This window comes from Hoplias malabaricus, chromosome 5 (assembly GCF_029633855.1).
Source record: "Hoplias malabaricus isolate fHopMal1 chromosome 5, fHopMal1.hap1, whole genome shotgun sequence".
Taxonomy (NCBI): domain Eukaryota; kingdom Metazoa; phylum Chordata; class Actinopteri; order Characiformes; family Erythrinidae; genus Hoplias; species Hoplias malabaricus.
In genome coordinates, this window is record NC_089804.1 from 34,588,716 (window position 1) to 34,732,125 (window position 143,410).

Sequence of the window (143,410 nt, forward strand, 5' to 3'; positions counted from 1 at the left end):
AGCCATGAACTCATGCAACAATTTGTGTTAGCAGCTGAACCATTTCGGGGACTTGAATCCGAATATAAGCAAATGAAATACTTTACTCAAACAGGGTATTTTGTACAGCCAGAGGAAGTACCTCTCCCTGGCTTTTCTTACACTCAACAGACAGACAAAGAATCAGGGACTGTTAAACAAGTGGCAGGTCGAGATACTTTTCAGTATGTACCTCTGAAACTTCTTTTAGAAAGTCCAGGGACTATTGACAAAATTGTGGAGTGGCACAAGCAAGAAAGCAATGCACTTGAAGATTTTAAAGATGGTACTGTCTTCAAAACAAACAGCCTATTTTCTCAGGAGATTTCCATTCCTCTTGTACTTTACAGTGATGACTGTGAGACAGTAAATCCCCTTGGCTCAAAAACCACAATTCACAAGCTAGGTTTCATTTCACACTTAAATGTTTGCCACCAGAATATCTTTCCAGCCTAAATTCACTATTCTTGTTAGCAGTGTACAAGTCAGATGATGCAAAAACATATGGAATAGATACTTTTTTAGAACCCCTTGTGAAGGAGATAAAGGACTTGGAGCTAAATGGTATTCAAATTATTACAAAAAAATTCAAGGGCACTGTTAAGGCTGGAGTTGCACAGGTCTGTGGTGATAAGCTGGGACTTAATTCTATACTTGATTATACTGAAAGCTTTGCAGCCAAGAGCGTGTGCCGGTGGTGTCGTGTACAGAGAGAGGTTTTGCAGTTATAGACAGTTGAGGATTGTTCAATGTTGCGCAATAAATTACACTATCATTCAGACCTGCTTCAAAATAATCCAACTGAAACTGGCCTCGAGAGCAAGTACATTAAACAAGCTTACATTCTATCACGTAACTGACAACGTAACACCGGACATTATGCATGATATTTTGGAAGGGGTTGGCTGGTATGAAGCCAAACTTGTCCTCAACACTTGGATTCAGGAAAAGCTTATAACACTTGAACAACTAAACAACAGATTGACAAGCTTTGATTATGGTTTTTGTGATAACCATAACAAGCCATCAGAAATCAAGCCTCACCCTCTGAAAAACCTGGATGGGGCAATCAGACAGTCAGCTGCACAAATGTGGTGCCTGTTGAGACTGCTGCCACTTATGTTAGGAGATTTGATTCCTGAAGGTAACAGGCACTGGGAATTACTACTTTTATTGCTGAGCTGTATGGAGTTATTATTTTCACCATCCCTGACGCAAGAAGCTGTCATATTTTTAGGTTATCTTATTCAGGAACACCATTGTCTTCTCTTGGACCTTTACCCAGACAGGCTCTTAAAGCCAAAACATCATTTTATGCTGCATTACCCTGGTGCTGTCAAGAAACTTGGACCTGTAGTTCACTTTTGGTCCATGCGCTTCGAGGTTTTTTCAAACGGCTCTGTCACGTCACGTGTAATTTTCGTAATATTTGTAAAACACTGGCCTACAGACACCAGATGATGATGTGCTACAATCTGCTTTCTGGCAACATATTCTCACATGACTTTGAAGTTGGTCTAGGATGCACTGCACTTCTTGGTTCCATAGATTGTTTTGAGAAAATGAAAAGTGAGTTTAAGGGAATTCCAGTGTTCTCTGAAGTCTATTGGGCAACATGGATTAAGCATAAGGGCACTACCTATAGACCAGGAATGACACTCTTTGTGTCTCACTCTGCTGATGATGAGCCACAGTTTGGAACCATCCAGAGTATTATAGTGATTGATTCCACAGTCAGATTAATTGTGAAAAAGTGGACAACAACCGGATTTGATAGGCACTTTTTTGCTTTCTCTGTTTGTCCTACTTCTTTACTCACATCTGTTGACATTAATTGCATAACTGATCACCACCCACTTCATGTTGTGACATCCTTTAGAGCAAATGATGATATCTGTTATGTTTCTTTGAGATACAGGCTGTTTAAAGTATAACATTTAAAGGAGACATGTTGTACCTATTTTTCCATAAGTTAACAAAGGGCTACTCATTCCTGGTCCTGTAGATCTACCACCCTAGAAAAAGCCCCTGAAGGCCTTCTTTACATATATGAGTTAGATTAGAGTTAGGGATTAGAGATGTAAACTTTGCAGGACCAAGATGAGGCAGCCCTGGATTAAAACTTCCATTTTCGTGTGAGTATTTTTGTTTTCTTATTTTGGGTACATTTAATTAACTTATTACTTTGTGCTAGCTGGACAGTTCTAAAATGTCTGTACTTTACATAAGATGCAAAACAAATGCAGAAAGACTAATTTTATCCCATGGTACCTGATTTGGACCACAAAACACTGACTGGATTGTTTTGTTCTGGTCTTTTGGTTGGTGGGCTCCAAATGAATACTTACAGAGAACGAGAGATTTTTAATAATATGTCCCTCTTAAAACTTATGAGAACAATCCAGTATAGGTTGATCTATGTTGTTTGTTTATTAGTAGTTAAATTAGTTGTTCACAACCGAGGTCCTGGAGTACCTCTACTTGGGACAGATAATCAGTCAATCAATTCATTAATTAATTTTTAAACAATGCACACTGGATCTAAACAGTTCATTGTCAGTTGTTGCAAGACAAATGTAGAAATGCAGGGGTTCTCCAGGACCAGCATGAGGGCCACTGATCAGTTTAAAGAATAATGACATTTAACTTATGTTTGTCTAGACCTATTACCTAATACTATTGCAGTCAATTGAGAGACAAAAGTCTAAGATTAAATTGAGATATACAATTTAAAGTCTTCAAACCTTCAATTTTGGAACTTGAATATCTGGTAAGTGTTTATGTAGGCCAAAAAAGACAAAAAAGTGCATAATTAAATGTATCAAGTTTTTTCTGCATTTCCAGATTTCTAAAATTATATGTTTGTACCTTTAACACTTATGTTTTGTATTCTACTGCATCTACATGTTAATTATGGGGGCGGTCCTAACTTCAAACTGAAGCAAAATTGGTCACCTTGGCAAACCACAAAACAGTTCAGTGTCTCTTGTATCTGGACAGTATAACCAACAGAATGCATATATCACAGGGGAGAAGTGCAGAGATGTACAGCAGCACAGTAAAAAAAATCTATCCACCCTGTATTAACAATATACAAATAGTGAGATATTATTAATATAGAGTCTATGATGTAACTTTTATTATTTGTTCTGTTTTTTTTGTTTGTTTGTTTGTTTGTTTGTTTTTTAAAATCTACTTCCCCAAGGAATCAAACCTTAGGTTTGACTGTGAAGCTGTCAGCAGTCCCAGACCAGAACTGCCAGTAGAACACCAGTATGATAATGAACACAGGACCTTTCAGGGCCAAGGAGCTACATTTGTAAGTATTGTTGGTAGTAAACAGTTATATAGATTGAAGTCAAATAATGTAGCCAAGTTTTTTAAATATCCCTTCCTGTGCAGTTCGGCACCGAAAACTAAGGGCAGCTTACGTTAATGCATGCTCAGTGCCACCAGTTCTATGTGAATATGTGATATTTACATCTTATCCTATGTATAATTATTATGGCTCAATGTGAACTTTACAGGGAAAACTTGAAATAAATAGTTGAATAGGTTTGATATTAGCTTCTGGGGTTTCCTCCGGGTGCTCCGGTTTCCTACCACGGTCCAAAAACACACCTTGGTAGGTGGAGACCATAGGGAGAGGGTACCAGAGGGAGTATCCATAGGTGTGAATGTGGATGGGTGTATTCCTGCCTTGTGCCCAGGGATTCTGGGTGGGCTCCGGACCCACCACGACCCTTAACTGGATAAGCGGTTACAGATAATGAATGGATGTATATTAGCTTTTGTATTGGAATTTTATATTCAAGTGTGGTTTTTTTTCTCCCCCACTTTACTAATATTGTAGAATATAAAAGATATTCTTCAGAAAATCCCTGAAGGCAAATATATTGTGGCCAGTATTGAAGAAAAGCACTCAATTTCCATTAACGACAGAAGAGCCATGGTTCGGATTCTGGTCTCACACCTCATTGAGCACTTTGGAGAAAAGTGAGTATAAATTCGAACCAATTTCTAAAACTAAAATATGAAATAATTAACACCTTAAATTGTTTATGGTAGGGCTGTCATTTTTTTTGTTACTGCATTACATTAATTAAGGTATAATCTAAAACAATTAGACAAAAAACAATTTTACACTAACAATTCTCTTAGGAACGTTGTTTTTTTCCTTAGGTGGAGAGACAATGTTCATTACAGCTGATGGTCCTCTCTGTCTAATATTGTTTTATTAAGAGACATCTAGTTCTCCACACTGGAAAGTTAATCCTATTCCTTTCAGAATTGGCCAAGATGCATCATGTCATGGAATTCTTTGAACCTGCATTGCATATTTTAGGGTTTTAAAAATATGCTGCTTAGTTGAATCTGCTGTATTGGAAATAGGCTTGTAAGTTTAGACAAAGAATTTGCAGTACTGTGTTGGTAACGCAAACATGAAATGCAAAACTACATTTTGGGTCTTTTTATGATACGTGCACCGCTCGGCAGTCTAGCATTTTTTATGCAGTAATAGCACAGAATTCACTTTTGAAAGAACTTTTGTTAATTTAATAGCAATCTAGGCCAGTAACATCCCATGGTTTCTATACCAGGAGGATTCAAAAAGCACAAGGACAAATCACCTTCTGTTTAATTCCTGTATTTCCAAAAATGCAAAGATTTGTTAGGCTGCCTTTTTAGTGTTTTATCAATATGAGTGTCATTTTCTATATCCTGTGCCATGAGGGCACAAGTATCCACTACACACTTTCATTATTCTGTCGTCTTTATTATTTCGGGCAGATGCCCCTGGCAGAAGAGAGACAGCCTCTGCTTACATTCTGTGGGTTTTGTCTGAGGACATCAGCTGGATTTGAATAGTTCTATTTTTTCAAAGCCTCTTTGCTAGCATTCCTTTAGGTCAGGGGTGCCCAAACTTTTTGATTGATCTCTCTTTAATACGAATTTATTTTTGTGTAGTTAAAACAATATAAATTTAAGTCATAATAATCTACCTGCGTTGGTGGATGGCTGTATGGACTATTTCAAATTGCAGACGGATGGGAGGGACTGCAAAATTATATTATTTCTGTTTAATACATTTAATACATAATAAACTTAATACATATTAGTGTCATTAAAAAAAAGCCACAGGCAATTGTACACTCTAATTTCAGCCAGAGACCGTATTAAATATCAAGATTTTCAATAAAATTGTTTATTGGCCCAAGGCTAATTGGAAGCAAGGAACAAAAAATATGCAGAGCCTGGGGGGCCCCTATGGTGGGAGTTGGGAAGCACTGGCCTATATTCATTTGTCATTTGTATGTGTATTGGCTTGTATTGTATGTATTGCTTTTTCCTTGTCGTTTTTTTTACAGCTCTCCCACAAAATGAAACTGATGTCACTGCAAAACCTTTAACGGGAACTGTAAGGTTTGAAAACCACAACAATGGCAGCTGTAACGTTAGGCGCTGTTTACACATCATGTATTCGTGTGTTTTTTTTTTTTTGGTTTGAGAGTTTCTCGTTGGCCACTGACAAAGGAGCCTTTGAAAAACACCATGAGGAATTGTTACATGCTTAGTACCAGGAGTGAGCAGGGACTAAAAAAGTACCTGGTTCCAGGTACCAAATTTTTCTCATGAAAAAGCAAAAGAGCCTAGTTAAGTTGAGTATGTTCCATGCAGTGGAGAAGCGCCATTTTTAGAGCAGATGCTGCTGTCACTTAGCTTCAGTTTTTTTAACAGATTCTTTCTCAACTCAAGAATAAGTTCAGCTAGGTTTTTGTGTCATATTGTGCTTCTTTTTCTGGTTTTATATATCTAAACTTCAGGAAACATGGTTCAGTCCAGATAGATCCCACCGACCAGCTACCGGCTTCTTAGAAGAGCGTCTGTGCAATGTTCGCAAAAGGCTCCGCAGGCGTATTCGTCCTCTTGGAAATTCTTCAGATATAAGAGAGAGCAATAAGCTTGTTTTACCAGGTAGAAACAAGATGTTCATTGTTATTTTAAATTATAGATTATACCACAGTTAATCTAATCTAATCAGATCCAGCAATGTGATTTACCCTGACTAAATTAAGTCCCAGCACCCCTAAAATTAAGTGTAAAAAAAGTTTGTTTGTTTTTTTTTTGTTTAAAAAGCTTGTCTTTGATAAGCTGAAAATGTTAAAAACCATGATATGGTTAAATATTATATTTTAACAACTAACATACAGCTCTCATTCCCTTGCTTCGCAAATAGTATGGCATCCCCTCTAGGGTGTATTCCTGCCTTGAACCCAATGATTCTGGACCAACCGCGACCCTGAACTGGTTAAGGGTTACAGACAATGAATGAATGAATGAAATGAATGATTTGAACCTAAATTACTCCGTTTTTTCTGACGTGACGCACTCATCCCAGCTCTCTTGTCCTGAATTTCACCCGTTCTCATCTGGAAACAGCAGCTCAGTACTCACTTATTTTTTTATTATTATATTTTTTATAGAACAAAAGCTTTTTTGTTAAACTATGTAAAATAATAATAATAATAATAATAATAATAATAATTAAAAAAAATAAAAAGAAGGATGGTGGTTTATTTGGGTACTCATCACCCCTAAAACTCAGATCCTAGAATTGCCCCTATTTGAAATATTGGTTTGGGTATTAAAAAGGTTTTAAAAAGTCTTGAATTAAATTTCCACATACCTGCAGATACCTTGTCACTGCATACATTTTGAGTTCCATCAAGGAAAAAGCTCTGCAAATGCAAGTGCATCGATAAGTTCTGTTTTTGGGGATATTGTATCCAAATCCCCATCTTTAAATCGTCAAAAAAGAACTAATCGATGCATGGAACTCAAAATGAATGCAGCGACCAATAAATTCTTTACTCTCCTTTTCAAAATACTTCATATTAATTTTTAAAAATATTTTATTAAAAAAACAATTGTCGTTTTTAATACTACACAACCTTACCTTAAAAATCAATGGGAGAATGGATGAATTTTAAATTACAACTATTTGGTACACAACACTTTAAAACTTTTGTACGCCGTATTGAGGTATGTATAAAGCATGTATTTGTCCCCAGAGCACTGGGAGGTCCCCAGAGAGGTTTTGTTTAAAATTTTTGTATTTTCTTAATCACATTTCTTTTTTAAAAATGTATTTAAAAAATGTATTTTATTACCTCTACTCAGCGTCTGCTGTGACTATGGACAGGGCTATGCAGATGTCAGAGTGGCTTAAGAACAACATTTATCCACCAAGCCAGGTTAAACAATACATGAAGGAGACTGCAATCCATAGAGCCCAATGGATAAGGGAGAATGGGACCAAAACAGTTGTAGAAATACTACAAGAATATCCACGTCTGTTGGACACCGCAGGCATGGTAGGCTTAAACTGGGTAAATTCTTGAATTCTTGAAAAACAATTATGTTCAAAGACAAAATTCTTCAGTGTGCGAGCAGAGAGAAATAGGCAGATAATCTGCTTTCAAATATGGAATCTCTCTCAGCAGGTATCTGGATTTTGCACATTGTCAATTGGGTTCTTTTTAAGCAGCTTAAATGTGTGTATAATTATTATTTTTTAATGCTATAAGTAAAATGCTGATTGATTACTATAGTGGTGCCTAAATGTGTGAACATTTTTTTAAATATTTAGGTTTTTGCCTAAAACATGTCTGTTTTTTTATTTTTAAGACGAGCAAAACACCTAAATCAGATGCTAAACATTTTTGTATGTTAAGTAAAATATGCATTTGCTTTAATTCTGCAGACAAACAAGGTGACATTGCTTTGCAAGTGCTTCCTATACTGCTTCCAGCTTCAGTGTACAAAGACGGGAAAAAATTGGTTCGACCAAGCTTTGAAGAAAGAAGAAAGGCCTTTATTGACATACAGCCTGTGAGTTCAGACCCTTGACAGATATATGCAGTCAAATTATTGATTTAAGTATGTAAATTATGTACATAAAAAATCTTTTAAAGTTGCATACTTTAAAAGCCAGTTTGGAATACAAATATTAAAATGTTCAAGATCTGATAGATGTATGTTTATTAGTCATTAGAAATGTGTGCAGAAATGTGCTAATTATACACTTTAATTAAAGGAGCTACCTTTAATGCCGACAGCAAGTGGTTAAAATGAGTAGTGCACTCCACATTCAGAACAGTACCCACGTCCTCATTTTAGGAGGCAGATGTTTGCTTTTTATTCACAATTATAATATAAAAAATATAGAGGTATATTTGAAGCTGTTCCCTAGGAACAGAAATTTATTTTTATGCTTTTGCAGCTGTTTTTTTTTTATGTAACGCATAATGAATGCATTGACCAATACATTCTTCTTGCTGGCCATAATCAAATTAAAGTCTGTCATGTTATCTAGTAACATAGACTCCTTAACATGTATTATATTAAATAGTATACATAAGAAATGAAACAGTGCCACTTAATGGCTTTAGGCTTAGTGTAATTTTGTCGGTTTCTGTTTTTATTCTTATGGGCTTTAGACAATTACATTTAAAGCAATTTTTTTTAATGTGCTTACATTGGAAAAATATCAGTAAAATATAACAAAGTTGGGATAAACATAACAAAAATGGCAACTGACAAAAAAAATGTATATATATATATATAACATCTCATTACTCTAAAAGCTTACAAGTGTCCAGGCTGTAGACCACAAATGTGCAGCTGCTTTTTATTTCTGTTATATAGTACAAATGCTTAAACTGTTGTGGGATGTACCCTGGAATTCCATGTGGGTTAGTTTGTTCATTCATGCATTAATTCAATTTCCTCTTTCCCACCTTTGCTCAACTTGTTTTACTAGGTTGGAAGTAATATGGTTGAGTATTTAAGACATGCCAAAGACACCAGGGAGCTTCCATATGTTCTGATGCTTGGGGACTGCAGTTGTTGTTCTCAAGCTTTTGTAATTATCAGTGGAGAAGCTCTGGAGCAGAGCACACTACTGGGAGCAGTGGATGTTTGCTTCAAAGCGTTTTATGTATTTGATCTTCAATATCCGAAACAGTGTGCTCCAGTGTGGCAATTTTTGCAGACTGTGGTTTATGAACTGCCAGGGCAAGAATCCCCTGCAATTAGATTACTTAGTTTCTCCAATAAAAACAACTACAGTGCACAAATATTCGCTCTAATGGCACAACTTAAAACAAGGGATGAGCAGATAGAGCAGGTTACAAAGATGGCACTGAACCGAGTGGACAGACTGAGCACTGAAAACCTAAAGCCAGATAAGGGGTACGTCAGATTAAGGAAGGAAGTCCAGAAGCTTATAAAGGACCACGATGAGCTCGAAAAGGAGATGCTAAAAAAGGAGGGACTGATAAAGAAGCTAAAAAAGACTTATAAAGAGGCAGAGTACAGGGCAAAACAGGTAGAGAGTATGTCAAATGAGCTCCGTTCCAAGAACCTAGAAGTTATGGATAGGTATAAGCGCATGATGATGCAGAAGATGGGTCTGCAGCATGATGAACTCCTGGTGCGTTTAGTGGAAAGTGCAATGGAAAGGGAAGAAAAGGTCTTGGATACAGTCCCCATTGTGGTGATGAGAAAAAAGAGGCTTCTGCAAGAGCTGAAGCAGCAATGAGCAAAAGAAAGCATCTCCAGCATGTGCCAGAAAGAAATAACAGAGGAAGGAGGTAACAAGAAGAGGAAAATTTTCTGGAAGAGGTTAACTGCCAGGTTCAGAAGGAGGTCCTAAAGACGGCCCTAAAAACCTTGAAGGAACACTAGACATTACAGCTTTAAAATAAAATGTTCTCTAGTGTTCCTTTAAGTGGTCTGACCAGAGGAGGATGGGTCCCCATTGTGAGCTTTGGTTCCTCCCAAGGTTTCTTCCTCCAGCTTTGAGAGAGTTTTTCCTTGCCACTGCCGCCTTTGGCTTGCTTACATGGGGCTATTTTCTTTATCAATTCTGCATCTGCCTTGTGATTCCACCATGTACTAGGAAGTGCCAAACAAATAAACCTGCCATTGATTTGACATTCATGACTGGTTTGTGTGTATTCTGTGTTCTGTCTAGTACCTTTAAAATGTGTTTAGGTATTTTTTAAGTTGCTGCTAATAATAATAATAGGTTACATTTATTTAGCGCCTTTCTAATACCCAAGTTCACTTTACACACACAAAATATATATATATATATATATATATATATATATATATATATATATATATATATATATATATATATATATATATATATATAAATACTAAATAAAAAATAATGAAAAAATAATAATAAAAAAGAGAAAGAAGGAAGAAGAAAATGAGCTGAGGTGAAGAATTTGCGTTAATAAATTTCACAACTTGGGTGCAAGAACACTGAATGACCTACACACACATACACACACAAAAAAACTTTGTATGCTGTAAGTGTACATATACACTTACCATTTACTATTTTAGTGAAAGGACTGGACTGAGTCTAACTTTGCAGTGGAAGGGTACTACAGTGAGTTTTAAACATAGATTTGGTTCAGCATCCATTTTTTCACGGTACACTGTCACTATGGTAGTGCCCCAAGGGTACGTATTCTGGACTTTTAATCAGGGAACGTAATTGTACCCTATTCTATAATAATTTATTTTGAACGTCCATTGACGTTTAAAAAATGGCTTAGACGGATTGACTATTTTTAGACCTCTTTTGAACGCCCAGGGACGTTCCTTGTTTACTGGGATGGCTCTTCTATTTAACAGATTATATAAAGGATTACCCAGCTCAAACTATTGGATAGAAAATGTAATCGGAATGACCCCAATCAGACTACTCTATTCCGACTTGGGTGTATACGTATATGTATTCTATTCCGATTGAGCCAGTCAAATTATTAATAGATTATCAGGCTACATGTAAACGTGGCTACTGGCGAACTCATGCCCTCATGGTTGAGAAAACATTGCTAAAGTGCTCTCTAGAGTGGCAAAAACAAGGCACAGTGCCTTATTGGCTGCCCTTCAGATGGCAAATAAATAACTGAATGCCCTCTTTTTTGTTTCTTGTAATAAATTACGAAGATGTGCCCTCTAGAGCAAGACAACTCCAAAATGTGTCTTAAGAACTGCCCTTATATATTATTATATCATAGCTTTTGGTATGATAGTGGGGCCCCATGTCCTGCACTAGGTGCCCATTTTATTTTTTCCACCCCTGCCCTTCAAACAGTCTGAGTCTGCCATTGTTTTTAAGCACCTCAGTGCTCATGGGAAGTTTGTATATTACAGGTGGTTAAATAAGGCTACACGCCGTTCGGGTATTATATTTGTCAAATATTTGACATTTATCTACAGAAACATACATAATAATATGATTCATATACGTGTCTTTCATTTGAGTCGTTACTGTTTCTAGGTGAAGAGGCAACACCTTGCGATATACGTTACATAAACTGTAAACTCATGTATTGTCTAGTTTACGAGGAGTAAATACAATTTTGTCCACTGTTCAGACGCAATCTACATGTTGGAAAATTGGTATTCACTCGAACACTGCATCAAACTAGTCCACCTGCCAAAAACATACAGCTGAAAGTGTCCTGTGTCCATTTTATATCTACAAGGTGGACCAACAAGGTACTAGTTTCTAACATAGTGGACAGTGAGTGGACACCGTGTTTAAAAACTCCAGCAGCACTGCTGTGATTGATCCACTCCTACCAGTACAACACACACTAGAACACCACACCAGTGTCACTGCAGCACTGAGAACGATCCACCACTCAAATCAGACCTGCTCTGTGGGGGTCCTGACCATTGAAGAACATGGTGAAAGGCAGCTAACAATATGCAGAGCAACAGAATGATTACAGTCATTAATTGTAGAACTGCAGTGTAACCTGTGTGGTCAGTGGAGCTGAGAGAATGGACAGTGAATGTAAACCAAGAAACTGCCCATAATATTATGGCTAATCAGTGTATATGGTGTTAAACGTAATTCATGTTTTCTCTTATCCACCTTCTCAGCAATAGGTGAACCAGCCTTTTTGGTGCTAGCTGTAACAGGCCTGTCCAGCAGTGATGAAGCAATATTCAGCTATGTGACCTTGCTAGTGAACAATGGGGAGAGCTTAAACAAGGTTTTGCTAAATTCTTCATCTTCCGGGCGGTTTGGTGGGGAACTGGTTGGCCATATAGACTCAGTCCCCAGAACGCCTTTCAGCTTGCGTCTTTCTGGTGAAGACGGGAAGGGGAACAGGTTTGAGAGGGTTTTAGCGGAGATGGTCCAGCCCACTCACGTGCAGATTCTATGATTCACGTATGATTTTAAGCCGTAACATATGACAAAGTGGCATGGCATTGTCAACTTGTGTTAAAATTTCTGAGCTGTGGGAGGAAACCCACACCACACTCCTCATAGACAGTGACCTGAAGGATTTGTTAATATTTATTTTCTTGTAAAGACTGTAATAATGATAAATCCTCTCTCCTCCAGGTGCTCTCGGCTCCTCAGCTCCTCTCAGGTCATCCCTCCCTTGTTCTGTTTGAGTTGTTTAACCATGGCCCAGAGCGCCAGTTCACACTCACCGCTGAAGATGACTGCGGCTACCTCTCTGACACCAGCCGCTACAGGTGCAGTTGAACAGTGCTAATGGTTAACTGAACACAGTGGACAAGGTTAAGGCCAGTATTTGAGTATTTGTTTTTCAAATAGTCGACTGCTCAAGGACAAACTTTTTCTGACCTCTGATTGAGAACTGTAGTGACTCTTTCTGTTATAAGGACATTTTAGTGAGCAGTGGACTGGTATAGATAAATATGTTTGTTCTCAGTGTCCAGGCACAGGACTCGCTGGACTCAAACTATGCTGTGGTCCATCTGACAGTTCTGCCAGAGGTGAGGAAGTAAACATAAAAACATAAACCTCTTGGCTGTGTCAATATTAATATTTTAAACTCACTTGAACTGACAGCAGCGCCCTCTAATGAATAGCAGTCGGTGAGAAATGCTGTACATGTTTTTGGAAAACATGGGTTTAAAAATGAAATCATTGTTATGAAAACATTTCATACTGCAATATGATTTTAAACCCATGTTTAATATTTCAATATACATTATTTACAGCATCTGTCACTGACTCTGTTACAGGCTGCTGCCATCAGTTCAATAAATAATTAAAAATTATTTATATTTATGTAAACCCAAGAGGTGATGCCATGTTTCTTCTTTTTCTTTATGTTTGTTCTTGGCGGTTTTGCCCTGGCTTTTATACTGTTCATATCAATATTGGATTTATATCGTATCAGCAGAAATGTAGCAAATATTGTGATATAAATTTCAGCCACATCATCCAGCCATAAAACCATCCAAAGTCTTTTAAGAATATAAGTCTACATAATTTTTCCTCTCTGAAACTCTCCCCAGGAGCCAGACGTTTCTCCTCTGTCATGTTCCTTGATGCGTGTGGAGTCCGACCGTCCACTTGAATGCTGGAGTGTCTCTCTGACTGTAAAAGACCACAGGCACTCTGGCTTGGCCCCTGTGAAGCTCACTGAGGGACAAGGAACCCTTAAAGTGTTCCATGAGCAGACCACATGGAGGACGGAGAGCCTCCTCACAGAGCTCAGTGAGAATCCTGTAACAGGACATATAAGCCCTGTCATGTAGCTCCATGAGGAGCCCAGAGAGCGTCAGCACCTCAGACACAGAACAAGGATCAAGGATAGAGGCTCGAGGGTGGAAAAGGGCAGATTAGTGCATGGAGACCCCCATTGGACATCAGTGAGTGGGCTAGGGGGAAGCCTATTACACTGCATTACATGTCCAGCTGCTGTATCCCAAAGGCAGAAGTTCTGGTTTGGGACAAATCAGGCAATATGAGACGCTGCCATCTGATCGCCAGCCAGCAGAGGGCTCTGAGAGAGAAAGAGAACAGTGCGGCGAGCAGCATTACGCACACACTTCTAACAATGCTGACTCTCTTGGGGTTATACATTGTTTACATTTTTATCTGGTTTTAAAAACGTAAAGTGCCACTATCTCTGGGTGAGTAGGACGGTCCTCCTTCTCCCTCCTTCATGCAGTATTGTGATAGCCAACATGTGCGTCTAATAGCTGAAAACAGAACTGAAATTTAGTGTTCTCCTCCAAGTGTGTTGATCTGTGGAATGATTAATAACCAGCAGAGCTTTTTGTTCATTTGCTTTATCCTTATACCTTTTTAAAATTGTGGCACTTTCTCTGAGTGAGTGGGAAGGTCCTCTCTCCCCACAGTCAGGATAATGCTAGCCAGCATCTTAGCTAATGGTGGAATTGAATGGAATCAGATTTGTGCCAAAAAGAATCGCACAAAAAAAACCTCAAACATAAAACTTATAACTTGCAAACAAAATATACAGTTCTGACGTTTGTGCTCCATGACTTCTGCGCATGCTCTCTCAGTTTTGTGCGCGAGCTGCACGTATGGAATGCCGTTGGTCTCTAAACGTGTTGGATTCTCTGTGTTAACACGTAGCGTATAATTTCTATCATGATGCTTTACTGCCATCTACTGGTGTATGGCGTTATTGCTGAAACAACATAAAGCCTTAACTTATCAAATAACGGAAAAATTCCAGTGTTTAATGTTCTGAACAATGTTTTTTATGAGATTTTGTATGAACATTATACATTTATAAATACGTTTAAAAGTGCACACACACGTATATATATATATATATATGTATATGCACAGTGGAACTTCTACTTACGAACTTGATCCGAGTCCATTTTCCCCATTTAAAATAATGGAAAAGCAATTAATGCGTTCCAGCCCACCCAGAAAGTCACACTTTTTGCACTGATATGTGTTTACAAAACCCTCAAATTAGTAAAAAAAAAACATATAGCATTACTAAAAATAAAAAAGAAATACAGTGGTAACAGTAATAAAAAAGAAATAAACTTTTAAGTGGTTACATATCAAAGACGTGACGACTGGCTGGAGGAGTAACACAGGCACTGGCTGTATGACGGGAGGTGAGGGTGGGTGGAATAACGGAGAGTAGGCGGGTGATTTGTCTTTAATTGTGAAAAATAAACTTCCAGTTGCTATGGGGATCAGCTTACTAGTATTGCTGTCTTCACACCGCTCACGTAGGGCTCAACGTAGCCATAGGTCACTGCTTTGCTCGCTATGTTATGAATAATTCAGATGAAACGTAGGGACTGCGTTCACAAAGGATTTATGTTTTGTGTCAGTTACAGTGTGTGATGTAAATCATATCATTAATATGTAAGTACGCCCGGATTTGAGGCCTCCCATTGGCAAAAACCTTAAGAAGCGTGTAAACGTGTCATTTTTGGTCACGTTATCACGACAAAGTTTTACGTGTTAACACGCACATTTTTAATAACGTGTTAACGTGCATGTGTTCACACGTTTAGAGCCCAATGGCGTTCTATATATAAGAGCCCAACTATAGAACGCCATTGGGCTCTAAACGTGTGAACACATGCGCGTTAACACGTTATTAAAAATGTGCGTGTTAACACGTAAAACTTTGTCGTGATAACGTGACCAAAAATGACACGTTTACACGCTTCTTACGGTTTTTGCCAATGGGAGACCTCAAATCCGGGCGTACTTACATATAAGTATACGTACATATACATATACGTTTAAAGAATTATATTTTATATTATCAGCACATCTATATCAATTAATTAACAAGTGTGTTAAAGACTGAGCAGATTGCCCACTAAATGAGTAGATTTGGGGAACGTTAACAGGTAATTAGGCTACAGGACTCTGAGTGAAGTATAAACAACAATGAACAGCCTGGAAATACCTCCTCATAATTTAATTTTATGATTTATTCTGCTGGGAAATTAGAGAAAAATTATTCTAGCCTGATGTTTGTCTTGGGGTGTGTTTGTTAAATGTAGATAACTGGGCGAGTGATTGTAGAGTTGTGAGTGGAGAAGGTGAAATGAGGATTTATTTTTGCACTAGAATCTAAGCTAAAGTTACAGGAACAGAATAGTTTTTGTGATTATGTAGTGTAGAATGTAATGCACAGTTCAGATTTAAAAATTTTGATAGTTTTTTTAAAGAGATTTATTAACTGTGGTAATAAGTGCATGGTAAAATATATTTTTTGTTTGCAAACATGATTTAATGGGGCGGCACGGTGGCGCAGCAGGTAGTGTCGCAGTCACACAGCTCCAGGGGCCTGGAGGTTGTGGGTTCGATTCCCGCTCCGGGTGACTGTCTGTGAGGAGTTGGTGTGTTCTCCCTGTGTCCGCGTGGGTTTCCTCCGGGTGCTCCGGTTTCCTCCCACAGTCCAAAAACACATGTTGGTAGGTGGATTGGTGACTCAAAAGTGTCCGAATGTGTGTGTGTGTCTGTGTTGCCCTGTGAAGGACTGGCGCCCCCTCCAGGGTGTATTCCTGCCTTGCGCCCAATGATTCCAGGTAGGCTCTGGACCCACCGCAACCATGAACTGGATAAGCGGTTACAGATAATGAATGAACATGATTTAATGTCCTGGCTGGATGTGATATATTAATATAGTATTTTTTAAATAGGAAATTTCTACACAAAGGCTCCACTTTGACAATCTGATGTCATGGGTTTTACATTAGTCTTAAAGTATATTTTAAGTATTTCATACTGACTACCGTACAAGTTTAAAAAGCAGTAGTTATAAAAAATTCTTTTAACGCAGTCAACAACAGGAATATGTCTGTAACTGAGATATCAGTCTAAACTATACCTACAAGGCAAGTAACGCCAGATTTTCACACTAATTCAGTTCAGGGTTACGGTGGGTCCGGAGCCTATCCAGAATCATTTAGCGCAAGGCAGGAAGACACCTTGGAGGGGGTGCCATTCACACACACACACATTCACTCGCACCTATGGACACTTTGAGTCGCCAATCCACCTACCAACGTGTGTTTTTGGACTGTGGGAGGAAACCGGAGCACCCGGAGGAAACCCACGCAGACACAGGGAGAGCACACCACACTCCTCACAGACAGTCACCCGGAGGAAACCCACGCAGACACAGGGAGAACACACCACACTCCTCACAGACAGTCACACGGAGGAAATCCACACAGACACAGGGAGAACACACCACACTCCTCCCAGACAGTGCCCGTTTATCTCATTCCCAGACTGGGAGTGCAATAATAATTTTCTGGGAAACCTTCGAAGCATACATTACATTGGTACAAAAGGAGCTAAATATCACAGAATATTCGGTGTAACACCGGCTCCCCAAAAAGAGCCGAAATTCCCATCACTATTACTTACCGCTGCTGGCGGGCTTCTTTATGGTTTCTCTAAACCCCGCCTCAAGGGAAGAGCCTGCGCTTAGATTGGACCTTGAGGGTTTGGCAGAGCCGCTTTTGATTGGTCCACAGTGTTTCAGTCACAGCTTAGTCCTATGATTTATTTTATATCAAGGATTACATTTTTCACTAGTAAAAGGAATCAATTCTTGATATGAAAAATTGAGCTTTTACTAGTGAAAATTTGATTTCTTATATCAAGAATTCAATTTTTACTATTTTAGTAAAAATCTTTCCCCCATTAAAATGAATGGGGAAACTTTTGAAATATCACTAGTATGAAGTAAATTTTTAGTAGTAAAATTTTAATATTGATATCAAAAGTACATTTTCACTAGTAAAAGTTCTCAATTGTTGATATCAGAAATTTAATCTGTACTAGTGAAAATTGAATTTCCGATATCAACAATTAAATTCTTACTAGTAAATATTAATCAGAAATCCATTTTTCAGTAGTGACAATTTAAATTTTACATGTATGATTTAAATTCTTACAAAAAAATGGCTTTTTTTACGGTTTTCTAATCTGTCTAATTTACGCCCTCTTACCCCTGTTCCCCCTAGTTCCTCGTTTGCCCTCCTTAATGTCCGCTCACTCACTAACAAATCTTATCTGTTGCAAGAATTAATATTGGACAATTCACTTGATCTCCTTTTCCTAACAGAAACATGGCAACAACCAGGTGATTACTATTCTCTCAACCAAGCAACCCCACCCAACTTTAATTATGTGCAAAAACCACGTTCCTCAGGTCGTGGGGGCGGTCTGGCAGTGATCTTTAAAAACAATCTCAGAATTACTGAACTTGTTTTCTCATCACCATCATCTTTTGAGTATCTTGCAGTCAAAACACCTGGCTCTATTACCGTACTCCTCATCTATCGCCCCCCCAAATCTAATTCATCCTTTTTCTCTGAACTATCTGAGCTACTCACTCTCGCTAACTCTTCTTCTTCTCGACTGTTGCTACTTGGTGACTTCAATATACATGTTAACACTCCTGACAACAAGTTAGTGGCTGATTTTTTAGCTCTCCTTGACTGCTTTTCCTTCACTCAACATGTAGATTTTCCTACTCATGACAAAGGTCACACACTTGACCTAGTCTGTTCTTCTTCTGTCCTGGTTCACAACCTTCATCCTCTCCTGTTTCCACTCTCTGACCATAAGCTCCTTCTATTCTCTGTCCCTATGAATGTAGCTCACCAATCTGTTAAAAGACTTATCTCTTTCCGTAATATTAAATCTGTTGATCCCTGTTCCTTCGCTCAGTCCATCAATATGAGCTTTCCTGTTCTCACTGCTCCATCCTCTCCTGAGGTACATGCCATAATGCTTAACTCTGCTCTTTCCGCGTCCCTCAACGCTTCTGCTCCTGCGAAAACCAAATTGGTCTCTTTCACCACTTCTGCTCCCTGGTTCACCACTGAGCTGCGCGCTATGAAACAAGCCGGACGTCAGCTTGAAAGGCTGTACAAAAAAACCAAATTAACGGTGCATGCTGATGCTTATCTGCAACACATGCGCAAATACAGAGATTCCTTACACACCACCAAGTCTAGGTATCTCTCAGGTCTTATTAATAGGCCTAATGCTAACCCCCGTAATCTCTTTACAACAATCTCTAAACTTTTCAAAGCCCCTGGCAGCAACATGACACCCTCCTCTGAACTCTGCAACTCCTTCTTACACTTCTTTGAAGATAAAATTTCCAATATTAATAACTCTCTTACGATTATCTCATCTAAATCCACCTTTCCTTCCTCACTGTCTCCACAGCCCTCAGTCTGTTCTATATCCACGCCCTGTTTTTCTGATTTCAGCCCGGTTACTCCTTCTCTTATCAGTGATATCATTACCCATTCTAAAAGTACCACCTGCTCTCTTGATCCCCTCCCTACCTCACTAACGAAAGCCTGCATGACTGCTTTGGTCCCTCATCTAACCTCTATTATTAACCATTCTCTGTTTTCTGGCTATGTCCCCTCAGTTTACAAATTAGCTGCAGTTACACCTATCCTTAAAAAACCTGGTCTTGACCCAGCAAATCTAAATAATTTCCGTCCGATTTCAAATCTTCCATTTTTTTCTAAAATCCTTGAGCGTGTCGTAGCCACCCAGCTGACAACATATCTAGAATCCAATAACCTCCTCGACTCATTTCAGTCTGGTTTTCGTCCTCACCATAGTACCGAAACTGCCTTGGTCAAAGTTATCAATGATCTGCTGGTGGCTGCAGATACGGGAGCTCTAAGTATTCTGGTCCTCCTTGACTTAAGTTCTGCCTTTGACACAGTAAATCATGCCATCCTCCTCTCAAGACTGCGTGAGCTGGGTGTCACTGGTTCTGCCCTTGACTGGTTTAGATCTTACCTAACAGATCGAAAACAATTTGTCACACTTTCTGGACATAGTTCAACCATCTCATCCATCTCACAAGGGGTCCCACAAGGCTCTGTCCTTGGCCCATTACTGTTTATTGTCTATGTACTTCCCCTCGGCCATATTATCCGTCATTTCAATCTTGATTTTCACTGTTATGCTGATGACACACAGATTTACCTCCGGACCAATTCTTTCAACAACCCACCACTCTCCAAATTGGAACTTTGTCTCTCAAAAATCAGGCACTGGATGACACAAAATTCACTAATGCTTAATAGTAATAAAACTGACCTAATCCTCATTGGCTCCAAATCTACTCTCAATAAAACTGGCTCCCTCACACTCTCAATTGATGATGTCACCCTGTCCCCCTCCACTGTGGTCCGAAATCTTGGTGTCACCCTCGACTCTACGCTCACGTTTCATTCCCATGTTAGTTCCGTCATAAAAACCTCATTCTTCCACCTTCGCAACATTGCTAAAATCCGTCCTTCTCTTTCCCAGTCTGCCTCTGAACGCCTCATCCATGCATTCATCTCCAGCCGTCTTGACTATTGTAACTCTCTTCTTTCTGGCATTAGCTCCTCACTACTACATAAACTCCAAATGGTCCAGAACTCTGCTGCCCGTCTCCTCACCCACACCCGGTCCCACCACCACATCACCCCAGTTCTCCACAACCTCCACTGGCTTCCTGTTAAATATCGTATTCAGTTCAAAATCCTCCTTCTCACCTACAAAGCTCTCAATAACCAAGCTCCCTCTTACTTATCGGACCTTCTTCAACCATACACACCTAATCGCATTCTCAGATCTTCCTCAGCCAGTTTACTCACCATTCCCCCTTCTAAGCTGCGTAGTCTTGGAGATCGAGCCTTCTCCAGACATGCCCCCCGCCTCTGGAACTCCCTTCCTCCAGAAATTCAACAGTCAACATCTCTATCACTATTTAAATCCAAACTTAAAACACACCTGTTTGCGGCTGCATTTAATCCCTCTGTTTCTGATTAGCCCTTGTTTTTTTTTTTTTTTTTTGTTTTTTTTTTTGTTTTTTTTTTTTTTTTTTGTTCCTGTTTTGTATCATTGTATGTTATGTAGTGTTATGGATGTGATTGTCTTTATGTGTTCATCATCTGATTGTAACAGCGTCTTTGGGTTACTGAAAAGCGCTTTAAAAATTCCATTTATTATTATTATTATTACTAGTAACAATTGAATTTTCACATGTGTAAATTTAAATCTTGATATCAAGAAAAAAACTTTCAAAGCTAAAACAACCATAGTTTTCACTAGTCATTACTTTCATTCAAGATATCTAGAGTATAATATCAGATATCTACAATTTAGATTCAGATTTTTTAAAATATATTTAAGGGATCTTTAATAAGGAGAGAATTTAAGATATATTTAATTTGAATTATGACAATGAATCAGAACAAAAGGCAAGATATCTAATTTTCTTTTTGACTAATCGTAATTTAATTGTAGATATCTGAAATGAAAGTTTAAGATATTCAGTAATTCATTTCAGATATCTTGAATTGGCACTTTTATTGAACTCAAATGTGAATATGACATCATTTACACTAGTCAAAATGTAATTGAAGATATCTCAAATTGTTATTTTTAATGTTAAAAAGTTTAAAACAATTTAATGTTAAAATGTCTTGCCATATGTTCCTATATTTTGCACACTCACACACCTTGTTTGCTCACTTTGAAATCTGTAACTCTCTTTACCTTGTCACTGATACTGATACATTTGCTGTGACTGGCTGAAAAGTTGTCTATGTGTTCATCTGCGTGCCTAGGGTTGCCAACCCCTGCATAGTATATTTTAGCATAGTTTAAATCAAAGAAAAGTGAAGTGAGATGGAATCGTGTTTCAGCAAATGTGGGGGTGGGGGCGGGAAGGCGTATGTGAAACTCCACACGTGTGAGTGTGTGAGTGACTCTGTGAGTGCTTGGTCTGGGGTGTTTCCTCTCTTGTGGACCCACCTTGACCCTGAACAGGATGAAGTACTTACAGAAGATGAATAAACGAATAAAAGAGGCACATACAAAGCCAAAGTGGTTAGACATAATTTTTTATTGTTTGTCTACCCATCCAATCTCAAACACAGAGACCCAGGAAGAGGATGGCACATTTATGTCTTCAGAGCAAACCATCAATCAGCTGCCTCTGTTTTAGTTTGTGTCACTCTGCAGCTGTACCATTAAGAGTAACATCATCAATGTCTTCAATAATAAAAATGATCTTCATCTCAGGAGGCTACAGCTTTGGCATGAATGAACTGGAACGGCACGAGCCAACAACCCAACTCAGGAGCTGAAGAGCGGCGGTAATCAGTGGCTTTGCTCCTATAAAACACGCAGGAACACACTTCAGCTCAGGAACATGTTCTGTAATATCTGCTATATCTTTATTTGCTGAATTTACCAAGTTGCCTTCTTTTCTTTATCCTTAATCTTGATCACTGATCCTTGCAGTTCTTCATATTTAAGACGAGCTGCTCCTTAAATTAAATCAGGGTCATTGTCACATCACATACACAAGTGTAAGGTAAGAAAAAACTTAGTCCCTTACAGTAGCAAATGCAAAAAAAATGCATAAATTAACGTATACAAATAGAATTAGAGTATGTACACAGCTTAACTTACATTTTACACATGTTAATGTACACTGTACATACACTATGCAGACAATATTGCACTGTCAAAATATACAAGGTGATAAATAACTAGCCAAGAAGTAGATGTAAATAGATTTGATGGTGAGTGTGAGAGGGTGTGATGGTGAGTGTTAGAGGGTGTTATGGTGAGTCTGAGAGGGTGTGATGGTGAGTCTGAGAGGGTGTGATGGTGAATGTGAGAGGGTGTGATGGTGAATGTGAGAGGGTGTGATGGTGAGTGTTAGAGGGTGTTATGGTGAGTCTGAGAGGGTGTGATGGTGAGTGTGAGAGGGTTTGATGGTGAGTGTTAGAGGATATAATGGTGAGTGTTGGAGGGTGTGATGGTGAGTGTGAGAGGGTTTGATGGTGTGCGTGAGAGGATTGATGGTCTCTATGAAAGGACAGATAGTGTGTGTGAGAGGTAAGATTTGAAATTTTATAAATTACACGTCATTAGAAGAAGTAGATTAGTATGAGTTACAAAGGAGTGATATCTGCAGACGAAGCAGTTACATGAGCTTAAATGCCAAGTGTGGGCTGAAGGGGTATAAAGACCACCAGCACTGGACTGTGGAGCAGTGGAACTTTGTTCTCTGGAGTGATGGACCTCTTTCTAGTAACTTAAGATGAGTTGGACGGTGTTCTGGATTTTTTCTTAATTTCAGAACTAATCTCCTAACAAACGTATCTGACCTCACTGATGCTCCTGTGGCTGCCGTCTGTTCTATTTATACACAATATTTTGAATGAGCAGGTGTCCACAAACATATAGCTGTTGTGTGTATGTGTGTGTGGTGTATTCCCCCTCTTTCCTCCTACCAAGGATGCCTTGTGTGTCAGGGTTGTTTGGTTGCTGCTTAACGTCAGGCCACAGAAACACCTCTCCATCTTTCTTATGTTGGAGGATAACAACACGAATGCTTCCCATGGCGATGTCCACTTCATTGGCTCGGATAATTAGAGACACACTGCAGAGATTTAATAACAGTAACAACATTTAGGGAGAAATCCACCACTCAGCATGTGAAAAGCTTTATCCTATTTCCATTTTCAACATGGTTACATACCTGTCTTTCTCATAATTGGCTGACCCCCAAAGGAATGAGGACTTACTCAGGCCGTCAGAGTATTCTATGGCATCAGAGGTGATCCTGAGATAGTGATTGGTTTTGTAGTGGAAGTCAATAAGTTTGAATCCTTTTGTTGAAAGGCTGCCATTCATAATGAAATCTGTGGAGAGGAAAACATCACTCTGATTATAACACTAGTGTTAACCTCTAAAGGACACAACAATAAAGATGCTTTAGCCAGGTGAGACCATCCGGGATCACTCACCTGAAGAGGGGTCCTTCAAGAGTTCCAATGATGAAGATGGAGGCAGATCATAACACAGTGGCTTCTGCTGAGCATGATGAGATATGAGGACCCTCACCCCCTCCACTGAGAGAGAGAGAGAGAGAGAGAGAGGATACAAAAAACAGGAGGTTCTGAAATGCATTTCCTTCAGAAGTTAAAATCAACAGATCAACAGCAACCAATGCTTCACTCTACCTGGAGGGGGAACTTTTATAGTTGGTTTCACTTCTTTTTATTTACCAGGAACCACAAAAAACAAACAAAACACCAATTAAAAATGAGAACAGGTTTTCCATGAATATTACAGAGCTGCAACACCAAGTTGGAACTGAATACAAAGGAAAGGAGAGAGAGCGATAGTGAAAGAGAGAGCAATAGAAAGTTTTGAGTGAAAGAATACAACAAGACAACACTTTTAAATTTTGGACCCTGCCTCCTTGATTTGAAAAATCTGTAAAATTAATTATACTTTGCAACTGTAGGGGGAGCCCAGGAGCCAAAATACCAAATCTTACCTAGTGTTCCCTTAAATGATTAATAATTCGAATAATAGCCATAATAATAATAAAACTGTCAATAGTAAAAGAAATAAAGAAGAAAAGCACTGAGGGCCATGCTTGTACATATTCCATTTCAAGGGGGTAATTTTGCCTCGCTTTTCTTGGCACACACCACTCCTGGACTGATGGAAGCATCTCTGGCGATAAACACACTGACAACAGGGCTGTATCTGAAAACACTCTGGTTTCAGGAGCTGCTTTTATTGAAGTGTGAGGCTGAGACAGTGAAATGTCTTTAAATGCTTCTTTAAAGGCTGTATTTGACGGATATGTTTTGGATGGAACTAGGGCAAAGTCGCCCTAATGGTGTTTAAAACATTGTGCCATCATATTAATACATTACTAACATGTTTTTAGATTATTGTGACGTAACGCTGCTCTCCTGCATGTGTCTGTGGCGTTTTCACCAGTTGTGAAAAAGTATAAACAGTGTTCAGGTAGATTAAAGGAACAGTAAGTAGTATTTTTACCTTAAAATTCCAGCTTCAAAATCAATATGTGTTCCACTGACCTGTAATAAGGAGACTAGAACCTCTGTCTTGTTGCTCTGGGCTCAGCACTGCAGACTATACACTATGTAACTTCTAGAGGAAGGAAGTTTTTGTATTTATTTTAAAGTTTACTTTCGAATGTGATTTGTACCGGTGACCTGCCTTTTAAGTCATTCTTTGAGAGCAGACAGAGCAGATATTTACATTTTATTTTCTATAGGTCACGTTAGGGAATTTGTACATTTTAGATGGTTATTTTGGCCTGCACACTAGTTACAAACAAGCTCTTAATAAGTGGGCAAATAAGAACTACTGAACTCTGAGAATTATAAAAGTAGCATTTACTATTTGTGTTATGTTGATTGTTCTTTGAAAATATGTGAGCTGCTTTATGCTTTATGGGCAGTAACCTTAAAATATTTATCATGTCTGAACCCTAGAACTATGGAGATTTGTGAAAAAGAAATAATTAAATACAAATTAAAAAGTCAAATGCACACAAACATATACATACCCATAGGATCATGGACTGAAGTTCTGTCACGATTACTGAAGAAATAATAATCATGGGCAGAAATGTAACTGTGTCGTCCTCGTCCTCTTCCTCTTCCAACTGCAGAGGAAGCAGAATGTAAATCATGTGATTTTTGCTTTGAAATGACTACTGAACAAACACAGCTGAAACAGTATTCTATATACTGGGCTGTAAAATAAATTCAATTAAAGTATATCTGAAGAACTACAGTGTAATGAAACTGACTTCACAACCTGACTCTAACATACCACCAAAATCACCAAATCTTATTTGAACATCTTGAAATGTCTTGAATTGTGTTTCTCTTTCTCAGGCATCGGCTCAGAGCATGATGTTCCAATTATGATGATGTGTTATCTCTCTCTTTAGCGTTTTAATTTCAAGTGTGAGTGGATTCTACTCTCATTGAGACCTTATACAGTGAAAATTACAGAGAAACGAATGTTACTCCTTGAGCAAGACGCTATGTGAAACGAGGTTTGTTCCCTTCTCCTATAAAGTTACTATTCTGAAGACATGTTTTTATTTGGATAGCGACAATATATAAAATTAATAAACTAGGAAAGATTAATATTCAACAGTTGTGGTATGTGTGTGTGTGTGTGTTTGGGGTGTTCAGTCTCTGATAGTTAAGGATTTTGACTTTTTGGGGACTTTAGTTTAGCATTATTTCTACTGGTGAGTATTTATTTCCTGAACAAGAGACTTTTTTATACCCTTCTCTATGTCTCTCTGGATGAGTGGGTCTGCAGCATGTCACAAATATAAATGTATCATGCATCTGACAGAAAACCTGTAAACTTACAATATGGTAGGAATCCTAAATGAAACAAATAAGAAAAGTTAATGATGACAGAATAATGAACTCGGCCGTTGGGGTCTAGGCATTGTAATTAAACATCTGGGGGTTAGGGTTATTTTCAAGAGATTCCATTTCAAGGGGGTAATTTTGCCTCTCTTTTCTTGGCACACACCACTCCTGGCCTGATGGAAGCATCTCTGGCGATAAACACACTGACAACAGGGCTGTATCTGAAAACACTCTGGTTTCAGGAGCTGCTTTTATCGAAGTGTGAGGCTGAGACAGTGAAATGTCTTTAAATGCTTCTTTAAAGGCTGTATTTGACGGACATGTTTTGGATGGAACTAGAGGGCCTTCGCAAGGTCGCCCCAAAGGTGTTTAAAACATTGTGCCATCATATTAATACATTACTAACATGTTTTAGATTGTTGTGCCGTAACGCTGCTCTCCTGCATGTGTCCGTGGCGTTTTCACCAGTTGTGAAAAAGTATAAACAGTGTTCAGGGAGATTAAAGGAACAGTAAGTAGTATTTTTACCTTAAAATTCCAGCTTCAAAATCAATATGTGACCTGTAATAAGGAGACTAGAACCTCTGTCTTGTTGCTCTGGGCTCAGCACTGCAGACTATACACTATGTAACTTCTAGAGGAAGGTAGTTTTTTGTATTTATTTTAAAGTTTACTTTCGAATGTGATTTGTACGGGTGACCTGCCTTTTAAGTCATTCTTTGAGAGCAGACAGAGCAGATATTTATATTTTATTTTCTATAGGTCACGTTAGGGAATTTGTACATTTTAGATGGTTATTTTGGCCTGCACACTAGTTACAAACAAGCTCTTAATAAGTGGGCAAATAAGAACTACTGAACTCTGAGAATTATAAAAGTAGCATTTACTATTTGTGTTATGTTGATTGTTCTTTGAAAATATGTGAGCTGCTTTATGCTTTATGGGCAGTAACCTTAAAATATTTATCATGTCTGAACCCTAGAACTATGGAGATTTGTGAAAAAGAAATAATTAAATACAAATTAAAAAGTCAATTGCATACACACACACACACAAACACACACACATACGATCGGAATTTCTGTGAGGTGCAGAGAAGTAAAATCCAGAATATTCATAATAATCTTCTTCACGTCCTCTTCCTCTTCCAACTGCAGAGGAAGCAGAATGTAAATCATGTGATTTTTGTTTTGAAATGACTACTGAACAAACACAGCTGAAACATTATTCTATATACTGGGCTGTAAAATAAATTCAATTAAAGTACATCTGAAGACCTACAGTGTAATGAAACTGACTTCACAACCTCACACCACCAAAATCACAAAATCTTATTTGAACATCTTGAAATGTCTTGAATTGTGTTTCTCTTTCTCAGGCATCGGCTCAGAGCATGATGTTCCAATTATGATGATGTGTTATCTCTCTCTTTAGAGTGTAAGAGGATTCTACTCTCATTGCAACCTTATACAGTGAAAATTACAGTTAAAAGAATATTGCCCCTGAAACAAAACACTATGTGAAACAGTGCAAAATGAGGTTTATTTCCTTCTCCTTTAAATTACTATTTTGAAGAAATTTTTTTATTTGGATAGCGACAATATATAAAATTAATAAGGTAGGAAGGATTAATATTCAACAGATGTGGTATGTGTTTGTGTGTTTGGGGTGTTCAGTCTCTGATAATTAAGGAGTCTGACTATTTGGGGACTTTCCTGGGGTTTTAGTGGATTATTTCTACAGGTGAGTCTTTATTTCCTGAACAAGAGACTTTTTTTATACCCTTCTCTATGTCTCTCTGGATGAGTGTCTGAAGCATGTCACAAAAGTATATTTATCATGCACTTGAAAGAAAAATTGTGAACTTACAGAGCAGTAGGTATCCTAAATAAAACAAATTAGAAAAGTTAGTGATGACAGAATAATGACCTTTCCGTGGCTGTTGGGGTCTAATTAAACGTGTGGTTCCTGTAAGAAAAAGCAGAAAACACTCACTCAGTTCTGAAGTTCCTGTGTTCATAGCTGCCATAAACCTGCACTATGTACATTTTGTGAATTTGGAGACCTCTCTGGTGGAAAAGTGTAATTGCATACCACATGAACATGCTGTAATGTGTGTCGTGCTTCATACGCTTCCCTTACTGGATGAATCTGAAGAGAACCCATTTAGGATCTGAGACTCCGAGGATGAAATGAATGATCAGTCATTATCATCATCTTCCTCAGCTTTACATTGATCTTGTGTTTGAGACTCTCTCTAATCCTCTCTAATCTAGAGCAGGGTTTTTTAAACCCAGGGTCACATCCCTTGGTTGGAGACCCTTTAGATTCAGACACACCCACAGTTCTTCTGCATTGTCCTGGTCTGGATTTAGCAGGACAACAGATGGAGAAGGAAAGTGTAATCTCTCATTTCGCTCTTCACTGGTTCTGATGCTTATATGTTAACTTTTATGAGCCCATGTGGACTACTTGCCTGATGGTAGCCGGAGCTTTTGTTTGACAGGCTTTTGTTCTTGTTCCTTGGGTTTGTGGGCGACCTGAGTGCTCTCTCCTTGAGGCTTAGTGACCACCATTGAAGTCAGCGGAGTCACAAATTTGTATTTGAGAGAGAGACACAGGACTTCTTTCCTGGCTGCTTCTTTCTCCAGCCCATGAAGTGTCACCCTGAAACACAGCTAACAGTGCTTAGACTGAATCATGTTTACAGACACGCATGCACACACACACACACACACACACACACACACACACACACACACAGTACAGAAGGATGTCACCCACTCACTCTTTCTCCAGCAGCTGTTTGACTGTGAGATGAGCCCAGAGTCTCTCCATGATGTTTTCATGTTGTGGTGAAACGTCTACAAAATCTTTAGTGAGGATTGCGTCCTGGTAGCTCACGTTACCATTTCTCTACACAGAGGAGAGGACAACAAAAGGAGAACTTCACTCTGAAATGCTTTAATAAAACACATTGTCAAACAGCATCAGGTTCTGAGTTACCTGTTTATTAGGTACAACACCTACACTAGCCTGCATAACCAAATAGATGCCCCTTATAATGAGTGGATTCAGATACTTTAAAGTCCACTCACAGCATGAAAAAGGTATAGGATGTTCTAGAGCAGCTGCAAATGAGTCTGGTGTCACACCGCCCAGTGCCAAGCATGAGCAAATGTGAATTTAAAAAACTGATGTTAAGTGTTACTTGTGTTGTGGAAGCAGTGTCAAAACTTTTTACCTAAACCAAGCTTAGCCTTACCGAGATGGCGATGACGGTTGTTTGTAAAGAGTCGAGGCTGTTGTCTGTGATTTGTCCGGCTACTACGATCTCTGAGCCGTTGTAGTAGTGTCTGAAAGTGGTCTGGGTGAGATTTCCAACTCCAATGTAGTTCAGTTGAATGTTAGTTAACAGCGGGGTGGCCACTTCCTCATAGAAGCCCTACAGAGCATGAAAATTGTGATGAAACTCTGAACAGCTGCAGTAATGATGTAGATTTAATCCAGAAACACTACCTGCAGCTGTAGATCAGCATCTGAATCCTCATAGATCCGAACAGCATGTCCACTGTTTTCCAGAGCCATCTTTTGCAGGAATTCAAAGTTAACGTCAAATCCGAACCCCAGGCAGTACAGAGGAAACTTCCCTCCGATGGCCTTTTTCACATTGGCCTGAATCTTTATCGGATCACTTTCACCTGTCAGACAAACAGAGGGTCAATAAATAGTCACTTTAACAGAGACTTATTTGTATGTGCTTATTTGTGAGTGTGGGTGTTTGTGTGTGTGTGTGTGTGTGTTTAAGCACCTTTAACACGTGCACAGTAACCCAAATGTCCATAACATTTGTACCAATCTTTACCTTTCCCATTAGCACCCTCGTACAAAGTCTGAGTATAGTCAAAATAAGTAGATGTGTCAACAGAGCAGGGAATGCTCAGGAAATCATGTTTTATCTTCTAAAGATACACCTAAAGAACGTTTCCAGCTGCTGTTACAAATCTGACAGAAGATCTCCAACCGTGCAGTGCGTGTGTGAAAGGACAACTCCAGAAAATGTCCAGATCTAGTTCTCTAGATTTTTTCTGGAGTTCATACCTGAAAACAACATAAGACTGCTTTGCCTGTATTAGGAGCTCCATCTGTCAGCAGGATGAGGATGGAGGCAGATCCTTCTTGTTGATGTCTGTTGATCATCTCCACTCCCTTTATCACTGCATCATTGATGTTTGTGGCTGAAGGACAGAGAACACATTAGATAATGTCTGAAAACCCCTACTCTCTGTCTCTTTTAAAGGTCTTATTCTATATTGCCTGCTGTATATTTTTGTTCTAGTAACTCACATCCGCCATGTGTAATCTTTCTCACAAAGTCCTTGGCCTTCTGCAGGTTCCCCTCTGAGGCAGAGAGCAGTTCAGGATTCCAGACGTCTATGTGTGAGTCAAAGGTGACCAGCCCAAAGTGATCATCCTCAGAAATATCTCCCAGGATCTTCAGCAGTGCTTCACGAGTCTGAAATGAAAAGAAGTCATCAGGAAGTCTGTACACTGAAATGACTGTATATCAGGGGTCCCCAATTACATTTCCTCAAGGGCCACATCCAACCAACATCGCAAAGTCAAGGGCCTGTGTATAATTCTCATACTATTTTATACAGTACGGGACAAGAAATTTTATTACGGATATCATATTATTATTAAAGTGATTATTATTATTATTAAGTATATGTAAATAGATAGGTCTAACTAACTACAGTTATTTGTTTTTATTCAGTATTCAATGAGAGAAGTGACAGCAGTGGGTTGAAACAATTGAGACCTCTTAAGAGACCTGAAATTGGGGCAATGCTCATTGATTAATTTGCTTTTTTTCTTTTTGGAACCAGTAGCGTTAAGCCCCAGTCACACTGGGTTTTTGCATTTCACTTAGGTTGTTTCTCAATACAAAGTACTTCAAGTTCAAACTGCCATACTTGGTTGTACAAACTTGGTGAGGTCAACTCGCGAGTACAAAGTTCTGAGGATGGGAAGACACTGTAACGTAGTTCTGTAATTGGAACGTCAATGTACTTGATGAGTCACCGTCTCTGTGGCAGGAAAAAGCCATCACGCTTATGGCAAGCCATTTTAATAAAATTATGCAACTGGATTTACATTACATATATCTGTTATTCATTTATGACTAGACACAATTCTAAATTAAGATATCTCTAATTATATACTGACTAGGCGAAATAACAATTTGAGATATCTTTAATTACATTTTGGCTAGTGTAAATGATGTCAAATTTACCATTGAATTCAGTGGAAGCTCCAGTACAAGATATCTGAAATTAATTACTGACTGTCTTAAACTTTCATTTCAAATATCTTCAATTAAATTATGACTAGTCAAAATGTAAAATAGAGATATCTTGCCTTTTGTTCTGATTCATTGTCATAATTCCTATTAAAAGTATCTTAAATTCCCTCCTTATTGAAGATATCTTAAATATATTTTAAGATATCTGTAACTAAATTGGGACTGCATGTTGGCGCTGCAGGTAGTGTTGCAGTCACACAGTTCTAGGATCCTGGGGTTGTGGGTTTGAGTCCCGCTCCGGTGACTGTTTGAATATAAGATGTCTAAGGTGTATAATAATTAATATGTATGTGAAGATGATTTGGCTTTTAATTTTTTTTTTCATATAAAGAATTCAATTTACACGTGCAAATTCAATTGTCAGAAATATGGCAAGATGTTTTAGCTTTTAATAATTTATTCTTAATATCAAGTATTCAATTTGCACATGTGAAGATTCAATTGTTACTAGTAAATAAGTTATTTTTACTAGTAAGATTTCATTTGTCACTAGTGAAAATAAAATTTCTGATGTCAGGTATATAATATATACTAGTAAAAATTAAATCCTTGATATCAGAAATAAAAATTTCACTAGTAAAAATAAAATTTCTGATATCAAATATTGAATGTGTACGAGTAAAAATTTTATTTCTAATATCAAGAGTTAAATTTTTACCAATAAAAATGTTTCCCCCATTAAAATGAATGGGGAAACTCTAGAATTATCACTGGTAAGGATTACATATTTAATAGTAGAAATTTCATTGTTGATATCAGAAATTACATTTTCACTAGTGACAATTGAAATCTTAAAGTAAAGATTTAGATTCTTACTAGTAAACAGATTTTTACTGAAAATAATAGTTGAAATTTCACATGTGTAAATTGAATTCTTGTTATCAAGAAAAAATGATTTAAAGCTAAAATGGCTTGCCATAAACTCAGGATGTATGACTCATCAGATGACAAATATCTTAAAAGACATTTTGACTAGTCAAAATATAATTGTATATATCTTAAATTACCCCTCCTGGATCAGGGCCTTGTGGTGGAAGGGCTTCATGACCTCCAGGTCTATGTCGGGAGCTGTTAGCTCCCAGTAGGGTCTCCCATGGCTAACAGGTTTGGAGTGAAGATCCAGACAAACATGATCCAAGAAGCATCCCTATGAGTACAACAGCTAAAGATAAGTGTACCCTGGCTGGGAGCAGGTACCGGGACCTACCCCTGGAGCCAGGCCTGGGGTTAGTGTCCGACGGCAAGCACATGGTGGCCGGGCAGCCCATGTAATCTGGCTGGGCTCAGCCCAAAATGGCAGAGTGGGAGGATCATGTGGGTCAACCACCCTCAAGATCCAGAGTAGGGGTGCGGTGCAATACCCATCGGGCACAGAGTGGGGGCAAAGGTGCATCATGGAACTTGTCAATGGAAACTGGTTGTTGATACGTGGAATGTAACTTCATTGGGGGGAAAGAGCCCGAACTGGTGTGTGATGTTGAGAGATACCAGCTAGATATAGTTGGGCTCACCTCTACACACAGTGTGGGCTCTGGAACCAAACTCCTCAATAGGGGTTGGTTTCTCTCTTACTCAGGAGTTGCACAGGGTGAGAGGCACCGGACGGGTGTGGGGATAATCACAAGTCCCTGGCTGGTGGCTGTACAGGGGGAGTTTGTCCCAGTAAACCAGAGGGTCGCCTTAATGCGGCTCCGGCTTGCAGACAGGAAAACTTTTGACTATTGTGTGTGTGTATGCACCGAACAGCAGCTCAGAGTATTTGGCCTTCTTGGAAATAATGAGTGGAGTGCTAGAGAGGATTCCATGCACTGACACTTTTGTTTCGCTGGGGGACTTCAATGCTCACATTGGCAGTGACTGGGAAACCTGGAGAGAAGTGACTGGGAGGAACGGCCTGCCTGATCTGAACCCGAGCAGTGTGATGTTGTTGGACTTTTGTGCTGGTCATGGTTTATCCATAACAAACACCATGTTCGAACATAAGGTTGCTCATAAGTGTACTTGCTACCAGAGCACCCTGGGCCAAAGGTCAATGATCAACTTTGTGGTCGTGTCTTCTGACCTGAGGCCATATGTTTTGGAAACTCAGGTAAAGAGAGGGGCTGAGCTGTCAACTAATCACCATCTGGTGGTGAGTTGGATCCGATGGCAGGGAAAGCTGCCAGACAGACCTGGTGAACCCAAACGTATAGTGAGGGTGTGCTGGGAAAAGCTGGCAGATGACTCTGTCGGGATGGATTTTTTCTCTTATGTTCTGTAGGAGGGGCAACACATATTCACACACTCACACCTATGGACACTTATTTGAGTCGCCAGTACACCTTTCAATGTGTGTTTTTGGATCGCAGGAGGAAACCCATGCGGACATGGGGAGAACATTATACAAACCATGCTTTTTCAATAATAACAAAACTGCTCTTCAAATGTATTTTTATCTGTACAAAATACATAAACTTATACCATACAAAAGCTAAACATAAAACATTGCGAATCACATCTTTACCAGCGGTAAATATGATTCATCTGTGATTCATAAGCAATTTCTATGTGGAAAAAAGTGGTATTTCACAGTTCCTGACATTATTAGAATGCAGCATTTGACCAACAGTAAACGCTAGATTGGAGTTCACCTGCTGAATCTTCCTTCCCGACATGGAGCCACTTCGGTCGATTACAAACACCACGTTTTTCGGGATGCGCTGAATGTCTGTGGGCGCAAAGTAGTGAACGAAATAACCTTCTGATGCCTGACAGGAGAGAGAAGGAGAGGTAGACGACAGGGGGTTAAATTCTACACTACCTGTTTATTTCAGCCTTTTTCTAAATTTGATCATTGTGTACACCTCCCCTCCAGTTTGTAGGGGAATGGACAAATGCAGCAAACTTTCAGATAATTAATATTCATCATCAGTTCCACTCTGTAAAGTGCAGTACCTTCAGTTCTCCACTGGGGACTTGTCTAGTAACGTCATACATTATGATCAAGTCTCCGTTCAGTCCGTTTTCTCCACAGCTGTCACAGTTGGTCTGCTGCTCCCGCGTCGGGTAGAAGCTCACCCACGCCTGCAATTAGATTAGACACTTTATTTTTTACTGTGAAGTGTTCACAGCCGACGTGGCCTCAAACAAGACACTTAACCCCCAGCCACTTCCAGTTCCTCAGTGAGGACGAAATCATATTTCAATGCACTGCTTTAAATAATGATAGAGCATGAGATTTTTAGGAAAGATATAGAGATAATGTAGAATATAGAATATAAAGATAATCAAATGCAAGTAGCAAAAATAGGGGTTCTAAGCATGATCCTCACCTCTTTATCAGATCGTGTAATGGTCACAGCATTGGCCAGTTCTTTAGTGTTCAGTCCTCCATTCACCTCCAGGAAGGAAATACTTGGATTCTCAAGGATGTACACATCGATCTGACAGAGACACATAAACAAAAGTAACTTTTAAAATGGGAAAAATGGTGTGTTACATAATACATAAAACGTCATTGAAATTGGATCTGCTCCTGGACCGGGGTTCTTAGAGTCTGATACAAGTGTTCAGACTGTAGTCAGAGTCTTGAGTTTAGAACATATTTGAATCTGATCTACAACCACCATCAAATGTGGTTCAAGTTAGATTAGGTTTTGTGTCCATATGGTCATTCACACTGAAAAAAAAGTGTTTAAATCTGTCCTGAAATCAGACAAGGCCAGAAACAGGACAGAAGAGCTCAATTATTGACTCCTGGACTTCACACCTTAAAGTCTGCCATCGTCTGCATCGGTTGGGCGTTGATGAGCAGCTGATATTTTCCATGTTGTCGCTTTAGCAGCTCCTCATAGGTGAGTTCAAACGTTACTTTACTGAAAGCAGCCACTGTCACCGAAGTTTTAAACTCCTCCAGAGTCCGTCCCACTGAACTGGAGCACAAGGACAACACAGAACAACAAATAACTAAGATGTATTCATCTACATATAAATATCTTACAAATCATACAATTATTTGAATGTCTTTTAAATGTCTTTGAGGTAAATTCACATCCAAATATGTTTACCTGATAATTCCAGCACTCTCTCCTCGAGACACAGCCTGACTGTACTGCTGCTGAGCCTCTTCTTTCTCCTTCACAACTCCATCGTATGTCTTCCCCTCCATGGTCCTGAGAATGAGATGCTTATTCAGACAACAAACTAAACCCTTTACCCTGATTTTAAATTACTATTAACCAGGATACATTGTGTTTGTTCTTATTTTAGTCCAGTCCCAAAGTGACATTTAAGATTCTCGAGTGATGCGACTGTCTTTATCATCAGGAGATAATAAGTTTGATCCCTCCTGATGCCACAGCCATCCGTAAGTAGGTGTCCATAACATTAACCCTGGCCTGTCTGCAGGATGTGTTGGTGGCAGTTTATGCCACTTTAAGGAACCTGGGAAGTTTTACATGTTTTTGTTTGTTGTCATGTTTACTCACATCCTGAATCTGCTGATGAAGGCATGTTTGGGAATCTGAACCTGAAAATGGACTTCTTTGGACTCATTGAGACGGTTTGCCACTCGGCTGGTGATGACGGTGACGGCATAGCGGCTGGTTACTGTGGAGTTTATGTGGAAGCTGTAGATGTCTATGCTTTGATCCTGTGGTGAGGGGAAAAGGGAAATAATGAAGATGGCATATGTAAATTGGTAAAGGTATTTTTTTGTCTTTTATGAGGCTGGTAGTTTCTAAGGCAGATTTTGTGGCTACAACATATTGCTATGCTGCCTCATTACCTCATGGTCACAATATATTATTTTGTGGACTCAGTATATTAATTGGTGGCCAAACTGTATTAACTCATGGCCTCAATATATTATCTCCTGTCCACAATATTATTTTATTGGCCTCAAAATATTTTCTAGTGGCCATGCACACCTTATTAAAAACAACCACCATGTAAATTTAGGGGCTCTGTAGTATGATGCTACTCATTCCTGGTATGCTTTTGAATCTCTGGGCAAACTTTAAGGGATAAAAGCACAAAGAAAGTAATAAATGATCAAAAAGTAGAGAATTATTTATTTACTTTGTAAACAAAATATGCATATTCAACAATAGGTTACTTCAAATTCAGAAATAATGTGTTTTACTGTCTCTATGAACAAGCTTTATCCTTTTCAGGATGGTTTATTAAATATAACAATAGAACAACTCATTCTTATTGTAACATCAATGCAATACTGGGATTAATTCACTTAGAGTAACATTGATGTGTTTTCTATGTGCCTCTTTCATCTATTCATTCGTCTTCTTTAAACACACAGGTTGGTAGATGGAGTGATTGTGTGAAACTGTCCATAGGTGTGTGTGTGTGTTTGTGTGTATGTGTGTGGGTGCTGGACTGGAGATGTGTATGTAGGCGGCTGACTGTAGATATGTGTGTGTGTGTGGGTGGGTGGCTGAATGGAGATACATTTGTGTTTGTTCCAAGTTTCAACACTCTTTAAATATTACAAATGTCAAACTATCAGTGATCTGGAAAAGTGATTTGGGTTGTGGGTCATTCTCAGTGCTGCAGTGACACTAATGTGGTAGTGGGGTGTTGTGCTGGTTTCGCAATGTTACTGCCGATGGGTGCATGCCCAAATGTGTGTAAGCCCCTTCATAATTAGTGAATTCAAAGAGGCGGACAAAGTCAGTGTGTAAAATCTCTGTATAAAAGCATGAAATAAAAACACTTAGAGACACTTCAATAAAGCCACAAAAGGAGACTAAGGTCCCCACGCTCAGACATAGATAAATAATAATAATAATAATAATAATAATAATAGATTTGTTTTATACCTTCAGTGCAGAAACTCATTCATTCATTCATTCATTATCTGCAACCGCTTATCCAGTTCAGGGTTGCGGTGGGTCCAGAGCCTACCTGGAATCATTGGGCGCAAGGCGGGAATACAGCCTCAAGGGGGCACCAGTCCTTCACAGGGCAACACAGACACACACATTCCCTCAAACCTACGGACACATTTGAGTCGCCAATCCACCTACCAACGTATGTTTTTGAACTGTGGGAGGAAACCCACGGGTACACGGGGAGAACACACCAACTCCTCACAGACGGTCACCCGGAGCGGGAATCAAACCCACAACCTCGAGGCCCCTGGAGCTGTGTGACTGTGACACTACCTGCTGCGCCACCATGCCGCAATGCAGGATCTACTTTGTAGAAATAGAATATAATATTTCTGAGAACATGCCAGTGACCCGTGGTGTCCCCCAGAGTTCTATTCTTGGTCCACTTTTATATAATTTATGCTTACTCTTGGCCAGATTCTACAAAATTATGGTTGTCCTCTCACAACTATGCAGATGATACTCAGATTTGCATGGCCCTGTCCCCAAACGACTCTGGTCCAGTTGACTTATTATGCAAGTGCCTTGAACACATCACTAACTGGAGGGGACACTACTTTCTGCAGTTGAACATAGATAAAACAGAGATTATTCTATTTGGGAACAGCAATGAGAGACATAGATTGGCTGTATATCTGGACTCAAGAGCCCTCAAATCTAAAGAACTGGCTCGCAGCCTTGGTGTATTAATGGACTCAGATCTCCGTTTTAGTTGTCATGTAAAAGCGGTTACTAGATCAGCATTTTACCATCTTAAGAACATCAGTAAGATTAGTCATCAGATTTTCTGACTAAACCAAACCTGGAGAAATTTATTCATGCTTTTATTTCTAGCAGGATTGATTACTGTAATGGTCTCTTAACTGGAATTCCAAGAAAGACGATTAAACAGCTTCAGCTGATTCAAAATGCAGCTGCCAAAGTTCTCATAAGGAGTAAAAGAAAAGATCACATCACACCCATCCTCAAATCCTTACACTGCATATCTGTCTCATACAGAAGAGACTTTAAGGTGTTATTACTGGTCTATAAATGTCTTAATGGGGTAAGACCAGTGTATTTATCAGATCTGCTACAGAGATATGAGCCGAGCAGAGCTCTCAGATCTTTAGGAACTAGTCAGTTAGACCTGCCTCAGGTCAAAACTAAACATGGAGAAGCAGCGTTTCTTTTATTGCATCATTTTACATTTTTTAATCATTTTTATCATGTTTTCTTTTACTCTTTTAATGTATTTCCTGTTATTGCGTTATTTTAATTGTTTTAATGGACTTTAATTATTTTTATTTTTACTTAAAATGTAAAGTTTTTTTTTTTCTATGAAGCACTATGAATTGCTCTTGTATGAAAGGTGCTCTATAAATAAACTTGCCTCAACACTAAAACACTGCACTTTGGCCATCCAGCAAAAAAATGTTTATAATATTCAGGCTTGTGTTTAAGACTAAGAAGATTGGATGTTAATTCTGAATGCTGGTCTAGTCTCTTGTGGTTGTGATCATGTCCACAGCACAGTGTCTGGGTGCCTCTGATTGGTCTAACACTGTTAAAAGAAGCTAAATGCTGAAAACACAGATTAGAATTAAAACTGCAGCTCAGACATTTGAAAAATGCATTTTTATTTTTTTCAAAATGTGATTAAAATATAAAAAGTACTATTTAAGCCCTAGTTTGTACACCCAAGACAGGAGATTAAGGTGTGACCTGATTAAAGGTGAACATTATTGTACCTTGGTTGTCGGAGCGCCGCTGATAAAGATGAAACAAAATCCAAACAGAGTTAAACTGAGAGCACCTCGATCCATGGTGATCCACGCACAACTTTAATCCACACACACAGCACAGGCTTTTATATACACCACACACACACTGCTATTGGTCAGCACTGCTAAACTAAATACAAACACCCTTTCAGTCATCCACCTTTTACCGTAACAAATAAAAACAAAGTCCAGTTTGATCCTGATTGATGATGCAATTTCACACAACTCTTCCCTAAAAAGGAACTAATACATTTTCGAACAGTGTATTAAATATCTAAAGTGTAAATGTAGATATATTTATTTATGCACTCCATAACTACAGACAACACAGTTACACTGGCAACGCTACGTACTTTATACCTATCTGGCCCACGCTTGGCATTGGGCATGGTGACATCAAGCTCATCTGTGGTTGCAGTTCATACACAGACTGGTTATACACATTGCATGACCTTAAAAAAGGAGAATTTACTCATTATCCGTTTATTATTAAATATCATTATCCGTTTATTATTAAAAACGGATTTCCACAAAGTAGAGGAAAGATATTTTTTTATGTATTTAACTTAACTGTTAACAACCCACCCTTTGCATTAAACAGTCATTCTATAATGTTTTTCAGCTGGAACTACATGTGATATCCTACCAGTTTGTTTAATAGAGTCATTCCTAAGCTGTGATTTGGCGTCAGTAAATTTGACTCGCATGTGGACCTGAACAATACATGTACTGTACTTAAGAAATATTTTTAAATGATATATTGTGTCACCTACAGGCCTAGTCTAATACACGTAAATATTAAAAAAGCCCCGCGAAGTAACGAATCCGCGAAAGATGAACCGCGAAGTAGCGAGGGATTACAGTAATGCAAACAGTGTCGCCAGTCAAAGCTCGACCACATTCAGAAACAAAATGTCATAGTCCACGTCAGACAAATTGACCAATTCACTGGTAGTAGACTGGTGGGAAAATAAACAAGATTTTGTATTTAAGCTTATGTACGTTGATTCAGGCATCAACCAAACTTAAATCAATATTTGATTGGCGCAGCAGGTAGTGTCACACAGCTCAAGGGACCTGGAGGTTGTGGGTTCGAGTCCCGCTCCGGGTGACTGTCTGTGAGGAGTTGGTGTGTTCTCCCCGTGTCCGCGTGGGTTTCCTCCGGGTGCTCCGGTTTCCTCCCACAGTCCAAAAAACACACGTTGGTAGGTGGATTGGCGACTCAAGTGTCCGTGAGTGTGTGTGTGTCTGTGTTGCCCGGTGAAGGACTGGCGCCCCCTCCAGGGTGTATTCCCGCCATGCGCCCAATGATTCCAGGTAGGCTCTGGACCCACTGCGACCCTGAACTGGATAAGCGGTTACAGATAATGAATGATTAATTAATTACAAAGCTTCTAATTAATTCGATTAATTTTTTTAAATCAAGTCCCATCCCTAATATTTATTTAAGCAGTAAGTGTTTATTTGCTAAAAACAAACACACAACAAATGACACCCAACATTAGAGTAAAACCAAATAACATTGTTTCAGTGAGTGTGATATTCTGTTTGTGAAAGTGTTGGTTTAACTTTTTTCAAACCTTTTCTCGTGGCGGTTGAGGATGAGGTTATTATCCAATACCTAGTTATACCAGTTAATAATGATTTTAAAAAATGTGTGCTGTTGATTTAGGAGAATCTGAACAAAATATTGTTCTTCAAACTCACTCACACCTACTACTGTATAGATTTTATATTTCTTACTTGTTTTATATTATTATCATTTGTTTGTATTTACTGTGATTGTATGGGGAGATGGAATCATGTTTCAACAAAAGTGTGTGTGTGTGTGTGTGTGTGTGTGAAACTCCACAAGTGTGAGTGTGTGAGTGACTCTGTGAGTGCTTGGTCTGGGGTGTTTCCTCTCTTGTAGACCCACCTTGACCCTGAACAGGATGAAGTACTTACCGAAGATGAATAAACAAATAAAAGAGGCACATACAAAACCAAAAATGGTTAGACATAATTTTTTATTGTTTGTCTACCCATCCAATCTCAAACACAGAGACCCAGGAAGAGGATGGCACATTTATGTCTTCGGAGCAAACCACCAATCAGCTGCCTCTGTTTTAGTTTGTGTCACTCTGCAGCTGTACCATTAAGAGTAACATCATCAATGTCTTCAATAATAAAAATGATCTTCATCTCAGGAGGCTACAGCTTTGGCATGAATGAACTGGAACGGCACGAGCCAACAACCCAACTCAGGAGCTGAAGAGCGGCGGTAATCAGTGGCTTTGCTCCTATAAAACACACAGGAACACACTTCAGCTCAGAAACATGTTCTGTAAGTGAACTGCTATATCTTTAATTGCTGAATTTACCAGGTTGCCTTCTTTTCTTTATCCTTAATCTTGATCACGGATCCTTGCAGTTCTTCATATTCAAGATGGGCTGTTCCTTTAATTAAATCAGGGTCATTGTCACATCACATAACTCAAGTGTAAGGTAAGAAAAAATCTTAGTTCCTTACAGTAGCAAATGCAAATACAAAAAAACCATTGAAAATAGAACATTAAAAACATTAACATTAAAATAAAAGTACAGTATGTACACAGCTTAACTTAGACATGTTAATGTACACTGTACATACACTATGCAGACAATATTGCACTGTCAGAATATACAAGGTGACATATAACTAGCCGAGAAGTAGATGTGTGTATATATATATATATAGTGACTGATTGTGAGAGGGTGTGATGGTGAGTGTGAGAGAGGGTGTGATGGTGAGTGTGAGAGGGTGTGATGGTAAGTGTTAGAGGGTGTGATGGTCAGTGTTAGAGGATGTGATGGTGAGTGTGAGAGGGTTTGATGGTGAGTGTTAGAGGGTGTGATGGTGAGTGTGAGAGGGTGTGATGGTGAGTGTGAGAGGGTGTGATGGTGAGTGTGAAAGGGTTTGATGGTGATTGTGAGAGGGTTTGATGGTGAGTGTGAGAGGATGTGATGGTGAGTGTGAGAGCGTTTGAGAGGGTGTGATGGTGAGTGTGAGAGTGTTTGATGGTGAGTGTTAGAGGGTGTGATGGTGAGTGTTAGAGGATGTGCTGGTGAGTGTGAGAGGGTTTGATGGTGAATGTTAGAGGGTGTGATGGTGAGTGTGAGAGGGTGTGATGGTGTGTGAGAGGGTTTGATGGTGAGTCTTAGAGGATGTGATGGTGAGTGTGAGAGCGTTTGAAAGGGTGTGATGGTGAGTCTAAGAGGGTTTGATGGTGAGTGTTAGAGGATGCGATGGTGAGTGTGAGCGGGTGTGATGGTGAGTGTGAGAGGGTGTGATGGTGAGTGTGAGAGGGTGTGATGGTGAGTGTGAAAGGGTTTGATTGTGATTGTGAAAGGGTTTGATGGTGAGTGTTAGAAGATGTGATGGTGAGTGTGAGAGCGTTTGCGAGGGTGTGATGGTGAGTGTGAGAGTGTTTGATGGTGAGTGTTAGAGGGTGTGATGGTGAGTGTGAGAGGGTTTGATGGTGAGTGTTAGAGGATGTGATGGTGAGTGTGAGAGGGTTTGATGGTGAGTGTTAGAGGGTGTGATGGTGAATGTGAGAGGGTGTGATCGTGAGTGTGAGAGGGTTTGATGGTGAGTGTTAGAGGATGTGATGGTGAGTGTGAGAGCGTTTGAGAGGGTGTGATGGTGAGTGTGAGAGGGTGTGATGGTGAGTGTGAGAGGGTGTGATGGTGAGTGTGAGAGCATTTGAGAGGGTGTGATGGTGAGTGTGAGAGTGTTTGATGGTGAGTGTTAGAAGGTGTGATGGTGAGTGTGAGAGGGTTTGATGGTGAGTGTTAGAGGATGTGATGGTGAGTGTGAGAGGGTTTGATGGTGAGTGTTAGAGGGTGTTATGGTGAGTGTGAGAGGGTTTGATGGTGAGTGTGAGAAGGTTTGATGGTGAGTGTTAGAGGATGTGATGGTGAGTGTGAGAGGGTGTGATGGTGAGTGTGAGAGTGGTTGATGGTGAGTGTTAGAGGATGTGATGGTGAGTGGGAGAGGGTGTGATGGTGTGTGTGAGAGGGTTTGATGGTGAGTGTTAGAGGGTGTGAGAAGATGTGATGGTGAGTGTGAGAGGGTTTGATGTTGAGTGTTAGAGGGTGTGATGGTGAGTGTGAGAGAGGGTTTGAGAGGGTGTGATGGTGAGTATGAGAGGGTGTGATGGTGAGTGTGAGAGGATGTGATGGTGAGTCTGAGAGGGTGTTAGAGGGTGTGATGGTAAGTGTTAGAGTTTGTGATGGTGAGTGTTAGAGGGTTTGATGGTGTGTGTGAGAGGATTGATGGTCTCTATGAAAGGACAGATAGCATGTGTGAGAGGCAAGATTTGAAATTTTATAAATTACACGTCATTAGAAGAAGTAGATTAGTATGAGTTACAAAGGAGTGATATCTGCAGACGAAGCAGTTAAATGAGATTAAATGCCAAGCGTTGGGCTGAAGGGGTATAAAGACCACCAGCACTGGACTGTGGAGCAGTGGAACTTTGTTCTCTGGAGTGATGGGGCTCTTTCTAGTAACTTTAGGATGACTTGGACGGTGTTCTGGATTTTTTCTTAATTTCAAAACTAATCTCCTAACAAAAGTATCTGACCTCACTGATGCTCCTGTGGCTGCCGTCTGTTCTATTTATAAACAATATTTTGAATAAGCAGGTGTCCACAAACATATAGCTGTTGTGTGTGTGTATCTGTGTGTGGTGTATTCTCCCTCTTTCCTCCTACCAAGGATGCCTTGTGTGTCAGTATTGTTTGGTTGCTGCTTAACATCAGGCCACAGAAACACCTCTCCATCTTTCTTATGTTGGAGGATAACAACACGAATGCTTCCCATGGCAATGTCCACTTCATTGGCTCGGATAATTAGAGACACACTGCTGAGATATAATAACAGTAACAACATTTAGGGAGAAATCCACCACTGAGCATGTGAAAAGTTTTATCCTATTTCCATTTTCAACATGGTTACATACCTGTCTTTCTCATAATTGGCCGATCCCCAAAGGAACGAGGACTTACTCAGACCATCAGAGTATTCTATGGCATCAGGGGCGATCCTGAGATAGTGATTGGTTTTGTAGTGGAAGTCAATAAGTTTGAATCCTTTAGTTGAAAGGCTGCCATTCATAATGAAATCTGTGGAGAGGAAAACATCACTCTGATTATAACACTAGTGCTAACCTCTAAAGGACACAACAATAAAGATGCTTAAGCCAGGTGAGTCCATCTGGGATTACTCACTGGAAGAGGGGTCCTTCAAGAGTTCCAACGATGAAGCTGGAGGCAGATCATAACACAGTGGCTTCTGCTGAGCATGATGAGATATGAGGACCCTCACCCCCTCCACTGAGAGAGAGAGAGAGAGAGAGAGAGAGAGAGAGAGAGAGAGGGGAGGGAGGGAGGGAGAGAGATAGAGAGAGGATACAAAAAACAGGATGAGGTTCTGAAATGCATTTCCATCAGAGGTTAAAATCACTAGATCAACAGCAACCAATGCTTCACTCTACCTGGAGGGGGGACTTTTATAGTTGGTTTCACTTCTTTTTATTTACCAGGAACCACAAGAAACAAACAAAACACAAATTAAAAACAGGTTTTCCATGAACATTACAGAGCTAAAACACCAAGTTGGAACTGAATACAAAGGAAGGGAGAGGGATTGTGAGAGAGAGTGATAGAGAAAGAGAGAGCAGAAGAAAGTTTCATTGAAAGAAACAAGTCAACAAGACAACATTTAAAGGAATACTAGGAACTATTTTGTAACTTAAAATACAGCTTCTAAAGCATTGTGATGCTCCACTGAGCTGTAATAGGAAGAATGGATCCTCTGTTGCTGCTAATCTAGGGTCAGCACTGTAAAAATTTACATTTTGGATCCTGCCTCCTTGATTTCAAGACAGTGCTGTAAAATTAATTATATTCTGCAACTGTAGGGGGAGCCCAGGAGCCAAAATACCAAATCTTACCTGGTGTTCCTTTAAATGACTAATAATAATCATCATCATTAAATTAACAATAAAACTGGATGTACCTGCAGAGACATTGGTTGAACATGAAAATGTAGGCATTCTTGCACCTACTGTAGATAGAAAAAGAAATGACAAGACCATAAACCACTTGGAGCTGGTAGAAATAAAGAAGAAAAGCACTGAGGGCCATGCTTGCACATATTCACTTTGCCCTGTGACTTCAGTGTTGCTCAGGGTACTGTGAGGGCATTTTCAAGAGATTCCATTTCCAGGGGGTAATTTTGCCTCTCTTTTCTTGGCACACATCACTCCTGGCCTGATGGAAGCATCTCTGGCGATAAACACACTGACAACAGGGCTGTATCTGAAAACACTCTGGTTTCAGGAGCTGCTTTTATTGAAGTGTGAGGCTGAGACAGTAATAAGGACCTGTAATAAGGAGACTAGAACCTCTGTCTTGTTGCTCTGGGCTCAGCACTGCAGACTATACACTATGTAACTTCTAGAGGAAGGTAGTTTTTTGTATTTATTTTAAAGTTTACTTTCAAATGTGATTTGTACGGGTGACCTACCTTTTAAATCATTCTTTGAGAGCAGACAAAGCAGATATTTACGTCACGTTAGGGAATTTGTACATTTTAGATCAGGGGTGGGCAATTATTTTTTCCATGGGGCCACATGAGAAACAGAAAATATTGTGGAGGGCCGGCCAAAAGGCTGATCTCAATTCTGCATAATATTAACTGTACTTCGTTGTAAAAAGCAGTAAATAGCATTGTTTTGACAAGCTGGTAAGAGTATATGTTATAATTAAGCAATGAAAACATGAGGTTGCCTTCCAAAAAATGTAATTTATTCAAGCGAATTTCACAAAACAATGGGAAAGGCAATTAATCACTAAAACGGCATCATAAAAACATGCTAAACATGCCAATAAAAATAAAAAAAGAAGCTTGGTAAAAAAGCCTTGCTGCTTTTGCAGTTTAGCTAGCAAAGCTTCCGATGTCCGCGCCCTTTCAGCATCAGTCACGTTCTTGTATTTCTCCCCGTGTTTCGTCTCGTAATGCCGACTCAAATTGTAGTCCTTAAACACGGCGATCTGCTCCCCGCAAACTAAACACACGGCTTTACCTCTCACTTCAGTAAATAAATACTTAGCAGTCCAATTTTTGTTGAAAACCCTGCATTCGGCATCTACCTTTCTTTTTTAGCATGAGCAGACATTTCTGAGGGCTAAAGTCGTCTTGTGACTTGCTAGTGACACGCTCATGCCTCAATATACGTTTTGCGTCATCATGTACGTAAATAAAAAACAACTTCAAAATAAAAGCAATGCAGCTTCAGTCCATGCATCAGGTAAAATAAGAAAATATGTTTATTTTGTCATTTCCAATTAACGTTACACGGGCCGGTCAGAGTCAATCAAAGGGCCGTATGCGGCCCGGGGGCCGTACAATGCCCAGGTTTGTTTTAGATGGTTATTTTGGCCTGCACATTAGTTTACAAACAAGCTCTTAATAAGTGGGCAAACAAGAAGTACTGAACTCTGAGGATTATAAAAATAGCATTTACTATTTGTGTTATGTTGATTGTTTTTTGAAAGAATATGACCTGCTTTATGCTTTATGGGCAGTAACTTTAAAATATTCATTATGTCTGAACCCTAGAACTATGGAGATTTGTGAAAAAGAAATAATTAAATACAAATTAAAAAGTGAAATGCACACAAACATACACATACCCATAGGATTTCGGAGTGAATTAATGTGAAATACTAATTCTCCTCCTCCTCGTCCTCCAACTGCAGAGGAAGCAAAATGTAAATCATGTGATTTTTGCTTTGAAATGACTACTGAACAAACACAGCTGAAACATTATTTTATATACTGGGCTGTAAAATAAATTAAACTACAGTACATCTGAAGAACTACATTGTACTTTTTGGAGACTTTAGTTTAGCATTATTTTTACTGGTGAGTATTTATTTCCTGAACAAGAGACTTTTTTATACCCTTCTCTATGTTTCTCTGGATGAATGTGTCTGCAGCATGTCACAAATGTAAATGTATTATGCATTTGAAAGAAAAACGGTAAACTTACAGTGTGGTAGGAATCCTAAATAAAACAAATAAGAAAAGCTAGTGATCACAGAATAATGATAATGATTTAAGAGAATTTAAGTCTTAAATTCATGTAATGCATGACCTGATATACCCCAGTGTTGGCCATAATAGAACTGACACCTGAGGAGAGGTCAGACACATTTGTACCAAAATAATGAACAGGTAAATGTTACTGAAGAAATACCACCTTTCAGACGATCGAATTTATGTTTTAACATTAAAGGTCTGGTTCCTGTAAGAAAAAGCAGAAAACTCAGTTCTGAAGTTCCTGTGTTCATAGCTGCCATAAACCTGCCCTATGTAACTTTTGCAAATTTGAAGGCCTCTCTGGTGGAAAAGTGTAATTGTATACAACATGAACATGTTTCAACGTGTGTTATGCTTCATACGCTTCCCTTACTGGATGAATCTGATGATTCATCAGGAGAGTCATCTGAAGAGAACTCATTTAGGACTTGGTGAAATACATATCTCCGAGGATGAAATGAATGATCAGTCATTATCATCATCTTCCTCAGCTTTACATTGATCTTGTGTTTGAGACTCTCTCTAATCCTTTCTAATCTAGAGCAGGGTTTTTTAAACCCAGGGTCACATCACTTGATTGGAGACCCTTTGGATTCAGACACACCCACAGTTTTTCTGCATTGTCCTGGTCTGGAATTAGCAGGACAACAGATGGAGAAGGAAAGTGTAATCTCTCATTTCGCTCTTCACTGGTTCTGATGCTTATATGTTAACTTTTATGAGCCGATGTGGACTACTTGCCTAATGGTAGCCGGGGCTTTTGTTTGACAGGCTTTTGTTCTTGTTCCTTGGGTTTGTGGGCGACCTGAGTGCTCTCTCCTTGAGGCTTAGTGACCACCATTGAAGTCAGCGGAGTCACAAAATTGTATTTGAGAAAGAGACAAAGGACTTCTTTCCTGGCTGCTTCTTTCTCCAGCCCATGAAGTGTCACCCTGAAACACAGTTAACAGTGCTTAGACTGAATCATGTTTACAGACACGCATGCACACACACACACACACACACACACACAGTACAGAAGGATGTCACCCACTCACTCTTTCTCCAGCAGCTGTTTGACTGTGTACGAATGTCTTAAAAGACATTTTGACTAGTCAAAATATAATTGTATATATCTTAAATTACCCCTCCTGGATCAGGGCCTTGTTGTGGCGGAAGGGCTTCATGACCTCCAGGGCTATGTCGGGAGCTCCCAGTAGGGTCTCCCATGGCTAACAGGTCTGGAGTGAAGATCCAGACAAACATGATCCAAGAAGCATCCCTATGAGTACAACAGCTAAAGATAAGTGTACCCTGCCCGGGAGCGGGTTACCGGGACCTACCCCTGGAGCCAGGCCTGGGGTTAGTGTCCAACGACAAGCACATGGTGGCCGGGCAGCCCACGTAATCTGGCTGGGCTCAGCCCAAAATGGCAGAGGGGGAGGATCATGTGGGCCCACCACCCTCAAGATCCAAAGTAGGGGTGCGGTGCAATACCCATCGGGCACAGAGCGGGGGCAAAGGTGCATCATGGAACTTGTCAATGGAAACTGGTTGTTGATACGTGGAATGTAACTTCATTGGGGGGAAGAGCCAGAACTGGTGTGTGACGTTGAGAGATACCAGCTAGATATAGTTGGGCTCACCTCTACACACAGTGTGGGCTCTGGAACCAAACTCCTCAATAGGGGTTGGTTTCTCTCTTACTCATGAGTTGCACAGGGTGAGAGGCACCTGACGGGTGTGGGGATACTCACATGTCCCTGGCTGGCAGCTGTACAGGGGGAGTTTGTCCCAGTAAACGAGAAGATCGCCTTAATGCGGCTCCGGCTGGCAGAGAGAAAAACTTTTCACTATTGTGTGTGTGTATGCACCGAACAGCAGCTCAGAGTATTTGGCCTTCTTGGAGATAATGAGTGGAGTGCTAGAGAGGATTCCATGCACTGATGCTTTTGTTTTGCTGGGGGACTTCAATGCTCACGTTGGCAGTGACTGGGAAACCTGGAGAGGAGTGACTGGGAAAAACGGCCTGCTTGATCTGAACCCGAGCAGTGTGATGTTGTTGGACTTCTGGTCCAACTTCCGGTCTGAGTGAACGCTGGCGTGTCTGTCTGCCGCTGCTCTCTGGTGTGTTTCGTTTGTCTGTTTGTTTGTTCCTGAAATTTGGTGGCTTGACCTTATTTTTTCCACAACCGAACGGATTACAGTTTTGGACAGTCTTCCCTGGATATTTTCGTCTTACCTGTACGAGTTTTTATCTACCAGCCTAATACGAGCCCTCGCTGCCCTGCTCCACTCTACTCCTGCGTGATACTTCGGGTGTTTGCAAATTAGCGTTCACCTTATGTTGCTTCATGCTATCAGGTATGTAGTTCTAACTACATTTCCTGGTTTAGTGATTTGCTGGCTAACGTGGTTTGGTTGTTTTGGCTGAGCCTACTCACGGGGAATCCATGATGTGTTATGTGGATATATATCTGATGATCGGTGTCCTGCTTGGTTTGTTTTACGGCCTATTTAACCCCGCTATCCTGCACTGTGAAATCTGACACTGCACGTCGGAGCTTTTGCATCTGAGGGCCAAGGCTCCACTGCCCCCTCAGACCTATGCGCGTTGTGTCGCTATGGGAATAGCCCGACGCCCTCGTTACGTTCACCGGGGATCTCGCCGCGCTCTCTGTATCTCTGAATGCACAACCAATGAAGAGCTTATTCCATCTATATATTCAGCGTTCCGCCGCTATCAAATGAGACCATGGGGTCGAAGAAATAGTGGCAATTTTGGCAACCACCGTCATCTGGTGTATTCACACTCAACCCTGAACAATGTTACACAATCAGTTTCTGAACCGGTACCAGTTAAAATAGCGTTGATCAACGCTAGATCGCTGGTTAATAAGACTTTTTTACTAAATGACTTCCTTGTCTCCCGCTGCCTGGATTTTCTATTTGTGACGGAAACTTGGCTAACTATAGATGATTCAAGCCCCCTTGTTGAGCTTTCTCCTAGTGACTGTACCTTTTTTAATACCCCCAGATCTACCGGTCGGGGAGGGGGGCTTGCAACAATTTTCAGAAACCATTTTAAATGCCGCTTACTGACTGCAGGAGAGTATTCAAGTTTTGAAATACAGCTGTGTAAAGTGGAATTGTCGTGTCCTATACTCTGTGCTCTAGTGTACAGACCTCCTAAACCCAACAAGGACTTCATTCAAGAATTTTCAGATTTTCTGTCTGTCACCTTACCTAGTACAGATAAAGTCCTGATTCTTGGTGATTTTAACATCCATGTTTGCTGTCCTTCTAAACCACTGGTCAGGGAATTTTCACAACTCATCGATTCTTTTAACCTGACACAGTCCATTATTGGTCCTACACATGTGCAAGGCCATACTCTGGATCTTGTTTTGTCCTTTGGTTTTTCAGTAAGCAATTTAGAAATTATAGATATATGTTGGTCTGATCATAGATCTGTCCTGTTTGACCTTCTAATTCCATGCTCTTCTCCTACAAGTACTCTGCCTGTTTATTATTGTACACGCTCCATCACACCCCATACAGCCAGTCAGTTTTCTGCCGCCTATGTAACCTCTCCTTCAGCTTGTATTATGGAAAATCCCCCTTTTGGCACTAATACTGATGAGCTGACTGATCTGTTTAATTCTACTTGCATTGGTATCATCGATCAAATTGCTCCACTTAAAAGTAGAAGATTTAAAGTAAAGTCTCAGCCATGGTTCAACAGTGTTACTCGTGCACTCAGACAGTAATGTAGAAAAGCAGAACGCAAATGGAAGAAAGATAGACTCCATATCTCCTATCAAATTCTTAATGAATGTCTGAATAATTATCAGCATGCAGTAAAAGCAGCCAGAGCTAAATACTTTGCCGATACCATTGCCAAGCATTCTCACCGTCCTAAAGTTCTCTTTAATACAATTAAAACGATACTGCACCCTCCGGCTTCACCCATGCTTGATGCAAACTCTGATTTATGTGATAAATTTACGAGGTTTTTCATTTCCAAAACTGACTGTTTACGGACATTTTACTTTTCTCCAGCACCTGGCTCCTCTGTTCTACCTATGCGTTCTGCATTCCTAAGTCAGTTTGAGCCCATGTCATTGTTGGATCTCATCGATTTAATTCTGCATATGAGACCAACCACTTGCTCCCTGGATGCCTTCCCCACGCCGCTTCTTAGAGATGTGCTGTCGTCAGTTGGCCCAAGTATATTGTCCATAATAAACAGCAGTCTCATTAATGGTATTGTGCCTTCTTGTTTTAAACATGCAGTTGTTCAGCCTCTTTTAAAAAAGCCTGGCCTAGATCCATCAGTCCTCAATAACTTTAGACCAATCTCTAAGCTACCTTTCTTGTCAAAAGTCTTGGAGAAGGTTGTTTTTCATCAATTTTCTTCTTTTTTAGACAAACATAATATCTTAGACACATTTCAGTCAGGTTTTAGAGCACACCACAGTACTGAGTCTGCCCTTCTTAAAGTATTAAATGACATACTCCTAGCAGTTGATTCAGGAAAGTGTGTTGTTTTAATTCTCCTGGACCTAAGTGCAGCCTTTGACACAGTTGACCACACCATCCTGTTAGATCACTTGTTGTCTGACGTTGGCATCCAGGATCTTGCGTTGAAGTGGTTTGCTTCCTACTTAGAAAATCGAACTTTTTCTGTTAATATAGGACAGTCTTCCTCTTCCTCTCCTGCATCTCTTACTTGTGGTGTACCTCAGGGCTCTATCTTGGGACCCATCCTCTTTTCTCTGCACATGCTCCCTCTGGGGTCAATCTTTCAAAAATATAATGTTTCATATCATTGTTATGCCGATGACACACAGCTTTATCTTCTGCTGAAATCAGGAGAGAATTGTTCACTAAAACTCATGTTGGATTGTTTGAGGGACGTGGAGTGCTGGATGTCTAAAAACTTTCTTAAACTGAACCAAGACAAGACAGATGTGATCATTTTCGGAAATTCCCACTTGACCCCCACCATGGCCAATGAACTGGGGCATCTGTCATCTAATGTACACAGCCAAGTAAAAAACCTTGGTTTCATCATAGACACCGATCTTACATTTGAAAAGCAAATAAGCACTGTTGTGAGAGGTAGTTTCTTTCAACTCCGTCATATAGCTAAACTTAAGAGAATACTGTCTTTTAAAGACCTGGAAACAGTTATACATGCTTTTATCTCCTCCCGTATCGATTATTGTAATTCTCTGTACCTGGGTATATCTCAATCCAGCCTGTCACGATTGCAACTGGTCCAAAATGCAGCTGCAAGGCTTTTGACCGGTACCAAGAAAAGGGAGAGAATTACCCCTGTGTTGAAATCGTTGCACTGGCTACCAGTGAAATACCGAGTTGAATTTAAAATCTTACTGTTTGTTTTCAAAGCTCTCCATGGCCTGGCTCCGAAATATATTTCGGATCTTCTTTGCTTTCGATCTACCTCACGTGCCCTACGTTCCTCTGACAAATTGCTTTTAGACACCCCTCGCTCTCGGTTGAAGTTCAAAGGAGATCGGGCTTTTGCTGCAGCCGCTCCAAGACTTTGGAACAGTCTCCCACTCTTTATAAAACAATCCCCTACAGTAGTAACTTTTAAGTCCAATTTAAAAACATATTTATTTTCTCTGGCCTTTGGGTCCTTTTAAATTACTTTAGCCATTTGTCTCTGCCTTGGTTTATGTTGTCTTGTTATCTGTATTTTTCTCCACAACGTTTTATTGTTGGATTCTTTTATTTGTTTTATTTCTTTTACATGTATGTTTTATAATTTTATCTGGTTTGTTTTGTTAGTTGATTTTTATTGTGCAGCACTTTGGCTGACATTCACTGTCTTTTTAAATGTGCTATATAAATAAACTTGACTTGACTTGACTTCTGTGCTAGTCATGGTTTATCCATAACGAACACCATGTTCGAACATAAGATTGCACATAAGTGTACTTGCTACCAGAGCACCCTGGGCCAAAGGTCAATGATCGTGGGATGATTGTGGTCATGTCTTCTGACCTGAGGCCATATGTTTTGGACACTCAAGTAAAGAGAGGGGCTGAGCTGTCAACTAATCACCATCTGGTGGTGAGTTGGATCCAATGGCAGGGAAAGCTGCCAGACAGACCTGGTGAACCCAAACGTATAGTGAGGGTGTGCTGGGAAAAGCTGGCAGATGACTCTGTCGGGATGGATTTTATCTCTTATGTTCTGTAGGAGGGGCAACACATATTCACACACTCACACCTATGGACACTTATTTGAGTCACCAATCTACCTTCCAATGTGTGTTTTTGGACCACAGGAGGGAACCGGAGCACCTGGAGTAAACCCATGCTGACATGGGGAGAACACACCAAAGTATGTTTTTTCAATAATAACAAAACTGCTCTTCAACTGTTACGGCCGATGGGTGCATGCCCAAATGTGTGTAAGCCCCTTCATAATTAGTGAATTCAGAGAGGCGGACATAGTCAGTGTGTATAATCTCTGTATAAAAGCATGAAATAAAAACACTTAGAGACACTTCAAAAAAGCCACAAAAGGAATCTAAGGTCCCCACGCCCAATGCAGACATAGAATAATAATAATAATAATAATAATAATAATAATAATAATTTTTATCTGTACAAAATACATAAACTTATACCATACAAAAGCTAAACATAAAACATTGCGAATCACATATTGTAAACCTTTATATCAACTCGGATCCTGAATTTACCAGCGGTAAATATGATTCGTCTGTGATTCATAAGCAATTTCTATGTGGAAAAAAGTGGTATTTCACAGTTCCTGACATTATTAGAATGCAACATTAGACCAACAGTAAACGTTAGAGTGGAGTTCACCTGCTGAATCTTCTTTCCCGACATGGAGCCACTTCGGTCAATTACAAACACCACTTTTTTCGGGATGCGCTGAATGTCTGTGAGCGCAAAGTAGGGAACGAAATAACCTTCTGATGCCTGACAGGACAGAGAAGGAGAGGCAGAAAACAGGGGGTTAAATTCTACACTACCCGTTTATTTCAGCCTTTTTCTAAATTTGATCACTGTGTACACTTCCCCTTCAGTTTGTGGGGGAATGGACAAAAGCAGCAAACTTCCAGATAATTAATAATCATCATCAGTTCCACTTTGTAAAGTGCAGTACCTTCAGTTCTCCACTGGGGACTTGTCTAGTAACGTCGTACTTTACGATCAAGTCTCCGTTCAGTCCGTTTTCTCCACAGTTGTCACAGTTGGTCTGCTGCTCCCGCGTCAGGTAGAAGCTCACCCACGCCTGCAATTAGATTAGCAAAGACACTTTATTTTTTACTGTGAAGTGTTCACAGCCGACGTGTCCTCAAACAAGAACCTTAACCCCCAGCCACTTCCAGTTCCTCAGTGAGGACGAAATCATATTTCAATGCACTGCTTTAAATAATGATAGAGCATGAGATTTTTAGGAAAAATATAGAGATAATGTAGAATATAGAATATAAAGATAATCAAATGCAAGTAGCAAAAATAGGGGTTGTAAGCATGATCCTCACCTCTTTATCAGATCGTGTAATGGTCACAGCATTGGCCAGTTCTTTAGTGTTCAGTCCTCCATTCACCTCCAGTAAGGAAATACCTAGATTCTCAAGGATGTACACATCGATCTGACAGACACATGAACAAAAATAACTTTTAAAATTGGAAAAATGGTGTGTTACATAATACATAAAATGTCATTGAAATTGGATCTGGTCCTGGACCGGGGTTCTTAGAGTCTGATACAAGTGTTCAGAGTCATATGGATATGGAAACTGAGTCTTGAATTTAGAACATATTTGAATCTGATCTACAACCACCATCAAATGTGGTTCAAGTTAGATTAGAATTTGTGTCCATATGGTCATTCACACTGAAAAAAAATGTTTAAATCTGTCCTGAAATCAGACAAGGCCAGAAACAGGACAGAAGAGCTCAATTATTGACTCCTGGACTTCACACCTTAAAGTCTGCCATCGTCTGCATCGGTTGGGCGTTGATGAGCAGCTGATATTTTCCACGTTGTCGCTTTAGCAGCTCCTCATAGGTGAGTTCAAACGTTACTTTACTGAAAGCAGCCACTGTCACCGAAGTTTTAAACTCCTCCAGAGTCCATCCCACTGAACTGGAGCACAAGGACAACACAGAACAACAAATAACTAAGATGTATTCATCTACATATAAATATCTTACAAATCATACAATTATTTGTATGTCTTTTAATTGTCTTTGAGGTAAATTCACATCCAAATATGTTTACCTGATAATTCCAGCACTCTCTCCTCGAGACACAGACTGACTGTACTGCTGCTGAGCCTCTTCTTTCTCCTTCACAACTCCATCGTATGTCTTCCCCTCAATGGTCCTGAGAATGAGATGCTTATTCAGACAACAAACTAAACCCTTTACCCTAATTTTAAATTACTATTAACCAGGATACATTGTGTTTGTTATTTTAGTCCGGTCCCAAAGTGACATTTGAGATTCTCGAGTGATGCGACTGTCTTTATCATCAGGAGATCATAAGTTTGATCCCTCCTGTTGCCACAGCCATCCGTAAGTAGGTGTCCATAACGTTAACCCTGGCCTCTCTGCAGGATGTGTTGGTGGCAGTTTATGCCACTTTAAGGAACCTGGCAATTTTACATGTTTTTGTTTGTTGTCATGTTTACTCACATCCTGAATCTGCTGATGAAGGCATGTTTGGGAATCTGAACCTGAAAATGGACTTCTTTGGACTCATTGAGACGGTTTGCCACTCGGCTGGTGATGACGGTGACGGCATAGCGGCTGGTTACTGTGGAGTTTATGTGGAAGCTGTAGATGTCTATGCTTTGATCCTGTGGTGAGGGAAGAAGGGAACTAATGAAGATGACATATGTAAATTGGTAAAGGCATTTTTTTGTCTTTTATGAGGCTGGTAGTTTCTAAGGCAGATTTTGTGGCTACAAAATATTGCCATGCTGCCTCATTACCTCATGGTCACAATATATTATTTTGTGGGCTCAGTATATTAATTGGTGGCCAAACTGTATTAACTCATGGCCTCAATATATTATCTCCTGTCCACAATATTATTTTATTGGCCTCAAAATATTTTCTAGTGGTCATGCACACCTTATTAAAAACAACAACCATGTAAATTTAGGGGCTCTGTAGTATGATGCTACTCATTCCTTGTATGCTTTTGAATTTCTGGGCAAACTTTAAGGGATAAAAGCACAAAGAAATTAATAAATGATCAAAAAGTAGAGAATTATTTATTTACTTTGTAAACAAAATATGCATATTCAACAATAGGTTACTTCAAATTCAGAAATAATGTGTTTTACTGTCTATATGAACAAGCTTTATCCTTTTCAGGATGGTTGATTAAATATAACAATAGAACAACTCATTCTTATTGTAACATCAATGCAATACTAGGATTAATTCACTTAGAGTAACATTGATGTCTTTTCTATGTGCCTCTTTCATCTATTCATTTGTCTTCTTTAAACACACAGGTTGGTAGATGGAGCGATTGTGTGAAACTGTCCACAGGTGTTTGTGTTGTAGTGGAGTATGGACCGAATATGAATACCGGACAAATTAAAATGAAAAATGAAGAAATGAAAAGTTTTGAATTAAAACTTTTCCAGTCTGAAGGGGACCTTTCGTCTGCGACCAAGGCACGAACCGCAGGGGTGCAAAGGCCCTGCAGCCCCCCCCCCCCACACACACACACACCTAATCTAAACATCAAAGACACTTTCAAGTGACACATGGCCCCCAACACCCCTTCTCTCTTGTGAGAAACAGGAACACAGAACAAAGAAGAGAGTTTTTACGGCCCCCTTTTACGACAAGGGCGCCTGAGTGTCCGCTTGTTATCACTTACAGAATCAGCAAATGGTTAACCCAAAAGTGACCTCGGTTGAACCCCCGTGAATCATCCATCCGCACCGGACCAACAGCATGGACCAACAGCGACCCCAAATGGACACTGGCGAAACTACGCCTCGCTCGGGGTCGCCTAAACAGAGACAGAAACTTTCCATCATGATTGAAACAGAAATACACATCACTTCATTAGTTGGTAGACGTTCACCTGAGAATAACAGAGGGTGACATTAATACATATTTGCATAAAACATGTTCATAAACACTCATTGCGTTCATTATGCATTTAGAGGGCAGCAGGGCGAAACATGATTTCGCAAACGTCCACTTGGGGGCACTGTTGGTCCATGCTGTTCGTCCTGTGCGGATTGGTTTCCAGGAGTTCAGTGCAAGGTCAATTCTGGGGCCATCTGTTGATTTTTGCAAGAGATAACCAGTGAGCCATTTAGGCACCAAGGGCCATAAACGGGTTCTATTTAATTCTGGTCTTCACCATTTTGTTTGATCCTCTTTTTGCCTAAAAGCATCATAAACTGGCTTGTTATCTTTATAGGAGGGGGTCATAGACAGGCGTCCTTTGATGCAGACATTAGGTGTGTGAGTGAGGGGGTGTGTGTGTGGGGGGGAGTGCAGAGTCTTTGCACACACGCAGTCTGTGGAATGTAGGGTTCTGTTCCAAAAAATCCTTATCAGAGTGGAGAGTCTTTCATTCAGAAATTTTCATTTCTTTATTTGATCCATACTCCACTACATTCCCTCCTTTTTTCAGTTTTATGGTCCGGCAGGGAGCATGGAGCTGAAAAGAACTTTTGCTGTGGAGGAAGGTGAGATCAGCAAGCATATTCAAACACATTTCCAGAGCTGATGTCTTCCTATCAGTGTAGAGGTGCATATGGAGTGTTGATGTTTGCATGCTGAAGGGATTCTAATTACTTAGGGGTAGGTCTTGTTCAAACGCAACCTCGAGAGCTGGTTCTTCGACATGGCCTTCGGCTTCATATCTAAAACTTGGGGGTTCACCTCTCTGGGCTCTCTTATGTCTAACGAATTTGACCATTTTATTAGACCAAGTTTCTAAACTGCTCTGTAGGGCTCGAGTGAGTTTGAAATAGAACCAAGCTATACCAAAGGTCAAAAGATATCCTAATCCTACCAGTGTAACTAGTAAGGTGTCTGGAGTGGACCATGCATAGGTGACAGGCTGAACTGGCCATAGGGGTTGAGACGACAGCTCTCTAAGAGTGTTATCAATAGGGGTTAGATCAATGACTTGGGTTCCCTCATATATATATATTCACTATACCCCCCTTTTGATAAAAATTTTCTAGGGTAAACACTCTACAATAATTGACAATGAGGGACTAGGGTCTTGCACCCTGAGTGTCCTCAGTCTGGTTAGAAGCTTGTTGCCTGCTAAAGAGTGAGAGGAAAAAGGGAAAAAGGGATAGAAGAACTAAGGTGTGAGTAGAAGGCTGTAGTTTGTTGACCAACACCCTTCTTGCCTTTGGTTCTATTGTTTATGACCTAACACAAGCGTTAGTATCCCCTACAAGTCCCATGGGGGTTGTATGTGGTCTGATTTGGTTGCGGTGGACCCACTTGAGCTCAGTACTGCCCCGACCTTTGTTTATCTTGATCCTGTAAACAACGGGGGACAGTTTGTCTGTGATCTTATAGGGACCGGACCATCGGGGTAGGAATTTGCGGGCCAGATTCCCCCCTGTTTTTCACGACCTTCCAACAGGTTGGACAAAGATGTAGTACCATACCTTGTCCCCTATTTGGAGTTCGTCGTGAGATGCCTTGTGATCATAGTACGCTTTTCGACCTTCTGCACTTTTTTCCAGTTTCTGCTGGGCAAAGACGAAAGTGGATTTGAGGTGTTTCTGCAGATCCTCCATATACTGATGAGTGGTGTAGGCTACTGCTATGCTAGCTTCACCTGGCTGATATAACAGATGTAGAGGCAGAGTCATCTGTCTCCCTGTCATCAACTCAAAGGGTGAGACCCCGACCGCATCATGTGGGGTCGCCCGTATGGCCATCAGTACAAGGGGTAGCTTGACATCCCAGTCTCGCTGGTTTGCTGCTACGTACTTTTTCAGTATGCTAACAACAGTTCGGTTGGCTCGCTCTACCTGACCTGAGCTTTGAGGATGGTAGCTAATGTGAAGGCTGGCTTTTACTCCTAAGAGTTGCCAGAGCTGCTGCATGACCTCAGCTGTGAAATGTGTCCCTCTGTCAGAGTCGACACGGCTGGGTAGGCAAAACCGTGAGAAGACATGGTTCATCAGTAAGTATGCAGTGGTTAGCGCTGTGTCATTCGGTGCGGGGAGGCATTCTACCCATTTAGTGAATGCACACGTGACTGTGAGGAAGTACTTGTTACCTCTTACTGTTCGAGTGAGTGGTCCAACCCAGTCTATCTGGAGGTTTGACCAAGGGAAGGATAACCAGGGGCCAATATGCCACCTGCCGAAGCACATGGTGTGTTGCTTTGATCCCTTTGTGTCCCGCAGATGGGGAGTCATGGGCGTGCATCAGCATCACCCCCCTGTGGCACTGAGGAACCACGAATGCAGGTGAAGTGTGCGAGTCAGTGGTATGAACAAGCAAGCCTTTGACGACTTGGAGGGACGCTCTGGCGCCGTATAGGTCTTTAAGGCCTGGTATGGTGTCAAGATCTTGGGCTGAGATTGGACATGTAGATGGGTCAGAGACATGGCTAAGCATTTTGGAACTAGATGGGTCTCGAGCTTGGCGAGTAACTAAGTCAGCGTCAGAAAAAGCAGGGTTAATAGAGACAATGGTAGTTTTAGTGGGTAAGAGGGTTTCTGGAGCTTGTGGCACTTGGGAAGGAATGTCTCCTTCACATCGCCTGCAGGAAGCAAGGCCTGTGCCTAGGGGGCTCTTGTAGTTTTGTGCGTAACGTACCTCCAAATCAAAGCTTTGGAGAGCCATTAGCCAGGAGGCTACTCGAGCGTTAGTTACTACACCCTCTCGAATTCATTGGCTGTTCAGGAAAGTGACTGGCTGATGATGAGTTTCAACAATCACCTTCTGACCACCTAGGTAGTTGGAGAAATGTTTGACTGCCCTCACTGTTGCTAGTAGTGCTTTTTCGCAGTCACTGTATTTGTTTTCAGCAGCCAGCATAGTTTTACTAGCGTAGGCTATGACACGTTTGTCTCTGTCATGTAATTGATACAGACCGGAGCTGAGACAGCGGTCAGAGAACCCTACTTCTAGGTAGAATTCTTTGCTACTGTCAGGGTAGGCAAGGCATGGGGCCGTGCACAGTTTCGATTTCAGTGCCTGCATGGCTTGTCCCTGGGCTTCGCCCCAGGTGAATGTAGTATCCTTATTCAGTAGGTCATAAAGTGGACGAGCTAGTTTCGCATTATTTTCTATGAACTGGCGTGAGTAGTTGCATACTCCTAAGAAACTGCGGAGTTCCTTAAGATTGGTGGGTGCTGCAAGGTCTGTTACCCCTTGCACTCGACTCACTTGTGGTTCAACACCATCAGTGCTTACGAGCAGACTGACATAATTCACCTTTGTTCTGCACCACTGACATTTGGAGAGTGATATTTTCGCACCTGCTGTTGTGAGCTGGTCAAGAACGTGATCAATCTCATCAGTGTGTGCCTGTAGGGAGTGGTTACGCATGAGTATGTCATCCACATATATGAGGGTGCCTCGCTCGTGGGCATCAGGGCATGCTTTGTTCAAGAAAATATTGAACCCCGCTGGAGAGTTGGCATACCCAAAGGGGCACCGAGTGAATGTGTACTGTTGGTTTGCGAAGGTGAAAACTAGCTTGTGTTGGTCTTCTTCTTGCACCGGGATGGTCCAGAAGCCAGAGGCTACATCGATGGTGGAAAAGTATTTAGCGCTTCGGACCGAGGGAAGTTCTTGCTCTAATTGAGTCATCGGCCACCGAGACGAGGGAACCTGTTGATTTAGTTTCCGATCGTCGATGGTCAGGCGCCATTTACCATTGGGTTTTATGACGGGCCATAATTGTACCGAGTACATGCTGTTGCAGGGTCGAATTATGCCCTTTTCCAGCAAGTCATCAATGATTTCTTGTACCGGTTCATAGGATGCCAACGGAATTTTGTATTGGCGGACAAATGTGGGTTGTGCTCCTGGACGAGTGGGAATGCGCAGTGAATGAATGTCAGTGAGACCACAGTCCGTTGAATGTTTGGCAAAAGATCTTTGGTATTTAAGAAGCACTTCACAGAGTTTCTCACGTTCTTCTTCGCTTTGGAGGGCATCGGCCTCCTTTAGAACTTGTTCGACTTGGATACGAAATTCGGAGTCAGATAGTTCTTTCGAATTGCATGAATTTGAAGTGTCTTCTCCCGCTTCGGGAAAAAGGGATGGTTCCCGGGAGGATTCCGGGGATGAATCTAAAGAAAGAACCATGACCATCATTTGATCATCCTCAGCGAGATCTATTCTGCAAATGGCGTCTTTACCCATGTCCAGAGCTGAGAAGAGAGCAACAGCGCATGTCGGATGAGTATAGAACACCTTTGATTCTGGATGATCAAGAAGCAGGGATTCAGGCATTGGTCCTATAATCGGGATTCGCAACTCGAAGTCATGGAATTTCGTACTGACCAACCAACCCAAAGGAGATGAATGAGGAATTGTCAAGGGTTGAGTGGTTTCGTTTCGTACGAACAGATAGGTGGATCTTGCTCACGTTTCCACCAAAGGTGTGGCTTCGAGGGTGAGGCCTAGTTCAAAGAACTGAGGTGACGGTTGGAAAAGTGCATGTGCGTGGCTTAAGTGTTGGCCAGGTTGCATGACCAAGCGGATGGGTGCATTTGCGGTGTTCACAGGTACCACAAGTGAACCTTGGTTAGTGACCTGACATGCCTCGGGAATAGTTTGTCCTGAGCCTAGGTTGCTGGGATCTGAGGACCAGGTTTCTGTTGAAACATCAGTCAAGGACCACAGCACACTATTGAGGGTGTCTACGTGGACATCAAGGCGCACGAAGGAGTCACTTCCAATGTAAGCATCATGTGGCAAGTTAGGGACGACCAAGAAATAATGGGTGAGTACCCTTTTGTTCCACTGGATGATTAGAGCACAGATTCCATCAGTGGGTGACATTACTTTTTATGTCAGGTTGAGAGGAAAGCGACAAGGACTGCTCACCAAAGGAATATTTGGTTGAGTGAGGCGCAGGGTCTCAGAGAGTTTGGCTTATGGCGGACTTGTCAGTCCACAGAGCCAGAACTACATTGTCCGCATGATGGTCCTGCATTGTGAGACCATTAACGATGGCAAGGCCGGGAGTGTCTGTTGTGGACGGCTTAGTGAAAGTGCACAGGAATGTGCTCCGCTGTTCTAACATGGCATTAGGGGGCCAGGAAGAGACTGCAGTCTCTGGTGTGGCCGCCATGGGCTCAGTTTCCTCTTCCTCAAAGTGAGGGATCTGACTTGGTGGATCTCCTATTGATTCAGGCCGAATTTCAAGACGGCAACACTGAGCTTCCCGGTGGTGTGGGGTGCAGATGGGCAAAGGCTCACGCACTTGTGCCCAGATTTTTGACCTTTTGAAGTCAATCAGTGGTTCGAAGCGATTAAGGAGATCTTTGCCAATGAGAAAGGGAATTGTTTCAAGAGGAGACACATGGACTGGATGCACTAAAGTCATTGGTCCAATGGCTAAGTGTATTAGTGCCATAGATTGGATCGTGAGGCCTGCATATGAATACGGCTGAATTTTAAGAGAACAGTTTTGGAGCTGTATCTCGCGATTTTCACGCCACGCAATGGCTCGAACCTGGTGGAATAAGGCGGAAGACATGAGGGTGACATCTGATGCAGTGTCCAGCAGGGCCTCATGTACTAGCCTTCTCTCCACAATGGTGGACAAATAGAATTTGTGTGCAAGGCCTTTCTCAGCTAAGTGTCCCATGAATTGTTGGACGGGTGTGTCGCCTTCAATGACTGAAGGGTCGTTTGGCGTTAAACCTTCCTTACCGTCTAACTGAACAACCAAGACAGCACTGGAGTGTGTTTGTGAGTCACCCCCCTGTACCATTTGGTCCTCAGCGCTTGCTTGGGTCACGAGGAGATTGCACGGTACGCTAGAAGAAGGAGCTTCGCTTGTCACTTCTCCTACGTAACTCTCTAACATTTCTGGGGTGTTAGAGGATGGCTCTGGGTTAGACCGCACAGAGGTGATAGAAAGAACTTCCGTTTTTTTTTTTCTTTTTGCAAATCATCGCAAGCATTCGGCGGATGTCCTCTAACTCCTTAGAGTTAAATTCCTTGCCTTTAAACTTGTCTTTGGCATGATTTTCTTTATTTTGATACCAGTATTTTTTTTCTTTTCTTTATTAGAATCAGAAAGCTGGTTCTGAGCTGTTTGTTCATATCCCTTATGGGGATGTGCAGGTTTTCTGCGGCCCGCACCGAGGTTTTCTGCAGGTTAGTAGTCACGTCCATACCCAGCCCTGTCCCGAGGGTTCCAGAAACCTTTGTCGCGATTTCTGTCTGGCCTGCGAGGAGGGTAGTGCTTGTAGTGGTGTGAGGGCGGAGGAGATTTCGGGCCCTCACTGGCCCACGGAATGGAGGAAGGGTCCCGGGCGGATCTTTGTGGATCGGCCTGGGTGGCACCCTCCAACTCTAAATGTGGGGAGTTGGAGTCAACATTAAAGACTTGGGGTGTTTCGGACCATCTGTTGGGATTTTGTTGGGATTTTAGGAAACCTCTGAGTGCTAAATCACGCATCTGTCTGCTAGACAGGGTGCGAGGGCAAGCTGAGATTCCCAGCTGATGACTGGTGTGGGGATGGAGGTTTTGGATAAATAGTGATTTAAAATTTAACTCTTCCTCCATTCCGGAGTCATTTCTAGGTCCGAAATGCGCCTGTCTGAGTCGGTTATAATATTGCTGAGGGGATTCCTGGCGTTGCTGTTTTACGTTCAAAGCAGCGGCCAGTCCTGTCTGTGACAGGTAATTGGAGAATTCTTCCTCCAATGCTTGGCACAGCACATCATATCGCGCTTTCACATAGTCTGGCTGACGTTCAATGAAGTTACTGAGGTCTCGGTTGGAGGTCAGTTGAATCACATATAGTCTGCCATCTATTGTGATTCCTGGGAACCGTTGGAGGTAGAAATCAATATCTTTCAGGTAAGAAAAGATATCATTAGAACCATCAGGTTTGGGATCAAAGCGGGTTATATTGCGTGCGATTTTGTCTAGGTCCTTGTATGAGGGACCGAGAGAGGGTAAAGGTTGAGGGGGCCAGGCACTGGGTTGCAGTGCTCTGGGTCTAGCAGGGCGTTGTAAGGGACGGCTGACAGGAGACACAGGGGAAGGCGAAATACCTGTTGATACCAGAGGAGGTGCTGCAGCAGCTCTAAAGGTTATGGTCCCTGAGTCTGGTTCCTGATCCTCACTATCTTCCTGCTGGTCTTGTCTTTCTGTAGCGGCACTAGATGGCACATCAGGAGTGACCTGGGGCAGTGTGTTCCCTTCAGCCATTTCATGCTGGAGCTGACTTAATTCTGCCTCCACCTTTGCCCGCTGTCGCAGTGATACATCAAGTTCACGTTCACTGGCCCTGAGCTGTACTACAGCGAGGATGGCTATTTTTTGACCTAATGCCTCAGTTAGGGACTGGCCCTTGACCATGTAGGTTAAGTGGTTCTCTATCCACTTGGTCACCATGTGGTCACGACCGACCTGTGAGGCTTTCTCCACTGTTTCTGCAAATCCGGACATCACATAACTGGTGAGGCTGGTCAGAACAGCGAATGCCTAGTTCCACAAGCTATCTACATATACTTCCGGGGGAGAAGTCCCTTCTGCCTTGTTAGCTGTGTCTAACTGCGAGGTTTACCTTAATTCTATTTAGTTAGGATTAATTCCGTTAATCCTTTTTAAACTAAACCGAACTAAATTTCACCTGTACCGAGTGCTCTAAGAGTAACTGCTAGTCTGTATGGTGTTGGAGTTCACTTGTGAATCTCTAAAGGAAGTCTGTTAGTAGTAGAGTGTGGAGTGAAAGCTGCTATACGCAAGTGAGCGAGAGAAATTTATTTTTTTTTTGTAATTAAAGAACTATAAAAAAAATTAAAAATTGGAATTAGAGAATTGTCAAAAATTCTGATTAAAAAATATTATAAAAAAATGAATTAAAATTAAAATTTATTAAACTAAATAAAAATTTCCAATTTAATGAATTATTGAGTAATTGAATAATTATTTAATAATTATGAATTATTAAGAATAACGAAATTAAAAGCCTTTCCCTTTTAACTGCGTTTACGACCTGGTATCAAGTTAAAGTGTCAATCTCTAATTACTATTGTTTACTATAGCTGTATCAGCTTACTATGTTTCCAAACCTTTAATCGTTGTTATACAGATATGCAGAGTCTAGAGACAGCCACTAGAGCTGTAATACCAGATCTTGTTAGTGGGAACTGGTCAAACAATTTCAATTGCGATAGCAAGTTTCTCCACTAAAGGGGACTGAAAGTAAATCTGAATGGCAACAGCAAGCTTCCCGTATTAGAGTTGAACTTAAATTGTAATACCAGACTGGGGCACCAGAGGGCGACAAGCAAGTTTATAAAGCAATAGCGACAATGAACACCAGTTGGCGCTGGTGGGAATTCTAATAAACACGGCACGAGCAGACACAATGTAACACAAATGGGAATTTCCACTGTAGCGGGAAGTTTTAACACTAGAGGGCGTTATCAAAATTAAAATCTCAAATGGGACAAATATTTTAAACACTAAGGTACTTTAAAAGAATTTCATTTGTAATGACAGGTTTTAAGCACCAGAGGGCTGCTAAACACTTAAGGTTGCCTCGGCGGACAACCTCCCAACCACTAGAGGGTGTACGGGAATCAAACACCAAGGCTAGCACCACACTTGACCACAAGGAGGAGCACGGGAGGACACGCTTCAATAGACGCTAGTTATGAAGTGATTTCCCTGCAATCACGCACTTTAACCACAAGAGGGAATTTGTCTTCCTCTGTTTTGGGGGCGTTTTGAATTTCCCTCCTTAGTTTCAGCTCCGCCGCTTCAAAGGGGTCGTTCCTTTTCTGAATTCGCGTTCAGTCGGCAGGAAGAGCTGAGAAGAGCAGACCACTCTTTACACAAGCCGTATTTTCAGCTTTCTATTTATTAATCTCCAATCGCCTAGCGCGAGATTTCGTTATTAACGCTGGTAGCGACCCAGTTTTAAAACGAACGGAGGAATTCGGTTTTCTTTCTCCTGCCTCGCGTGGGCGCCAAAAATAATATATGTGTAGTGTATGTTGTGTATACACTGTAGTGTTTATATATAAATATATATAATATATATATTTATATATTGTATTTGTAGCGTTTGACCTTATTCAAACTCGTTCTGATTACTGACGTTTTGACTAATGATAGTAATTGTTATCGTTATGATGGACTTAAATGACAAAAACATTAACAAGTAGTTAGAGAGTGAATACTGTCATCGCTACGTGAGTTCTTCAGGATTTTCAGACTTTTAATGAACAGACTCCACACACTGTTATTTCAAATAATGGAAATATTTTATTAAAAGAAAAGAGACTATTTACTAGACATAGCATGATCTTTAGAAATTCTCACTAGATCAACACAGGTCAAACTGGTTCGAATTTAAAGATAGGCTAGGCGATATGACTTGACTAATGTGTTGCTAAATGAGATTTAATTAATGTATAAATTTATCAAGAGATTTAATTCAATTTTCAGCTCTGGAAGTGCGTAGTTTTAGCTTACTTTTCGGTCGATCTCAACCACTCGATGGGTACAAAGGCGCTTTGAGGTTATGGAAGAGAGGAGTCCCGCTTAGTTCCCGCAGTTCTTCTGTGGAAGTTTTCAGGCTTGGTGTTGCAGGATAGCTGAGTGGTGGTCAAAAACTGATTCACAACCAGGAGTTCAAATGCACCAGAAGTTTTATTTTCACCCAAGTACCAACAGTCAAAGAAAATCAACACTTAATATAGTATCTTATCAATCAAAATATTAAGGTCTGCATTCCCATCCAGCCAGCCGAAAATGGCTGAGTTCCCCCTTAAATACTTTTAGGCTATAGGCCTGGCCCAAATACAGGTAAGTTTACAAATTGTAGGGTTTAACCATAACCTATTTTTCTTAATTCAATTAAAACAACTTTTAATACTCAATGCTGTTTTAACTAAACAAACCCTTATTTAAAACATTCATGCAATAACATAACAAACAAAAAATACAAGTAGGAAACTTGAGAGAACTCACACCCCTCTGCTTAATATGGAGGATGGTACAATCCTAACTTTAGCACACACTCAGGACTACATAACCCATCAACCCCCTGTGCCCGTGACTCACAGCAGGTCACCGGCATGCTGGAAGAAACCAGTCAGTCAAACTAATTTCAGACCCACATTGAAACTATTATTTCAGTTAAATATGCCCAGATAATGCTTACACAAAGTAGAAATCATCAACACCCTCAGTTGGCCACCCTGAATAGTGCGAGATAAGCATGATCGTTTGTGTTTATTTTTCAGAGTTCAGAAAATAAGTGTGCTGGACAGGCGCCGCCATGATCACAGAGAGTTGAATAAAAAAGTCCTTAAAACCATATAAATTGTCTGTGCTTTTGTTCCTGGTTCTCTAAAATGTCCTCAGCATGGAACGGACGAGAGCTCCGTTACATTTCCTCCCCCTTCTGGAGATGGCAAATGCCGTCCCGTATATACACTAAAGTTCCATACTCTAATCAACCGGAGCCTAAATTGCAGATGCCTATTCTGCATCCTCTGCAATACGGGACAGGAAATCAGCTACCCGATTTGCAGACCCAGGCACATAGCGAACGGTGAACTTGTAAGGCTGCATCGACAGGTACCACCGAGTTATACGAGCATTAGAATCTCGCATCTTTTCCAGCCACTGCAAAGCCCGGTGATCAGTTTCCAACACAAAGGACCTCCCTAGGAGATAGTATCTCAGGGAATCCAGCGCACACTTGATGGCCAGGCACTCCTTTTCTATCGTGGAGTACCGCTGTTCCCTTGGAAACATCTTGCGACTTAGGAAAGCAACAGGCCTGCGTTGTCCTTCCACCTCCTGCAACAACACAGCTCCCAAGCCAACACCAGAAGCATCAGTCTGCAGAACAAATCCCAGGTAACTGATCTCTTCCTTCGCCAGGGCACATTTCTTGGGATTAACTGTCAATCCTGCCTGTTTAATCTGTCCCAATCCCTGTTTAAGGTGCTCACAGTGATCCTCCCAGGTTCCACTAAAGATGACAATGTCATCCAAATAGGCTGCAGCAAAAGAACCAGTGCCCTCCAACAACCTGTCCATTAGTCTCTGGAAAGTTGCGGGTGCCCCCTGCAAGCCAAAAGGCATGACCCTGAAATGGTAAAGTCCATACGGGGTCGTGAAAGCTGTGAATTCTTTTGCCCTTTCCGTTAAAGGAACCTGCCAGTAACCCTTACAAAGATCAAGGGATGTGATGAACTTAGCTTTCCCTATCCGCTCAACCAGATCATCAATCCGTGGCATTGGATAGGGGTCAAACTTGGAAAGTGAATTTATGTGTCTAAAGTCAATGCAAAATCTAATAGTACCATCTTTTTTTGGCACCAGCACAACCGGGCTACACCACTCGCTCGTGGAAGGTTCAATGACTCCTAAGGAGAGCATAATGTCCAGTTCCTGTTTCAGAGCAGGGAGCAACCGTTCAGGTATGCGATAGCTTTTTTTCCGTGCAGGGGCATTGTTGGTGAGAATGATATCATAATAAACCATAGTGGTATATCCTGGCCTTTCCTGAAACAGATCTCGGTCAAGAAACTCCTTCAGCTGTTTCTGCTGGAATGGCTGTAAATGAAGAACCTCCACAGCCTGTGAGCTGTTACTAGTAGGGAAGTACTGCTCTGATGGTTCCTCTTCTTCCTGCACCGCTCGCACATACAGTTGAGTCTCCACAGGCTGAGATCTAGGATGGAACTCTTTAAGAAGATTTACATGAAAGATCTGCTTTTGCTTAGCCCTCTCTGGCATACAGATGTCATAAGTCACTTTGCCCACCTTCTGAAGTACCTCATATGGCCCATGCCACTTGGCCAAAAGCTTGTTTTCACTGGTTGGCAGAAGCAGCAACACCTGCTGACCAGGAACCAGAGATCTCTCCCTGCTGTTCCGATCATACCAGGCTTTCTGGTTCCTTTGAGCTTTTTTCAAATTCTCCTGGGCCAGCGATGTCATCTGCTCCAGACGTTCCCTCATCTGGATTACATACTGCACCACATTCTTCTGCTCACCTTGTGGACCCTCCCAGAGCTCCTTCAGCAAGTCAAGAGGTCCCCTTACTTGTCTTGCAAACAAAAGCTCAAATGGAGAGAATCCTAAGGATGCTTGGGGCACCTCCCTGTATGCAAACAGCAGATATGGTAACCACTGGTCCCAGTCCTTTCCTGATTGGGAGATGAACCTGCGAAGCATAGTCTTCAGGGTTCGGTTAAGTCTCTCCACTAAGCCATCTGTTTGAGGGTGGTATGGTGTGGTCTTAATACCCTTAATACCAAGCAGCTGATAGACTTGTTTAAGAAGTTCTGAGAGGAAATTTGTGCCCTGATCAGTAATTATTTCTCTGGGTACCCCAACCCGTGAGAACAACTGAATTAGGCAGTTAGCAACCTGTCTCGCTTTAATATCTCTAAGGGGAAAAGCCTCTGGGTACCTTGTGGCATAATCACAGATCACCAATATATATCTATTACCACTCTGACTTCTTTCTAATGGTCCCACTATATCCATGCCTATCCTCTCAAAAGGTGTGCTAATGACTGATAGATTTTGTAGCTGAGCCTGTGCAACCCCCCTCCCAGAGGTAAGTTGACACTCCATACAAGTTTTACAGAACTCACTAACATCTGTATACATCAATGGCCAACTAAAACGACTAGCAATCCTTGATAGTGTTTTGTACTTGCCCAAGTGTCCACCCCATGGAATTGAGTGTGCTAAAGTCATTACTGTGTGTCTGAGAGAATCTGGCAGGGCTAAGGACTCTACCCCGCCTTTCACTTGATACAGAATGCCCTTGTTTAAAACATACTTTTCCTCGGCTAAAACCTGCGACATTCCCTGCCTCACTCCACCTACCTCTGAGACTTTCTGGAACCAGCCCTGCAGTGTAGGATCTTCTTTCTGCAACTCCACTATGTTTTCAGGAATGTGCAAATCTACATTAACTGCTGGTGCTGGAAAAACCTGCTCTTGGCTCAGTTCCGTGCCCCCAACTTTCGCTCTGCGCCTCTCTCTCCTCGACTTATGGGCTTTAACTGGCTTATTGTCAATTACTGAGTCCGCAAAAGGCAGCTCACTCAAGCAGTCTTTAACACCCTGAGCTCTTGTTATAACATTGCATGATTTCACTTGTGAAATCAGATCACACAAAATGGGAAGGTCCTGGCCCAACACCACAGGATGAGGCAAATGAGAGGCTAATGCTACTGGCAAGAAAAAGGTCTGCCCATTTACTGTTAGAAAAACCTCAACTGTGTTGTAGACCTTAACATCCCCATGTACACAACAAACTTTAACTTGTACCTGCTCATGCCTATCCGCCTCAGGAACTAAGCTATCTAGGACCATAGTTTGTGTACTCCCGGTATCTACTAGGGCCTGAGCTGCATGCCCATGTACCAGGACCTTAACCAAATTCTCACCTGTCACTTGGGCTAAACATGGTAAGTGTGGCCTTGGCACATAACAGATAGCCGCGTTTTTGACTTTCCTAGCCTGACAGTAAGGTTGAGTGTGTCCCTTCTCCCCACAATAGTAACACCTCACCTCCTGTTTGCTGGACTTGTCTGGCTGCCTGCTAAAAGCCTTAGCTTTACTCTGAACGTGACCACGAACCTCACCACCCCCAAAAGACTTACTTTGAGGTCCTGGAGCCCACTGGCTGAAGCTGTCGCCCCTGGTACCTTTCCGTGCTGAAATGTAGACCTCTGCCAGTCTGGCTGCTTCCTTCGCTGTTTCCGGGTCATGTTCTTTGATCCACACTGCCATGTCTGGGCTCACCATCCTCATGTATTGCTCCTGGATGAGAAGTTCTGATATTTGTTGAACTGTGCGTTCCTCTGGCTTGGTCCATTTTGCAAACAGCTCCTTGAGTCTTATATACAGCTCCTGTGGTGTCTCATCAGGCCAAATGTCCATCGCCCGGAACCGTTGCCGGTAAGTCTCTGCACTGATCTCATATTTCTTTAAGATCACCTCCTTTACGTTTTTATATTCATTTGTATGCCTAATGTCCATCGCCACATACGCACTACGGGCCCTGCCTGTTAACAGGGGAACCAGTCGAATGGCCCAGTTCTCTCTTGACCAGTGGCATGCCGTTGCAATTCTTTCAAACGTTGTTAAGAAATGCTCTATATCATCACCTTCCGTCAATGGGTGCAGCTTTGGTTCTCTGAATTCAACCACTGGCAGCATTCTCTGGGGTGAGACAGCTCTACTGCTAGCCCCTTCACTTTCTCGCTCACTGCTGGCTGGAATGCTACTTTCCACATGGCCCTGGAGCTGCTGGAACTGGTGTTGAACACTCCTCCACCGCTGCTCATGCCTTGCCTCCACTTGTGACAGCCGCTCATCATGCACCGCTTGGGACTGAACCAGCACTTTCATCAGGCTTGCAAGTTCCGCCATCACCATCTCCGTAGAAGCCGCTGGCCCTACTGCTGCCTCACCTTGCACTGAATCCTGTGCTGCAGCTCTTGCTGGGCTTTCTGAAGAGCTTTGCACCATCTCCCGTTCCAGCTCCACGTTTTCTGTGACTCCTCTGTCGTGCTTGTACTTAGGTGGCATATTTTCTTCCTGTTGTCTTCAGCTGAGGCCTGGACCACTTTCTGACACCAAAATGTTGCAGGATAGCTGAGTGGTGGTCGAAAACTGATTCACAACCAGGAGTTCAAATGCACCAGAAGTTTTATTTTCACCCAAGTACCAACAGTCAAAGAAAATCAACACTTAATATAGTATCTTATCAATCAAAATATTAAGGTCTGCATCCCCATCCAGCCAGCCGAAAATGGCTGAGTTCCCCCTTAAATACCTTTAGGCTATAGGCCTGGCCCAAAAACAGGTAAGTTTACAAATTGTAGGGTTTAACCATAACCTATCTTTCTTAATTCAATTAAAACAACTTTTAATACTCAATGCTGTTTTAACTAAACAAACCCTTATTTAAAACATTCATGCAATAACATAACAAACAAAAAATACAAGTAGGAAACTTGAGAGAACTCACCCCCCTCTGCTTAATATGGAGGATGGTACAATCCTAACTTTAGCACACACTCAGGACTACATAACCCATCAACCCCCTGTGCCCGTGACGTCACAGCAGGTCACCGGCATGCTGGAAGAATCCATTCAGTCAAACTAATTTCAGACCCACATTGAAACTATTATTTCAGTTAAATATGCCCAGATAATGCTTACACAAAGTAGAAATCATCAACACCCTCAGTTGGCCACCCTGAATAGTGCGAGATAAGCATGATCGTTTGTGTTTATTTTTCAGAGTTCAGAAAATAAGTGTGCTGGACAGGCGCCGCCATGATCACAGAGAGTTGAATAAAAAAGTCCTTAAAACCATATAAATTGTCTGTGCTTTTGTTCCTGGTTCTCTAAAATGTCCTCAGCATGGAACGGACGAGAGCTCCGTTACACTGGGTCAGCGTGGATTTAGTCACCCGCGAGTCAAGCCGCCTCAGGCGTACTCAGAGCGTGGTGACGTAGACGAAAGGATTTCCTCTGGCTCACTGTCCTGAGTGGGAGGTTCCAACCATATGGAAGCTCTGGACGAGAAGTTTCGCTGGTCCTTGCAGTCTCCAGAACTAAAAATCGAATCAATAGGCTTATGCTTATTTTACGATTTTCTTCTATCTTTGCGGTGTTTCTTACTCTGGCCAAAAAGTTTCACCTGCTTTGATCAGTCGTGAGATTAAACTTAGATTGGGCAACAAAACATAAACACAATAAAAAAGATTACTTAGAGTTACTCGACGTTACGTTGTAGTTTCTGTATCACACTGCTAACTAGCACAAGGCGTCCCTTGGAGCTGAGTGCGGTCCTTCTTAGAGTCTTTGAGTCGTTTCGTTGGCGTAAGAAAGAATGAAGAGCGTCGCACTTGAAGAGTGAGCGCAACGTGAGAAGGTCGCTGGAGAGCGGAAAAAGAGCTCTGGGAAGAGCGGAGCCAAGAGAGCAAAGAGCGGAAGCCAAGAGGGCGAAGGGCGGAAGCGAGAAAGGGAGGACATGAGTCGGGCACTCACTTTTCAAAGGTGGCACGGTCACGCCCAATTGGGAGGTATCCTCCTTTTATTGGATCCTGGGTCTGAGGCTCAAGTGACTTATTTCACGTTTCAGAGAGAGAGAAAAGATTCACGTATACACAAAAATTACTTATACATATTTGTGGTATAGCACAATGAGTGTCCTGGATTATTAATATCAAACATCTACGTATATATATCTTGGGTATTTTACGATTACATCCCACTACAATATTATGCTAGAAGTTAGATACTAATTCGTTTTCCTAATCAGAGACAGAAACTTTCCTTCATGATTGAAACAGTAATACACATCACTTCATTAGTTGGTAGACGTTCACCTGAGAATAACAGAGGGTGACATTAATACATATTTGCATAAAACATGTTCATAAACACTCATTGCGTTCGCTATGCATTTAGAGGGCAGCAGGGCGAAACATGATTTCGCAAACGTTCACTTGGGGGCACTGGTGGTCCATGCTGTTCGTCCTGTGCGGATGGGTTTCCAGGAGTTCAGTGCAAGGTCAATTCTGGGGCCATCTGTTGATTTTTGCAAGAGATAACCAGTGAGCCATTTAGGCGCCAAGGGCCATAAACGGGTTATTTTTAATTCTGGTCTTCACCACTTTGTTTGATCCCCTTTTTGCCTAAAAGCATCATAAACTGGCTTGTTATCTTTAGAGGAGGGGGTCATAGACAGGCGTCCTTTGATGCAGACCTTAGGTGTGAGTGAGGGGGTGTGTGTGTGTGGGGGAGTGCAGAGTCTTTGCACACACATGCAGTCTGTGGAATGTAGGGTTCTGTTCCAAAAAATCCTTATCAGAGTGGAGAGTCTTTCATTCAGAACTTTTCATTTCTTTATTCGATCCATACTCCACTACAGTCACCGAGGTTTTAAACTCCTCCAGGGTCCGTCCCACTGAACTGGAGAAAAAGGACCACACAGAGCAGCAGACAACTGAGCTGTAGTAATCATCAAGAATGTGACAATCCAGTAATCCATCTGCTCATCCAACATTTCCTCTGTACTAAATATAAATAACATTATGTTCCCACTATGCAAAATAACTCCAGAGCATCTTTTTTCTTCTTGTGCTTTTCTACAGAGTTTATACACATTGTGCTTGTGCAATTAAATATTTTGTAAAATGTTTACCTGACGATTCCTGCACTTTGTTCACAACTCCATCGTACACCTTCCCCTCCATGGTCCTGGAAACAATGCACTATTTCATCAAAACTGAATTGTCACATATGATGGTTTAAATCTGAAAAAGAACAATGTTGAAATGAGGCATATTTACTCACATCCTGAATCTGTTGATGAAGGCATTTTTGGGAATCTGGACCTGAAAATTTACTTCTTTTGACTCATTGAGACGGTTTGCCACTCGACTGGTGATGATAGTGATGGCATAGCGGCTGGTCACTGTGGAGTTTATATGGAAGCTGTAGATGTCTATGTCATTTACCTGCTGTGGAGAAAACAAAGTAAAATGGTTTAATATTTTCTGTTTTTCCGATTTCTGCTATTTTAAGACTCCTGATAAACATACTGGTTTATACCCAGTAGTACTCTATAGTAAACGGACCTCCGTTCTCATGCCAAGAATCTATCAGAGGTCAAAATAGAGTAGCAGTGGAACTGGATGACCAATTGTTCTCAACAAAACTAGACGATGACTAAAAAAGGTAGCTAATCAATTGAAAACGAGAAATATGACAACATAATTTGCACTTTTAATCAACGAATAAATCGCTATACAATACTGAGAAAGACTGATAAATGACCGCTAATTTGAAAACGTAAATAAATTTACCCTGCTTGTACAGTTGTCAAGTAAACGAGAGCGGCCGAGCGGGATAGTGGAGGAATCGACTTCCTACAAATTGATTCTACGAACGTCTGGGAGTCGTTCGTATGCAATATTGACCAAGAGTTGAATCTCCTGGAGCTGACTCAGTCTCGGTTTGCAGCGTACTGTGAACTAAAAATCATCATCTTTTCCATATTCGTTTCAGGGTCGCCGTGTGTACTAAAATAATGAAATTAAATAAATGCATAAATGCAGTAAATGTATTCGAAAAAAGTGCCCATATTTCTTCGGTATTTTTTTATATTAAGTTTTTAACATAACTTTTTAAACTATTATTAATAAAATTAGTTGTAGATAATACCTCGAATACATAGTTTTAAAAAAATAGGCTAATGTTTTAAATGGACTAAAACTACACAAAAATATTTTTTAGATTTCTACGACCAAATCTAGGTCAACAAACATCGCAGTTCGTCTGCTGCTCCCGAGTCAGGTAGAAGTTCCCCAGACAGCACAGGTACGTCCGTGAGACGTCGTATTTATATCAGTATATCGCCAAAACATCGCGTTCCAATTTCGAACGTCATGTGTGTATCACCTGTACATCGGTCGTGCGATCTAAAACCGGAGCGTCATATTCATCGCCGTTGCATCGCGGCGATGCCAGAAAAGCAGCAGTGACCCAAACCCAGCGCTAAATACCAAGTCCAAACATACTGAGCGATAGGAGAAAATCCGAAGTGTTCAAACAAAGTATTTTCACCCTGACAAGTTTCGAGTTTCGAGTGGTGGACATTCCAGTGTTTCAAGAGGGACAAATTACTTTGGAAAACCTGCATTACAGAGATTTATAAAATGAAACTGGACAGATGAATAACATCAAGCAACTTTTTTTTTAAAAGTATATTTATGTTAATATTATTCGTTCAATCCACAGCTTGTCAGTTTATAAACTCAGAAAAACTGTCACTTGGGGTACCCTCAAGGATTTCTTTAGGGAACATAATTGTGCTTTATTCTATAATGGTAGATTTTAAAATTGTGTTGAATATTCATATTGTAAATTTTATTATATAATTCCTACACCCCATTTCAACTCCAGGACATTTTCTTTACACAGGTTTATATTTAAATATTGTAATGAAAGAATTTAATGTACCTTTAGTGAACAATACTGGACTTCAAATCCATTGCTGTAACGTTTAAAGGCACATTTACACTGTACCTTTAGTGACAATAATGTACCTCTACCATTTTTATTTTTTTTACTGTGTGTAATTTGTGAGCAGAATGGAACTATTCTATTAAACATACAAAATTGCTGCTACCAAATATCTATGAATCAGCTCTTGGCTAAGAGCAGAAATAGTTATAGGCTTTTATTCCTGATGAGTCACCAGCACAATTTCTCATTTGTTTTGGTACTTAACCACACATCATTTACAATTTTTGACCAGGTCTCATGAACATATTCTTCTTCTACAAGGTGTATACACGTGTTTGAAGGTCTATACTGTGTTGGCCACTTTTCATCCTATTCTTAAATGATTAGGACATACCTACAGAGCAGATATAATTTCATACTCCAGCAGCACTGCTGCATCTTATCAACTTATACCACACTAACACACCACCATATCAGTGTCACAACAATGCTGAGAACAATGCACACCCAAATCATACCTGCTCTGTGGGGGTCCTGTGGAGGTATGAAGGTATACAAACAATATAGTCATTAAATACAGTACTTGTGTATAATGAGTTTGAGGTGTGTAGAATCAAGGATGCAAGGCAAGATTAGTCATTAATCACAACCAAAATAGTCAAAGCCAAAATACTTTGAAATATGTCTTCATTTGTTTGAACACATATGAATATGAACAAATTCCATAAGAATGAATTATTATTTTTTTAATCATGGAGATACTAGTCATGAAAAATAACTATTCCCAATTATTAAAATAAAGTTTATTGTTCCTCCTTTTTAGCTTCCTGCACACAGAAAATACTGCTGGTATGAGGCAACCGAATATTGTCTTGTTAGACAGCAAATCTTATATTGTTCGATGTGAAGTTTCATATCTGTTTGGAGGTTCACTTCACTCGAAATGTCCAAGCATAAAAGGAGTCTTCAAATGGTTCTACAAAGAAAAAAGAAAGAGATTAATTTTTTTAACTTTAACCTTTCAAAATAACATTTGAATACTTGACTAAACTGACCTTAAGAATAGACAAAGTTGTGGGACTATATTTGTAAAATCCAGCGATAAAAAGCTTGATAAATATGAATAAAAATAAGGAGCTGACTGCCATAAGTGAAGAATTAATGTAAATATAAGTGTCTTCAATCTATCTGATGCTTACAGGCAGTGATGAAATCCACTAAACAAAAAGAAAATATAATATATATATACATATATATATATATATATATATATATACATATATATATATATATATATATATAAACAACATGTTAAAACCTTTATAATTACCAAATGTAAATACAAGTGTATGGACTAGGGTCAATAGTGCAGCAGAATCTGTCAACACCAAGTGGCAAATAGTGACTGTCACAATCATGAAAATTTAGATGATGGTTATAGAAATAATTGTGAATAACTTTTCTTGCCATGTGGTCCATGTTCATGAAGTTCATCAGAGTGGGAGTGTTGAGATCAGATCCATCTCTTATTTACTTTGACTTGCATCAAGAAATCCTGAAACTCACTTATATTAAGAAGCTTGATGAATACTGACCAATGTTGCCAGCATTAAAATACCAGCCCAGTTTGGCTCACTATTATCATCATCATCATTAAGTTATACTGTTAAAAAAATAAATAAATAAAATGTGTATGTGTGTGTATATATATATATATTCATTCATTCATTATCTGTAACCCTTATCCAATTCAGGGTCGCGGTTGGTTACCTCTACCTGGAATCATTGGGCACAAGGCGGGAATACACCCTGGAGGGGGCGCCAGTCCTTCACAGGGCAACACAGACACACACACACACACACATTCACTCACACACTCACACCTATGGACACTTTGAGTCGCCAATCCACCTGCAATGTGTGTTTTTGTACTATGGGACCGGAGCACCCAGAGGAAACCCACGGGGAGAACTATATATATATAATAAAAATAAAACATATGTTCTGTACATGTACTAGGGATCTGCAGAATAATTTTCTGGTATTTTGTTGATAAGGTATAAATTGACTTTATTTTTGCATTATTCAAATATGTGAAAAGTCTTATATGTTACTAGCTTGCATTTCTAAAAAGATATGAATGGACTAGAAGTCATTTATCCAAAATGTCATATTAATAATGCATGCTTCTTACCGTAAATAAATAAGTGAATCAAGGTTGTGTCTGGAATGAAGAGTTTATAGGAAGATTCTGTAAGAAATCTGCCTGGGGCTGGGGCGAGGCTGCCTGCTAAGCCACCCCCAGTCACTAGAGGGAGACAGAGGCACTCTTAATTTGGGGCAATTGGTTCCACCTGGGCTACTCCTACTTAAGGCAAGCCAACACACACCTCAGTGCTCAGTCTTGGGTTTCTCTTTTCAGAGTGTCTTGCAAGTCTGGCTGGTATTTTGGTAAAGGCTCTTGAGTTTTCTCCTGGGTCACTCTATCTTCTTCTTCTCCACCAGAGCTTTCCCTTTGGTTTTTCTCTTGGGATTCAATATTTTCTTTGCCATATTATAAATCACCTGTAAAATTTTTTTTTTTTAAAAGTTAACTGAGGAACAGTGTCAGGATCACAAATTACTGTTTCTGCGTGAAAATTGCAATGGGTGGAGCTGGGGAATTAATGGAAAATTAAATCAATTTCCACATTCAGAATCTAATTCATGTAAATCTTGCAAATATTTATTATATTGATGTTTCTTTTAATTCTGGTCATTCCATTTTAATTTTCTTAATGTTCTGGTGTGTGTGGGTGTAGTGTCCATTTTAAACTAACAATACTGAGCTGTAGTCATGTGATTCTGACCCATCCAATCTGCCACATGGAGGCAAAAGAACCTAAACACTGAGAAAACTGCTGCATCCAAAATATAGCACATCCTGCGTCTGTCAGTTAGTTCACGGTTCCAATGTAAACACTGACAAACAGTTTAACACAAACATATTTCATTAAACGCTCATTTCACCTGAGATGAATGTAGACTAAACACACACAAATACTTAGTTGAGTGCTACAGTGATTTGAGTGCAGCATGATTTGGTGGAATTGGGCATTGTACGTGTTACGAAATGTGTCTTCCACATTTAACTCATCCGTGACAGTGAACAGGCACACTAGGGTCAGTGAACACACCTGGAGCAGTTATGTGCCTTGCTCATGGGCACTGCACATGTGGATGGTGATGTAGGAGGGCAGTGCAGTTCCTTCACTCTCCCCATCCGCAATTTTCCTATTGGTCATGGGAATTGAACCAGCAACCTTCTAGTCCCAAGTCTGTTGCTTTTTCTGTAAACATAACCACACGGGGTAGGTAGAAAAAATTTTCTCTGGTTACTGTTCTACTGACTGTGTCAAGCAAAACTAGAATGGGTAAAAAGGTGGCTATGATCATGGAACCATAGTTTGAACAGCATCCTGACATCAAATATAACCACAGAGGGCTGCATGCTTTTCATTCCAATCAGGGGCACAGCCGATTCCAGTTCTTTTAATAAACTGGTTTCCAACAACTGAATTACCAAAATTTGTGAGTTTATTACCTCAAGTAACATTATATCTGCAATAGGGTAGGCAACTATACAAGGCCTCACTTTATTTGGTGGTCCGCTCCCACCCTAGCAGTGACACTTTGTAAAAAAAAAAAAAAAAAAAAAAAAAAAAAAAAGCTCCAGCAACACTGATGTGTCTGAGACACTCATAATAACACCACCCACAATACACTGAGTGTCACCTCTGAGCTGAGAATGATCCACCACCCAGACATCTGGACAACAGCAATCCTGTGGTCAGAAACTGAACAATGGCCAATGTGACAGAGGGTACAGTGGCAGAGAAAGCCCAAAAAGCACTGCAAAAAAACACATCTTCAAAACACATCCATCAAAACAACAACACCTGGGCTTCATTTCACAAAAATGATACACATTCAGAAAACAAATGCAAGTTCTTAAACATGATCGAGGTTAGCTGCAAATCCAGTTACAACCCAACCAAGGTTTTCTGGAGGACCCTGAAAGGTGTTGCCCCTACAAGGATATGTGATGTGTGTACACAGAACAACAAAGCCCCACCAGAATCTGACTCTCACACATGTCACGAAGCAGCACTGGCACAAGAGATTGCACTCTACATTATTGTTGTTTCTGTATGAAAGGTACTATACAAATAAATAGATTACATTCAATTGTATTTAATTGGTTAGTAGCATAAATTTTGTATTATATAAAATCTAGTAGTTAAAACAAAAAGCTAAAGGTTTCCCTGTTTTAAAAAAGAAATCGTGAGTGTAATCTGTTGTGCCCGTGCTGATTTGTGACACGCGTGCACACAAATGGAGTTGGATTCTGGTCTTTGGTGTGCAGCACCTTTCAGGGTCCTCCAGAAAACTTCAGTTGTGTTGTGACTGGATTCAGCTTTTCTGAAATTGCATTTCACTTCTTAACATTGTTTTAATGGATGTGTTTTTATGCTTTTTTGCATTTTTTTCCTGCAGTCTATAAAAATCTAAACAAAATCTACAAATTATTTCCATACCCTCTACCCCATTAATCATTGGACAGTATATACACTGAACAATTACTGCATTAGGAACACCTACCTTGCACTCACTGCCCTGAGAATGATCCACCACTCATCCCCCCCACAGGTTGCAACTGAAAGTATGTATGATGGAAAGGTTTTTTTTTTTTTTTTTATACCGTTGACTGAAAAAATTGTGTTCAAATTTTTTTTTGTTTGTGTATCTGTCTTTCTCTCTCTGAACAGTATGGTCAACTCAGAAAAAATGCCATCATACTGGACATTAAGGCGAAAAAGTAAAGCCAAAGTTAAAAGACAATTGGAGTTAATACAGAAAGAGGATACGAGAGTCTGTTCAAATGACTGTGTTACTCTACAGGATGTAGCTGAAGACTCTGATGATGACTTTATGGACTGTCAGTCAACAATAGCTGAATCAAACACAGATGACATATTTGTTGATTCATATATGGGATTTGATTCAGAGACTGATTCTGATTCTTCAGAGCATGAGTGTGCTTCATTACAAAACAGTCTAGCCATCTGGGCAGCAGAGCACAACTTTTCTCATGCTGCTTTAAATGATCTAATTAAGCTACTGTCACACATCTCTTCCAAAGGATGTTCGGACATTGCTGGGCACAGCTCGATCTGTTCATGTACAAGAAAAGGCTGGTGGCCAGTACTACCATTTCGGCGTTTTAAATTCAATCTCTGAAATTTTGGAGGAAAACAGAGGTCTGCTTTTAGACAATACCCATATTGACCTGCAAATAAATATTGATGGCTTACCTCTTTTCAAAAGTTCAGTGGCCAATTCTTGCTATCGTCCAAAATTTTCCCCACAGTGAGCCTGTGGTTGCTGGATTGTTCTGTGGAACAAAAAAACCAAACTCACTAGATGGATTTGTTGCTGAAATTGTGAATCTAGAAAGTGGGTTTGAGTATAAAGGCATTCAACTTATGCTGAAACTTTCATCAATGATATGCGATGCACCAGCTTGTGCATTTCTTAAAAACATCAAAGGACATAACGGATATTATGGATGTGGAAAATGTACACAGGAGGGGATATATAAATACATATATATATTGTAGGAGACTTTAACATTCATTTTTAGAAAAGTGATGATCCCCTAAAAAAGGCGTTTACATCAATCATAGATTCTGTTGGTTTCACACAAAATGTATCAGGTCCTACTCATTATTGTAATCACACACTAGACTTGGTTTTGACCCTGGGCACGAACATAAAAAACCTAAATATTCTCCCTCAGTCTTCCACAGTCTCAGACCACTACCTAATTTCATATGAACTGAGTTTAGATATTAAAAAATGTGCATGCCCACATTATTATCTAAAGCGCTCACTAACCCCATCTACAGCCCCTAAATTTACTGAAAACATCACTGATTTATTGACCTCAGTCAGTAGTCCAGCAGACCCACTGGAGCTGGACAGATTAATGGACTACTTAGATAACACTCTTCGATCAACTTTAGATAGTGTAGCACCGCTTAAGCGTAAAAAGCTACAACAGAAAAAACTCGCTCCCTGGTATCATGAAGAAACACTCACCCTAAAACAAACCGTAAGGAAATTAGAGCGGAAATGGCGGTCGACTAAACTGGAAGTATTTCACTGTGCCTGGAAAGACAGCCTTATCCAATATAGAAGGGCATTCGTCAATGCACGTTCAGCACATCTGTCCTCACTGATAGAAAATAATAAACACAATCCTAGAGCACTCTAATGTAATCTCTAAACTTACAAACAATCAGGCAGCTACTGATCCACAGATCCCAGCCATTCACACCAGCAATGCTTTTATGGACTTTTTTAACAATAAGATTGAAAATATTAGACAAACAATAAATACCATATTACTAAATCCAGCCTGTCTGTCATCTGGTGTGGATGATATAGAACAAAACATAGAAGAAAGACTAGAGGACTTTGACCCACTACCACAGCTAGAACTGGAGAAAATCATCTACTCGTCAAATTGTATGACCTGCACACTTGATGCAATACCAACAAAACTATTTAAAGAAGTATTACCAGTCATAATCAATCCCATTTTAACAATCATAAATTCGTCCCTTAGACTGGGTCACATACCCAAAGCATTTAAACTAGCAGTTATTAAACCCCTGATCAAAAAACCGAATCTTGATCCTAGTGTACTATCCAATTACAGACCCATCTCTAACCTTTCATATCTAAGATCTTAGAAAAAGTTGTGGCCCAACAACTTAGGTCATACTTGCATAAGAATAACATATATGAAAAATTTCAATCTGGTTTTAGGCCACACCATAGCACCGAAACAGCTTTAGTTAAGATAACAAACGACCTTCTTCTCGCCTCTGATCGAGGCTGCGTATCCATGCTAGTTCTACTAGACCTCAGTGCAGCTTTCGATACAATTGATCATACTATTCTGCTAGAAAGATTAAAAAACATGGTTGGAATAACAGGAACAGCCCTATCATGGTTTAAGTCTTACCTCACAGATCGCTATCAGTTCACAGCAAAATCCACAGACACAAAATAACTCCAGGAGAGTTCATTTCAACACTTTAAAAGTGTCTATATGGGTCCACTCTCAGGGGTGTTATTTTAACACTTTTCAAAGTGTTGGAATTTTAACACTGTAATGTAGTTAATTCTGACTCTCTGGAGAATTAAAATGTAATACTATTCAACACTACTCAGTGTTAAATTTTCTCAACACCAGAGTGCAGTGTAATAAACTGACTCTTTTAGGGTGTCACTATTTACTCTACAGGAGTTACCTACATATTCACAGGGATTTGCCTACTGAAACTTTAAGAGTGTGCAATTAATTTAGTTTAGCTTGAAAAATAGAATGAAATACTACTGTACACTACAGTCACTTTTTTTTTTATTCCTGAACATGTGCACCACTTTCAATAAAATGTTCAAAACACATTCAATCAAGTTTTCAAAATAAAACAATATGGCACTATGTAAGCTCTGTTACCATTCTCATTTGAGTACTGCTTATCAAAGGGTCTGAAATAAGTAAGCTGGTCTATACAGATAACAGAATATTCCTCATCTCTCTCCTCAATACAGTATCCATTTAAAGTGCTCAAAGTACAGTGTGTCAACACTACCAGCTAGTATGAAAGCATGCTCTGCATCTATTATTATACTACAGATTTTTTTTTAACTCTGGAAGATCATAGGATCCAGTACAAATAAACAAACCAACTTCATACTCAGTACCGTAATTTCTGACCCAGTTAGTAGTTGAAACATCAGAACATGTCTCCAAATGTAATGTCTGTCCAAGTACTTTACCACCCTCCAAGCTAGAGACTGTTTGTGTTCTTGTAGGACCAAATTCAAACCTCTTGAAACAGTAGTTCTCAAATTGAAATGCCAATTGATGTTGATGCTGCTTTACTAAAGATTTTATGAGATTTTTGAAATTTTTTACAGACCTTTTGAAAACACGGTGTTTAGCCTCGAAATGCATACACCATAAATGTATAAGAGGGACAAGTTTTTTAATACACCGTGGATAGTGTATCATCAGGTGGTGTTTTGGAAACAATTTCCTGTCAGGATACAGTAATTTAAACATATTATGGTGATCATGAAACATTTGATCTAAGTAACATATCACTCCATCAGTTACAATTGGGGAGAACACTATGTTGACTATGTGTATCAAAAGGAGAAGTAGATTCCAGTGACTGTTACCCCTTTCAATGACATCTCCAAATATAAGTGGAGTATTGCGTAGAACACACCATGACTGGCCAGCATTCAACCCCAGGTGTTTGCTCTTGTCATCCAATTGTAAGCAACTTGGTTTGTTTTTGCGTTCCGTGTAACCATAATTAAAGCTCTGTAATCTGTCAGACAGAGTGTTCACAGAAACATAACCCTGTTTAATAAAGTATAGAAAAAGCAGCTTGAGTTCATACTGTACAACACCCTCTAACAAATCGTGCATAATGTCAACAGCATAGTTGTCAGAGCTATGAAAATACTGTAAAGAATTGAATGCACAACACTTTTTAACACCAAATACTGAATGTAGAGTAGGATTTTCATTTAGTACCATACAATGTTCAGTGTGAAGTTCTTTTGAACGAAAAATTAGACCAGGATGATCCTCAGTAAATATAGACTGTACTTCTTCCTTGCAAGTCAAACAAAACCTACAGAAATGTGTTCCACTGAAGGATTCCACAAAACCTAACAAGCCATTTAAAGCAAGGTTATCTCCTGTTATTTGAATTACTGAGCCAAACAAAGGTTTTTCAAAAAAAGTAAGTTGGATTCCTTTTGTTTCCAAAATTTTTAGATCATCAATAAGAGGCTTCAATATTTCATCAAAACCATATGTCTTCAGATCATTAGTGTAGAAAAGAGCTGCAAGATGTACATTCAGAGTTACATTTAGGTGGAAGGTTTTTCAAAGTAAAATATACACCACCAATTTTGTGTACACCCTTCTTGGAACCTAAAGGGTTGGCTATTTCAAAATCATCATAATAAAGCAAAAGCTGTAGAGCATGCCTCTCTTGTGAGAATAGAGAATGATTTTGGAAATATGAGCCATTATTAATGTCTCTATAAATGCCCTTTTCACTCAGTTTGTCCTGCAAGAAACTTTCTCTTATTTCACTGTTTTTGAAAATGGATTTGAGAGTACCAAGAATGGGCACATATATATACTTGTCTGTTACAGGGAACTGGCTGTATATACCTGTAGTTTTATTTCTACATACATCCATTCTCACGCCAAGGACATGTTCTTCAGGTTCAACTATTTCCCACCTTTCATCAAAATGTTTCTGTCTCTTTGCCTCTGTGTTTAATGCTGAAAACGGATTGTCTAGTTGATCAAAACAGTGCTCTAGTTTTTTTACAAATATCTGAATCCTTTTCTTCAGGAGAAAATGTTTTGAAAACTGCCTCTCATGCATGGCTGTGAACATCACTAACAACTTCTTCCATTGAGCTAACAATTGTTTGGACAGTGTTTTCAGAGAGACCTGCCGCTTGCATATGTGCAACAATTGAACCACACATAGAAGACAGCTGGGACATACCAGAGCTCTCTGAAGTAACAGGAAACTCTTCCAAAGTGGCAACAGAAGTTGAAGCTATTTGCACTGCATCTTCACTTTGAATAGTGACATTCTGGCTAGGTTCCACATGGGGAACTGTGGCATACCTATGTATATTGTTGAGGTGTTTTCTGAAGCCATTGTAAGTACAAAAAGATAAAGAACATCCTTGCTCGCCACATTTCAAACGTAAACTTCTGCCAGGATATAAGCCATGGTGAAATTTTAAATGCTGACAAAGAAGTGAACAACTTTTGTGGTGCACTTTACAAACAAAACACGTGAACATTTTTTAAATATATAAATAAAAAAAATAAAAACTTAGTTCAGACGTTGTGCTGCAGAAGTCTTGCTCTAAGTTCCTTAACACGGGGGCTCTCCTTTGCACTTCCAACATCAATATTATACACTGTGGTTTGCAAAAATTTATAGAAATTGAGAGAAATTCAGAGCTTCATCATAGGACAGACTGAAGATGAAGTGAGTTTTAAATAGCTCATCAAAAGCAGCCACCGATGTCTGAGCTTTGCATGGGACAGCCTTCTGATCGATGATGATGTAGAACTTTAAGATTTTGTTCTTTTGCTCACCAATGCAGAGGAGGAAGGGAAGCTCTCTCAAGGAAGGTAGTAAGACTGGCCCCTTCCTATAGGTTAGAAATGGAGGAATGTTAAAAGTCAGTGCAAATAGATGACACAGACATTTTCTCTTTGAGGATCATTTCTAATGTACCATTACATCATTAGACCACTTATTGCAATCTAAATGGCATTAGAAAAGTAAAAATGAAGTTATATCTCCTGTTCTAACCTCTAAAGCAGTGATTTTCAATTCTGGTTTGTTGGTCCACCCTGCACATTTTAGAGTTTCCTCTGCTCCCAACCCATGATGCAACTAACGAGCTAACCCTAAGGTTGAAGTGGGTGTGATTGAGTGAGGAGAAAATTACAACATGCAAAGGCCCATCAGGACCAGGACTGAGAACCACTGCTCCTAAATATACTTGGAATCATTCCTTCATTAATCTATCAGTTCATCCAGCTCAGGGTCATGATGGGTCTAGAGTCTATCTGGAATCAATGGGCACAAAGCAAGAATGCACCCTGGACAGGGCACTAGCCATTCACAGGGCAGCACACACACACATACACCTTTTGAATACTGTTCAATAGCCAATATATCAACTAATCAGCATGTGTTTTTAGACTGTGGGGGAAATCATAGCCTCTGGAGGACACAGGGAATACACCACATCACAAAGTGACCTGATGCAGGTTTTGACCCACTCCTCCAGAACCCTTGAGCTGTGTGAGAGTGAAACCATCTGCAGCACCACCGTGCCACCCTTAATATAAATCAAAGATTTCTAAATGACAAGACACAAAAGACAACAATGAATATGTACAAAAGTCAAACACTACATACTTGAAGGTATCGCACAAGATGATTGGCTGCCTGGGCTGAACTAATCTTCGCTGTTTTTTTTCTGGCCTTTTGAGGTTGGGGGCAGTAGATGCAGAAGCAAGAGAATCGCTGACATATCACTGTCCCATCCTAGAGAACAAACAGTGTTAAAAATCTTTAGAAATATATGGGGAATAAAAAGTCCCACTCACCATAAATTTCCTCAGGACGGGGTTCAATTGCTAACAGCAGTTCCTCAACATACTGATTTGGGCTGAGGGTCTTGCAGTCACTAATTGGTAGAGCTTCTCGTCTGCTTTTTGGACTATCCTGATAAGTAGGCCTTGATTGCCTTTGAGATGCAACAGAGGTGTTGCGCTGAACTGTCTTAATCCTCCATGCTAGGTAGCCCGTGTTACCCACTGGATCGTAGTAGTGTTCCTGTTTTGGACACAAAGCAATCACTACCAATTTTTTATTAAGAAACACAAATGCCAATTACTGACACAGCAGTTTGGGTATTCAGCAAAATAATAACATTAACTTACATATCCATTATCAGAGTATGGATCTTGGAGGCACGGAAACAGGGTCACAATTCACAGTGCATAATTAACTCGAGCACTTGATGGTGGAATCCTCCTTTAATGGGAAAATAAATATCTTAAACATTTTCAGTGTATGTGGACCCTAATTCAAATTCACTTGAATGTCTTACCCATGTGTTTCGATCATATCTGCAACCAGGATGTTCACCATCTGTTTACGTTTTGCATCTGTAAGTGTTTTAGTCTTGTCATACTCAATGAATATTTCTTCGCCCTTTGGATTAGCCTTGAGGACAGTTTCCACCATCTTCCAAAACATAATTCAATGCCATATTAGATCTTCTAATTCATATTTACTAAAACTTGTTCATATTAAAATCATAGTATACTGAATTATACTTGTCTTGCTTGATCCCGATCCATAAATCCTGTTGCCGTCCACCTCTTTGTTGATTCAAGGATGACAGTCGAATCGGATGAACTGGATGACAGTGGGGAAAGTGGAGTGTCTGATACTACAGAAGAAGCTGATTCATGCCGGACAATTTGGACATCCAGATCTAAGAAACAAAAAAGTATTAATTAGTAGAAGTAGTAAAATTAAGGTTCCCTTGTGCCCAGTGATTCCGGGTAGACTCCTAACACACCACGAGCCTGAACTGGATAAGCAGTTACAGACAATAAATGGCTGGATGAGTAAAATTAAGGAAATAAATAAAACACACACACAAAAAGAAGCATTCTTTATTATGTCATGTTTTCCCTATTTTTATGAGCAAAACCATTCCATTCACTAATTAGGCTTACCTATAACTGGTTTCCTAAAAGAGATCTTGAATTTCAGTACACCCGAGTTCACAAGCTCCTCGAAGATATCTTCATCCACTTCTGTTCCTGATTCATCAGTTAAAATGAACTGACCCTCTCTCAGACATTCAGGTTGCAGACAAAATTTCACTGTTACTAGGAGAACAAAAAATGTTGCAGTAAGCAACCTAGGCACAGAAACAGCAATATAAGTTGTACTATATTCAAATCACCCACTTGTTAAAGTAATTAGCCATTTTCTCACAGAAAACATTCTAATTTCAAAAGGATTATTCATGGTTTATTTTCACAAAGAAAAAATACTGTCTTGAAGAAATCTGTTATATTCCACGCTTTCACTGGACTTTGGAACTTTTACATATTTTTGTGTTCCTCCAAACTCAACTTTATCCAGCATATCCTACAGGGAAAGAAGTGAAGGTTTGTGATTATTTCCCAAAGATTAATTGCATTGCCTTATCATCAAAAAACATCATTTACTACATATTTTGAGATATTACATAAGATTGGGTTGAAATTTCCCAGAATTGTTCACCTAGACACAAATATAAATTGTGTGTTGTAGATGGCAAAACTAAGTGTATTCACATTTTGATACTTATTGACCTGCAGATATAGTCAATAATTGGCTGTAAAAGTTTCCAAGACATAAATACGCATTAATTTTTGCTGGGTAAAATAGTAATTAGCTATCTGTGCACATGTAATGTATGTGTGTCCAGGCAAACTATTCTAAAAGATTTTATTTATGAAGCCAGGCAAACTATTCTAAAAGTTTTTGGCCTTAATTATATGCTATTTTAATGTTTTACACTTTAAGTAAGCTATTTTAAAAGTTTTTGGCTTTAACGTTGTGCCATCTTTACCATCTATACAAACTATTTAAAATGTTTTGTACTTAATGTTATGCCACATTTAATATTCTAAAAGGTTTGGTCCATAATTGTACGCCATATTTAATATATTTACCAACCAGGCGAATTATTCTAAAAGATTTCGATCCTAATTGTAGAACATTGTGAAACAGACTCAGACAAAAAACCTATTTAGCTCCATAGCATGTTTAAGTTCATAAACTCGTCAAATAATCTCATGAGTCGCCCATCCGTTACTCGACTCCAACACCACACAACAATAATTCATTTTAAACATGTGTAAATCATAAATACGCCAAACAGTTCTACAGAAATTTAACAGAATGCAGCACTTACTGATGAGATTAGCCTGGGCCACAGGTTAATTAGCTGTCGAGTTAAAAAGAACAAAATGGTGATCTCCGCCTTCCCTCGTCCACTTGTTTGTAACGATAACTAGCTAATGGCTTCTTCCCCCCTGCAAAAAAAAAATCGCGCCATATAAAGCACCTTACGTATAAATGCTTTTTTTCGTAGCTAGCCTTCACGCTTACATTCTACCTTCCTTCTACGTACATCTCTAACTAAAAATGAATCGATAAATAAAAGTTTTACCTAAATTTCTCAAAGTATTAAATTACATGTTCCAAAATATGACCGGTAATATCATTTATCATAGCCTTCTGCTAACCTTTATCCAACTGGGCTTTTTTCGTCATACTGGCAACTATGAAATTAAAAATATACGAATTAACCCAGCGTCAAAAACCTATGAAAAATTATGCTGGCAATTTTATCTTAGTACTTTTAAACTTGAATGTGGCATTTATCGGCTCAAGCTACCCGTGTTCTCTGCTCCATGACTCGCGTATGCGTGTTGCCCTCCTTGCCAGCGAACACGTCAGTGTTCATTTTATAATACGCTACACAGCGTACATAATAAAGAACATTTTAATCAATTAACACATAAGCATTCATAAATTAATATATTTAAACATAAACTTAACGATACACGCAAGAGAAATGAGACACACCTCCTGTAGGATTAGATGTGCGGTCAACACTCTGGGAGTAAATCAAAATCTTAATATTTGGGTCAACACTCTCGGAGTTAGTTTAAACAGAGCAAGTTTAACACGCCATTTTTACACCGCCTTTTTTTAAAATTGGGGGTGAAACAAACAGATGAGACTCTCAGAGAGTGCAGTGTTGGATTGACTCTGGCATTAGTCAGATTGACTCTCTACTCTCAAATATTTCACCAACACCAGATATTTAACTCTGCCGATTTTTCTGTGTTTGTAAACGTAAATAATGTTTCTTCTACTCATACAAAAATGAGATTTGGAGTTCCCCAAGGCTCCATTTTAGGACCTTTACCATTCATATTATACATGCTGCCACTGGGCAGAGTGCTAAACAGCGACAAAACCGAGGTTCTTCTTCTAGGTCCAAAACCTGCTATAAATAAGGTATCAGACTTAATACATAATTTTGACTTCCCTGTTCTCCCTAGCTCATCAGCTAAAAATCTGGGTGTTATAATTGATTCAGATCTATCATTTGATCAGCATATAGGTAACATTACAAGAACAGCTTTCCTACATCTTCGGAACCTCGCTAAGTTAAGAAATTCCTTATCCTTCCCAGATGCAGAAAAATTTGTTCACGCTTTTATTACATCAAGATTAGATTATTGCAATGCACTTTTATCAGGATGCTCCAGCAGAAACTTGAGTAAACTCCAGTTAATTCAAAATGCTGCAGCCAGGGTCCTCACTAAAACTAGAAAATTTGATCATATCAGCCCAGTATTATCGGCCCTTCACTGGCTTCCAGTTAAATTCTGTATTGATTACAAAATTCTTTTACTCACGTATAAATCCTTACATGGTCTCGCCCCTGAATACTTGCAAGACCTCATCACACACTATGAACCACCAAGATTACTCAGAGCTCAGGGCGCCGGCCTCTTACTAGTACCCAGAATTCATAAGACTTCAGCGGGGGGGAAAGCCTTCTCCTACAAAGCCCCTCAGCTCTGGAACAATCTTCCAGCTAGTGTTCGGGATGCAGACACAGTCACTATGTTTAAGTCTAGGCTCAAAACACACTTGTTCAGTTTAGCCTTTGGCAACTAACCTCTGTCTAGTTTAATGTTGTCATTTCAGGAACTCATGGACATGGAGAATCAGGATAAACCTGGATGATGTGCTCACAATTTCTCTTGCTTGGAACGAAAGGATGTCTTTGCCTGAGCTCCTTCTGGTTTCCCTACTCCCAGTCTGTTACAGTCAGATCCATCACTACACTAAAGAAAATATTCACATGCTCTTATTCTCTGCTGCACTCAACTAAACTAACTGCTTCCCTTTACTGTTTTACTGTTTTCTGAGAGAATGGTGGCCCACTGATGGAAGATTGTTTGCTGGATTCTCCTGCAGACCAGACCAGACCAGACCAGCTGTTCACCTTATTATTATTATTATTATGTAGCATAATGACACTTCATTGGTGATCATTTAAAATTCAATCTATAGTTTGATCAGAGGAGGATGGATCCCCTTTGTGAGTCTTGGTTCCTCCCAAGGTTTCTTCCTCCAGCCTTGAGGGAGTTTTTCCTTGCCACTGTCGCCTTCGGCTTGCTTGCATTGGGCTTTGATTTAAATGTTCTGTTTTGAAACTGTGAAGCTGCTTTGTGACAACGTCAGTTGTAAAAGGCGCTATACAAATAAATTAGATTTGATTTGATAAAGACAACAGGGTTGTATTGCGAGAAACAAATGCTCCTAGAAGAACAAATGAGAGCTTTAAAATAATGAGTGATGAAGAAGTATGAAAAATAGAGAAATTCCTAAACCAGACAAGGGATGGACACAACACCAGGTCTGGGTCCTGTACGAGTCAGGTAAATTGAAAATGCAAAACACAATCAATTTTTTCATATGTCATACTTAAAGATTTGTGAAAGGGTTAAACATTTAAATGCAGCTTACATTATGCTAATAACTTATTTAATATTTTATTTAATTTTTAAGATAAACTAGACAATGTTACAAGAAAATGGAAGGCTTCATGTAACACATCAGATCTTAATTCTGACGAAGAAACCAGAAAAAATCACGGTACATAAATTTCTCACTTTGGTAATCTGAATATAATACATTAGTATATACTGTTATGTATATGATTACAACTCTAACTTACCTGCAGGTCAAGAAAGAGACCATGTTGGTGGTCCGATGAAGATGACGAGGACTCATCCATCACAAAGGGGCCCAAAAATAAACTTCCTCAGCCACCACAACCTCCAAATGTTCCAAGTAAGAACCAACACACCTAAATACTGTCAAGCTAAGAATTAGTAATTATATATGGCATTGTTTCCTAAACTTGCTCCTAGGAACCCATAACACTGTACATTTTAGAGGTCTATATAAGAATATGAATGCAAGACCATGGAAATATACAGTACTTTGGGGTCCTAGGAGCAGGATTCAGAAACCGTGACATAAAGTATGTTCTTGTCCAATATGTCTAACTCCTAATATGTCTATATACTTACATAAATTAAAAGCATGGTGCCTCACCTGTTCTTAGCTCCAATACCAAAACCACAGCTTACGGTGAAGGGGAAACCAGTAGCATCTTCATACACTTGTAGGTTCATAAGAACATACCTGCATTAAAATAAAAATAAAAAAACAATTAACTAAAATTTACATTTATAGACATAAGCCTTTTATGTTTTCACAGCTCCAGGTATACACAGAGTGAGACAGCAGTCTAAGGAGGCCAATATTAGGACACTGCCTTTCAAAGTAAGAACTTTCTGAAAAAGTAAACAATGCCAAAAACAGTTGCTGCTGAATGTTAATATCAAATAAATTCACTCAGAAATACACATCAATGTGTGCTTGGCACTGCACTGAAAAAAAGTAAACCTTGCACACTTCCACATGTTTCTATTAAATTATTACAATACAATATTTCAACCATGGGGGCGTCACAGTGTCACAGGCAGGCAGTGTCACAGTCGCACAGCTCCAGGGACCTGGAGGTTGTGGGTTTGTTTCCCGCTCGGGGTGACTGTCTGTGAGAAGTGTGGTGTGTTCTCCCTGTGTCCATGTAGGTTTCCTCTGGGTGCTCCTATTTCCTCCCATGGTCCAAAAACGTGTGTATCGCCCTGGGTGTGTTCCCTCCAGGGTGTGTTCCTGCCAGGCTGAATCAAAAATAGGCAGAAAAACAGCTTCACGTAAACATTACACTTTGCAAGAGTTGCAGGTCAAGATATGATCAAGTTTGCATCTGTTTTTTTTTTCTTCTTTTTTTTTTTTTTTTTTTTTACTTCTTAAAAAGCCCCAGTTCCTACTGTAAATCAGCAGCAGAGGAAAAATAATCCTAGAGCCCTGTCAACTGTTCAAAGTAAGGCCACATCAAATGTGTGAAACTGTGATGTACATTAATATTTGCTCTTTCAAACAAATAGTGCACAAGTCATATAAAAACTTAATTTAATATTCAGTCCAAACTGACGTTTGCTTGTAATTTTCTTCTTTTTTGTGCATTTCCTTTACTAACAAAGGACTTCTTGATAGCTGCATATTCTTTCAAAACAATAAGCACAAAAGTTACATTTTACCTCAACCCTTGGATATTTTCAGATATGAAGGAAGAGTGGAGTTAGATTTTCTCCTGTCCCAAAAATGAAATTATTATGTGCAAGTTTTTGTTTTTTCACTTCTGCTTTTTTGACTTTTTTATTTTTCTAGATAGTTTTGAGGATGTCAGATATATAAGAAAATCCACTTGTATGATTATCTTAGAAGAAAAAAGTCAAAGGAATATAATTTGCTTTTTTGACTGTAAAATTAATGAAAGGTGGTCTCTGACTTACACAGTTATGTATGCTTCTTAATTGGTTACAATACTCCTTTCCAGCACAATATTCACCAAGCGAAAGAATGACACCACTCAGTGGTCAAATTTCAGTGGAAACTTTTCAAAGTAAGAAAGCACTACTAATCTAAAAACTACCATTATGAAAAAGCAACATTCAAACCTGCTTAATTAACTTTGATTAAATCTGTTAATGTGTTCAGTGAGGTTGAACATGGGTTAGTGTGCTCATGGCAAGGAGACATGTGTTATCAGTGTTTGAAAGAGGAATGATATTGCATGTCAGACAGATGGGACAGTCCATTTCCAAAATTGTGCGGCCATTTAACTTGCCTCAATAAAGTGTCACCTGTACGGGGAACATGTCATAGAAGGCATTACCACCCTCAGTGGACAGTGCAGTGTCTTCCCACGGCTGTTTGATTATCGTGACTGGTGGCATCTGGCTTGAATTGCAAACATGCAAACAGACATGTAACTCTGGCAGAAAAAACATCCAGCTTCAATGCAAGAGGCTCATACGCATATCCCACAGTTCATGGCAGTGTATCTTCTGCTCCCACATCCCAAGGAAACTAAAGAGTCTGCTTGCAATTCCAACTAGATGCCACCAGTCATGATCTTCAAACAGCCGTGGGTGGTAATGCATTCTATGACGTGCACATATGACACTTGAGGCAAATTAAATGCCTGCACAACTTTGGAAATCGTATGTCCCAACCATCTGACACCCCCTACCTTATCTCTTTCAAACGCAGATAACACGTCTTCTTGCCATGAGCAGACTAACCAGTGTTCATCCTTACTCACAAGAAAGGAGTAGATGTTCACAATCCCTCTCCTGAGGTAACACCACTTCATAATTTACAAACTGCTCTATGAATTTTGGCATGTCAATTTATACCTGAAAGTAAAAAAAATAGTAACACTTTATATTATTGTTTGCTAATTAATCATTAGTTATAGAATGAACAATTATGGTCACATCTGCTCATGAAACGAGCAAACACAAATTCATTGATAATTTTGTTGTCCATCAATTTAATAATTGGTGTATCTGTAAATTCGTGTTTGGTAGTTCTGAGCGTTTGAGTGTAAAGCATTGCTTTAACTAACTAAAAGTATAATTATAATCATTAAAAATAACAAGAACCAATACACAAATGTTTAATAAAACTACTAATTAGTGTGCATTGCAATTCAGTACATATCCACTCTGGTATAAAGAAATGCTGCAACTACTCCATGTTCCATTTCAAGAAACATTACAAACAAAACAGAACACAGTTAGTGACACACACTGTAACAATGCAACAGTTGATTCTGATATTTTAGGGAAATAACTTCACTATGCAACACTCAATGACATTTTGTTAATTTATGTTTTTTCAAATTATCATTTTAATGCCATATGTGGTTTGGTCAGTAGGAGGATCACTGCACTCACAGCTTAGAGCATGCACATGATTTGTAAAAGTGCTCTTTCAATCTTTATGCTCAAATCTCCACTTGTTTCCACATTGTAGAAAAGTTTTATTTAGATGCAGAGTAATTCCTACCTTCATATCAAAGGTGGTAAAATCCACATTTTTTCTTTGATATCAAGGTAGGAACTACTCTGCATCTAATTCATAAAATTCTTGAAGAAACACCTTATTTAAAAATCATGTAAATGCTCTAAGCATGTCCAACAGTGAATGAATGAATGAAATTTACACTTTTATAGCACCTTTCTAGATACTCAAGGACACTTTTACAGTTAACACTCTACACAACACACTTTACAGTCAACATTCAACCAACGCACACTGGCGAGAAGAAACAGTCAATTTGTGTACAGTGTACTCTCTACCTGAAGAGACTGTCCACCTCGAGGACTGCATCGTAGTGATGTGTCGGTCGCGAACGTACCTGTTCAAAGAGCCGGCTCATGAAAGTGAACGATGAGACCGAGCCATTTTTTTCTAAGGCTTGTCATTCAACCAATCAGAGAACAACAAGCAAAGCTGAGACACTTGGTTTTCCTGAATGCCAATCTGCCTTCCAAAAAATAGTTGAAGAAAATGTTAAATCAGTTAAATGTGTGTTGACAGTTGTGGTTGTTTTAATCACTACCGTTGAATGCTGCTGTTTTGCACTTTGCATTGTAATTGTTTATTTTATTACCCAGAAATGGATGATTATTTAATTTAATAAGCTATTTTGTAATACCTACCTTTTGGGTTCCATTGGCTATATTTCAGAGTTTACAAGTGATTTTTTATTAAGGTGTTTACATAAAAATCCAGTTATTTATACAATTGAATGTGTGAGTGCAATCAGTGAGTTATTAAAAGACAGCCATAAAAACAATTGGCCATTGCAACACTATTTATTATTTTTAATATTGAACAATAATATTTTGTCCACATAAATGTAAAATGTAGGTAATATTGTTCTGTACCAGTGGAAATAAGTGGTAAAACAAAGTGCCATTTAGCAGCCAAAAGAGCCGGCTCCCCAAAAAGAGCTGAAATTCCCATCACTACTGCATTGGGCACTACAGATTCACCCAGGATTGAGTGTCAATCCATACCTGGGCATACTCACATTCATTCAAATACATTCAATTCAGACATTCATTCACACCAGGGTATCACACAATTTAGAGTAGCCAATTTACCTGACCTCCATGTTTTTGAATGTGGGAGGAAACCAGAGTCCCAGGAGGAAACCCACGCAGACACGACGAGAACATGGAAACTCCACCCAGATCGAGTATTAAACCCAAGATCCCAGTGCTGTAAGGCAATCTTGCTAACCACAAAGCAAGCTTGAAATTGTTAAAGATAATAATAATATGTTTTTGTTAGTTAATGACAACGCTTTACACTCAAACACTCAGTACTACCAAACACGAGTTTATAGATACACCAAAGATTAAATTGATGGACAACAAAATTATCAATGAATTTGTGCTTGCTCATTTCATGAGCATATTCACCTTTGATGTAGTATAAACAAATATAATTAATAATAAACTAATTAGCAGTATATTTACTAAATATTAATGGTTCATTATAATAATTAGCAGCATTAATGCATAAGTAACAGTAAGTTATTATGTTAATTCTCTACATGAATTGACATACTTAATAATTTATTAACAATGGAGTAAGTAGCAGTTAGTACACATGAGTAATTAAGATATAAACTAACCTATTAATTAGTTCACTTAGTTACTAATGCCTAGTAAATTAATCAATCGCTAAGTAACAGTTAATGCTTAGTAACAGCTAGTGTAGTGTTAACTACTGAGCAAATAATGGGAAATTGTTCATTATTCATTCTATAAATAATGATTAATTAGCGAATATTAATGTAAAGTGTTATCAAAAAAATATGGTGCAATACAATACTTCCACTGGGTCTTCACATTACATGGATGTTGAGGGGCACAACCATTTAAGTCTTAAAGTGAAATATCTAAGTATTAATTTATACCCAGCTTGAGGATGCCAATATTACAACACTGCTTGCCAGTCAAAGTAACATCCAATTACAAGAAAACGATGTTGAAATGCCTGTGATATAGTACATCTAAATCATACCTAAGATCATTTACACAAATGCCATTGCCTTAACTTTGATTACTGCATATATGTTTTTCTAATTTAGCATCAAGAGTTTGCACTTCAGGACGTCTCATACCCTTCCAGTGTACATATATGTTTTCACCTTGTTCATTCTTTACTAATCAAATTTCACAAAACTAAGTTGCTGAAACTGAATGTATATATATGTGTGTGTGTGTGTGTGTGTGTGTGTGTGTAAACTGATATGTTTATATGCAGACCTTTCTGTAAATATTTATTTCATGGATGTGAATATTCATATAAATGTCATATGTCATAGCTACCGAACAGTGCATCCTTGAGGCCATTGGGGAGGTGCAGCTGCAACTTCAGCATTTAACTGCTGTTGTGCAGTCAATGGCAGGGGATAGGTGCAGAGGACTTCTGCAACAAACACAACTGGAAGAGGATTCTGAAGAAAATCTACTTCCCCTCCAGTCTGCAGAGGATTTTGAAGAACTGGAAAATGGCCTATCCAACACCGCCACAAGAAAAAAAAACGGTCACTACGAAAATATACCATTTTAACAAGCTCATACAATAAGTGAGTTTTTTCTTTTGATTAAAAACATGTTAAAAATTAATATTAATAATTTTCTTACAGCAGCCTCATACACATCTTAAAGTGTTTACAGTATAACTCTCTAAAAACTTAACTTCTAATGAGTTTCATAAAACATAGTACGGTTAAAAAAAAAACCCTCCCCCCACTGTTTTTTTTTTAACTCGAACATGACCCCCCACCCCAAAAATGTAGTTTCAGTTTTGTATGCCACTATTTCACTATCCACAGGCACTAAAAAAATCAAAGCTATAACAACGTTAATTTAAGTGTCATCACGTATTACAGGTAAGCTATGAAATATAATATCAATAGGCTAAAATGAAAACAGGAGCCATCAACCGACACAATTTCTGAAAAACAAAAGAAAATATTGAAGTACTTATTTGTTTGTCTGAATGTTGCAATAAAAAACTATCCATGCAACCTCTGTTGTCTGTGCTTAAAATTTGTAATTTTAGTTTTCATTAAGTCAGTCCCAGGTTACCGCGACCCTGAACTAGATAAGCGGTTACAGATAATGAATGAATGAATAAATTAAGTCCCAGGTTACATTCCTCTGTCTGTCTCTCTGCAGGTGTCAAAACTGTCATTGGGTGGGGGGCAAACAATGAAAAAAAACAATATGGAGGATTTGTGAAAAAGTTTTTTCCCCCCACCTGGGAGTCTCTTTGAACTGGTGTGGCAGAGGAGATAAAAGAGGAATTGGACTCACTCGAATCAAGGATGTCATAGTCTGTAAGTATCAAAATAAGTATACCAAGCAGGACAAAAATGACACCACATCTTTACAACAACTGTGAACAATTTTATTCACAATGTCCCAGTGTGGTTTCATGTATTTATGCCATACTCCAGGAGCACACATTCTTCTTTAATCAGAAGAGTCTTCAACAAACGATCATGTGTGCTTCTGCAACCAAAGTGGTTCTCTGTGGCTAAGACTGGACACTACTGAGTAAATAACTCCAACTATGTGAGGAAGGAAGACAGCTTATCTTGGAAATAATCTGCACCATTTATTACATGAAAAAATTGTGTGTCACTTATATTTTATAATGGTTCATTGGGGAAACTTTTTGATTCAATGGTTCAATATAGCACAAAAAAGTGGTTTTCTATTGTACAGATATAATAGCTGAAACCTTTTTGGTGCTGTATAAAATAAAATTCTACACATTCTTGATCATCTGGAAAACTACTACACCATGCAAAGAACCTGAAATACTTCTATGTAAAATACATGGCTCTAAACAGACTTCCCACTGAGCAATGTCAATTAAGTCTATTAATAAAAATTTTACGTATGCAATAAGCAAGAACACAATATTATAGTCAATGGACTGTTTCATTGGAAAGTAATAAAAGCCTGGATCAAATTATCCACCATTATAAAAATGTATCACCACTGTATACATGTGGTTTATTTCTACATATAGCTGCCCACTCTTCTTCATAAAATGATCATGCTGTTTCAGTATTGCTAAATCTGCAAAGCCAATGTGCAATTTCGTTTGCATTCAGTTTGTTTGCATTTCATATCAATGTGCGTTCATTTCATTTTCCACTGCTACTGTTAAACATTTTCAGCTAACAAAGTGTACACGTGTATACGTATTAAGCAGACAACCAAGTCGACTACATGCCTTTATTACTTCAAGGCTTGACTACTGTAACGCACTACTGTCAGGATGCACCAGCAGCAATTTAAGAAAACTTCAACTAGTTCAAAATGCTGCAGCCAGGGTCCTCACTAAAACTAGAAAATTTGAACATATCAGCCCAGTTCTATCATCACTTCATTGGCTGCCTGTTAAATTCCGCATTGACTACAAAATTTTGTTATTAACATATAAAGCTCTACATGGGCTTGCTCCTGAATACCTTCAAGATACAATTTCCTATTATGAGCCTCCACGTTCACTCAGATCACAGAATACTGGATTTTTAATTGTTCCCAGAATTCAGAAGGCCTCAGCTGGGGGAAGAGCCTTTTCTTATAAAGCCCCCAAACTCTGGAATGATCTTCCAGAAAATGTTCGGGATTTTTTTAGTTTATCATTTGGTAGCTAATCTTCTCCCATAGATAAAGGCGGCAGATCCGGGGGGTGCATGGACACAGGGAATTATAGTAAACTGAGACGCTGGTGCTGTCGTCCCGCCGCTTCTCGCGATCACTCAGGTTTGTTGACGGTGGAGTGGAGGGATGCCAGTGTTTCAGGATGCTCCCGTGTCTGTGTGTCCTTCTGGTTCTCTCCTTTTAGTTAAAGCTGTCATAGTCAGATCTGCCGGAGTCATTAGCCACACTCTGGAATTCTTTCATTCTCGTATTTTCTACTTTACAAACACAAAACAGTTCAAAACTAATTCCATCCCTTTACATCTTTCCGAGTAAACGACTGCCCACCTCTGAGATCCTCCTCCACGCTTCAGATCAGCTGCCCACGTTCCTGCAACCACCAAGTGCCTTGAAGCTGCCCCTACACTGAAGTTCTCACGGACTACTAACTATTATCACCAGTAGATTGACCAGAGGAGGATGGGTCACCCCTTGGGAGCCTTGGTTCCTCCCAAGGTTTCTTCCTCAGCTGGGGGAGTTTTTCCTTGCCACTGTCGCCCCTGGCTTGCTCACTTGAGGGTTTTGCATTTTGTTTTTACATTTCATGTCAAATCTTTGTCTTACTGGAATTCTGTGAAGCTGCTTTGTGACAACATCAGTTGTGAAAAGCGCTATATAAATTGATTTGATTTGATTTGACTACACCCTTGTTATATTTGGACCATAATTTAACTATGCTACGTGTTCAACAAATCAGACTCACTGTGTATTATGTGTTAAAAAATGTCCTTAAAGTATTTTCACGATTTGTCTAATGGTGGATATGTTCAATAGCATCTAAATTTAATATTAGCAATATATAGCGCCTTAAACGAAGTATTAGCAACAGGCTCGACATCATACCAATGGAAAATAGAATAATCATCTAGAAACCAAAATATACAAGTTATTTTACAGTTAATAAATGTTTTACTTACAGCGTCTGCGATGAGGAATCCTCAGCTGTCCCATCCAAATGAAGCCAAAGTGGAGAAGGCAATCAAAGACTGGCTTAGACTGGCGCCTGACAGAGTGAATCAAAGAATACCGTGCGCTCACCATGCATTAACCCCTTCATGTCCACAAACGTGAACAGTTGTTTTTTACTGTTTTGTTACAGAAATAATTATTTAATATTTTTAAAAATTAATTTGTTGTTAAGTTTGTTCGTGTAAAAACGTTTTAAAATACAACTTTTCAAAATAGTAATATTTCATGTATTTCATGTTTACAGTAATTCGTTGTGTGTGTTTTTTTTTAATACAACTTTTCAACATTGTGTATTGGCCATCTCTTTATGTCAATTCTTCTATTATATATTTTAAAATCATACTCAAACAAAATAAAATTAAGATTGGCCGTAACTCTGTAACTCTATGAAGGACTTCTACACCCTGTTAAGTGAGCTCCTCTTGCCAGTTTTTTTTTTCAAAAACTGAACACCATACATTACTTATTACAAAACGCACAGTTAAAATTAACGAAAAAAATCCAACTCAGTTTCAAAATTAAAAGTTTAAAATTGAGTTAAAATCACCATTCTTGGCACTCTGGCATATTAATCAAAGTAAAAACAATATTTTGCATTATATATAAGTAAAAAAAATAAAAAATCATCAAAGACACAATAAGACGCATGGTGACTGACGCGAAACGGCGTATGAACATCCTGTAGAGATCTCAGAAGCATCGTCCAGGAGGCATCAGTTAAGGAGGTCTCAACGACGCACTGCCAATGAGCAAACGATTTGCCATAGACGCTATAACGATGGCGCCGTGAGCATCGCATGAACGCCGTAAAGACCGCTCATGCGAGGTACGTCGTCTGGAAAGCAGATAGACGTCGTTTTAACATCAGGTTACGATGTCTCTGCGACTTTGCGGCACTGAGCAAACGAGCTGCGATAGACGCTTTAACGATGTAACTGTGAACGTCGCATTTACATCTTGCCGACCTGCCTGTGCTGTCTGGGTCACCCACACCTGTAGTTTCACAATCATCACAAAACTCAGGCCAAGAGAAGGGACCCAGTAAACATTTAGCCGTTGATTCAACAGACATTGAAAAGTCGACTATTAGAGGTATTTTGGACGTCCATTGACGTTATTAATTGGTCCCGAAATAAATTACTTTTATAAAACGCATTTTGGACGTCCACTGACGTTATCGATTGGTCACCACTTAACTAACTTATTAAGATGGAATTTGGACGTCCATTGCCGTTTAAAATATGCCCTTGACGGACAGACTACTTTTAGACCTATTTTGAACGTCCAAGGATGTTCCTTGTTTACTGGGGAAGGACTTGGGACTTGCAACCCAGTAAACAAGGAACGTCCCTGGACGTTCAAAAAAGTAGTAGGTCCGTCAAGGACATATTTTAAACGTCAGTGGATGTCCAAAATTAATTGAAAACAAGTCAGTTATTTCAGGACCAATTGACAACGTCAATGGACGTCCGAAATGCGTTGAAAACAGGTTAGTTATTTCGGGACCAGTTAACGTCAGTGGACGTCCAAAATGTGTCTGTTATTTTGGGACAAATTAATATTGTCAGTGGACGTCCGGAATGCGTTTTAAATCAGTTAAGAGAGAGAGAGAGAGAGAGAGAGAGAATGCGTGTGTGTTTGAGAGAGAGAGAGCCCCTCCCCTTCAGATAACGGTTACTCTGAGTTTGAATACAGCGTCAAAATAAGTTTCACTGGATGATTTTTCACGGTTTGTGGAAGCAGGCATTAATAAAACAGCGGAGGAGGCTCGTATATTCAGAGGTAAGTGATATTTAATCTTAATAAAACTTTAGTTTCACTCATTCTGGTAAAGTATAAGTATTTAAAGAGCTCTAGCAAAGCAACAGCTATGCTAGTTTAGCATCTCAGTGAAGACAAGTGAAGGAGTAGAGGAGGATAATAGTTAACCCATTCTGTATAAAAAATTCAAAGTAATATTACATTATTAACAGTAATGTTTTTGACATTTATTTCAGCAGGTCTGGGTTGCAGTTACATGCAAGCCACCTTGCTAACAATGCGAATGTTAACCAAATATCAAAAGAAGTGCTGGGCTGGAAAGTAAAATCATACAATACCATTTGCGCAGGCCACATTTGTGCTTTTCCAAATATGTGAAAATCATCAGATGAACGGTACTTTTATCTGAAGTTGTGTGTAAAATATCGATGTATTGTACTCTGTTATTACTTTTACTTAGAAAATCAATACATATAATTTTATCAGGTGCACCAAACATTTACATATAATATTTTGTTAGACTGACAATTTTTTTTCCCACTCAAGTATCCAACTAACTTGGAGTATGTTCATGTTCCCAAAGGTTTAACTGTGAAATATAAATGTTGTGGGGAACACTAATGCAAGTATGTATTTTATTATATTGTAGAATTAGTAATAATATTTTAAAACTTATAAGCTGTGGTCTGATTATTAATGAAAGCATACATGTTTTGAGTCAATACTGTCCATCCTCCAGCACACCTTGCATATGTCACTCAAGCAAAAGCCAGAAAATGTGCCACTTCAATGTTGCAGAGATCTGAAGGTTTCGGTAATTTTATCAGGCAAAGAAGTCAACAGCATTGTCACCAAATGCCCAGGGCTGGTAGCAAGTGAACCAACATCATATAAGTATTATTGTATCTTTTATAATTCTGAAAATATTATATATAATATAATTATAATATTTATAATATAATACTATATTTATATTAGTTTTTTACTGTAAGACCATTATTAATATTATATTATATTAATATTTGTCTAATATCGTTTCCTTATTCTATATTATTTGCGCTACACTATTGTCTTTATTGATATAATTTATTGGATTATTACAGAAAAGCTTTCATCTATTGTGTTCTGCTTTGTTTTTACAGTTATCTGATGAGGTTGATGGAATCCATACTCTAACAGTGAAGAAAATTCACCAGTTCAGCAATGGATTTACACCTGTACTCCCTAAAATACACATCACCACACTGACGTTGAGATGAGAGAGGACTTCAAAGCTTACAGGTTTGATTTAAACATTTGACCTAAATAATAATTTAACAATTATTGCATCAATGTGGCTTCTGTGCTTTCATTCATTCATGTATTCATTCATTGTCTGCTTATCCAGTTCAAGGTTGTGGTGGGTACAAAATATTTACATACTACCTGGAGTCACTCTGCGCAAGGTGGGAACACACCCTAGACAGGGCACTAGTCCTTCACAGGGCACCACACACCCACAATTTCACTCACACACTCACACAGTGGACACTTTTGAGTAGCCAATCCACCTGCCAATGTGTGTTTGGATCATGAGAGGAAACCAGGAGCACACAGAGGAAACCCATACAGACACAGTAAGAAAACACCAAACTCCAGAGGGGGGCACCAATATAAATTAATAGTTAATAGGTATGGGATCATTATTAAAGCATTTTTTTTCATGATGTATAGGCATTGACTTCAAGAATAAACTTGTTTTTCTTTACTTACAACTCTGACCCCCTCATTAAGTATGATAAAGTAAACTGTTGCCACACCAACTGAAATAGTCACAGTCAATGGAAAGTCAGTATTATGTCTTAGTGTGTCATGCCAAGTCTATTTCTGTTTTTTTTTGTAGGGTGAACCTACAACATTATATCTGATAATTCACCTGAAAGATCAGGACTGGGAAACTGGTGTTTCCAGAGGAAGCCAGAGTGTGGTGAAAGCTGAGTTGAGGTTTACTGTCATAGTGCAGTAGATGATGCCTTCTTCACAAACACCTGTATGTATCACGACTTCAAAATTGAATACCCTGCACACTTGAAAACATCATGACATTTCTCCAGAGATGCTTTTTAAACATGGAGTTGCAGAGTGTGACTCGAGTGATCAACCTCCTGTACTAAACCTTTCATGCCTCCACTGAACCAATGCACACAATTTCTGCATAGAAAGTTTCCTTTGCCAAACTCAAACAACACATTGGCCTGAGTGTGGACATGTACAGTATAACCTGTGGTATATGACTGCCAGTACACTATTTTCAAGTTTCATTCTAACAGAAGATGTGTACTGAAAACACAAGCTATAATTTTCCTTCCACTGTCATATTTTTATTAATTAAATGTATTGGGTCAAATAGATAAAAAAAGATACAATTTAATGTATATATTAAAATGTCAGTTTTGTGTATTTCCTCTTCAGGTGGATTTTTATTAATTTAAAAATTGCTATATTTTTGATTTTGCCTTTTTACATAAGTAATTGTTTTGTACACTATTGATTATGGAAGGTCGCCAATCCACCTACCAACATGTGTTTTTGGACTGTGGGAGGAAACCCACATGGACACGGGGAGAACACACCAACTCCTCACAGACAGTCACCCGGAGCGGGAATCGAACCCACAACCTCCAGGTCCCTGGAGCTGTGTGACTGTGACACTAACTGCTGCCACCCATTATGAATATTTGTGTTAATAATTCTGGTACACTTTAGTCACCACAGGGTACAAAATGGTTTGTCACTGGGGTGGTATATATAAAGCTAATGTCAATGATACATTTTAGCCCCTTATGGTTCCAAGTACATTAACTAGTACAAAAACATAAAAGAACACTGAAAGGTACTGTATTGTACCTAAAAGAGGTAGAGCCCCAGTGACAAACTTTTGTACACTCTATACTTTGTACTTTGTTCAAATCTGTACTTCATTTTCTTAGTATGCAAATTTTTGTTTCATTTACATGTGTAATTGAATACAGAATATTATTATTTTTTATATTTTCATTATATATATATATATATATAAATATGTGACTCAAACATGGCATACATGGCATGGCATACATGTATATAAAATATATATATATATATATATATATATATACACATGTATGCCATGCCATGTATGCCATGTTTGAGTCACATATTTTGGGCTAATTACAAAAATTTACCAATATGTTTATAAATATTTTGCTTTTACCTATAGGTGTAATGTTTTTTCCAAACGGGATTGTGAACTGACAGGTACAATTAAATACTAATAGAAGTGTTACATAATGGAAACTATTAAAAGAAATAATGGATAAACTATTAGGAACCATTAAGAGCTAATGGGTTGCATGATGAAAACTATTAGATGTAGACACCATTAAAATCCAGTCTGAACCATTAAATTCTTAATGGAACCTACTGTACTTTGAAAGTACATTTGTAATGTGACTCTGTTACTCGTCTTTTCAAAGTTTATGTTTGGATGTCTTTTCAACTTTAATTCAGTGTTTATTGAATGACATTTAGGTACGTGATTTCAATGTTGAAATAACGGCTTTAAAACGACGTCTTTAATGTGACTTTGTTTAGTCGTCTTTTCAACTTTCATTTTCAACCTTAGAAAAACGCTGATTGAACAACATTTAGGTACGTGATTTCAGCGTTGAAATAGCGGCTTTAAAAGGACGTCTTTAATGTGACTTTTTTAGTCGTCTTTTCAACGTGTGTGATAGGACGTATTTTCAACTTTCATTTTCAACCTTAAAAAAACGCTGATTGAACGACAGTCAAGTACGTTATTTCAACGTTGAATCAACGGCTAATTGTTTACTGGGAAAGCACAGTGTCATTAGTCCTCACCTTTTTATCAGATAGTGTAATGGTCTCGTCATTTGTATTCTAAATCTACCAGTAAGTACAATTCTAATTTCTACATTTTACAAAAAAAGACCCAGTAAACAATTAGCTGTTGATTCAACGTTGAAATATCTTAATGACTCCCATCTAATCAACGTTCTCTTAAGTTTGAAAATGAAAGTTGAAAAGTCGTCCAAACACAGACATTGAAAAGACGACTATTGGACGTCCACTGACGTTATTAATTGGTCCCGAAATAAATTACTTGTATAAAACGCATTTTGGACGTCCACTAATGTTATTGATTGGTCAACACTTAACTAACTTATTAAGATGGATTTTGGACATCCATTGACGTTTAAAATATGTCCTTGACGGACAGGCTACTTTTAGACCTATTTTGAACGTCCAGGGACGTTCCTTGTTTACTGGGAAGCTAAAATTGCCCTGGTTTAGATTGAGATCCAGTACAGGCCTCTCTAATGTTTATGTGACATACCATATTGCAAAGAATATTTTCCCAGAAAATAGATGTTTTGTTTATAGCTTCCTTCTTCAGCTCACCTTATTTAGTCCCGAAGCAGACCAGACAAGTAAGAATCCAAACACCGTCAGACTAAGAGCAGCACGATCCATGGTGATACACATAACTGGATCCACACTCTCTTACACATACTTATACAAACACACCCCACCCACTCTGTTATTGGTCAGCACCAGTAAAAAAGCCTCCTATTCAGACACTTCCAGCTACTTGGTGTTTTTAAAACAGATTTCTACTGAAAGTTATTCCACTTACATTTACATCACTTAGCAGAGCATTGAGGTATATTTATCAGAAGGCCTCGTAAGGCAGTATTAAGAAATGTTCAGTGTGTTTTTATGTTCAGCCATATGCTCTATGTCTGCGCTACAGAGAGGGATGTTTAGGATGAGCTGTCAGAGAGCAGGAAACTATCAATTTTACACCCTCCCTTTAGACCATGCAAATGTAAACTATCCTCTATGTTTGCCTTATTTGGAAAGGAAAAGACTATATAGACGAGGGATCCGAGCCAGGAGAAGAGAGATCTTAGACATGGGAGAGAGAATCGGAGCGCTCAATTGAACACTACTCTCACGGGATCCTTAAGAACCCGTAAGACACTGTTTTGGTAAATAAAGATGTATTTACACTTTTAACCGTGTCTGCGGAGATTCTTTTCCATCACCTGTCTTCACAACACAGCAAAAGTTAACAGCAAAAATGGCGACGAGGATGGGATTTGAGCTGTGACCTGCCTGCTTCGGACGGCCCCTGCATTCGAACTCCCGCTTAAAATCCGGCAAATAGAAGGTGAGATTTTCACAAATTTGAGCGCTGGTTGGGTGTTTGGGCTGTCTGATGCAGAAAAAGTTGCACTCATAGATAGACTCATTAGTGTATGCAGTGTTGTGTTGATGATGGTGTTGGATTAAGATTCTCTGTTCTAAATTTTTAACTATAGTCATAGTAATAGAGAAATGAAGGAAATAAAAGGGAATAATGAAACAGTAAAAAGGAATAGAAGAAAAAGGTTAAAAAGGAAATGTTGAAGTATAAGTAGAATAGCTTAATTATTAACGATGAGGTGAGCTGATGATGACATGCACGTTTGGGTAAACAGGGCCCTATTTTTGCTTGAAACTGTAAGACATGAATCACAGTCATTTCGTGAAAGTAAGCTTTGAGTTATTGTGGAATTGGATTGTATTGAAATAGTGAGAAGCCCTGGGCCCAGTGGCATTTGGTTAAAATTTATTTAAGGTTAAAAAGAAGAGGAATATAAGGTTTTAAGGATAACGAAAAGGAATAAAAGAGAAAAAGAGACAATAAGAGAGTTAAATAAAGAGAGGACGCCCTGATTCGGAAAAAAGCCCTCTTTTTAGAGGCGGGATAGCCCGGCCGCAAATCCTGAAAAATTCACTAGGTGATTTTTTGGGTCAGTTTGATGAGAAACTGGAGGTGTGATGCAGAGATTTAATTAGGGGTGCCCACTCGAAACACTGTTGACGAACACTGTATTGATGCTGCCTCTTTTTGAATTATTACACCTCATAAGGTAGCATAAATTAAAATAAGTAAATAAGGAATAAAGGAATAAGGAAATAAGGAAAGGGCGGCAATAAATAAGCATGCTGTTAATGTGTGAAAGAGTCGACTATGAGAAATTGTGTTGAAAATGATGAGTGTGTGTAAGCGCTGTTTGGAGGATGTTGGATGATGTGTATGTGTGTGTGCTTAGTGAGTTAAGAAAAAAGGAGTGTCTTGCTGTGCATGTGTGTGTGTCAGCTGAGTGTGTGTGCCTCACCCCTCCCTTTCCCATCTTATAACTTTGTCCCTTAGTCTGTAACTATGTATGTGTGTGTCAGCTGAAAGAATTTTTTTGGGAGAAAAAGGAGAAAGTGGGGGAGTGATCAACCCCCTCCCTTCTTGTGTTGTTCATGAGTGTGTGTGGGGAGAACTAGTCTCTCCCTTGCGCTGTAAAAGAGCCATGAATTTTCTGTGGGTGTGTTTAGAGAAAGGGGGGAAAGGACACCTCTGCCCAGAGAGTGTCAGAGAGAGAGAGTGTTTAAATAAAAAGGGGAAATGTGATAAAGAATGAGAGATTTAGAAATTAATAGGAAAAGACATTTGTAATGGTAAAAAATTATGAGCTTCGTTCAAGGACAGTTATTTAAAGAATATGAACCTCAATAAAATGAGGGGTTTGTTTATTTATGACAATGAGCCTGAACGGAAGACGTTTTTAAAGTAAAAATATATAAAGTAAAAATAAATGAGCTTTCTGGGAGACAGTAAATTAAAGAAAACAGTAGAAAATGAGCTCCAGAGAGACGATTTTATGAGCTTTCTTGGAGACTATACATTAAGAAAATATAGACAATGAGCTCCAAAAAGACGTTTTTAGATGCTGAGAATAGGAGAAAGGAGAGCAAGGTGTAAAGCTGAGTAATTAATAGGGTACATTGGGGAAACTGTAAGGTTTAATCATGGGAATTAAAGGGAAAATTGTTATTGGGGAAAGGAGAAAAATTTTTGAAATCTCCATATGATGGCTTTTATTGGGAGAAAAAAGGGATCATGGGTCTAGCTCCTCTCATTTTATTGAATTTTTGAAATCTTATGCTTTGCAAGGGGGGTCTCTTTCTGCAAGTGTGTAAGGCCTAAAATTCACTCTTGAAAAAGAGAGAAATGGCAGGACTTTGATTTGTGACGTACTGATAAAAGCCACGTTGATTTGATTTAAATAGAAATTAATAGTTATTGGGCAAATTAGAAAATATTGATGTATAGTGCTGTGCAGGGGTTTGAAGCTCCTGATAATGGGTGTGGTGCTTGTGTTGTGCTTATGATCTAAGATAAAAGGGAATAGAGGATTAATTTAACATAGTGGGTGAGAGTGAATTGGTGGAGCAGTAATTTGGTTGTGTTCTCTTTGAATGCAATAGTTTGATGAAATTGTGATACATTGAATAGAGTAATTGTTTTAGGCCAGTGGAACTGAGGAATGGCCTTATATGGAGAGAGCTGCTACAAGATGGAAATTAGAATTGAATTAATAAAGTGTGTTGGAATGGTGTTATTCCAGTTGGATGTTGAGCTTTAATGTTGCTCATTTGGGTGTAAGGAATTAACAATTGTTGCTCAGAAAAAGGGGCTGAATTTTATAGTCTATGGTGTTGAGATCTCTGTGAAGTACTGTTACTTTATATGAGAAAAATAATAATTTTTAGCTGCCAACTGATAAATGAAAAATACTGCCGATGTGTGAATATTGGATAACTCTGAGTGTTTGACATTGGTGCTTTCTGGGGTTTAAACATACCACTGCGATGTTTGTATGTGAAGATTACAACATAGTACATTAATCTTATCTTAATATATACATCTTAGGAACCAAGATGCAGGGTTGGAAATTTACTATCATGTGGTCATAGAATAGTATGTGAAATGTTTGTGCTAAACTGGTTAAGCCGAACCAGATGTTAAAGGAAGCTGCATTAAGGATGAACTTATTGCCATCAATCACTTTAGACCCTTTTTAGGGGGGTTGAGATTAAGGTCGTTTAGGCTTCAAGCCAATGAAGAGATTTGTTGGAGGTGTTTACAATATTGAATGAAGGGTAAAAATGTTATGAATAAACTAAATGTTGGTAAATAAAATACAAATAAGCATATTGAATGTTTAATTACTAAGAAGTAAGCTGAATGTATTAAATTTCTATTTGTCTTTTTATCCTGTGGGGTGTGTGTGTATGTGTGTGAGTTCTCTCATCTGTGAGGAGACGGTGTGAAGAGGAAGGAGGAAAAGAGGGGGTCGAATATGCCCAGAGCAGAGCAGACTGCACAAAGGCCAGTCATTTTATCCACAAACTTCTTTCACAAACACCTGCATTGATACATTTCGATTAAATCATTAATAGGTCTCATTATTAAAAAGTAATAATTGGAAATTCATTGATTTGTTTATCTATTTGCATTTAGTCCATTATTGGTGCTATAGTACATGACATAGACTTCTTCAAAGAAAGCTTGGCAACAGGTTGTTCATTTTAAGATAATAATTTGATTATAAAGAATTAACAACGAGATTTATGAAGAAAAATTATTATTTGAAAAGGGGTTTCTGATTTAAGCTTTGCTATAAGTGTAATGGGGTTGCAAATATTTAGTGGTAATCATATTTAGAAGTGCTTGTTGAGTCTTATATAAGTTTGTATATTCTTTAATTACAAGATAGTTATTGAATGTTTAATAAATCTAGGTTTATGGTGCACTTAGTAGTTATATCACTTAGTAAAGGGGATTTAATGGTGTGAATTGTATTGCATATTAAGGTTTGATTTCTCTGAAGTTGGCAAATTCAATTGGGGATTAATTTTTATTGATTGTGGTAATATAGTGGCATATAAACAGAGGAAAAAAAGGGAGAGAAATAATTAATAAGTGTAAGTTGGGGACATATTTAGTCATTATTATGCCAAAAATGGGCACTAATGTTTCAAAAGGGGTTACTCCTGTTGATATAGTTAAGAAAAATAATCCTTTAATAAAAGGCATTGCAAGAATATCAGAAAAATTTTATAAGCGATGGCCTGACATAGACCAACCATGGCCGGTAGAGGGGACACTTAACCCAGATGTAATTAAAACAATAGAGGTACTTGTATCAACATATAAAGCAGGACAGGTGAAAGGGCGTCAAGGAGAAAAGCGAAAGGAAAAAAGAGAAATAGAGCTTGGCATTCTCCAGTTATTTGAACAAGAGAGTCAGAAACTGATGAAGGCGGCGAAAGACAAGAGGGAGAAAAGTGTAGAAGCGATTAACCAACTTACAAAGAAAACCGAAAGACAGATGGCCAAAGTTAATGTGTCTTTTTCACATGTGGTCTCAGTTAAGACACCACCACCTTATGAGAAGGAAGTGAAAAGTGAAAAAGCCTATCCTCAGCTTCCAGTGATTAGTCAAAGAGGAAATTATCACATTGAAGACGAAGATGAATGCATCATTGAAACAGGACAAGCAGAGACAACGATAAAACTGTATCCGAGTTCCAAAAGCAAGAAGAAAACTCGACGTCTGCAGACTAGAGGTGAACTGAGAATGAGAAGGAGGACCATTGAAGATGAGGATTTGAGTGACCAGGAGGAGGCCATGGGTGGATACGACCCAGCCATCAGACGAATGCTAGCTAAAGCAGAAAAAAAGAGGAGATGTGAGTAGAAGGAAAGAGGACTCGAGAGATGGAAGTTCTGATGAAACAGTGAATGAAGAAAGTGATGATGGATGGAAGAGTAAATTACCGTTCCCAAGTCTGGTCAGATGATTTGGACAATCGGGTTTGAGGGAGTAAAACAGCTGATTCCTCTCACAGAACCAATTGAGCTCTGCTATAAACATCTGAAGACTACAATACCCATACTGGTATTATAACATACACCTATTGCACTTTTGGGAAGAGATGCTTTGTGCAAACTGAACTGTACAATAAAATGCACACCAGAAGGCTGCCTGGTGGAAGTGCCGAGTGAAATGATTGATCAACTGATGATGAAAACAGAGACTGAAGCTTCTTCAGTATTTTGGATTGGAAATCTTAGCGAAGAATTCTTGGAACCAGCCAAGATGTGGGAGAAGTTTATTGTAGCAAACATGCCTGATGCAAAGACTCAAGAGTATCCATTTCATTGTACACTGAAATACTTTAAGGATGCTGAACAATCAGATGGAGAACAATGGCTGAGTCATCAACCAAAGCAAGTTGAATTATGTTCATGTTGCATAATTTTGGGACCACAAGGAGCTGCTATGAAGATAGACAAAAATGATTACTTGCATAAAGAGTTTGAGATGGGAAAAAGTGTACCACATGTGACTTTACTGGTGTCTGAAGATTGTGAGCAGAAACAAATAGGTGAAATGATGGCAGAAGCAGAAGAAGTTGTCTTTAAACCGCTTAAAGAGAATCTTTCCATCTGGAGGAGTGAAGATCGGCAATTTATTAAGATTATGATTACTGCTCAAGGACAAGGACAGCCACAAGTCGTCAGGATGACACATGAATCACTTTACAATGAGAAGATGGATTCAAACTCTTTGAAAGAGGAAATGCTGCGATGTGTTCCAAAATGTTTATGATCACAACATAGCACTGACATTGGATTTGTGAAGTCAGCTCAACCAGTGAAAGTTGAACTCCGACCAGGAACAAAACCTCCGTGGAAGCCTCAGTATCCTTTGAATGAAGAAGCAATCAAAGGGATCGAACCACAAATTGAAGGTCTTGTGAAGGCAGATGTTCTGAACATAACTCAGAATCCGCAGAGTAATACACCTTTGTTGCCTGTGAAGAAGCCAGATAACTCTTATCGTTTAGTACATGATTTGAGAGCAGTAAATGAAGTAGTCGCAGACTTTCCAGCAGAAGTGCCAGATCCACATGTTTTTTTAGCCCAAATTCCTCCGGATACAAAGTATTTCACAGTATTAGATTTATGTGGTGCATTTTTTAGTGTTCCACTAAGTGTAGAAAGTCAGGGATTATTTGGGTTTACTTACAAGGGACAATTCTATGAGTATAAGAGATTACCACAGGGATATAAACATAAACATCCTCACATTTTCAATAAACTATTGAAAGATGATTTAGTTGGGGTAAATCAGAAGTTAAAAAGTACTGTCATTCAGTACATGGATGATATTTTTCTTAGTGCACCAGATGAGGAAATAGGTCATAAACTAAGTGTAAGGATGCACAGACTGTTGTCAAGTTTTTGTGTAGAGAAGTCATAAGCAGGTGGGGACTTCCAGATCGAATATCCTCAGATAATGGGAAAGAGTTTGTGGATAAAACGGTGAAATTAATTTTGCAAAAATTGGGAATTAAACAGCGTCTGGGAGCTGTGTACCATCCGCAAAGTCAACGGATTTGTGAAAAAATGAATGGTGTCTTGAAAAATTGGATTGTTAAAATCTGTCAGCACACGGGGTTAAATTGGATAGCAGCACTTCGATTAGCATTAATGGTGTGTCGCTCAAGTGAGCTGCGTGATTTACACATGACTCCTCATGAGTTGATGACAGGCAGACGAATGCCAACGCCATGTTTGCGTACAAGTGGGAAAGGTCCAAGTTTAGCTCTTTTAGAAGATGACATGAGAGCATATGTTTCATACTTAGCTAATTTACATAAAAGAATATCCACATACGTTTCAGAAAAGCAAAGAAAAGAGGAGGAGCAGGAGAGGCTGGATGAGCAAAGGAAGAATACAGTGCAGCCTGGAGACAAGGTGTTTGTAAAGGTATTTAGAAGAAAATGGTATAACGAACGCAGAGAAGGACCTTTTGAAGTTGTTCGCAGTACTGGAACGGCAGTTCAAATCAAGGGGTCTCCAACGTGGTATCATTTATCTCACTGTGTTAAAGCACCAAATGAAGAGGAGCCTTTCTCAAAGGGAGGAGAGGTTGCAGGTTCAGGAGAACCAAAAGGACATGGGGGAGAACAGGTTGAAAATAACATGCAAGAAACAAATCACAGTAGATCTCCTGAAGAGGAGATTGTCCCTGGTTTGGATGATGCTGATGACTGTGTATATTTCTGACGATGCCAGACATGACACAGCAGATTGCAAACGAGACAAAAAGTTTGGAGAAATTGAATTTCAATATGTCCCAGAAACAGCAGGTCCCATTCCAGAAAGCAGTAATTCCATTTCAAAACAGTTCAGAGACTTGGATCAAGAAAAGAGTCCAAGACCAGTTCGGAAAAAGGTTAGACCTAAACGGTATGAGAACTAAAGAGAATGAAACTTTAAAGAATTTTACTTTTCCAGTGTCGAAAGTTAGTGAGGGGGTAAATGGATCACATCTAACTACACTAGTGCCTTTGATAATTTCAACAATGTCATCACCTTTCAAGACAGTGGTTAAAGCTAAATTAGGTAAAGCAGTTCATCTTCCCTGTAAATGTGGAAGATTTAATACAGGGAGTAATAGTCCTCCTGAGTGGAAAAATAGTCGTGGTGAAAAAGTGGTGTTAACAGGACCTGAAGTTGATCATTTGCCTCATGACCAGAGAAAGTATATTTTGTTTAATGCCTTTAGGTGGTTCAGAGTTAGAGATGATTGTTCAATTCTTTTACGTAATGTTACATGGGAAGATCAAGAGGAATACACTTGTACTTATTTGGAACCAGAGCTTAAGTTTGTGCCATTTCAAAATGTGTGGAGAGAAGGGTACATAACTCGTACAGTGATAGTTATGATAAAGGACCAGAGTCCTATTGAAGTTTTTACATCTATTAAAAGAGTTCAGGACCAAACCACTATGGCAATGACTTTAAAGGTTACTAAAGAACAAATTAAGCCAATTACTTTAGCTCCAGAAATAAGTAAAGGAAATAATGTAACTAATCGAATTACTACTTTAGATATGCCATTAAAGGAGATGAATAGTACTACACTGCCAATGATGACTTCTGCTTCGGGTACATCTGAAACTATCACAACTGTTGTAAATGGAAAAATAACAAGATCACATAATGTTGTAAAAGCAACCCAGACTCCAGAAGTAATGTCCTTTCCATTGCAGAAGGAAATAAACATAACACAGGGTCCAGAGTTAAATATGGAGCATGAAGTGAATATCAGTCAAGTGACTTTTGAAGCTAGAAACCCAATGGAAGACATGGATTTAAAGGGTTTAGTAACCACTGAGAAAATCACTTTAGAAGGGCAGAGAGAGTTTTTTGATTTTGACTGGACATCTGAAGAAATGACTGACCATTACCATGCATTACAGAAAAGAGAAGCAAAATGGAAAGCATATGGATTTGATTCTTCAGTGTTACAAATAACAGACCCATGGGCATCTACAAATTTATGGTTTCAGCAAATAACCCATTCCGTAAGAATGAGTACGATGTTGACTGGTCCATGTGTGGTGAAAGTTCCATCACCAAGCACATGGCCATCAATTTTAGAGACAGTACCAGAACCACTGCATGCTATGTGTCAATCTTATGCTTTATCGTGGTTAATATATCAGCAAAACTCTGAAGAAGATATAATAATGGCTTTATCAGTGCATTTGTTTAGACCTAGATTAAATTGTACTTGGTTGATGAAGTTACCATATGTGAATTTCCTTAATCAGCATGAAAATATACTAACAGCACGGCCTGATGCGATGGAAGTAAAATCTGTGGAGACTAAAGACTGTTTTTGTTCCAATGATACTCACAATGGACAGGGGATGTTTATGGGAATATCTGATTGTGCTCATTATAAGATGAATTTTAAAGAGCCTAAACCTAAGGATGTTTTGTTTAAAGTGAATTTTCATACACCAGATAGCAAACAGAGTAGAACATTAATGGTGCAGTATGACATTTTGCCTGTAAATGTGACTATAGGAAATTTTAAGGATATTTGGTGGGTTTGTGGAGATAAAGTGTAGTGGGTGTTGGTCATACACCCCGATACATATACATATAATTTTATAATTTGTTTTATAGCCTTGACTTTATTCAAACTCCTCCAACCTCTGATATTTGACTTAATGAAATTAATTAAGATTTATAATTGGTTTAAGCAATTATAACATTAATAATTAGTTTGAGAATGAATAATAATCATGCTAAATGAGTTCTTCAGGATTTTCAGAAATTCTAATGAACAAATTGCAAACACTGTGACTTCAAATAATGAGAGTTTTATTAATAAAAAGAAGATATTTAGTTAACATAGCACAACCTTGTAATCTCACGGTGTCCGGCAGGGGGAACTGATTTTGACCTTAAGGTGAGCTAGGCGCTTCTAACTTGTGACTAAGGTTACTAACTAAGGTTTAATTAATACAGAATTTATCAAGAACTTAATTCGGTGTTCAGCTCTGGAAGTGCATAAGTTTAGCTTACTTTTCGTCGGTTTTTCACCACTCATTTGGATGCAGAGGCTCTTTGAAATCCTGGGAATGGAGGCGTCTCACTTAGTCTCGCGGTTCTTACCGCAGAAGCGTCCAGGCTGAGTTAGCTTGGAGTTCTTTCTTGGTTGATTGAGTTGTCTCGGGCGTACCCGGAGTGTGATGACGCAGGCGGCAGGATCCTCTCTTCGGCCTTCGGTCCGGAGTGGGAGAGTCCAAAATATGGACGTTTGAGACGAAAGTTCGCTGGTTGCTGCAGCTCCAGAACTGAAAAACCGCTTCAATAAACTCACTTATTCTAAGACTCTATGGTACCTCGGCAGTGTTTCCTTACTCTGGCCACGAATAAGTTCACCTGCTTCGATTAGTCGTGAGATTAAACTTAGGTAGGTAATAAACATAAACAAGATTAAAAGAAAAGAAAGATATTCAAATTACTCGACTTATTAGTTAAACTTCATACTCTTAGCTAATTTCGAGACGTCTCTCGTAAGCTTTTCTGAAGTCTCTGAGAGGGTTCCTTTGTTTCGTTGTCGGCGTGGAAGAGACAGCGTTTTTTTGTTGTTCAAGGTTTCTCGTCGGCGTCCTCTCTTTCCACTTCCTTTCGTGGTCCGTTACTTCTGCAGAGTCCTCGCGACTCTTCAAACTTCGAACTCGATGTGAGCAGTCGAGCTGCTATTTTCAAGGCTGGCGCGGTCACGCCCTAATGGGAGGCGTCCTCTTTCTGATTGGACGCGAGTCCAGACTCACGTGACTCTCGTGAGGGAGAGAGAGAGAGAGAGTAGGAGGAGGGGGTTTGAATCTGTGATTCATACATAAGGAATATGAGTTTCTCGTATCAAAATTCTTATACCCGCTATCAACATATAACGATGAGTACATTGGACTATTAATATCAGACATTTACATAAGGTCCCATCTTGAGTACATTGTTCACGTCCAATTCGTGATGATACGCTGAAAAATAAAACATTAATCCATTTTCTCTCATTCAGAGACAAACTGATCTTCGTAATAGAAACAATCGGCATTATACATCATTTCATTAGAAGGTAGGCATTCATCTGAGGGTACAGAAAGTGACATTAATACATTCGTTTATCTACAAATAATTCAGAGTTCGATTATTTTCGCTATTGTTTTCCGGCGACTCTGAGCGAGGCGTAGTTTCGCCAGTGTCCATTCGGTGTCGCTGTTGATCCGTGCTTTTGGTTGGTGATTCACGGGAGTTCACTCGAGGTCACTTTTGGTTTGACCATCTGGGCTGTCTGTTTAGTGGGCTCGAGATAAGAAGCCGACATTTAGGTGTCATCGTCATAGAAACGGGCCGTAAAAGCTCTCTTCTTTGTTCTGTTCCTGTCTCTTAAGAGTATCATAAAATCGGTTATCTCGAGTTCCTGAAGAGGTTAGGGGTGTCGGGGGATCCAGATGCCATGTGTTACGTGAGGGGGTTCTTTGATCTTATGTGCGTGCGTGTGTGGGGGCTTTGCACCCCGTTGTTCAAACAGTCCTGTGGAATGTTGACTTCGGGACCAGACGAAAGTCCTGGTCAGAGTGAGAGAGGTTTAATTCAAAACCTTTCATCTCATTATTCCTTCATTGTCCAATATTCATATTTGGCTCATACTCCACTACATTCCCCCCTTTCTTTTCAGTTTTATGGTTCGTCAGGGATCATGGAGCTGAAAAGAACTTTTGCTGTGGAGGAAGGTGAGGTCAGCAAGCATATTCAAACACATTTCCAGAGCTGATGTATTCCTATTAGTGTATGGGTGTATATGGAATGTGTATGTTTGCATGCTGAAGGGATCCTAATTATTTAGGGGTAGGTCTTGTTCAAACGCAAACTCGAGAGCTGATTTTTCGACATGGCCTTCGGCTTCATATCTAAAACTTGGGGGTTCACCTCTCTGGGCTCTTTTATGTCTAACGAATTTGACCATTTTATTAGACCAAGTTTCTAACCTGCTCTGGAGGGCTCGAGTGCGTTTGAAATAGAACCAAGCTATACCAAAGGTCAAAAGATATCCTAATCCTACCAGGGTAACTAGTAAGGTGTCCGGGGTGGACCATGCATAGGTGACAGGCTGAACTGGCCATAGGGGTTGAGACGATAGTTCTCTAAGAGTGTTATCTATGGGGGTGAGGTCAATGACTTGGGTTCCCTCATATTCTAGGCGAGTTAGGGTTTTAGTATCTAGCTCGATGGTGTGTTTGGAGAAGAACTCTGAGATTTCTACGTCGCTCTCATATTGGTCAGGGTTTAGGTGATACAGGGCCAGGTCTCCTACATGTAAGATTGCGTTTACGGGGACGTCTACCCAGAAGGTTTGACTAGGAAGGAGTACCCTTTCTGAGGTGTCATGTTGATCATAGGTTAGTAGGGCCTCTCTAAAGGGGGTGTTAACCAACCAACGATTTTCAACAATTTCAGCTTGAGTACTGGTTACCAAACGTCGGGGCGTGACGACTACCGGGCATTGAGTATTACTCATCATAGGCTTAAGGCCACAGATCCCATTTGCGCTGTCACGAATGAAAGGTTTGCTAGGGCACAAGTAGTGAATGTCTTTAGTGAGTGTGCACATAAGCAAATTGGGTACCAGATATAGGTCAGGGTTATCGTCTTGGTATGCTACAAGAGATGTTGTTTTCACACGAACGTAGGCAGAATCTTGCCAGAAACCAACGTTGACAACATCTTTCAAACGGTATATGTTTTCAGGCGCCATTATGGGAAGGTTAATAATGAATGCTAATTCTCGGTCTTGAGGATTAACATAAATTGGGATGGCGCTACCTAAGGTATAGGCTAGGTGGGCCTGGAGATCAGTAACTACTTCTCGAGTTGCTGTGGATAAAATCTCCTGTACTAAGGATAGGGGCACCAGGTAGGGAGGGATTCTCCCCATGGCTAGGCTATCTACAGAGGAGCTGATTTCTTGTAGCATATCAGACAATAACATATTCACAAGCTGGATGTGGGCAAGGTCAAGTTGTACTACTGAAAGCATGGAGTTAACCGTCTGGAGCGTTTTGTTCAAAGCGACACTGTGAGCGTTGAGCACTACGACGGTGCCACGTAGGGTTTGCCCAATAGTTTGCAGGTGCTGCTGCTGTTTGTCTAATTGGGTTTTAATGTTCGGAATTTCCGCTTGCAATTCCCCTACTTGACGTTTAACAGTGGCTACATTGACGGCATTGACGGCGGACGTTCCGAGACTCAGTAGTGATCCCACAGTTGCAGCTGCCATTAACAATCCGCCTATGAAGCGTTTAGGTCGTTTATTAAAACCATTTAGTTCTGATTGCGTTACGGTAAACTTTTGTAACTGGCGGAGCATGTGAGTTACGTCGGCTTCAGCATGGCTGATAGCTTCCTCAGTCCATCTAACTCCATTCCGGCCAGTCTGCAGCGTGGTTATCGGTAGGTTTTTGCTACACGCTTCGGCGGGATTCAACCGTACAAATACTCTCTGGGTATGGAGGCGGCAATTAGTGATTAGCAGTCCCGGCTGGTCTTTCAGTATTATTCCTGAGTCAGGACCTGGTTCAATCACTTCAGGGAGCACGGCGGTTCCTAGGGAGCCGACGATCAGGAGAATGAGCAGCGGGGCCATCCTACCGGAAGAGATGCTCATGGTTAGATTTAGGGTATTTATGGCGAGTCGTTTAGACAAATTATAAAAATTTTTCACGGTACCCCCCTTTTGATAAAAATTTCCTAGGGTAAGCACTCTATAATAATTGACGATGAGGGACTAGGGTCTTGCACCCTGAGTGTCCTCAGTCTGGTTAGAAGCTCGTTGCCTGCTAAAGAGTGAGAGAAAAAGGGAAAAGGGATAGGAGAACTAAGGTGTGAGTAGAAGGTTATAGTTGTTTGTTAACTAACACCCTTCCTGCCTTTGGTTCTGTCGTTTATGATCTAACACAAGCGTTAGTATCCCCTACAAGTCCCATGGGGGTTGTGTGTGGTCGGATTTGGTTGCGGTGGACCCATTTGAATTCGGTACTGCCCCGAGCTTTGTTTATTTTGATCCTGTAAACAACGGGGGACAGTTTGTCTGTTATCTTATAGGGACCGGACCATCGGGGTAGGAATTTGCGGGCCAAATTCCCCCCTGTTTTTCGCGACCTTCCAACAGGTTGGACAAAGATGTAGTACCATACTTTGTCCCCTATTTGGAGTTCATCGTGGGATGCTTTGTGATCGTAGTACGCTTTGCGACCTTCTGCACTTCTTTCCAGTTTCTGCTGGGCAAAGGCGAAAGTAGCTTTGAGGTGTTTCTGCAGGTCCTCCATATACTGATGAGTGGTGTAGGCTACGGCTATGCTAGCTTCACCTGGCTGATATAACAGATGTAGAGGCAGAGTCATTTGTCTCCCTGTCATCAACTCAAAGGGTGAGACCCCGACCGCGTCGTGTGGGGTCGCCCGTATGGCCATCAGTACGAGGGGGAGTTTGACATCCCAGTCTCGTTGGTTTGCTGCTACGTACTTTTTCAGTATGCTAACAACAGTTCGGTTGGCTCGCTCTACCTGACCTGAGCTTTGAGGATGGTAGCTAATGTGAAGGCTGGCTTTTACTCCTAAGAGTTGCCAGAGCTGCTGCATGACCTCAGCTGTGAAATGTGTCCCTCTGTCAGAGTCGACACGGCTGGGTAGGCCAAACCGTGAGAAGACATGGTTCATCAGTAAGTATGCAGTGGTTAGCGCTGTGTCATTCGGTGCGGGGAGGCATTCTACCCATTTAGTGAATGCACACGTGACTGTGAGGAAGTACTTGTTACCTCTTACTGTTCGAGTGAGTGGTCCAACCCAGTCTATCTGGAGGTTTGACCAAGGGAAGGATACTCCTTTCTTTTGCAAGGGGGCTCTATGAAGAGGATTCGAGGGTTGAAATTGGCAACATACCAGACAGCCTTTAATGTAGTCAGCCACATCTTTTACCATGTGGGGCCAATATGCCACCTGCTTGAGCGCATGGTGTGTTGCTTTGACCCCTTTGTGTCCCGCAGATGGGGAGTCATGGGCGTGCATCAGCATCACCCCCCTGTGGCACTGAGGAACCACGAACGTAGGTGAAGTGTGCGAGTCAGTGGCATGAACTAGCAAGCCTTTGACGACTTGGAGGGACGCTTTGGCGCCGTATAGGTCTTTAAGGCCTGGTATGGTGTCAAGATCTTGTGCTGCGATGGGATTAGTAGATGGGTCAGAGACATGGCTAAGCATTTTAGAAATGGATGGGTCTCGAGCTTGGAGAGTAACTAAGTCAGCGTCCGAAAAAGCGGGGTTAATAGAGACAATGGTAGTTTTGGCATTGTCAGGCGACGCCTTTGTTACAGTTCGAGACCGTGTGACAGCTAGGACTTCGATGTCGGGTGGGTTTGGAAAAAGGGAGGGATCGAATGTCCACAATGTGCCTTCGCGGGCCCCTTGCTTGGCTAAGCTATCTGCTTGATCATTGAATTCTTTGTCATTTCCCGGGACTCGGGAGTGACCTTTCACTTTCTTCCAGTAGATCTGCAGGTCATGCGTGTCTACCAAGTGTTCGCATGCCGCGAAAAGCTCTTTGTGTTTAACTGGCTTTTTGTTTGACGTGGTGTAGTTGTTGGTTTTCCACAGTCTCAAGTGGCATGTGAAGCTTAGGCGTGCGTAGTTGGAGTCTGTGCAGATCACCAACGTTTTTACGCTTTTCTGGACCGCAGACTGGATTGTAATGAGAATTCCTGCTATTTCAGCATATTGGGAGGACTGAGCACCCAATTTGAAACTTAGGGGTTCGTGAGGCCATCCGTTTATTCCGATAATACCCACCCCTGCCATCAGGGTGTGTTCTCGGCGGAACGAACAACCATCTACATATGCAGTGACAAGGTCTTTGCATGTGTTAGGATCAAAATAGTGGTGGTTAGCCACGGTAGGTAAGAGGGTTTCTAGAGTTTGTGGCACTTGGGAAGGCATGTTTCCTTCGCATCGCTTGCAGGAGGCAAGGCCTGTGCCTAGGGGGCTCTTGTAGTTTTGCGCGTAACGCACCTCTAAGTCAAAGCTTTGGAGAGCCATTAGCCATGATGCTACTCGAGCGTTAGTTACTACACCCTCTCGAATTCGTTGGCTGTTTAGGAAAGTGACTGGTTGATGATGAGTTTCAACAATCACCTTCTGACCACCTAGGTAGTTGGAGAAATGTTTGACTGCCCACACTGTTGCTAGTAGTGCTTTTTCGCAGTCACTGTATTTGTTTTCGGCAGCCAGCATAGTTTTACTAGCGTAGGCTATGACACGTTTGTCTCTGTCGTGTAATTGGTACAGACCGGAGCTGAGACAGTGGTTCGAGAACCCTACTTCTAGGTAGAATTCTTTGCTACTGTCAGGATAGGCAAGGCATGGGGCCGTGCACAGTTTCGATTTTAGTGCCTGCATGGCGTGTTCCTGGGCTTCGCCCCAGGTGAACGGAGTGTCCTTTTTCAGGAGGTCATAAAGTGGACGAGCTAGGTCCGCATAGTTCTCTATGAATTGTCGTGAGTAGTTGCATACTCCTAAGAAACTGCGGAGTTCCTTAAGATTGGTGGGTGCTGCGAGGTTTGTTACCCCTTGCACTCGACTCACTTGTGGTTCAACACCATCAGTGCTTACGAGCAGACCGACGTAATTCACTTTTGTTCTGCACCACTGACATTTGGAGAGTGATATTTTCGCACCTGCTGTTGTAAGCTGGTCAAGAACATGATCAATCTCGTCAAGGTGTGCCTGTAGGGAGTGGTTACGCATGAGTATGTCGTCCACATATATGAGGGTGCCTCGCTCGCGGGCATCAGGGCATGCTTTGTTTAAGAAGATGTTAAACTCCGCGGGTGAGTTGGCATATCCAAAAGGGCACCGAGTGAATGTGTACTGTCGGTTTGCGAAAGTGAAAGCGAGCTTGTGTTGGTCTTCTGCTTGCACCGGGATGGTCCAGAAGCCAGAGGCTACGTCGATGGTGGAAAAGTATTTAGCGTTTCGGACCGAGGGGAGTTCTTGCTCCAATTGTGTCATCGGCCATCGAGACAGGGGAACCTGTTGATTTAGTTTCCGATAGTCGATGGTTAAGCGCCATTTACCATTTGGTTTTATGACGGGCCATAATGGTGCCGAGTACGTGCTGTTACAGGGTCGAATTATGCCCTTTTCCAGCAAGTCATCAATGATTTCTTGTACCGGTTCATAGGATGCCAACGGAATTTTGTATTGGCGGACAAACGTGGGTGGTGCTCCTGGACGAGTGGGAATACGTACTGAATGAATGTCAGTGAGACCACAGTCCGTTGAATCTTTGGAAAAAGATTTTTGATATTTAAGGAGCACTTCACAGAGTTTCTCACGTTCTTCTTTGCTTTGGAGGGCGTCGGCCTCCTTTAGAACTTGTTCGACTTGGATACGAAATTCGGAGTCAGATAGTTCTTTTGAAGTACGTGGATTTGAAGTGTTTTCTCCCGCTTCGGGAAGAAGAGATGGTTCCCGGGAGGATTCCGGGGATGAATCTATGGAAAGAACCGTGATCGTCATTTGATTGTCGTCAGCGAGATCTATCCTGCAAATGGCATCATTACTCATGTCCAGAGCTGAGAAGAGAGCAACAGCTCGTGTCGGATGAGTGTAGAACACCTTTGATTCTGCATGATCAAGAAGCAGGGATTCAGGCATTGGTCCTATGATCGGAATTCGCAACTCGAAGTCATGGAATTTCGTACTGACTAACCAACCCAGAGGAGATGAGTGAGGGATCGTCAAGGGTTGAGTGGTTTCGTTCCGTACGAATAGATAGGTGGATCTTGCTCGCGTCTCCACCAAAGGTGTGGCTTCGAGGGTGAGGCCTAGTTCGAAGAACTGAGGTGACGGTTGGAAAAGTGCATGCGCGTGGCTTAAGTGTTGGCCAGGTCGCATGACTAAGCGGATGGGTACATTTGCTGCGTTCGCAGGTACCACAAGTGAACCTTGGTTAGTGACCTGACATACCTCGGGAATAGTTTGTCCTGAGCCTAGGTTGCTGAGATCGGAGGACCAGGTTTCCGTTGAAACATCAGTCAAAGACCACAGTACACTATTGAGGGTGTCTACGTGGACGTCGAGGCGCACCAAGAAGTCACTTCCAATGTAAACGTCGTGCGGCAAGTTAGGGACGACTAAGAAATAATGGGTGATTACCCTTTTGTTCCACTGGACGGTTAAAGCGCAAATTCCATCAGTGGGTGACATTGCTTTTGATGTCAGGTTAAGAGGAAAGCGACAAGGACTGCTCACCAAAGGAATATTTGGTTGAGTGAGGCGCAGAGTATTAAAGAGGGTTTGGCTTATGGCGGACTGGTCGGTCCATAGAGCCAGAACTGCATTGTCTACATGATAGTCCTGCATTGTGAGACCATTCACGATGGGAAGGCCTGGAGCGTCTGTTGTGGACGGCTGTGTGAAAGTGCATAGGAATGTGTTCCGTTGTTCTAATATGGCACTAGGGGGCCAGGGAGAGACTGCTGTCTCTGGTGTGGCCGCCATGGGCTCAGTTTCCTCTTCCTCGAAGTGAGGGATCTGACTTGGTGGATCTCCTATTGATTCAGGCCGGATTTCGAGGCGGCAACACTGAGCTTCCCGGTGGTGTGGGGTGCAGATGGGCAAAGGCTCACGCACTTGTGCCCAGATCTTTGACCTTTTGAAGTCAATCAGTGGTTCGAAGCGATTAAGGAGATCTTTGCCGATGAGGAAGGGAATTGTTTCGAGAGGAGACACATGGACTGGATGCACTAAAGTCATTGGTCCAATGGCTAAGTGTATTAGTGCCATAGATTGGATAGTGAGGCCTGCATGTGAATACGGCTGAATTTTAAGAGAACAGTTTTGGAGCTGTATCTCGCGATTTTCACGCCGCGCAATGGCTCGAACCTGGTGGAATAAGGCGGAAGACATGAGCGTGACATCTGATGCAGTGTCCAACAGGGCCTCATGTACTAGCCTTCTCTCCACAATGGTGGACAAGTAGAATTTGCGTGCAACCCCTTTTTCCGTTAGGTGTCCCATGAATTGTCGGACGGGTGTGTCGCCTTCAATGACTGAAGGGTCATTTGGCGTTAAACCTTCTTTACCGTCTAACTGAACAACTAAAACAGCACTGGAGGGTGGTTGCGAGTCACCCCCCTGTATCATCGGGTTTTCAGTGTTTGTTTGGGTCACGAGGAGCTTGCACGGTGCGCTAGAAGACGGAGCTTCGCTTGTCACTTCTCCTACATAACTTTCTAACATTTCTGGGGTGTTAGAGGATGGCTTTGGGTTAGACCGCGAAGAGGTGATAGAAAGAACGTCAGGTTTTTTCTTTTTCTCTTTGCAAATCATTACAAGCATTCGGCGGATGTCCTCTAACTCCTTAGAGCTGAGTTCCTTGTCTTTAAGCTTGTCTTTAGCGTGATTTTCTTTATTTTGATACCAGTATTTTTCTTTCTTTTCTCTATAGGAATTAGAAAGCTGGTTCGGAGCTGTTCGCTCATATCCCTTATGGGGATGTGATGGTTTTCCACGGCCCGCACCGCGGTTTTCTACAGGGTAGTAGTCACGACCATACCCAGCCCTGTCCCGAGGGTTCCAGAAATCTTTGTCGTGATTTCTGTCTGGCCTGCGAGGAGGGTAGCGCTTGTATTGGTGTGAGGGCGGATGAGGTTTCGGGCCCTCACTGGTCCACGGAGTGGAGGAAGGGTCCAGGGCGGATCTTTGTGGATCGGCCTGGGTGGCACCTTCTAACTCTAAATGTGGGGAGTTGGAGTCGACGTTGAAGACTTGGGGTGTTTCGGACCGCCTGTTGGGGATTTGTTGGGATTTTAGGAAACCTCTGAGTGCTAAATCACGCAGCTGCCTGCTAGACAGGGTGCGAGGGCAAGCTGAGACTCCCAACTGATGACTGGTGTGGGGATGGAGGTTTTGGATAAATAGTGATTTGAAATTTAACTCTTCCTCCATTCCGGAGTCATTTCTAGGTCCGAAGTACGCCTGTCTGAGTCGGTTATAATATTGCTGAGGGGATTCCTGGCGTTGCTGTTTTATATTCAAAGCAGCGGCCAGTCCGGTCTGTGACAGGTGATTGGAGAATTCTTCCTCCAAGGCTTGGCACAGCACATCATATCGCGCTTTTACATAGTCTGGCTGACGTTCAATGAAATTGCTGACGTCTCGGTTGGAGGTCAGTTTAATCACATATAGTCTGTCATCTATGGTGATCCCGGGGAACCTTTGGAGGTAGAAGTCAATATCTTTTAGGTAGGAAAAGATATCATTAGAACCGTCAGGTTTGGGATCAAAGCGGGTTATATTACGCGCGATTTTATCTAGGTCCTTGTATGAGGGACCATGAGAGGGTAAAGGTTGAGGGGACCAGACACTGGGTTGCAGTGCTCTGGGTCTAGCAGGGCGTTGTAAGGGACGACTGACAGGAGACACAGGGGAAGGGGAAATACCCGTTGATACCAGAGGAGGTGCTGCAGCAGCTCTAAAGGTTACGGTCCCTGAGTCTGGTTCCTGATCCTCACTATCTTCCTGCTGGCCTTGTCTTTCTGTAGCGGCACTAGGTGGCACATCGGGTGTGACCTGGGGCAGCGTGTTCCCTTCAGCTATTTCGCTTTGAAGTCGACTTAGCTCTGCCTCTACCTTTGCCTGCTGTCGCCTTGATACCTCAAGCTCACGTTCGCTGGCTCTTAGCTGTACTACAGCGAGGAGGGCTATCTGACCTAATGCCTCAGTTAGGGGCTTGCCCTTGAGGATGTCGGTTAAGTGGTTCTCTACCCACTTAGCCACCATGTGGTCACGATGGGCCTGTGAGGTTTTCTGCACAGTTTCTGCGAGTCCAGGCATCACATCACTGGTGATGCTGGTCAGAACAGAGAATGCCTCATCCCACAAACCTTCTACATATACTTCCGAAGAAAAAGTCCCTTCTGCCATGTTAGCTGTGTTTTAACTGCGAGGTGTAACTTACTTCTATTTAGTTAGGATTAATTCCGTTAATCCCTTCTCTAACTAAATCTGAACTAAATTCACTTGTACCGAGTGCTCTAAGAGTAACTGCTAGTATGTATGGTGTTAGAGTTCACTTGTGAATCTCTAAGGGAAGTCTGTTAGTAGGAGAGGGTGGAGTGAAAGTTGCTATGCGTGAGTGAATAAAAGAAGAGAGAAAGAGAAAAAAATTTTTTTTTCAATAATTAAAATTATTAAAAATTTTGAATTAAAGAATTGTCGAAAAATTTGGATGAAGGAATTTTAATATTAAGTGAGTTTTATTATTAGATATAATTTCCAATTAAGGAATTATGAAAGTAAAAGAATTTTCCGAATTAAAGAATTATTAAGAATAGCGAGATTAAAAGACTCTCTCTTTTAACTGCGTTTGTGATCTGGTATCAAGTTAAAGTGTCAATCTCTAATTACTGCACACTGTCTGCTGTAGTTGTATCAACTTATTATGCTTCCAAGCCTTTACTTGTAATTATTCAGATGTGCAGAGTTTAGAGACAGCCACTAGAGCTGTGATACCAGGTCTTATCAGTGTGAACTGGTCGACAATTTCAATTGCGATAGCAAGTTTTCTCCACCAGAGGGTACTGAAGGTAAGTCTGAATGGCAACAGCGAGCTTCAGTATTTAAGTTGAACTTAAATTGTAATACCAGACTAGGACACCAGAGGGCGACAAGCAAGTTACAATGCAATAGCAGCAATGGACACCAGTCGGCGCTGGTGGGAATCCCAATCGACACAGTACGGGCAGACACAATATAACACAAGTGGGAATTTCCACTGTAGCGGGAAGTTTCAACACTAGAGGGCGTTATCAGATTAAAATCTAAAATGGGATAAAGATTTTAAACGCTCAGATACTCTATCAAAAATAAAAATAACAATTTAAAAGGGGAACAGAGATTTTACACTAAGGTATTTTAAAAGAATTTCATCTGTAATGACAACTTTTAAACACCAGAGGGCTGCTAAACACTTATGTTGTCTCGGCGGACAACCTCCCAACCACTAGAGGGTGTACGGGAATCAAACGTCAAGGGTAGCACCACTTGACCACAAGGAGGAGCAAGGGAGGACACGCTTCAATAGACGCTAGTTATGAAGTATTTTTCCCTGCAATTACGCACTTATACCACAAGAGGGAATTTGTCTTCCTCTGTTTTGGGGGCGTTTTGAATTTCCCTCCTTAGTTTCAGCTCCGCCCCTTCAAAGGGGTTCGCTCCTTTCTGAATTCGAGTTCAGTTTAACTGGAACAGCTGACAAGAGCAGACCGCTCTTCATACAAGCCGTATTTTCGGCTGTTTAATAACCTCCCAATCGCCTAGCGCGCGATCTCGTTATTAACGCTGGTAGCGACCCAGTTTAAAACGAACGGGGGTGTTCGGTTCGGTGGTCTCACTTCGCCGGAGTTTCGCGGCGGGAGGTCGAATCCGACGGCAAAGTCTTACAGCGGAATTTCGTGCAGTTCAGACGTGCCCAGGCCTCAATTTAATGCATGCAAAATGGCGCAGAGCCGCGCTCTTTCAAAAACAATCAAGCTTATTTTCTAACCGGTATATATCACAGAACAGTTTTTCAGCAGTAACAAACACAACACGAAATTACCCACATCAAGCTTTGAATCTCAATCGTTATTCATCAACACACACAGTGGAAAGTATTTCATAAACCCAAGCTGATATTCAGTGTTTTGCAGTTTGCTCATTAAAAAGCCTTTTTCCTGGCCCCACGTTGGGCGCCAATAAAATATATATATTTTATATGTAGTGGGTGTTGGTCATACACCCCGATACATATACATATAATTTTATAATTTGTTTTATAGCCTTGACTTTATTCAAACTCCTCCAACCTCTGATATTTGACTTAATGAAATTAATTAAGATTTATAATTGGTTTAAGCAATTATAACATTAATAATTAGTTTGAGAATGAATAATAATCATGCTAAATGAGTTCTTCAGGATTTTCAGAAATTCTAATGAACAAATTGCAAACACTGTGACTTCAAATAATGAGAGTTTTATTAATAAAAAGAAGATATTTAGTTAACATAGCACAACCTTGTAATCTCACGGTGTCCGGCAGGGGGAACTGATTTTGACCTTAAGGTGAGCTAGGCGCTTCTAACTTGTGACTAAGGTTACTAACTAAGGTTTAATTAATACAGAATTTATCAAGAACTTAATTCGGTGTTCAGCTCTGGAAGTGCATAAGTTTAGCTTACTTTTCGTCGGTTTTTCACCACTCATTTGGATGCAGAGGCTCTTTGAAATCCTGGGAATGGAGGCGTCTCACTTAGTCTCGCGGTTCTTACCGCAGAAGCGTCCAGGCTGAGTTAGCTTGGAGTTCTTTCTTGGTTGATTGAGTTGTCTCGGGCGTACCCGGAGTGTGATGACGCAGGCGGCAGGATCCTCTCTTCGGCCTTCGGTCCGGAGTGGGAGAGTCCAAAATATGGACGTTTGAGACGAAAGTTCGCTGGTTGCTGCAGCTCCAGAACTGAAAAACCGCTTCAATAAACTCACTTATTCTAAGACTCTATGGTACCTCGGCAGTGTTTCCTTACTCTGGCCACGAATAAGTTCACCTGCTTCGATTAGTCGTGAGATTAAACTTAGGTAGGTAATAAACATAAACAAGATTAAAAGAAAAGAAAGATATTCAAATTACTTGTCTTATTAGTTAAACTTCATACTCTTAGCTAATTTCGAGACGTCTCTCGTAAGCTTTTCTGAAGTCTCTGAGAGGGTTCCTTTGTTTCGTTGTCGGCGTGGAAGAGACAGCGTTTTTTTGTTGTTCAAGGTTTCTCGTCGGCGTCCTCTCTTTCCACTTCCTTTCGTGGTCCGTTACTTCTGCAGAGTCCTCGCGACTCTTCAAACTTCGAACTCGATGTGAGCAGTCGAGCTGCTATTTTCAAGGCTGGCGCGGTCACGCCCTAATGGGAGGCGTCCTCTTTCTGATTGGACGCGAGTCCAGACTCACGTGACTCTCGTGAGGGAGAGAGAGAGAGAGAGTAGGAGGAGGGGGTTTGAATCTGTGATTCATACATAAGGAATATGAGTTTCTCGTATCAAAATTCTTATACCCGCTATCAACATATAACGATGAGTACATTGGACTATTAATATCAGACATTTACATAAGGTCCCATCTTGAGTACATTGTTCACGTCCAATTCGTGATGATACGCTGAAAAATAAAACATTAATCCATTTTCTCTCATTCAGAGACAAACTGATCTTCGTAATAGAAACAATCGGCATTATACATCATTTCATTAGAAGGTAGGCATTCATCTGAGGGTACAGAAAGTGACATTAATACATTCGTTTATCTACAAATAATTCAGAGTTCGATTATTTTCGCTATTGTTTTCCGGCGACTCTGAGCGAGGCGTAGTTTCGCCAGTGTCCATTCGGTGTCGCTGTTGATCCGTGCTTTTGGTTGGTGATTCACGGGAGTTCACTCGAGGTCACTTTTGGTTTGACCATCTGGGCTGTCTGTTTAGTGGGCTCGAGATAAGAAGCCGACATTTAGGTGTCATCGTCATAGAAACGGGCCGTAAAAGCTCTCTTCTTTGTTCTGTTCCTGTCTCTTAAGAGTATCATAAAATCGGTTATCTCGAGTTCCTGAAGAGGTTAGGGGTGTCGGGGGATCCAGATGCCATGTGTTACGTGAGGGGGTTCTTTGATCTTATGTGCGTGCGTGTGTGGGGGCTTTGCACCCCGTTGTTCAAACAGTCCTGTGGAATGTTGACTTCGGGACCAGACGAAAGTCCTGGTCAGAGTGAGAGAGGTTTAATTCAAAACCTTTCATCTCATTATTCCTTCATTGTCCAATATTCATATTTGGCTCATACTCCACTACAAAAGCATACATATTTCTACCATATGGGTGGACAGGCTGTTGTTATATGGCAACATTAAAGCTTCCTTATGAGGTTTATACTATCCAAAAAGTTAAAGCAACGGACGAAGGGAATTCTGAAGGTAATTCTGTGAGAAGAAAGAAAAGGGAAATGGCTCAATTTCATAACTTGGAAGCCTACCACTGGAGAATCAGCATAGGAGAAAAATGGGGTATAGGATTATTCCCATGGTATGGTGTGACATTTTTAGCAGATCATATAGATAATATTACGTACACTTTACAAGGGTTTGCTAATGAAACAATAAGAGGGTTTCAGTTTTTGTCAAATACTCAAAAAAGTCACAGATTAACTTTGTTGAAACATGACATGGCTCTGGATTACATTTTAGCTAAGCAAGGGGGTTTATGTGTAGCTTTGAATCTAACAGGGGATGCCTGTTATACTTTGATTCCGGATAATTCTGATAATATGACTAGTGTTATAGAAGCATTGAAGCATATAAGGGAGGCGTTTGGTCCATCAAAAGGAGCTGGATGGTCTGTGAACGCTTGGTTATTGGAGAAATTAGGACCACTAGGAGCGATGTTAGCTCAAGTTTTTGGAGCAGCTCTTTTAGCAGTGTGTATAATGTTTTGTTTTTGTACACTGTTGTTACCCTCATAGCAAAAGCTATGATTTTCAAATGGGTTGGAGTTGTAATGCCTGGAGATCAAGTACAGATGCCATTATTAAGTAGAACCGACTCAGACAAACATGAGGAGGAAATGTTGGAAAACAACCTGGTAGAAAGATATCCATTTTGAATATCCACTATTATATATTTTTCCATTCACTTATGATATTTTCTTTTATTTTGTTAGGTTTATTATTTAGTAATCAAGTATAATGATTGTAGGATGAAGTATACACTGTAGCTTATAAAACGTATTAATCCATTAATGTTACTATTATTAAAGTTTTATTTGATTTTTATTTGCATCTCTCATTTTTGCAAAAGATACTGGCTGTTGTTTCTTTCTTCCAGAAAGAAAAAGGGGGGAAGATCACTGTAAAGGAGGATGGTTGTTTGAGATTCCTGAAATGCTACAGGGATCCAAAAACTCAAAAGGGGACAATAAAACAGAAGGACTTTCAAACAGAATGGTGAAGACTTGCTGAAGCTCAATATGTCATCAACATCACATCAGAAGACAAAATTGCTGAAAAGACAATATTATGTCATATGTTTCTATTGAATTGTTTATTATTAGTAATCTTTGATAGTGATAAACCATTATATGAGTGATATTAAAAATTGTAACAACTGTTTATTATGAAGACTTATAGACTGATGAAATGTAATCTGTGTAAGTGTATTGAAATCTCAGAGTTTTTTTTTTGTTTTGTTTTATCGATGTTAGGGCCAAGGGGTGTGTCAGGTAGGGACAGGTCCACTGGAAGGTCTGATGGGTCGACCAGCCTGAATTTGGACATTGGTTTGATTTTATTTTCTGAGATTTTCATATACATTTACTTAAGTCAACTCCCTACACATATAGAATAAATTTAATTGGATTGGAATACAATTTTGTGATCGCCTAGGCAGAGGGATCGTTGAGGGAATTTTTCCTGTCTAAAATGTTTGAAGGATTTTCAAGAAAGATGGCTGCCGGGCAGGTTTTTTCGCTCTCACACTCCATGAAATTTTTTTTTTTCATGAAATTGTGTGTAGGAAGGTATCACTTATTTGTTATGACATTTACATGTATGGGCTGCTTAAATTTTACGAGACTTTAACAGTCTCGAAGGGAGGAAATTATGAGGTATATTTATCAGAAGGCCTCGTAAGGCAGTATTAAGAAATGTTCAGTGTGTTTTTATGTTCAGCCATATGCTCTATGTCTGCGCTACAGAGAGGGATGTTTAGGATGAGCTGTCAGAGAGCAGGAAACTATCAATTTTACACCCTCCCTTTAGACCATGCAAATGGAAACTATCCTCTATGTTTGCCTTATTTGGAAAGGAAAGGACTATACAGACGAGGGATCCGAGCCAGGAGAAGAGAGATCTTAGACATGGGAGAGAGAATCGGAGCGCTCAATTGAACACTACTCTCACGGGATCCTTAAGAACCCGTAAGACACTGTTTTGGTAAATAAAGATGTATTTACACTTTTAACCGTGTCTGCGGAGATTCTTTTCCATCACCTGTCTTCACAACACAGCAAAAGTTAACAGCAGCAACTCACAGAAGTGCTTAGTGTACAGACAGAATGTGTGTAAAAATACGTTAGAGTGCAAACTCCCCCTGAGCCTCAGACGTGGGCCAGTGCCTCCCACAGTGCAGTGAAGGTCCAGGGGCTCTGGGTTCAATACCCACTTCAGGTTTCCCCCCTGTGTCTGTGTGGGTTTCCTACGGGTGCTTTGGTTTCCTCACACACACACACACACACACACACACACACACACACACACACACACACACTGGTAGGTGGAATGACTGTTCAAAACTGCCAACAAGGTTTGTGTGTGTGAGTGACAGGGTGGGGGTTTGAGTGACTGAGTGGTGCTCCATCTAGGGTGTGTTCCTGCCTAATTAATTATTAAATATCATAAGTGAATGGAAAAATATATAATAGTGGATATTCAAAATGGATATCTTTCTACCAATGCAATTAATTAATATTTAATAATACATTTGGGACAAGCTGGAGTGCCAGAATTAATGATCTATTATTAGTGCCTGACCTAATGATAATATGGATGAATGCCATCACACCTTTACCTAAAAGAGTAGAAGCTGTTACTGCATCAGAAAGGAACAGTCTCCTGATTATTTTAAAAGAAATATTGGACAAATGGGTGTCTACATGCATTTGGCCAAAAAGTGCATCAAGACAAGGGGAAATTCCACTGATTTATAATATACAATTCATTATTAAGACATAAACTGTTATTCACAGTGGTTAAAGGAACACTAGGTATTATGTTTACTTAAAATTACAGCTTCAAAATCATTGTGATGCTCCACTGAGCTGTAATAGAGAATAGAGCCTCTATTGTTGCTAATCTGGAATCCACGCTGCACACTGCAGTACTTTCAGTACAGTGCTGTAACAGTGAATTACACTCTGTTACTGTAGAGGGAGCCCAGGAGCAAAAACACAAAAACTAAAACAAAACAAAAACTTGATTATAAGGATTTATTTTGTAAATATTAGTGAAATATTCCCTCTGATAACAACAACACATCTCAGTTTTCTAAATTCAGGTCATCTCAACCCCTCTGAAAGACAGAATTGTACAAAGCTAAACCCTAACCCCATAGTTTTCAGTGTTCTTCGTCCATTTGCGTCCAGCCTTCTGCTCAATGCACTCTTAAAGGTTTTCCTCCTGAAATCAAGTAATGTCCAAAGTCTCTGTGTTTCCTTTGGGTCACAAGTGCAGCATTTCTGTCAATTCTAATAGATAACATAGTCCATATGAGCACAGCACAATCTTGAGCTTCTTGAGGCTTTACATTGTAACTCAAGAGAAACTCAAGGATCTAATTACAGGAGTTTTATTTAAGGTTAGAATTAAGTGAATCGTAGAGACGTGAACGGTCCAGATGGGTTTATTCCAGTAAGCGTAGTCAGGGAAGCTTGGGTCACACCGGGGAGGCAGAGTCCAGAGATTATCTGAGGGGCTAGGTGAAAGACGGGTCCTGAGGGGAAAAACAGAGGTTGAAACACCAGAAGGCAGAGAAGATAAATTGACAGGTTAGTTAATCTCATGATAGGGGCAATACTTCACAAGGAAGAGAGAGGAAAGAGGAAACTTAAAGGCTGCAAATGGGGTGTGGCAGATGAGGTGCAGGTGTAACTAATTAATACTCAGGAGAGTTGGAGCGCGAGTGGTTCGTAACAGTACCCTCCTCCCGACGGGCGGCTTCAGACACCCTGGAATGTCCTCCCCCTGGTCTACCTCGCCTTCTAGGAGCTGGACGGTCTGGGTGATCTGCATGAAAGTTGTCGATGAGTGCAGGGTCCAGGATATCCCCAGCAGGTACCCAGCATTGCTCTTCTGGGCCATAACCCTGCCAGTCCACGAGGTATTGGATGTGTCCACTTCGTCTGCGGGAGTCCAGTAATGTCCACACTATGTATGCAGGTTGACCTCCAGGGGCGGAGGAGGACGGAGATCGGTTCCAATGGCAGAAACAGGACTGTAGAAAACAGGTTTCAATAAGGAGACATGGAAGGTAGGATTCATTTTATATTGGGGTGGTAGTTGTAGCCGGTAGGACACCGGGTTGACCCATCGAAGTACCTTGAAAGGGCCAATTTACCGGGGACTGAGTTTCTTACAAGGTAGTCTGAGATTCATGTGGCGTGTGGATAACCAGACCCGCTGACCGGGGTGGAATACCAGGGTGGGATTACGGCGACGGTTGGCGTAGTCCTGCCGAGTTCGGAATGCTCGTCTTAGGTGGACATGGGCCTTCTCCCATGTCCTGCCACTATTGCGAAACCACTCGTCCAGTGCTGGGATGTCCGTGGGTGTATTATCCCATAGGAACAAGGCTGGTTGGTAACCGTATACACACTGGAAAGGAGTAAAGTTAGTTGCTGTGTGAGTGAGTGAATATCTATCATATTCTGCCCATGGAACTCCAGTCACTCTGGGAAGTGCAATATTGGCAGAGAAAGCTTCTTACTTCTTGGTTCACACGCTCGACTTCTCCATTAGATTGTGGGTGATGTCCTGAGGACAAACAGATTTTATCCCTAATTTCTTACAAAACTGTTGCCAGACTCAAGATGTAATCTGTGATTGGGCTCCCTCTAGCCAATGTCTCCATTGTTCCAAAGCCAATTTTATGGCTAGGAGTTCTCAGTCACAAACATCATAGTTTCTCTCCGCAGGCAGTTTTTTCTTAGAAAAGAAAGCACAGGGATGTAACTTAGAGGGGTTACCTGACCGTTGTGAGAGGATGGCTCCTGTGCCCACCTCAGAAGCATCCACTTCCAGCACAAATGGTAGGTCAGGATTGGGTTGGCCGAGAATAGGGGCAGAGGAGAATGCCTTCTTCAGATGTTCGAATGCCATGTCAGAGCTAGATGTCCAGGTAAGTTTCTGTTTGGAATGTTGCTTGAGTAGATATGAGAGGGGGGGGGAGCAACTAAGGATCCAAAGTTACGAATAAACTGCCTGTAGAAATTAGCGAAGCCCAAAAATCATTGTAACTCCTTCTTAGTGGTAGGTATAGGCCAGGAGGTAAAAGTGGATACCTTGTCAGTGTTCATAGCTATATAACCTGGAGTTATGGTATATCCCAGGAAGGTTATGATATTTTTGTGAAACACCCATTTTTCTGCCTTAACATACAGGTGGTGTTCGCCTAACTGGGAGATAACTGCTTTCACATGTTCGATATGCTCTGGGACGGAATGAGAATAGATTAAAATATCATCAATGTAAGCCAGGACGCTCCTCCCAATCATGTTATGAAAGATCTCATTCATGAATAGTTTGATGTCTCACCCATCCCTCCCCTATGGGTTGACACCTTTTCACTGGCCCACAAGAGAAGTACAGGTAAATTAAGCTGTTGATTTATGAGATTTAATAAGGAGGATGAGGGTGTAACCACAAGGGTGGTTTCCTAATCGGTTGGGACGTCGAGGACATTGATCCCGAAAGTGATCCTTTCCCCCACAATACAGGCATAGTCCCTCTGACAGGCATCTGGTACATTCCTGCACGGACAGGGGGAATCAACCCAGCTGCATGGGTTCAGTAATGTCCTCCGAGAAACCCTGAACTGAGGTGGTCGTAGTTAGAGGCAGTGGCCGAGGTTCTCGGTTCCTACCGCTTGGTTGATGCGTGCGTTTCAGGTTGTCTACGTTGATCACGATTTGGATGAATTCGGAGAGGGAGCTAGAATCCCCACTGCAAACGAGTTCAAGTTGTAGCTCCCTAAAAAGCCCTCGGCGGAACATTGTTTTCAAGGCTGGATTGCTCCACCCACTCCTGGCGGCAATGGTGCAGAATTCCCTTGCATATGTGTCCACGGTACATTTACCTTGCTGAATCTCACATAGGCGTGTACCAGGGTCCTTGCCGTCAGCTGGGTGGTCAAAGACTTAAACAGAGTGACAAACGGTGAAATCAATTGGAGAGAGGAATCCCCACTGTCCCAGAGTGCCGTTCCCCGCTGGATCCATTTTTAAAGGCAAAGTATTCTGTAACGTCCCAAAAAACACAGAGAAACTCAAGGATCCAATTGCAGGAGTTTTATTTAAGCTATTGCTGAGTGCTGCCCGAGTTTGACACTCCTGCTTTAGAGAAACTAATATGTTAGTCATTGTACCAAAGCCGTCAGTTTATCTGCTACAAAGTCCTATTCTGAGACCATGGAGGATCTGGAGGAGATGATGGAGCCGTCCATGGAGGAGAAACTGTGGAGAAAGTGAGAACTCCTCTGCCCAGAGGAGTGGTCAGTCCAGGCCAGTGTGTGAGGAAGATAGAGGAGTGCAGAACCTCCTCAAAAGAAGTGCTGTTCACTAGAAATCTGTCCTGAAAGCCCAGCAAATGGTCAGCCATCAGACAGGAGGGGTGGGAGTCGATCTTGGGCCAAGACAGAGGGAGCTTGGAGGCTGGGTGACTGCTGAAGGACCGGGATGTATCTAAACAAAAAGACAAGGCAAATGTTTGTACAAACCATTGAGAGAAACCAAGACTTAAAGCCAATATGTTGTGCTGCTTTAGTTTAGAGCTGGAGCTATGAGGCAATCACTGCTGACAATTTGAATAGGTCCATAATCAAACAAATATTTTACATCTTTATCACATCCTCAGGGCATCACTCAGGCTCCTTTGTTATTCACAAGACCCTTCAGGCTCCATTTCAAATGCTACTCTGGAATCCAGACATGCCTGTAAATGTGATTTCTGTTGTGATCTCATGCAATGGTTATACATTCAAACCTGAAGATAGCAAAAAGGCAGAGATTTTAATATAGTGGTCCTATATAGCCACAGATAAATACAGAAAGCAAAACATCGGAGCCAAAAGAACCCTCCATTTTGTACACTCTACTTTCAATTACACTAAGACTCATGCTAGACGACTGATGCTGTGTTAAATTTGTGAGTGTTTGTATTCGCTGTGTGGGAGTACTGAACTCTGTAAGCTGAAAACTTTTAAGAGGGTCCGGAGCAGGTTTTCTGCCTTTAACAGAAAAACAGCAGGAAATATTTAACTGTGATTTTTTTTATGAACTCTACTTCGGGTTTCATTTACTGGAAAAGGGACATATGATAAAAAATCTCTTGTTTGGAGCATGTTCTTATTTAAGGATCTGAAACCCATCCACCCACATTGTGAAACAAGACCGCACGCTCAGTATCCTGTGAGCTGCCCAAGTCAGAAACAGTGGGATAAACGGGCCGTTCCGAATCTTTAGAACTGCCCCACCCCTTGTCTGAATCTGTTCTATCACAGTGATGGACCTGCATTTATGTGAAAAAGATTACATTAAAGGCAGCAAAACAGATACAATGAGTGCAGAAAAAAATAAGAGAGCTGAGTAAAAACAAAGAAAGCAAGAACAGAAAAGAAAGAGAACTGAGCAAAATGGCTAAAAACCCAGAGCTTCTGCTCTTTGCCCCTCACTGCTGTGCACACAGGTCGGGGGTGGACAGCAAGCAACTCATAATAATTTAAAGGAACAGGCGCTGAAAATGGCCATTCTGAACAGGACTGTTTAGACAGGGGGAAACTTCTGTTGTGGGGCTTGTGGGGTTTTTACCAAAGCAGGTCACAGATTTTTAATTAAGAACCAGAGCAGTGTTCCGCTGTGGAGAAGAGGGGGTGGTAGTTTTCTGTCGCCCTCACCCCTCCAGTGCTCCTTAACCTGGTACTGGTGGTCTGTAGGGGTTGCTGGCTGAGAGGGAGATTTTGTGTGGGTGTCCATTCCTCATGACCCCAGGTTCCCACCAGGGTGTGCAACTCGATGGGGAATAGCCCTGTTTTGTTGTTGCTGTTGTTGGCCTGAGCCTGAGCCAGGCCCATCACTGGGAGGTGGGGAGGTGGGGTTGACCCTAAGACATCAGTGAGAAATCAATAATCAATAATCAGAAAATAATCAAGCAATCAATGCACTTAATGTGACTTCATGTTTAATTTTAGAATTTTTTTATTGTAATTATTTTTTTTCTAGAATTTTATTTTTTCTAATTATCTAGAAAACCCTAATCATAAATAGAATATTCAATAAATAATCTCAATGAGAATATATATTAACTACATTTAATGTTTTAAGTTTTCAAAACATAATTGCTTTAAAATATTAAATTGTTAACTACTTTTAAAAATAAAATCTAATGAGAAATATTGCGTAATAAATCAGTACCACTCAAAACCTAAACACAGAGCAGTTTCCCAGACCAAGTCGAGACTTAAAACATATTTCCGATTGCACGTCCTCCTCAGGACAGTGATTTGTGTAAAAGAGGATGGCTTTGACCCTGCTCAGACCCTGGTTTTGATATGTGAAGCTGATGAAGTGTCAGAGTTTATTTACTTAGGTTTACATTTAGTAAAAGAAATAACTCCCCTCTGTCACAGTGCAGTTTTGCTCAGTTAATAGTATAATACTGCTACCGTCTAAGTCCTGTCGTACTCTAGAACCACAGACCCCATGAATGAAGTATTTCAGAGGAAGAAGAGTGAAGGGTAAAGTGATATTTACTGCTGCTGCGCTCTTTTCCCAGACACAGTTGTTTCAGAGTGGACTCTGAAGGACAGAGGATAGAGTTAGAGTTCAGAGAAAAACATCTATAAAGACATACACCACTGTGAACAAATCAGAGACCACTTTTCAGCTGACCAATCTAAGATGGTTGGAAAAATGAATATGTTTAATTCAAAAAGTGTACATACTTTATTCCCGTGTTTTTTAAGAAGCTGATTTCACTTTTCAGAGAAATCTGCTGCCTCAAATTTAGTCTCAGTTTGCACTTTTTTTCTCCAGATCTAGGTCAATAATAAACACCCACTCCGTGTGGCCAGTCCACTATTCTAAAATACACAAGCCCTGTCTTTGTGCCTATTTCCCTTCCGCTATTGGCATCCTTTCTGGCCCAGAGTGTTGAGCTGTGCTTTGTCACAATGGAAGGCTTTTAATATCTCCAGTGCTTGACTTTCTCTGACTTTCTCCTTCTGTATCCAAGTAAATCTCACATAAAATCGTCTCAATATATATATATATTTTTTTTTGTGCATTTGATTGAAATTTTGACTGGACATCATGTAAAGAGTGGATGGTCTCTGACTTTTGCACATTTCTATATCAGGTTAAAACCAATGTTGGAGAAGGATGGAGAAAACAGCAGGCAGTGACTCAACTCGGAACTCGGAAAAACAGAGAGGCCTTGCGTAATGATTGCGTAAAATGGCGCAAGCAGACGGTTTGGATTAACCAAGCCAGAGTCTCCAGTTTCAGTTTCAATTTGAGTGTTTACTTTAAGCATGTCTCGATTAGTTAAAGTCCCTTAGATTGAGAGAGAGATCTGTAACAGGTATACACAGAAACAAAGCCATAGAAACTGTTTCTCACCCAGAAAACACAGAGAAAGGGAAAAGAGCCTATACGGCTTACAGTTAGTTTTCTGTGTTCTCTGGAGTGAACTGTGCTCACTTCCTCATGGTGTACACAGCTTTAAACACTTTTTGGTTGAAATACTTTTGACCCACAACTCAATAACATTCTGCCAGACCATAATGACTCAACAATTCATGTGTCTCTTGTTCAGACATGTTAATAATCCTTTCACACCCTCACATATACAGCATACTGTTGATGCCCTTACCCAGAAGTTCTTACAGTTTAAAAATCATAGTTGGAAGAGAACATGATTTTAGGATTCTCATGGATGCCTGTCCAAGCTAGGAATCGAACCCTAGACTCTTGGTTGGAAGGGGTCACCTGCAGAGCTCCTTAGTTGAAAGCACAGATTATAAACTTGTATTTGTTTAATTTTCTTTTTAAATCCTTTGTGGTCCCCAATTCTTTCCCCCAATCACACAGTGCCCCCAGCCTCAGTGGAGGATGAGGCGAACACGTGTTTCCTCTGAGACATGAGGCCAACCGACACACTGCTTCTCATCAAAATGCTGTTGATGTCACATCAGCCAACAGATGCCCGTCCTAGCTAGCACCATGAGCAGAGATACTGGGGAGAGGGAGACGTCCTAACTACACTGAATGAGGCCAATTCACTGCTGCCCTGCCCAAAAAGTACAGTCTTGTTTCAAATGTAGGAGACCCGGTGAATATTCTTATGATTATAATTTAAATGCCATGTAGTAAAGCTGACATAAACGGAAATAATTGTTTAAAGCTATGAATATGAATATAAAGCATTATCAATTCAATAGTTTTGAGTGCAATTAAGGATATAATTT

At 40.3% G+C, this 143,410-nt stretch overlaps 3 protein-coding genes and 5 long non-coding RNA genes across 14 annotated transcripts; 3 read left to right on the forward strand and 5 right to left on the reverse strand.

Annotated features, from left to right (window-relative positions):
- The first annotated feature begins 4,170 nt into the window (after positions 1 to 4,170).
- On the forward strand, positions 4,171 to 14,326 carry LOC136697543 (uncharacterized). Of its 3 annotated transcripts, XM_066672731.1 has the most exons (6): positions 4,171 to 5,994; positions 7,201 to 7,394; positions 7,784 to 7,911; positions 12,470 to 12,606; positions 12,807 to 12,870; positions 13,399 to 14,326. In XM_066672731.1, exons 2-6 carry the CDS (start codon positions 7,316 to 7,318, stop codon positions 13,639 to 13,641), a joined length of 651 nt encoding a protein of 216 aa, XP_066528828.1. In that variant the 5' UTR covers positions 4,171 to 5,994; positions 7,201 to 7,315; the 3' UTR covers positions 13,642 to 14,326. The 3 variants fall into 3 exon arrangements, with proteins under 3 accessions (XP_066528828.1, XP_066528826.1, XP_066528827.1); XM_066672729.1 differs by lacking the exons at positions 12,470 to 12,606; positions 12,807 to 12,870; positions 13,399 to 14,326 and adding an exon at positions 8,843 to 9,984; XM_066672730.1 differs by lacking the exons at positions 4,171 to 5,994; positions 12,470 to 12,606; positions 12,807 to 12,870; positions 13,399 to 14,326 and adding an exon at positions 8,843 to 9,984 and having other exon boundaries at positions 6,858 to 7,394.
- Positions 14,327 to 21,316: 6,990 nt separating this feature from the next.
- On the reverse strand, positions 21,317 to 39,209 carry LOC136697542 (inter-alpha-trypsin inhibitor heavy chain H3-like). 2 transcript variants are annotated; one of them, XM_066672727.1, is made up of 22 exons: positions 39,108 to 39,209; positions 35,956 to 36,119; positions 35,536 to 35,640; positions 35,238 to 35,400; positions 34,801 to 34,911; positions 34,424 to 34,552; positions 34,120 to 34,236; positions 30,472 to 30,640; positions 30,252 to 30,362; positions 29,644 to 29,825; positions 29,390 to 29,569; positions 28,913 to 29,040; positions 28,601 to 28,791; positions 28,054 to 28,092; positions 27,195 to 27,275; positions 25,293 to 25,391; positions 23,923 to 23,955; positions 23,707 to 23,811; positions 23,439 to 23,601; positions 23,191 to 23,339; positions 22,140 to 22,215; positions 21,318 to 22,060 (listed from the first exon to the last, which is right to left on the reverse strand). In XM_066672727.1, exons 1-22 carry the CDS (start codon positions 39,180 to 39,182, stop codon positions 21,964 to 21,966), a joined length of 2,667 nt encoding a protein of 888 aa, XP_066528824.1. In that variant the 5' UTR covers positions 39,183 to 39,209; the 3' UTR covers positions 21,318 to 21,963. The 2 variants fall into 2 exon arrangements, with proteins under 2 accessions (XP_066528825.1, XP_066528824.1); XM_066672728.1 differs by lacking the exon at positions 23,923 to 23,955 and having other exon boundaries at positions 21,317 to 22,060.
- Positions 39,210 to 41,171: 1,962 nt separating this feature from the next.
- On the reverse strand, positions 41,172 to 46,911 carry LOC136697544 (uncharacterized). 3 transcript variants are annotated; one of them, XM_066672733.1, is made up of 8 exons: positions 46,863 to 46,911; positions 45,184 to 45,231; positions 44,660 to 44,692; positions 44,394 to 44,498; positions 44,126 to 44,288; positions 43,878 to 44,026; positions 41,504 to 41,579; positions 41,172 to 41,422 (listed from the first exon to the last, which is right to left on the reverse strand). In XM_066672733.1, the coding sequence occupies exons 1-8, from the start codon at positions 46,864 to 46,866 to the stop codon at positions 41,326 to 41,328; spliced, it is 675 nt and encodes a 224-aa protein (XP_066528830.1). In that variant the 5' UTR covers positions 46,867 to 46,911; the 3' UTR covers positions 41,172 to 41,325. The 3 variants fall into 3 exon arrangements, with proteins under 3 accessions (XP_066528830.1, XP_066528829.1, XP_066528831.1); XM_066672732.1 differs by having other exon boundaries at positions 43,878 to 44,029; XM_066672734.1 differs by lacking the exon at positions 46,863 to 46,911 and adding an exon at positions 45,328 to 45,423 and having other exon boundaries at positions 43,878 to 44,029.
- Positions 46,912 to 73,517: 26,606 nt separating this feature from the next.
- On the reverse strand, positions 73,518 to 75,316 carry LOC136697549 (uncharacterized). Its single transcript, XR_010802717.1, has 3 exons — positions 74,848 to 75,316; positions 74,696 to 74,751; positions 73,518 to 74,463 (listed from the first exon to the last, which is right to left on the reverse strand). It is a non-coding gene; the product is annotated as an uncharacterized lncRNA (long non-coding RNA).
- Positions 75,317 to 77,339: 2,023 nt separating this feature from the next.
- LOC136697546 (uncharacterized) lies at positions 77,340 to 88,451 on the reverse strand. Of its 2 annotated transcripts, none has more exons than XR_010802714.1 (9): positions 88,321 to 88,451; positions 88,151 to 88,244; positions 87,624 to 88,043; positions 86,789 to 86,844; positions 81,876 to 81,955; positions 79,698 to 79,850; positions 78,912 to 79,086; positions 78,716 to 78,829; positions 77,340 to 77,497 (listed from the first exon to the last, which is right to left on the reverse strand). It is a non-coding gene; the product is annotated as an uncharacterized lncRNA (long non-coding RNA). The 2 variants fall into 2 exon arrangements; XR_010802713.1 differs by having other exon boundaries at positions 77,980 to 78,829.
- A 104-nt stretch (positions 88,452 to 88,555) lies between these two features.
- On the reverse strand, positions 88,556 to 94,022 carry LOC136697548 (uncharacterized). The gene is made up of 4 exons (XR_010802716.1): positions 93,423 to 94,022; positions 93,040 to 93,178; positions 88,958 to 89,113; positions 88,556 to 88,710 (listed from the first exon to the last, which is right to left on the reverse strand). It is a non-coding gene; the product is annotated as an uncharacterized lncRNA (long non-coding RNA).
- Positions 94,023 to 103,509: 9,487 nt separating this feature from the next.
- On the forward strand, positions 103,510 to 104,657 carry LOC136697547 (uncharacterized). The gene is made up of 4 exons (XR_010802715.1): positions 103,510 to 103,777; positions 103,993 to 104,151; positions 104,340 to 104,382; positions 104,496 to 104,657. It is a non-coding gene; the product is annotated as an uncharacterized lncRNA (long non-coding RNA).
- A 188-nt stretch (positions 104,658 to 104,845) lies between these two features.
- On the forward strand, positions 104,846 to 106,826 carry LOC136697545 (uncharacterized). The gene is made up of 3 exons (XR_010802712.1): positions 104,846 to 105,037; positions 105,144 to 105,372; positions 105,639 to 106,826. It is a non-coding gene; the product is annotated as an uncharacterized lncRNA (long non-coding RNA).
- Positions 106,827 to 143,410: the final 36,584 nt, after the last annotated feature.

Excerpts from the sequence above, each read along its gene's own strand:
- LOC136697542 (XM_066672727.1), bottom strand. The coding sequence starts at position 39,182 with ATGGATCGAGGTGCTCTCAGTTTAACTCTGTTTGGATTTTGTTTCATC. Across the intron at positions 29,826-30,251 it reads AGATGGAGCTCCTAATACAG|GTGAAAGTGATCCGATAAAG; the intron begins GCAAAGCAGTCT and ends TTTGTCTGACAG. Across the intron at positions 28,093-28,600 it reads AAAGCTCCGGCTACCATCAG|GAACCACACGTTTAATTAGA; the intron begins GCAAGTAGTCCA and ends TTTTTCTTACAG.
- LOC136697543 (XM_066672729.1), top strand. The coding sequence starts at position 7,316 with ATGGATAAGGGAGAATGGGACCAAAACAGTTGTAGAAATACTACAAGA. Across the intron at positions 7,395-7,783 it reads TGTTGGACACCGCAGGCATG|ACAAACAAGGTGACATTGCT; the intron begins GTAGGCTTAAAC and ends TTAATTCTGCAG. Across the intron at positions 7,912-8,842 it reads CCTTTATTGACATACAGCCT|GTTGGAAGTAATATGGTTGA; the intron begins GTGAGTTCAGAC and ends TTGTTTTACTAG.
- LOC136697544 (XM_066672732.1), bottom strand. Across the intron at positions 44,499-44,659 it reads TATAAAAGTCCCCCCTCCAG|TGGAGGGGGTGAGGGTCCTC; the intron begins GTAGAGTGAAGC and ends TCTCTCTCTCAG. Across the intron at positions 44,289-44,393 it reads CTTGAAGGACCCCTCTTCCA|ATTTCATTATGAATGGCAGC; the intron begins GTGAGTAATCCC and ends TCCTCTCCACAG.